Genomic DNA, 140,069 nt, shown 5'->3' on the forward strand with positions numbered 1-140,069 from the left:
ACATCTTCTTGATCCAGTCGTCTATTTTGGGCATTTGGGTTGTTTCCATAGCTTAGCTATTGTGATTAGTGCTGCAATAAACATAGGGGTGCAGGTATCTTTTTGAATGAATGTTTTTGTGTCCATTGGGTAGATTCCTAGGAGTGGAATTGCTGGGTCATATGGAAGTTCCATTTTTAGTACATTGAGGAAACCCCACACAGCTTTCCACTGTGGTTGGACCATTTTGCACTCCCACCAGCAGTGTAGGAGAGTTCCTTTTTCTCCACATCTTCACCAACATTTGTTGTTGCCTGCTTTTTAAATGTGTGCCATTCTCACTGGTGTAAGGTGGTATCTCATTGTGGTTTTGATTTGCATTTCCCTGATTACAAGTGATGTTGAACATTTTTTTTTTTTATACCTGTTGGCCATTTGCACTTCCTCTATAGAAAAGTGTCTTTTTAGCTCTTCTGCCCACTTTTTTGACTGGATTGTTTACTTTGTTTTTGTTGAGTTGTGTGAACTCTTTGTAGATTTTTGTGATCAGTCCCTTATCAGTTGTATTGTGTGCAAAAATTTTCTCCCAATCAGTAGGGTATCTCTTTGTTTTGGTTAGTGTGTCTTTCGCTGTAGAGAAGCTTTTTAGTTTGATGTAGTCCCAGTTGTTTATCTTTTTCTTCACTTTCTTTGCTTTGGGGGATGTGTCTTTAAAGATGTTACTTAGATGTATGTCATGTAATGTTTTGCCTATACATCTTTCTATATGTTTTATGATTTCAGTCCTTACATTCAGGTCTTTTATCCATTTTGAGTTTGTGTTTGTGCATGGTATAAAGTAGTAGTCCAGCTTCACTCTTTTGCAAGTAGCAGTTCGGTTTTCCCAGCACCATTTATTGAACAAACTGTCCTTGTTCCATTGCATATTCTTGCTCCTTTGTCAAAGATTAGTTGTCCAAAAATATGTCAGTTTATTTCTGGGTTTTTTATTCAGTTCCATTCATCTGTGTGTCTGTTTTTGTTACAATACCATACTGTTTTAATTATTATGGCTTTGTAGTATAGTTTGAAATCAGGGAGTGTGATACCTCCATTCTCCTTCTTTTTAGTCAGGAGAGCTTTGGCTATTTGAGGTTTTTTGTGGTTCCATATGAATTTCATTAATATTTGTTCTATTTCTTTGAAGACTGTTGTTGAAAATTTTATCAGAATAGCATTGAATCTGTAAATTGCTTTTGGTAGGATGGCCATTTTGATAATGTTAATTCTTCTAATGTATGAGCAGGTGATGTCTTTCAATTTCTTTGTGTTTCCTTCTATTTCCTTTAATGGTGTCCTATAGTTTTCTTTGTATAGGTCCTTCACCTCTTTTGTTAGGTTTAGTCCCAAATATTTTATTTTTTTTGTTTCAATTATGAAAGAGATGGTTTTCTTAATTTCTTCTTCTTCAGATTGATTATTTGCATATAGGAAGGCTACTGATTTTTGTGTGTTAATTTTGTACCCTGTTACTTTACTAAACTGGTCTATAATTTTGATTAGTTTTTCTGTGGAGTTTTTAGGATTCTCTATGTATATTATCATCGGCAAATAGTGATAGTTTTACTTCTTCTTTCCCTATTTGGAATCCTTGTATGTCTTTCTCTTGTCTTATTGCTCTGGCTAGGACTTCCAGAATTATATTGAAAAGCACTGGTGAGAGTGGACATCCTTGTCTTGTTCCAGATCTTAAGGGAAAGGCTTTCAGCTTTTCACCATTGAGGATAATATTGGCTGTGGGTGTATTGTATATGGCTTTTATTATGTTAAGCTATGTTTCTTCTATCCCAAGAATTTCAAAGGCCTTCATCATAAATGGATGTTGAATTTTGTCGAATGCTTTCTCAGTATCTACTGGTGTGATCATATGGTTGTTCTTTTTCTTTTTGTTAATATGTTGGATTACATTAATTGATTTTCATATGTTGAACCATCCTTGTGTCCCCGGAATAAATCCCACTTGGTCATGATTTATTATCTTTTTATTATTATTATTTTTAAAATTTTATATATTTTTTACTCATTTTCATTTTTGCACAATGTATGCATTTTCATCTTGGTTATAGTCCCCATACAATTCCCACCCTCCCTTGTATATGATCCAGCAATTCCACTCCTAGGTATTTACCCCCAGGACACGGAAACATTAATTCAAAAGGGCACCTGTTTATAGCAGCACTGTTTACAATAGCTAATCTATGGAAACAACCCAGATGCCCAAAAATAGATGACTGGATCAAGAAGATGTGGTTCATATACACAATGGGGAACAGAACAAGCAGACTGACGAAGAAATACACTGCTGAGGGGAGCAGCGGGCGTGGCAGGAGAGGTCTGTGTGCCATGAGGGACCGTCGCCCCGGTGGCCGCCGGGGATCTAAGCGGTGCTGCAGAGGCTGTTGGCAGCTTCGCAGCCCAGTGCTCAACTGCTGTGCCACTAGGGGAGGCCCTTGGTGAGGATTTTTGCATCAGTGTTCATTTGGGAGATTGGCCTGTAGTTTTCTCTTTTTGTGTTGTCCTTGTTTGGTTTTGGTATTAGTGTGATGTTGGGTTCATAAAACGTATTTGGTAGTATTCCTTTCTTCTCAATTTTTTGAAAGGGTTTGTGTAAGATAGGCACCAGTTTATTTCTGAATGTTTGGTAGAATTCATTTGTGAAACCGTCTGGTCCTAGGCTTTTGTTTTGGGGAGGATTGTGATTACTGTTTCAATTTCACTGCTTGTATTGGTCTGTTCAGGTGTTCTATTCCTTCTTTATCTGGCTTTGCATGATTGTATAGTTCTAGGAATTTGTCCATCTCTTCTAGATTGTTGAACCTGTTTACATATAACTATTCATAATAATCTCTGATTATTCTTTTGATTTCTGCTGTGTCTGTTGTAATTTATCCTCTTTCATTTATGATCCTATTTATTTGTGTTTTCTCCTGTTTTTTCTTTGTGAGCCTGGCTAGAGGTTTGTCTATTTTTTTTTTATTTTCTTAAAAACTAACTTTTCGCTTTGTTGATCTTTTGGATTGTTTTTTGAATTTCTACTTCATTTATTTCTGCTTTGGTTTTTATTATTTCCTTTTTTTATACTGGCTTTTGGGATTTTTGTTGTTCTTTTTCTAGTTCTTTGTGATGGATATTGGGTTGTCTCTTTCAGTTCTTTCTTGTTTCTTCTTGATGTGAGCCCATATTGCTATATACTTTCATCTTATTACTACTTTTGCTGTGCCCCATACTTTCTGGAAAGTTGTATCCTTACTGTTGTTCATCACTAGGTATTTTTTAATTTCTTCTTTGATCTCCTCATTAATCCAGTGGTCTTCCAGTAGTGTGGGTTTCAATCTCCATGAAGTAGGAGGGTTCTTTGCTTTTGTTTCATGGTTTATTTCTAGTTTGATGCTTTTATGATCGAGAAGATAGTTGGTATGATTTTGATCTTAATGTATCTGTTGAGGTTTGTTTTGTGACCCAATATGTGATCAATTCTTGAGTATGATTTGTGTGCACTTGAGAAAAATGTATACTCAGATTTTTTGGGGTGCAGTGTCCTACAGATGTCTGTTAAGCCCATGAGGTCTGGGTCCTTACTCAGAACTTTAGTGTCCTTGTTTATTTTTTGTCATTGATCTGTCCATTGGTGATAGTGGGGTGTTGAAGTCTCCTAGTACATATATATTTTCTGAAATGTCTGTTTTCAGGGCTGATAATAATTGTCTGATATATTTTGGTGCTCCTTTATTTGGGGAGTATATGCTGATGAGTGTCATATCTTCCTAATGTATTTGTCCCCTTAATCATTACATATCGACAGTCTATGTCTCTTTTTGCCTTTTTAATTTTGAAGTCTATTTTATCTGATATAAGTATAGCTGTTCCTGCCTTCTTTTTTGGTCCATTTGCTTGTTTTCCAGCCTTTTACTTTCAATCTATGCTTATCTTTCGTAGTTAAATGTGTTTCCTGTAGAGAGCAGAAGGTTGGGTTCTGTTTTTCAATCCAGCCTCCTACTCCATGTCTTTTTATTGATGAGTTTAATCCATTTACATGTAGAGTTAATATTGATACACTGGTACCAATATTTGCCATTTTGTTTGTCTTTTTTATGATTCTATTCCTCACTTTATTCTGTTCTTCCTATTCATTCCTCTGTTGGTTTTGGCTTTAGGGCTTCTTGTAGTATTTTTTGGAGTGTGGGTTTAGTAGTATGAATTTCTGGGGATTCTGTTTTTCTGAAAGGTCCTTAATTTATCTTCATAGAGGAAAGAGAGCTTTGTGGGGTAAAGTATTCTTGGTTGACATTTCTTGACTTGGAGTTTTTAAAATGTGGCACTCCATTCTCTTCTTGCCTATAGTTTTTCTTCAGAGAAGTCTGATATCTGCCTGATTGGTTTTCCTTTATAGATTTTCTGTTTCTTTGCCCTTGTCATTTTCATTATATTTTCCTTGGCTTAGACTCTTGGAAACTTTACTATTATGTGTCTTGCTAGTTTTCCTTTCATTATGGTAATTTGCCGTACTTCTGGCTTCCTGGGTATCCATTTTCATTTCCATCTTCATGTTTGGGAAATTCTCTTCAATTATGTCCTTGAATAGTTTCTTGGCTCCTTGGTCTCTCTCCTTGCCTTCTGAGATTCCTATGACTCTTATATTTCCTTTCCTCATGGTGTCAGATAGTTCTCAAAGTGTTTCTTCATTTTTTTTCCTTTGTACTTCTCTTTCCTTTTCTTTTTGGGTTCTTTTATATCTGTGTTTTCAAGAGTACTGATTCATTCTTCCATTTCTTGCATTCTACTTTGATGGCATTTCCCAGAATTCTTGAGCTCCCCTACTAATCTTTGGATATCCTCTTCTTCCTTCAATTTCTTTTTTAGGTATTCATTCTCATTCCTCAGTCAGTGATTTGTATTTTTTTCCTTTTCTAATGTTTTCTCTTAATTCTTTAAGTGTTTTCATTATGGCAATTCTAAATTCTTTTTCTGCCAGACAGAGATATTCTTCTATGTTCATAATATTGGGTTCTGGAGGTTGACTATCTTTCTATGGTGTATTGTTCCCATTACTATCTTTCTATGGTGTATGGTGTATTCTATGGTGTATTGTTTCTATGGTGTATTTAGGGGCTTCCAGACTTGGGAGTTGAGAGGTCCCTGCAATTCCCACTTGGGTGCATGTCCGGACAGTCTTCTATTATGGTAGATGTTGTTTTGAGCTGTGATTTGCTCCAGGAGCCACTACTTTTTCAGCCCCCACTATGTAAGATGGGATATAAAGTCTCAGCCCATGGCAGTCAAGAGTCTCATGTAGAGCACTGCGCCTCCAGACACACACTAAGGCAAAGTTCATTGGAAGGTGCTTGCAGGTTGGGTAGGATGTACTTCTCTGCTGAGCTGCTAGGTCCCTCTAGGTGTGTCTTGGAAAAGTACAGGAATATAGAGAGATTAAGGAGTGAAAGAAGAGATAAGAGAAGAGGAAAGAGGATGATATGGACATGTAAAAGGAATGAAGGTGAGAAAAGAAAGGGGCAAGATGGGAGATGAGGACAGAGGAGGAGGGGAAGTAACAGAAAGAAGAGAAAATAGTGATAATATGTTATAGTGGAGAAAGGAGAAAACTAGAGGAAACAGAAAACAGAAGTAGTAAAGAAGGAAAGACACAATAGACAACTAAATTACACACACACGTGTACATGTACGTTGGGGGAGAATTGCTTCTCAGACCTCTGATGGCTCCCAGTGAGCTACCCCTTGTTTTGGTCTGGTCCGTTGGGGAGTGCCGTGGGGCTGGGTAGGATGTCTTCTCAGGGTCTGTTATCTGTCATTGTAATGGCAGGAGGACACAGAGCAGGATCTCTATAATCCAAGCAGACGGGGTAAAGGAGGAGTCCTGGAGCCCTCGGTGGTTTTTCAGGCTTTTATTGGGATTTTACTGGGTACATAGCTGGCAGGAGTGCAGGGGGGCCGGGAGGCTGGCGGGCCTCCCAGCCTCCAGCAAGTCTTCACTCCATCTGGGCTCTCCTGCATTCTCTGGTGGTCTCAGCTTCTCTGTCGCTCACGTTCTCTCTGCTTCTTTGCTCTCTGCTTATTTCTCTTTGCTTCTTCTGGCATCCCCATGACGCCACCCTTAAAAAGCCCAGTATTAGCCCAGGTGTATCCACTTACGCATGCCCACGCCCTACTCCAGGTGCCCGCCATCAGGCATGCATTCGGGACCACAGGGTTCTTTCATCAATCCTAATGGCGGGAGGGCAGAAAAGCCTGATACTTTACTTACCCTACAGTCATCTTCGGGAGTTCTCAGATGTCTCAGGATTCTCCCGTGGCCTCCAAATTTTTCCTCCTTTTTTCTTTTCCTGGCAAAGTGGGCTGGGTTTGTGGTGGGGGGAGGGGAGAAGCGTTCCTGATGGATGATATTCTCTCCACCCTTCCCCTGCCGCTCTCACTTTCCCTCTGCTTCTGTTGGATCACCAACTTTGTCCAGCAAGTCTGGGCCCCACCAGGAACTCATTGTTCTCCTATCAATTGTTTTTATAGGAGAATTTAATCCTAGTGTACCTTTGCTGTCATGTTGGTGATGTCATCCCCAGCTCCGCTGATCTGGGACCCCAACAGCACGCTGAAAGCTGGCGAAAAACCAAGCCATCCAAATGAATTCTTAGAAAAATAAAAGAAAAATTTTCTTGAGCTTGCACAAGTGAATCTTTGTTTTTATAATTGAAGAGGAAAATTAAATAGGTTGGGAGGAAAATTAATTGAAGTGTCGGTGGCTTACAGCTGGTACTGGCCGTGGCCTTAGAGCCCATCAAGATACCCAGGAAATCCTTGGGAGCCCAAGACTGGTCCTGTATGTTCCCAATTAAGACTTACATTTTGCTCCCTTGAAGGTTAAGTTCAGGACCCCAAGTATTGAGCAAAGCCCATAAACATTCTTCACTGAATTATTAAAACAGCTGTTTTTAGCACTCCCAAAGAAAACAAGATAACTGTTCAGAAGGCACCTGAGTGAAGAGTGTGGGCAAGGGGGAGGCAGACCACTCACCCCTGCATAGACTGGAGCTACGCCACCCTATCTGTCCCTACAGAGATGCTCTCCGCCCAGGCCCGAGATTTGCCTTCCAATTCTGCATCTAATACCAGCTGACACTGCTTTCTTTCATTCTCTCGGCCAACTTTCTTTCATTCTCTGGACCTCAATTTCCTGGTCTGTAAAATGAGAGTGTGTCACCCTGTCCTTCTCATCAGACAATGCCTGTGAAAACACCTGGGAAAAGCCCAGAGAGGGAGAATTCATGGCTCACACCCCACAACCTGTCACTCACTGATGCAGGGTCTCCTCTGGGCCCTCTCCCCCACATAGTTCACGCACACACACCCTACCCCCCCACACACACACACAGAGTTCATGAGCAACAGTTCCAAACTTCCAAACAAGCTCCAAGTAAATGCCACTTCTGGTGTTCTTTGAAGGAGAGGGGTGACTGGCTGTGGCTACCTGTGCCTGCTGCAAACCTGCCCTCTGGTGGACAATTCTGCAAGCTCCTGAGATTGGTGTTTCTTGACCTTGAACATGTTATGCATCTCCTGGGGTGTCATGAAGATGTGGATTTGCATTCAGTGAGTCTGAGGCCCACCTGTAGACTCTGGGAGTCTACATCCATGTTATGTTCCCAGGTGATGCTTACACTGCAAGAAGTCACCTGCCCTGTGCTGAGAACTCCACGTCAGCAACACAACCTGGTTGCTGAAACTTAGAGGGCAGCAGTTTGCCCTCAATTATTTCTCCTAAGATCTAAGAAGACTTGGTGATTTATCAGTCTGTTCAGCTTTTTGCTCATTAGCAGAGTGGCAACTTCCATGCTAATATAGAAGCCAGTCATCCCCATTTCAAATAGCTCTAAAATGTAGTCGAGTCAAATAGATATAAAAATCAAGTGTGAAATAAGAGGCATAAATATAGCAGGGAGAGAAGTACATGTCAAATTTTGTGGAAAACGTAATTACTGAGTTTCTAAAAAATAAGCCAGAAATCTATTAGCAATAATATGAGTTCAGAAAAGTTAAGGAGATAGAAATAGCTTCTCAAAAATCAATTGTATTCCTATATACCATTGATATAAAGGAAAAATAAAAACAAGAAAACAGGAGTAATATCATATTTACATTAATAATGAATATAAAATAATTGGAAGCAAACATAATCCAAACATGATAAAGAAAAAAATTTTCTACGAATATAAAGAAAGACAGAATGATGAACTAGGCAGTTGGGAGAAGAGACAGAATTAAAATGACCTTAATAACCTTCATACACTATTGCTGGGGAAAGTAGACTGGTCTTGTGGAAAACAATATAGTATCTCAAAATATTACACATAGATCTGCCATATGATCCAGCAAATCTACTCCTCTACATCTACCCAAAGAATACCAAAACACTTATTCAAAGGGCTATATGCACATTGATGCTCATTGCAGCACTACTTACAATTGCCAAGATATGGAAATAACCTAAGTGCCCAACAACAAAGGAGTGGATTAAGAAGATGTGGTATTTGTAACAATGGAATACTACTCAGCTATAAAAAAAAAAGAGGAACTCTTGCCATTTGCAAGAACATGGATAGAACTGGAGGTGATTGTGCTAGGTGAAATAAATCAAATACCAGATGATTTTGTTCATACGTGGAATACAGAGAAACAAAAAAGAGAAACTGACAAAACTAAGCCAAACAAATCCTAGAAGTATGATTATAGAACTGAGGCTACCAGAGGAGGAGGCAGAGGGGGTGACAACAAAGGGGTGAGGAGGCCCAGTGGTCCATAGTAAAGGACTATGGGTGTGGATGTGGTGTGGTGACTTACCTCTGAGGAAGTGTGAGCCCATGTAGCAGCAGGATGAGCCACTGAGCAGGTTTTCTATGATCCTATGCTGACCGGGTAAAGAAGAGTCCTGGAGCCCTCGGTGGCTTCCTCAGGGTTTTATTGAGCTTTTACATGTAGTGCAGCAACCAGGTACACGGCAGGCAGGGGTGCCGGGAGTCTAGGAGGCCAGTAGGCCTCCAAGTTCCAGCAAGTCTTCACTCTGGGCTTCTCTGGCCTTCCTTCTTCCCTTCTCTCTCCTGCCTCTTCTGCTTCTCTTGGCCCCTATCTCAATACTAAGTCATGGCCCACAGAAGTAAGTAACACAACTTGTAACAATGTAACAAATGGGAGGAGAGCAGAAAATCCTGAAAACCATTTATCCGACAGCTTATTACCCTTAATCACATGCAGTACTATAAACAAATGTTACCTCAATTTAAAAAATTTAATAAAAAAATAAGCAAGGTATATAAAAATAAAATGACCTTAATGTCTAAGGTGGACGCTCTCAAATTGTAACAAACAGGAGAACTTCTTTAACATGCATCTTCTTGTATGTTACACCCAAAGATACCAATTTCACTATGTCTAAGGTAAAACCAAGAGGAAACCTGGGCATAGAAACAAAGTTATTTAGTGTTTTAATCCCTCAAAAGACTACCAAACTATGCAAATTGCTAGTGAAGAACAATTGAACAAGTCAAGGATTTTTTGAAGATAGCAGTGTTAGATTCTTCCTACTGGAATTGAACTTACTACAAAGTAACAATTACTGAACTATATGCCATGCCATTGTTCTTTTCAAGTTTTGTAAAATCAATGGTATCAAAGTTACCAGAAAATTAATTCCAACAATAATTATTTAATGCATTTGCCAGATCAAAATCAACAACCTGAAGAAGAAATCACTTTTTAATAAATAGTGGTGCAGTAACATTTAATTGAATGAACATTTGCTTTTGATCCACACATAACACCATACATTCCCACAAACTTCAGAAAGATTAGAATTAAACATAAACCACCGTCATGATTACAAAAGGAAAAAAGAGAGAGAGAGAGAGAGAGAGAGAGAGGGAGAATGTCATATTTAGTCCAGCTGTGGAACAGTACATGCTTCATTATTTTGCAGGAGAAAGGGGATTGGAATTATAATAGACATGTTCAAACATACATTGTGCAAAACTTTTGAATAATATAGCCTGATCAAACAAGAATCAAGTTTCTACCAAGTGGAGGTTTGTCAGGTTCCACAAGTATTTAATTTGAGTTTCTTTAAAATACATAGAGTTGGGCCTCTCCGGTGGCACAGTGGTTGAGCGCTGGGCTGAGAAGCTGCCCACAGCCTCTGCAGCACCGGTTCGATCCCTGGCCACCAGCGAGGGTCCCACATGGTGCGCAGACCTCTCCTGCCTCCCGCTGCTCCCCTCAGCAGTGTACTTTGTCATTCTGCCTGTTCTGCTCCCCACTCTGGCTCTGGTGAATCCTCCCACCCTCCCGTGCACTTCTGACTGTACCCAGTGCTTGTATAAATAAATAAATAAATAAATCTTTAAAAAAAAATACATAGAGTCTAAGTGAATTTGAGTGTGTAGCAAGACAACAGACACAAGCAAGTTGGTTACACTTTGCTTTCTGACACACGGGGTGACAGCCACATGACTATGCCTGCTATCGAATGATGCCCTTTTATAAATCTTGGAGTATAACTTTTCCTGCCATCCCTGTGCATTTATTTCATCTTCTTTAAATGTGTCCTTAATTAGAAAAAAAGTGTAGTTCCGAGCTGATCTTTTCTTTAATCCAAGTCTGTGCACATCTGCTCACATAACACTGTACTGGGAGTTCCCATGTGCACTGTTCTCAATTTAGTGTGGGGTGAGGCTCTGAATCATCTGCTTGGTGCATGTTCTCATCAGAGTATCACCACCAATTGTACAATGGCAAGCGACCGTGTAACTGGTCACCAGTGGGTGATAATGCACAGTTGAAAGAGTAACAGCATTATCTATGAATTGGGGGTGCTGCTTTCTGACTTGACATTGATGATACAGAATTTGAGCAATTATTTAGTCTTATTAGTGAATCGATTTTTTTCTGATTTTTAATGTCTAACTGGCATTTTTGTAATTAATAGACTTTGTTTTTAGAGCAGTTTTAGGTTCGCAGCAAAATGGAGCAGAAAGTACAGAGTTCTCATCACTGCTCCTCCCTCCCATTACCATCCCCACCATTAACATCCTCATAGAATGGCACCTTCATTACAATGAGTGAACCTGCATGGACGCATCATCAGCCTGGAGTTCACAGTTTACATTGGGGTTCACTCTTGGTGTTATACATTCTATATTTCTGGACAAATGAATAAGGACATATACTTGTCATTATAATAGTCTATAGAATAGTTTCACTGCCCTAAATATCTTCTGTGCTCTGCTTCTTTGTTCCTCCCTCCCGCAAACCAATAATCTTTTTACTACTGCCATAATTTTGTCTTTTCCAAAATGCCATTTAGTTAGACTCATACAGTATATATAGCCTCTCAGATTGACTTTTTCACTTAGTAAATTGTTTTAAATTTTATTCCATGTCTTTTCTTGGCTTGATGGCTCATTTCTTTTTAGTGCTGAATAATAGCCTATTGCCTGGATACCACTTTTTTAAAAGCTGAAACTGGGGTTACTGCAATTATCAGTAATCGTTCCAGATTTGAAGTTTTTGTGTTTATCAAAATCTCATAAATAAGCTTTGAATTCTCATTCATTATCTATGAACCAAGTAACTGTTATAAAATTTGTTATAAAATAAATTAGCAATGAAACCTAGCTTCCCCCCCCCCCACTTTATACAGCAGGATGCTATAAGATTTTGTTGGATAAATAGGATTCCACTGCTAAAAAATAATATATATGTATATTATATATATATATATATTTGAAAATTACTGCAATAACCAGCAAGGAGAGTAGATAATGGGGACCATTTCATACTTACAGACTCATATCTTTAGAGGGTTCCATGGAGGCTGGTGGGATGTTGTACCAGTATCACAGGTTGAGGGTCACAATGATGAATTTTATAGCATGTTGGTGTTGGATGCTTTGGGGTAGGACTTCTCTTCTTTCTTGGAGATTTCACTATGGAGGTCAATGGGGATGTCAGATACACAGATTCTGCTCCAAGGCACAGGGATCCTTGGTTCTCCAAGGCCATACTCTCAATTATTAAATTAACAGTGAGCATGATAGTAGGTAGAAAATATCCTTGGCCAGGCAGTTGCTTCCAAACAACTTCTAGAAGGGCTGTACAAACCTTTGATGAATAGCTAGCTGTCTCTGCAAGTTCCCTCTCTGCTGAATCACTAAAACTTCATCTCAGTCAGTTCAGCAGGATCCCAGTTTATCCTAAGGCTCTCCCACACCATTACCTACTCCTAAGTTTTGAGAGGAATATGTAGAGTCAAACCTACAAGTTGAGTCTGGGGAGGAATGTAGAACATCTGGTCCTCAATTGTCATCTTTGCTATCTGCTGATACCCACATTCTCATGTAGTATCCAATAACAGCTACAACCTTCTTATTCTGATCGTAAGTCTTCTCTGAGCTCTTAGCTCTCTCTCAATTCTTGCTTTGCCCCTCTTGAAGGACACAGAAAACATTCACCAGTTCTTCTTTGGCACTCTGGGTGGGGAGCAAGCAACAGGACACAGGACATACTTGCAGCCATCTCTACACTCACATCATGCTGAGAATTTTGAGGGGCACTGTGAGGGGTGTCACTTCCCCGAGTTCCATGGAAGTGAAGCTCACATCCCCTCTTATTTTAAAAATTTTTTTAAAGATTTATTTTATGCATAAAAGAGCTGGGGTACAGGCCAGAGGTGTGGGGGATGAGAGGATTCACCAGAGGCAGAGTGAGGAACAGAACAGGCAGATTGACTGAAATACACTGTTGAGGAGAGCAGCAGGAGAGACAGGAGATATCTGCGGCGCCATGTGGGCAGCTCCCTGGCCAGGGATTGAACTCGTGCTGTAGTGGCTGCATATAGCTTCATAGGTTGTATCCTAATCCCCTGTGCCACCAGGGAGGCCCTCACATCCCCTCTTGTCTCATATTCTCACCTTTCTGGGATTCTGTATCCCACTCCACTGCAACCCCTACAAGGAACCCTTCTCGTCGGTGGTTCTGCTCTCCCCCATCAGAGTGAGTCAGATTGTTGGGGACTAATGAAGATAGAAGGACTGTATATGACTAAATACAATAATCTATCAAGTCTGTTGTTTACACAAATATTTTATTCCTTTAGCCTTTCTAACTAGGTTCTGGTATCTTGAAGGTTTATTCTCTTAGAGTCACTGTCTGTCTGGAAATTCAAATGTCTATTTTTAAGATAAAAAAGCAAGGATTTTCCTCATTGTTCACTTTTCTATTCTAATTAAGACCCTGAAGAAATGAATGCCTTATCTTCATGTTTTAATTCTAATGAAGTAATTATTGAGAGTAAGAAAATTTTGATTAATATTTCCAAAAATTGACCCACTACATACACACAAAACCAGATACTGTAAAGTCTTAAAGAACTCAAAATGTACCTATCTTATCTATCCTAAAGGTAGGTAAATCCATAATAATAAAATGTGTTTAGGCTAAACAAGTGCAGAAAAATCTTGTACACTGAAGATTGACTTCAGAAATTTACTGAAGGGCCTCCCTGGTGGCACGGGCGGTTGAGCACTGCATTGTGAAGCTGTCGGCAGCCTCTGCAGTGGGGGTTCGATTCCAGCCAGGCAGCAAGAATCCCACATGGTGCAGCAGACCTCTCCTGTCTCTCCCGCTGCTCCCCTCAGCAGTGTATTTTGTCAGTCTGCCTGTTCTGTTCCCCGCTCTTTCTCTGGTGAATTCTCTCACCCTCCCACACATCTGGCCTGTACCCCAGTTCTTGTATAAATAAATAAATCTTTAAAAAAAAAGAAGAAGAAGAAATTTACTGAGGATAAATTCCAGAAAACAATGTATGGGCTCCTAGTGAATTAATATCAACAAAACCTGCCATGTTCTTTTTTTTTTTTTTTAAGATTTATTATTTATTTATACAAGAACTGGGGTACAGGCCAGAGGTGTGGGAGGGTGAGAGGATTCACCAGAGACCGAGCCGGGAGCAGAACAGGCAGATGACCGAAATACACTGCTGAGGGGAGCAGTGGGTGAGGCAGGAGAGGTTTGCCACCCATATGGGTTTCTCCCTGGCTGGTTGGGAATCGAACCCATGCTGCACAGGCTGCGGACAGCTTCACAGTGCAGTGCTCAACCTGCTGCACCACCGGGGAGGCCCACCTGCCGTGTTCTTGATCAAAAGAGATCTCAGAGAGATTCAGACTCTGCTACAGAAAACAATTAGAAACAAAGGTAAAAATAATCCATGCCTGGTGGAACAGGGAGAAACAAGTAGAGCAATGGAGGAAGGCCATTTGAGTTAGGACTTGAAAAAGAAGAGAGAGAAGACCTGGGAGAAGAAAAGTCCAGGCAGAAGAGACAGAAAGTGTAAGGGACTTGAGAAAGGAGGTACATGAACAGTGAAGGAATAACACAGAGCAAGCTAATGAATCAGATAGATAATAGGGAATATGGTCAGAGAGTTGAGAATGAATGACCTGAGAACCACTGGAATAAATCTTTTTTCTAAGATTTATTTATTTATGCAAGAACTGGGGTATACAGGCCAGAGGTGTGGAGGGCGAGAGGATTGACCAGAGACAGAGTGGGGAGAACAGAGCAGAACAGGCAGACTGACCGAAACACGCTAAGGGGAGCAGCGCTCGAGGGAGGAGAGGTCTGCCGTGCCATGTGGGTGTTTCCCGGGTCGGCTGGGATCGAACCCATGCTGCAGACAGCTTCACAGTGTAGCACTCAACCGCCTGCGCCACCAAGGAGGCCCTGGAATAAATCTTTTTATCTAAGATGGGAAGACTTTGGAGAGTTTGAAGAATGACATAAACTGAGTTACATTTTAAAAGAATCACTGTAATTTTGTTGAAAATCAATTGTAAGGAGTAAAGGGGAAAGAAAGGAGACCAGTTTAGAAGTTACTACAATAGTCCAAGCAGGAGCCGATATGGTTTGGACTATGTGGTAGCAGTACAGGTGGGAACAATGGCCTCCAGAGTTTCTGACAAAATGTAAGCCCTCAACTTGACCTTTATTTTTCTATCATTTCTATGATTTCTGTTCTATCATTTTTCTCCAACTCCTTTCAAGACTTTGTCTTTACCTTTAAATTCCAGCAGTTTGGCTATTGTGTATCTATGTTGAAATTTTCTTTGTATTTATCCGGCTTGTACTACACTAAACTTTTTGGATCTAAAAGTGGATGTTTTTCATCAAATCTGGAAAATTTTAGTTATTATTCTTTAAATTCTTTCCTGTTCCATTATTTCTCCTTCCTTGCTGGAGTTCCAATTACACACACACACACACACACACACACAAAATCTCATGATACTGTCCCACAAATCACTGATGACTTGTTCATTTTCTTCAATATTTCTTCCTTGTTTTTTAGACTGGACAATTTGTGTTGATTTATATTTAAATTCAAGGATTCTTCTGCCACCTCCAGTGTGTACTGAAAAATTTTAAGTATACATATTGTACTTTAAGGTTTGTTTTTATAGTTATCATTTTTCTGCTGCAATGACAGTCATCCCTCAGGAGGGGGACCTGGACCATGCCCTTCTGTTAGGGACATGTATATTGGGGCATAGATACAAAGAGACACAAAAGACATGTAAACCAACCTCAGTGTATGAACTTTGGCCCTGGAAAAGCGACAAGAAGAAATTATGAGCCAAAAAGGGAAATTTAAATACTGGATATTTAGCGATATAAAATAATTTTAAAAATTAAACTGTGGTTGCTGTGTCAATTGTCAGTTTGTGCTTGTGATGACAGAATAAATCTGTCATTAAAGTTTATGTTAGGCAAATGTCATTGTTCACTGTTGAGAATGACACATAATGGATCCATGAGGTTCATTCCTTTTGAAGGTCACTGTTTCGAGAAAATATGTTTAGTGACATTTATCATGACAAAAATACTTCCAAAAAAAATTAAACTGTGGTTATGCTTTTTTTTAAAGGGAGAGGAGCGGAGAAAGATAGTAATTCAGGAGGAGAGCGGCACTTTGACAGCAGTGACCCTCACAAGCAGCCTGCCAAGCGCCACAGGAGCCGCGGGAGTGCAGACCCGCCTCCAAACAGTCTTAAGTCTACACTTAGTCTGGTTTTCAGGGTCCCCATCTAGAGCCTAGTATCTTGATATCCCCATATCTAGACACACAAGTGTTCCTTCCCTGCGCCTTCCTGGGGGTAAGGAGCAGAGCAGCACATCAGGGACACACCGAGGCCACACGCCCCCAAGAACTCCGGCTGCGAACACGCGGCGCGGCGCTCCCCGGAGGGGCCGTGTCCTCTGCAGAGCCCGCGAGCGTTTGGGGGCGGCTTTGAGGAGAGCTGCCCGGGGTGACACGCCCTCTCTGGGGGGCAGAGAAACAGCCTCTGCTCCGGCAGAAGGGCCAGCGAGGGGCTCATCGACGGCTGTGACGGCGCCCAGTCCCTTCGGCTCGGCCTCAGCCTGCGCGCGGGTGACAGGCGTCTCTCGGGGGGATCCTGGGCAGGTCTCCCCTCGGAGCCTCTAGTGACCCCACCTGCGAACCTCGAAGACGGGGGGGCGTCCCCGGGACCTTCCAGCCCTGACACCCCTTGACCTCGCCGCCGGAGGACGCCGCCTGCGGCCCCGGCCGCGGAAGCCCGGGCTCAGCGGGGCCGCGACAAAGCGCGGAGTCCGCGCAGCGCCCGCCCCGCGGAGGGTTTGGAAACTCGGCGCGGCCGCGGGGCGGGGCTTGAGCGGCCGCAGCCAATCAGCGAAGGCCCAGGGCGCCGGGGCGGGGCCTCCGCGGGCTGCGGCGGCGGCCAGGCTGGGTCCGAGCATCCCGCGGCTCCGGACCCGCCCGGCCCGGACATGGCGGCGGTCCAGGCCTCCCCTCGGCGCGCGCTGCTGCTGCTGCTGGCCGCGGCAGGGGTCGCGGGGGTGGCGGGGGGCCTGGCCCCGGGCAGTGCGGGTGAGTAACCGCGAGCGCTGGGGTTCCGGGCGGTCCGGAGCGGCCGCCTCAGCGCTCCAAGATGGCGCGGGGCAGGGGCCAGGGGTGCGCGCGACCCCCGGACCCGGGCGGCGCCTGGTGACCCGGGGCCGCAGTTCCCAGCAGGCGGGAGGGGGTGCCAAGGCGAAACCCGCCAGGAGAGCCCTCTCCACCCGCTTTCTCCCCGCCCGGCAGATGTGCAGACCGGGGGCGGCGACCCGGGTTCGAGGCCTTGCTCTGTCAGCCCTCGGCCGTGGCCCCCGGCGCGACCCTCACCCGCTTACCCCGCCCGGGCCTCCCTAGGGAGAGGGCGGAAAGCCTGTGCCCGGGATCGTTGCGAGGGTTGGGTGGCATTTCCGAGATGCAGAGCTTTACTGCCACCCGGACCAGTTGTAACTTGACTCTTGGTTCAGAAAGGCAGACCCCGGGCTGCGGGCAGTGGTGGGCCCCCCACAGTCTGGGTACCCTGGGAGTTCGAGACCGCGCTGGGCTCTGGTGGGAGACAGATTGAAATAAACCCTGCTGTCTGGGGCTTGCAGGTTTGAGAATAGTTTCGTCCTTGTTTCCAAGGAGTTAAACCAGGGGTGGAGAGGAAACTGCTCGGTGCCAATTGATTGCCTCCCACGTGCTGAGCCTATTTAGGAGTTGATGCCAACTCTTGCCCTCCAGGAGCTCTCTGGCTAGGTGGTGGAGCAGGACAGGACGCAGATACCTCGACTTCAAGGCAGAAGTATCAGTGGAGATGAAGGGTAGAGAGAGGCTGTCCATCTAGGGTGGGAAGAAACTTGAGCGATTCCCCCAACTGCACTAGACATTAAAAGATGATCGGATTTATAAGTGCTAAAATGGTGAAGTGTGCTACTTAGAGACACCTACAAAGAGCAAAATCAATCCTAACAAATTTTTAAGGAGCTTACAACATTAAAGATTTTTTAAAGAAAGACAACCTATTTAAGGAAGGAAGAGAATTGTGTCAGGAACCTGGGATGAGGTGGTTAATTGTAATTAGGTTCTAAATTTAGCTGTCAGCTAGACAGGAAATCAAAGGAAAGGAAGAATGCTATGCTGTGTATTCTTGGCTATATCAGCTTACCTCTCTGGGTCTCACTTTTCTTCTTAAGTTTAAGAGAGTGAACTAAAGCACACCCAAAGTTATGGTCCATAGAATACTAGTGGTCCATTCTCATTTCACAACTAGTCAGTTCTGTGGATGATAGAGTGCAATAGTTAAGAATACTTGAACAAGTTACTTAGCTGTAAGCTTTCTGTGCTTTAATATCCACGTTTATTATATATGGTATCTTCTCATGGATTTTATTGTGAGAATTACGGTAATAGATATATTAGAAAAGCGTATAGTGAGCACTGAAATGTTAGAGCCTTGAGGCTATTCAGTATTTAAATTTTTTTATTGAAGTAACATTGTTTTATAACATTTTATATGTTTCAAGTATAAGTCAACTTCTGTATATATCTACATTATGATTGCCAACAAAGTCAAGTTCCTGTTCTCCGACATACCCTTTATCCATTTTACTCTCCTTCCCCCCCCTTCCCTTCTAGTAACCATCATTTTGTTCTTATAATCTAAAAGTTAGGCTTTGTTTTGTTCATTCATTTGTTTTCTTTATTTTCCACATCTCAGTGAAATCTTACGGTATTTGTAGTTTGCCTTCTCTGGCTGGCCTTTAGCACTTAGCATAGTGCTCAAGGACTATTCTGCCCCTCCCTAATAAACCATAAGACAGGTTAGATTTACATTAAAGGGTTGAAGATTCCTCTGTTTGCTGGGGAAATGACTGCTAATGGGTATGAGATTTCTTGTAGGGGTGATGAAAATGTTCTAAAAGTTGATAGTGGTGATGATTGCACAAGAATATGAATATGCTAAAAACAACTGGATTGTATACATTAAAAGAATGAATTTTGTCATATGTGATTGTTAACAAAAACATTAAAACTTAAGAGCTTATTTGGGGGGCTCCCTGGTGGCGCAAGGGGTTAAGCACTGCACTATGAAGCAATCCGCAGCCTCTGCAGCACAAGTTTGATCCCCAGCCGGCCAGGGAGCTGACCCACATGGCCAGGCAGACCTTTCCTGTCTCACCCGCTGTTCCCCTCAGCAGTGTGTTTCAGTCAGTTTGCCTGTTCTGTTCCCCACTCTGTCTCTGGTGAATCCTCTCACCCCCCTGCATCTCTGGCCTGTACCCCAGCTCTTGTGTGCATAAATAAATAAATCTTTTTTAAAAAAATTAAGAGTTTATTTGAGGCAATATAGTATATAATATGGTGACTATAGTTAATAATACTTGCTTTATACTCAAAAATTAAGAGAGTTGATCTTAAATATTGTCCTCACGAGAAAAAAATTATAACTATGTATGGTGACTAATGTCAACTACTCATATTGTGGTGATCACATTATATACAAATGCCTAATCATGTTGTACACATGAAACTAATATGTTCTGGATCAATTATGCCTTGATTTAAAAAGAAAAATAATTGAGCAAAAATCAGTATGAATGGGCCAGGATCCAATGGAAAGCGAGAGGAGCTAGGAGAAAGACTTAAATAAAAGAGGTAGCAAGGCAAATTATTTGGTAATAGCTAAAGCAGTTGTCTTATTTGGGATAGCCTGGGTGGCTCGTTGTGATTAGTTGTCCTTAGGTTTTGATTTCTTGACCTTGAGGCATTACATGACTAAGTTTTGGTTTGTTTAGGTTGACTACTAAGACATTAAACCATTTCAGTCTTGTTTAATTCATCTAACATGATTTAATTCTCCATAAAAATACTACAGGAAGAAAGAAACTTGCATATAGAACTTTTTCTTCACAACACCTATACATACTTTAAAAAATTCTGGGCTAGATGCTTTCTAAAGACCCTTCCAGCTCTCAAAGTCGAAGACAACTTAGAGTTGACATTGTTTGATTTTTAAAAATCCCAGTTTGATTTAAAAGTGAGATTTGTCCCTTGTACTAAATTTTAGGAAGCACATATTGCCTAGTTCCTTACATAAAGGCCATTGAGTAATACAATAGACAAAAGCTTGCACTGTGGACTTGTAGGAAGTATGGAAAATGTTTTTCAATCCTGAGCAAAATTTGAGAACACAATATTAAATTGTATTTCAGTAAAGGCCTGGATTGTATTCCTGCACAGATAGTCTTCTTTCCCTTCTCCTTACCCTGACCAAGATTTGATGCTCCTGTCTCCTCTGGTATAATGCTTTACAAGCCTTATCCGTTCTGACTTAGGGGTTTTCATTTTTATTCCTGGGGGCTAGAGGTGAGGGAGTGATATTACTTGCCCAATGATTATTATTTCTTGTGAAGTTTGACCATACCCTCTACATTGGAGTAATGCTACACTTACTATTCTGTTGTACTTTTCCAGAACCCGCCTTGACCAACGCCCCCCCCCCCCCAAACCCCCACCAACCCCCACCCCTCACCTCTAATGTTCACTTCCGAGAGTGGATTAGGACTCTGTGCTGAGATGGCAGGATCTGTGTATGGTGGTTCCGGACAGTAATTCTGTTTCTATTTAGGATATTTTGTAATAGTACAAAAGAGGAAAAGATGTAACATGAAGGAGTAGTTTTCAAAAGTTGACATTTCAAAAGTTGAATTATGTAATAGCCTAGAATCCTGAGAAAGAATGTAATGAATTTTAAGTTAGGAAAAGCGAACGCCTATCTGGAGGAAAGTAATAAGAAGCAGATTCTCTTGGCCTACTCTGAAGAAAGAGTGAGATTGGTAATAGACGAGATATGACAGTCTATTCTGGTATTCTGCTAAAAGGTCTGTCTTGTATCCATGGATGGAAGCAATCTTTCATTAGTCATACATTTCACCTTGTGCCACATCTAGAAGAAGCAGAATAATGTCAAGGAGGCATATTTTTTTTATGTATATTATAGATGTGGTTTTTAAAAAGTAAAACATAGTACAAAGGTTTATTCAAAAAACATTTATTGGGGCCTCCCCGGTGACGCAGCGGTTGAGCGCTGGGTTGCGAAGCTGCCCGCAGCCTCTGCGGCGCCGGTTCGATCCCCGGCTGCTCCCCGGCCACCAGAGGAGGGTCCCACATGGCACGCAGACCTCTCCTGCCGCCCGCTGCTCCCCTCAGCAGTGTACTTCGGTCCTTCTGCCTGCTCTGCTCCCCGCTCTGGATCTGGTGAATTCTCTCACCCTCCCGCGCTTCTGACTGTACCCAGTGCATGTATAAACAAACAAATAAAATGTCCCAAGTCTAGTGCCTCTTTAAAAAAAAAAAAAAAAAAACATTTATTGATTGCTTACTCTATATTAGGCACCATTCTAAGTTCAGGGATGCCTCTATCAAGAAGTTTTCATTCTAGTGAACGAGAGATAGACAATAAACAGATAAAGAAAATGATTTCTAGGAGTGATAAGTATGTTGTGAAGGAAAGCAGATAATGATAGAATTTTGAGTAGTGCGCATGGTTCTTTCCATAGTGATGACTAGAGAGGCCTCATTGAGAAGGTTAAGTTCAGAACCAAGAGCTGAAGACTGTGAAGTTGCTGACTTTAAGAAAGATTGGTTGGGGACCAGGAAGTGCAGAGCCCTAAAGTCAAAGGTACAGAAGGTCCTCATGGTTACAACATAGTGAGCAAGGGACTAGGTCAGAACTAGGTCAGGTGGTGCTGAGCCCTGCAGATAAACACCTAAAGACTGGATTTTTGGGGCCGCCCTGGTACTGCAGGGGTTAAAAGACAGAGCTATCAAGCTTTCACCATCCACTACAGCATGAGTTCTATCCCCAGCTGGCCAGGGAGCTATCCACATGGCACAGCAGCCCTCTCCTGTCTACCCGCTGCTCCCTCAGCAGTGTATCTGATTCATTACACCTGCCTGTTCTGTTCCCCACTCTCTCTGGTGAATCCTCTCACCCCCCACACCTCTGGCTTACACTCCAGTTCTTGTATGCACAAATAAATAAATCTTTTAAAAAAAACAACTGTGGATTTTAGTCCATGTGCAGATAGAAACCAGGTGACTTTTAAGTAAGAAATGTGTGCTTTCATTTCTATTTTAGGGCATTCTGGGTGCTGAATGAAAAAAAAAGTGTTTGTAGTGGGGTAGGAATAAAAGCAGGGTAACCAAAAGTCCATTGTAGTGGCCCAAGAGGTAGATAATGGTGATGGAAAGGCTGCCAGGAACCAAGGCCTCTTTTAGAGGCAGTTTTTTCTATTTCTCATAGCTTCTCTGTATCTCTTGCATTTTCTACTCTCCACCAGGTGCTTTCTCTTCTCACTTATGCACGGTACCACCATAAAATTTCAACTTCCCCAGCCTTAACTCTTCTTGACCTCCTAGAGGAGTTGCCTGCCCCCTGCTGGCCACACCCCATGCCTCTGTGCTTCAGGATATGGTTGAATCCAATTTATATATCTTGCCCTAGTCCAAAAACTCATGTGATGTTTGCTAAATTATGGATTGGTCACCATTTGATAGTATTGATAGTACTAAAATGGTACTGTGAGAGAAATAAAAATTTTTGTTCTTTTTTGTCTGATTGAAAAAGCGTTGTGGGCCTTCCCGGTGGCGCAGCGGGTTGAGCACAGCACTGTGAAGCTGTCCGCAGCCTCTGCAGTGTGGGTTTGATTCCCAGCCGGCCAGGGAGATTCCCACATGGTGTGGCAGACCTCTCCTGTCTTGCCCGAGCTCCCCTCAGCAGTGCTTTTGGTCTGTCTGCCTGTTCTGCTCCCCGCTCTGTCTCTGGTGAATCCTCTTACCCTCCTGCGCCTCTGGCCTGTACCCCAGCTATTGTATAAATTAAAAAAAATCTAAAAAAAAAAGAAAAAGAAAAAAGCATTGTATAATTAGGAAGTTATTACTTGCTAACCAGTGAATAAAATGTTTTGAACTGGCCACTATGCTAAATGGGTACAAGAAGTTTACAGTCTGGACATTTCGTAAGTATGCCCGGGAAGTGATTTGGGGAGAGTTAAGTGCTACAGCTTCCAGTTCTGACTAGAATAATAGAGCCTTGAATGACTGGAAAAAATCAAGATGTCTTGGAATTGTCAGAGAAGAAAGTCTTTAACTGAGAGTTGAGATGGGATTTAAGCCTTAAAAGGTATTTGGGATTTAGGTCAGCAGGAAGGGACACTAAGCATTTCAGGCAGAAATTATAGTCAAGATAAATGTAAATGTTCCTTGTAAAAAGTAATAGAAGTTCAGGAAAGGGCAGGCGTACTGCCAGCAAGGCACAGGGCAGGTTCTCTATTGATTCAGGAGACAGGCAAAGGAGAATCCTGGAGCTCTCAGTGTTTTTTTCGGGCTTTTAATGATCTTTCTACACTATTTGTAGTGAAGCAACCAGGTGCGAGGCGGGTTGGGGGCTGGGGAAGCAGTGTGGGCACCGCCATGCCATCTCCGCTGCGCCATCTCTGAGTTACACGACCCCTTTATCCCTGACCTCGGCACAGGTGTGCATTTACGCATGCCTACACCATATGCCAGGTGTCTACCATCACCCACGCTCCCAAGGGCCTTCTGCATTCAAGGCTGCAGGTGATAGCCACAGAGGCCAGTGGTATAAAAGCCTGAGCATCTTCATATACCCTGCAGAATGTTAGAAGAAAGCTTGAAAAATTTATAATTTGGATAGCAGTAAGTCAGTGTAGAATCTAGATTAAAAGAATGACATCATGAAAGGTCTGTTTAAAAAAACTGGCAATTGGGCCTCCCCGGTGGCGCAGCAGTTGAGCGCTGGGTTGCGAAGCTGCCTGCAGCCTCTGCCGTGCCAGTTCGATCCCGCGCTGCTCCCCGGCCACCGGAGGAGGGTCCCACATGGCGCAGACCTCTCCTGCCGCCCGCTGCTGCTCCCCTCAGCAGTGTACTTCGGTCCTTCTGCCTGCTCTGCTCCCTGCGCTGGCTCTGGTGAATTCTCTCACCCTCCCGCACTTCTGACTGTACCCAGTGCTTGTATAAATAAATAAATCTTTAAAAAAAAAAAAACAAAAAAACTGGCAATTATTGCTATTTAAATCATGTGGGTATGATTAACTGGAAGGAATGCTGTGTGAGGCAAGCAATGGAGAAAGATATCTGACTAGCAAATGATTCAGGAAAAAAAGAACATGAGCGTTATGGCAAGACGTTAGCAATGCTGAATAGAGGTGGTGGGTGCATGGGTAATCGTTTTGCTATTTGGCTCTTCCTTAGCTGAAGGTATATAGATATATGTGCCTATCTACACACGCACACACATTTTTAAAAGGATAAATGTGAAAATTACAAGAAAGTTTATAAATTAAAGTTGTGGTTGTCATTTTCTAGGCTGTTTTAAAAATAAAACTTTGATTTAAAATATTTCATGTAAATAAAAGACATTTTCCCAGTATCAGCTCAGATTTAGTTTTTCCCCTCAATAATGTATATAGAGAGCATATTGTGTGTGTGTGTGTATACACACATATATATTCTGTTTCAGTATTTTTTTAGGACATTAATTAGAGGGACTCCTTATTTAGAACAGAAAACAAGAATGGCTTTTCATTAACTAAATTGAATTACAGCTTCCAGGAGGCTTTCTGGCAAATCCCTTTTAATTAAAAAAAAAAACATAATTCTGTGACCGTGTCTTAGATTAGGGTGTGTATTTTTTTGTTAATGCAGCTTGGTCTTAGAAATTGCATTTTCCCTAATGTGACTGCAGCATGTGTGCTTCCTGCTTGCTTGCCTCTCTTAGTACACCAGCAGGCAAACCTTGATGTTTTTAATTATTGGATAATTCTGCTTGCATATTTTTAGGTTAATAACTTTTTAGATCCAAAAATATTGATATATTACATTTAACAGTAAGATTTTGGTTTTTATTAATTTTATGATTATAAACTCTTGGAATAAGAATGCAAAATATGACCGTCATCCTTATGTCTTTAATGAGAGTAACATTATGCTTTTATTTTTATCCTGTCAATATCAAGTTTTATTTTGAACTAGTTTTACCTTTATTCAGTTCCATTTTTATGAGAATGAGTAGAATTATTAAAGAGTATATTAGAATCAAACTATAGAAATAAAACATTTCCTCAATTCATTATCTTCTCTTGTAGAAAACTTTAGGCCTTGGAGAATGTTTTTGCACTGTGATAGTCAAATGGCTCAATTAAACCATTTTAATAGCTTTAAAAAAAGAGAAAGACCTTTAATTGCTCCATTAATTGCATTTGAAATCCCCCCCCATTCTTAATGGAGGCATGTGAATTGATGTCTATTTGTAGACTTTTTTTTTTCCTTGAAAAATATGCAGTGTTAAAGATAAGTTTCTGTTGCTTCAGAAAAGAAGAAAAATTGTACTAATATAATAGTGGCTAAGGTTAAAACTGTGGAAAATGTATTCGAGCATAGGTCACCTAGTCTGTTCATGGAGGGCAGCAGTCCTCTCAAAGGAGGAAATTGTACTGTTACAGAGGAATGCTTGGCTGAGGGGGAAGGGAGCTATTACCAGAGGCCTTGCCTCTTTATCCCCATTTTGTCAGAACTATCAGGCTTTTGGAAAGACCAGAAGGAAATATGCCAAATGTCAGCATAGATTCTGGCAAGACAGTGGAATATAGATCATTCCCCCCCCCCCAATTTTGGTTTTCTTTAATGCAAAAAAAAAGAATTATTTAAAAAATTTAACTTTGGAGATCATGCCCTAGAAATTTGATCTTCACCATTAAATAGAAAAAAATACAGGCATTTTATATTTTTATAAAACCTTCTTTGTTATTGGAGTTTTAATTATAACATGTTTCTGTTCTAAACAGACCTTTGGTCCAGTAAATTGTTTTTCAAAAATCTCTAGACCCAAATCAGACTCTTGTCTGCCTGATTGTTTACTTTTTCTAAGCCTGTGCTTATTTGCACCATATGTTACGAGTTATCTTTGCTCAGTATCAGCTGGATTTTCTGCCCTCATATGACCTTTGTTTTAGAAGATAGCAGAAAGTGGCAACTTCTAGGGGACTTCAAAAGAGCACATCAGTATCTCACAGGAGAGCCCTTCTGCTGTTCCCCCCTCCCCCCCATTCCAGTGCCACTGGAAGATAACGGAATCCTAGAAGAGTGGTGAGCACCATGTGGCATGGCAGGGAGGAAGGGTGCCGTGGGGAAGCCTCATGAGCGATCTGGCATGTCCTTAGATTATGGCTTCTTCGAAAGTACAGCCTTTAAAGCAGGGGAATTTTTTCTTCTATAACTTAGTGAAATTTTTATGTTCTTCGGAATTTTTATGTCAAATGTTTAGGACTTCAGGGCACTGTTTCTTGTAGAAATAATACTAGAAAGCCATCCCAGTAGTCTTTCATGCATCCAAACTATATAGACACATGCTGATAATATCACAAATCCTGTCATTGTTTTATGGAGAAACAATTTCCAGTTTTGAACTTAGAAGACTTGTTGGTAAGATCTTTATTTACTTATTTATTCGTTTCTTCCTAGTCCCAATTCTACCTTCAATCAAAAAAGCTCTGCTTTTACTTAATTTGTATGCTGAAATTGTATGGATTTTATTTGAAGAGATTATGTTGCAAATATGTATTTCAAGCCATTTTATCAAATCTAATTGCCTTTATAAATCTATTTCTATCTCCTTATCTCCTTTGACTTGCCAGTCTAGATAGCCCCTCATCAGCTATCTCGCTATGTCTTTTTTTTCCAGTCTGCTAACCTCTAGAATAGTAACATGCCCCTGCTGATTATCTCCACTGTCAGTTTATAAATTTCTCTGGACCCGTAATACTGCTTGGCAACATTTTCCCTTTTCACTGATTTAATGTTTCTCAAGCTGGTTTTCTAAAATATTAATAAGTGGCATAAAAAAATGTTCTGTGCTCTGATAGGTCTCCTTAGATACCATTTTAAGAAATTAAGAATGCATGCTAGTTAACATTTTTATTTTTATTTTAGAGATTTATTTATGCATATAAGAACTGGGGTACAGGCCAGAGGTGTGGGGGGGAGGTGAGAGGATTCACCAGAGACAGTGTGGGAAGCAGAACAGGCAGACTGAGTGAAATACACTGCTGAGGGGAGCAGCGGGTGAGACAGGAGAGGTCTTCTGTGCCGTGTGGGTAGCTCCCTGGCCAGGGATCAATCTTGTGCTGCAGTGGCTGCGGATAGTTTCATAGGCTGCGTCTTTAACCCCATGTTCCACCATGGAGGCCCAACATTTTAAAGACTTTACAAAGTCTGCAATAAAGAATTCTCTTGCTTTTTTAACCCTTCATTTCCTTATTTATTTGAACATGAAATATTTTCTCTTGAGGGATAGATAGTAACACGTAAAACAGTATTTCATAGAACATAAGCTTGAATGTGGTGCATAGGGTAATTGTAAGAATTGAATGAGATAATGTACAAAGCAAACAGTAAAATTCTGGCACATGGAAAAATGCTTAATACTCAGTAAGCTATGGCAATCTTGATATTAGACTGAAAGCTTCTTGAGGATAGGAACTATAATGTACAACTTAGGAATGTCTCTAACTTACAATAGGAGTAAGGTAAAAAGATCTGTTGAATTAAAATGAATAGTAGTAATATTGAATAAACTGTGTAACCATTGGATTTAGCACACTCATCTTGATTATTTGAAATTGGGAAACAGCAATTGTTTATTTTTTCTCCCTAGGTGCATTGTGTTGCAGTCATTCAAAAGATAACCAAATGTGCCGTGATGTATGTGAACAGGTGAGCTTACATAGTAATTGTTGAGGCTAAAAAATAAATAAAAATTGTAGAGGCTATTATTTTCCTAACTATTAAGTATGATTGGTCTTGGACAGCACCTTAGCCAAGTGACCAGAGTTCACATCACTAATAATGAAACAATTTAACACGAGTCATTGATGTGATGCACAGGAAAGGAGTAGAATATTTTATGTAGGATTCTTGCCAAAAATGCATAATTAGAATCATGAGGAAACCATCAGGCAAACTCAGATTGAGGGAATATTCCTCTGAACAACAGCCTGTCCTCTTCAAATATATCAGTATTATAAGAAACAAAGACTAAGAAACCTCCAGATTAAAGGAAACTAACCAGACATGAGAAATGTAATGTGTGATTCTGAATGGATGCTGGAATTTAAAAAAAAGATTGCTACAAAGGATACTAATAGGATAATTTGGTGAGATATGAATATGAAATGTATATTAACTAATAACATTGTGTCAATAGTATGGTCCTAAATTTGGTCTTTATATTGTAATTAGGTAGGATGGTGTCCTTGTTTCAGGAGATGTCTTATCTGTAATGAATTCTGAAATGTTTCATCAAAATAATAATAATAATCTGTGTATATATAAAAAGCTAAAGCAAAAGTTGCAAAATGTTAATAAAGGGAAACATTAGATGAAGACTCTATGGGTATTCACTGTTTTACTTTTGAATTGTCTCTGCAGGTGTGATTTTTTTTCTGGTTGAGCCTCTTTGGCGAGTTCCACTGAGACAATACCAGTTCACAAAGTTTTACTTTCTTTCATCATCTTGGTTGTGTAGTTCTAGCCTTAACTCTTGAGAATTAATGGCCTCAATCATCTTTTGGAGGAGCTTTCAAATATTATCCTGGATTTTGTCCTAAAACTGAGAGTGTACGGATTAAAACTTCTCTTAAACAATGCCATGAGCTTGGAAAGATTTTGCACGATAGGCTCTAATTATAAGACAAGACAGTGACTCAGCTCATCTGAATAGATGCTAGAGGATTTAGTGACATGTTGAAACACTGTAACAATTTTTCTGCAGATTTACTGCTGGAACAGTAGTTTTTAAAAGCAAAAAATGGCTCCTTGCTGGTGTCACCCTCAGGGATTTCATAAATAGCGCTGAGGCTTCGGAAAGCACTGCTTTCCTGACTTACTGCTTTATTTCCTCTTGTTTTTTCCATCTGGATGGAATAATTTCCACCTAGGTGAATAATTTTTATGAGGCATCTACAACAGGCAAGGTATAATTTCTTAAAATTTGAACTGCTAGGAATTCTGTAACTATAGTAACCTTACTAAACAACTTTCTTACCTGACCAAGTTCTTAACTAATTGAAAAATAGGGCAGAGGGCTCCAGATATTACCTTTGTTACTATCTACACAAATGTTGATTGTAACTTTTATCTCCAAATACACACAAAACTACATAACTAGACTTACCCCCAGAGGAGGAGAGTTAAGGACGGGGCTACACATGTTCGCTTTCTCCTATCAAGCAGGACAGGCCCCGATCATGGGAATACTGAATGAGTGGTGTTGAGTTAGGCAAGGTTACTGAAGCCAGGAGAGCTCACTCAAAATGAAAGGAGATACCAGCAATGAATTTCATTGTTCCTCAACCAGTAGGGAATGAAGAAAGGGAAGAATCCTGATGACATTTAGTAAGTTTTGGGTTGGTATGAAAAGTAGCACCACTGTTGGTTATGTGAGGTTATAAAAAAGATTTGGTTTGGAGGAAGGGTGAGTTGCTAAATTAGCAGTGAAAACCACTGTGTGAAAGCAGTTGGAGATTGGGAATTCAAATGTTTTTTTCCGGGCCTCCTCGGTGGCGCAACAGTTGAGTGTTGGGCTGTGAAGCTGCCCGCAGCCTCTGCAGCGCCTCTTCAATCCCAGGCCAAAGGGGAGGGTCCCACACAGAGCAACAAGACCTCTCCTGCCGTGCCCGCTGCTCCTCTCAGCAGTGTACTTTGGTCCTTCTGCCTGTTCTGCTCCCCACTCTGGCTCTGGTGAATTCTCTCACCCTCCCGCACTTCTGACTGTACCCAGTGCTTGTATAAATAAATAAATAAATCTTTTAAAAAAATGCTTTTTTTCCTTTTATATAAGATGTTGAAACTAGGTTTCATTTCCTTTAATTTTTCCCTGTTTAAATGTAGGTTGTCCTATATGTAACAACTGTGTACAAAAAAGTTTTAAATTGTCCTTGGTGCGAAATAAAAGATGTTATAATTCTCCAGCGGAACAAAGTATACAATATTTTTTATGTTGTTCTTTTTGTTGTTACATGGTGAGAAGAGTCAAATGATCAGGTCTCTGATGAAGAAAGAATGTTTTCTTCAGAACCACTCTCAGTATCCCATCTCTGTTTGATGTTGATCAAAGCACAGCACTGGCTATTTAGTTTTTTAAAATGCAGTATGCTTGTGCACGTATATTAGGTCCTTTATGTACAAAAAAGGAATGGGGGAGGGAGGAGTGAAAAATTAGAGAAAAACTATACTATAGTAGTTAGGGTGTGGTGGGACCAAGTTGCTGTTTTCTGATTGAGAATTTCACCTTGGTCTGGAGTCACAGAGTTCTGTAATAAAGTAGCAGGTTCCCTTTTCACTAGGCAGCAAGCAATTGTATCCTCAGACTTCATTTCCAACTGTGCAGGTGGGCCTGTTTCATTAACTGACTTGCCCATCAAATGAGAATCTGACTGGCCTCATTAACAAACCCTGTTGTTAACATTATCTTTTAGTTTGCCAAGCGGTGTGTGCCTCGTAATATTCAACTGCATCACAAAACCATGGACCTGCCATTTTCAGATTAATACAATCTGTGTTTTCAGTCTTCATTCCTCCCTTGGGTTTTTTCATCAGTGTGCAAAGAGCCAGAGATGGTAGGTCCACACTGAGTGAGCACCCAAGAGCCAGAATTAAAACTTTTGGAATTTGGGCCTCCCTGGTGGCGCAGCGGGTTGAGCGCAGCGCTGTGAAGCTGTCTGCAACCTCTGCAGCATAGGTTCGATTCCTGGCCGACCAGGGAGATTCCCACATGGTGTGGCAGACCTCTCCTGTCGCACTGCTCCCCTCAGCAGTATATTTCCGTCATCTGCCTGTTCTGCTCCCCACTCTGTCTCTGGTGAATCCTGTCACACTCCCGTGCCTCTGGCCTGTACCCCAGCTCTTGTATAAAAATAAATAAATCTTTAAAAATAAATAAAACTTTCGGAATTTGGATTTAGTAAGAAGTTAAGGCGATTGGATGCCAAAGAAAAGGAGTTTGAGATTTGAGAAAAAGCTCTTTTTAAAAAAAAAAAGAAGAAGACTGTTAGGGGAGATATTTTAGAGCAGAACTTTGCTTTGTTTATGCTCAATCCCCCAATGCTTAGAATAGTGCCTAACACTCAACATTCTCAATAAATATTTCTAAATTGACTAGAGAGGTGGGGCTAAAAGTCAGACTCCAGGAATTTAAAATATTTTTTGAATATAGACCTATTACGTAATATTTAGAGTTACAAAAACTCTTACAAAAATGTCTTCAGAGTGTGTGTGTGTGTGTGTATGTATATATGTGTGTGTGTGTGTGTGTGTGTGTATATATATATATATATATATAAAACTTCCTGGCTATATTATAAATCATTTGAATATAGAGTTTTGTCTTATTTCAAGCAACTATAAACCAGAGACACACGCGGTGGGGGGGGGAGAAAAAGAGGGATTAGGGTCAAAATAAGGGGGGGATTGGAAATTGTATGGGGAATATAACCAAGATAAAAATGCATACATTGTGCAAAAATGAAAAATGTTGTAAAAAATATAAAAAAGATAAAATCATTAAAAAATGAATAAAATGACATTAAAAAAAGAATTTTGTCTTATTTACCTAGCAAAAAATGGAAGATGAACAATGAATATTTGTGAGTTGATTGGTGAAGTAATGGATGCAATGAGAGGGGAAAGTAGGATATAAGTTGAAGTCAGTAAGACAGAGCAGGAAATGAAAATTTGTATCAAGGTGAGAAGACTGCTACTCTGAAGACAAATGAAAATGAGTTATGGCAGAAGGAAGCGATTAGGCATGTAAAAAACCTCTCAAGATCAGAATTGTAAACCCTGTAATATTATTTCTGCCTTGAATGGGGTACAAAGTTGATTATTAATTTTTTTTGCCATGAGATTTATAATCATAGTATATAGTCTGGTATATCTTCTGTGTGAGAATTCATGTTTTTAGGTGTGATTAACAGTAATTTAGTGAGAAAAGTAAATGCTTATGTTCAAGTCTACCTTCATCTCAGAAAACACATGCCCTGCTGCTTTCTTTAAGCTAAATGTGTTCCTAATAATTATGTTTCTCAGTTTTACTTATTCTGCTTTATAGAATCATCATTTTTGGAACAGAAGAATCCCCACAGATTGTCTAACTTTTAAATTTTGCTTGTTAACTATTAAAAAAAGTGGTACCTGGAGGGGCAAAATTTACTTTGAGGTATAAAAAAGTTAAATAATTTGTCAAGGTTCTCAAGCCAGTAATTTGAAGAGCAAGGACTCAAACCCAAACGTATTTAATTACCAATTCCATGTTCTTAACCATTAGGTTAAGGCCAAGTAGACTGCTCATTTCATTGTTATTTCCCCTCTTCTATACAGCTTCAAGTACTTGTAGGCTTTTGTTTTGTTTTTATTGTTGTGGGGTGTGTGTGTGTGTGTGTTTAGTTGTGAGAAGAGGGAATGAGAGGGTGAAAGGACCACTTTCTCTGTGCTTCTTCCCATCCCACTTCCAAAGTGATTTATTATTCCTTTCTCTTTCTCTCTTTCATTCCTTCTTGCCTGTCATTGTCTACTTTTTCCATTTTTCTATCCTTCCTATTGTTTCATCTTTTTATAATGGGTATCTTCAAGGTAAAGGGAAGTATCATAGACCCTCATATTCAGCTTCAGCATTATTAAGTCAAGACCAGTTGTGTTTCATTCACATTCCATCTATTTCTCCCTCTCCCTTCCATTAAATCGAAACAAATTTACTTTGAAGCAAATCCCAGGTGTCTTATCATTTGATCTGTAAACTTTCAGTTTGTGTGTTTAGAATATAAATGCTTATTAAAAAATAATCACAATATCATTATCCTTTCTTTAAAAATATATTTAATACCTGTTACCTTCCAAATTTCTTAATTGTTTCATTTTTTTTAATTTGGATGAGTATTCAAATGAGGTATATGCATTGCAGTTGGTTAGACATCCTTTAAATATCTTTTGGTCTATGGATTTCTCCATAAAATTGATTTGGTGAGTAAATCTAGTTATTTATCCTATAGTTTCTCAGAGTTTGAGGTATGCTGCTTGCATCCCTAGGTGTGTGTAGGGTAAGGAAAAAATGTCAGGCTTTTCTGCCCTCCCGCCATCAGGATAGATGATGGATCCTTGCAGTCCTGAATGCATGCCTGATGGCAGGCACCTGGAGTAGGGTGTGGGCATAGGTAGAAGGGATTCACCTGGGCTAAGACGGGGCTTTTAAGGGTGGCATCGCGGGGACGCCAGCAGAAGCCGAAAGAGAAGCCTAGAAAGAAGCAGCAGAAGCCGAGAGAGAGAGAACACCGGAGAGCCCAGATCGAGTGAAGACTTGCTGGGGGCTGGGAGGCCTGTCAACCTCCTGGCCCCCCAGTACCCCTGCCTGCTGTGTAACTGGCAAACCCCAATAAAAGCCTGCAAAAAACCACTGAGGGCTCCAGGACTCTGACTCCTCCTTTACCTGGTCTGCAGGATCATAGAAAACCTGCACTGTGTGTTCATTCCTGACCCTACAGTGCGACTTAATGTGTTTCTTTTTCTTCTGTATTTCTTAGTAAATTAGTAGGTAGATTTAGAGCAGAGCTGTCTGGTAGAACTTCCTACAGTGATGAAAATATTCTTTATTTGTCCAATCTTGTAGCCACTAGCCACATGTGCCAAGTGAACACTTGTAATGTGATTAAAGTGGCTGAGCAACTTTATTTTAAATTGTATTTGATTTTAATTGATATAATTTTTAATTTTAGTAGTCATACAGGGCTAACGGCTTCCTTATGATAAATACAGAGGTTTGAAGATTCAGGTCAGGTTTTTGTTTATTTGCTTGGTCAATCTCCCTCAGAGGTGGTATTTGTGTCTGGTTGTCTCTTTTTATAATGTTAACAATTATTGTTGACACTAGCTTAAATACACTAATTCACTAGGATTTGCAAAATGGTGATATTATGGCTCTTTTCACTTATTACTTAGAGTTGGTAGTTTTAGAGAAAAATGACTTAATACTACTGAAGAAAAACCATTTCATTGCTGTTTTTCATAGCATACATGGCTTTTATACTCTCGACTACTTGCAGGTAACCATGAAGGTCTGTCAGTATGTAGTGACATATAAATTACTGATATATTGTCGTTGCATTAATTGAAATCCTGTTTGCAAGTGAGTCAGCTTACTGAGTGAACTTGTCAGCACCTCAACATCTGTATTTTAAAAATGGTCTCCTCTCTATTTTATGGCATTTTTATTGGGAAATTTATGCCATAATGTTATTCACAGATCTGTTCTTTACCAATATCAAGAGTAAGCCTTACATAATGGTCAGTTGAATAAAAGCAGTTTGTAGTTTAGAATAAATTTATCTTTTTCCCCTTCTTTTTTTATTTTCTTCTTTTTTGCCCCATCCTTCAACAACTTGGTAGCTTGACTTTCTGTGTATGGTTATTACAGAAGGGCCTAGACTTGTTTATTTGGATTTTCTTGATTATTTGCCAGATGAGGCAACCTTTTAAGAAATGCTACGTCAACTTGATTTAGATCTTTCCAGAGATTTTCTGTTTATAAAAGGAAGTTGGGAAATATTCTAGACAACTGATAAATCTGGAGAATAATAAAATTTACTGCTTTTTATTTCTTATGAAAAAATGCCACAAAACCTTTCTGTTTTTGTCAAATAGATATTCTCCTCAAAAAGTGAATCCCGACTGAAACATTTGTTGCAGCGAGCTCCAGATTATTGCCCTGAAACAATGGTAGGTCTTGTTTGGCTTAACTATGGGAGCTTTTGTCTAAACAAAGCCATCTGATGAATTACTTTTAGATTTAGCAAATTTTTCAGTATGATTGGGGTTTGTGATCATGTTAGATCTAGCTAGGTATCTTAAAAAGATTTTTGCACAAATTGCTTCACACAAAGAATACTGTCTTTGAATTTTTATTGTCCTAGATGTATGTCTAAATAGTTTATCTGGAATTTAGAATTCACTTTTATGTTGACAATTTTATGAAAATTATTTGGGATAAAGGAAAATATGTGACTTACTATTATTTCTATCTCCCCATTTTTGGGATGCTATAATACATTGCTTGCCTGCATGTAACTTAAAATGTCTCTAATTCTTAGCCATCCTAAGTGTTTGAGATGTTTGCGGGTCAGGCTAAGAAAGTCTGAGCTTACATGAGAGAATCCCTTTAGATATGATAGCTTGATTGGGGGAAAGGGACAAGGGAGCTGATGCTCAAATAGTTCTGACATATTTTTCCTTTAGTCACTTTATAGACACTTTTGTCATTGTGCTTGAAAACAGTAATTCCAGTAAGCATCCTAGTAACTAGACTCATCTTTAGGGCTCTTAAATAGGAAGGTGGGAAAAGAGAAGGAAATATTTTCACATTTCAGTTTTACTTTTTCTTCCCTGAATAGCTGGTTAATATGTACTCCTAGAATGTTGACTTTGCACTCACAAAGAAACAGATTAGCTGTACATAATTTCTATAAGAATTATCATTTTTGAGAACTGGTTACCTACATAAAAACCTATTTATTGCAATTTTAGGTGGAAATTTGGAGTTGCATGAATTCATCTTTGCCAGGTAAGCAACAGAAGAGTAACAATTTGGACTTCATTTAAAAAAATTATTTTGTGATTTCTAAAATCTGTGACATATTCCTGTAACCTAATATATACCTTTGTGTTTCTCTCCTTCCTGGAGGCACCCAAAATTTCAAATGTATAATTTATTCTCATTTACTCATCCTTAACTTTAATCTCTACCTCTATCATTCTACTAAACTTGTTTATTGAAAGACCACCAGGATCTCTTGTTCCTAGATCTTATGACTTTTACTCAGTACTTATTCTCCTTGATTTCCCTGTGACATTTGATATTGTTGACTGCTATCTCCTTATGATTCCACTTTGGCCTCATGACCTTGTCCTCCTTACCTTTTTCTTCTCCCACATAAGGACCATAGTCATTCCTGGGTATGATCTTCTTTGCCCTCTCCACACTTACCTGGTATTTTCATTCCTCCCCAGAACTATTAATTATCTCTGGGAAGATATCTTTCAAATCCAAGCCATTATTCATGACTTCTAAGCTTCTCTACCTGGATTTCTGTATCCATGTGGCAGCTGAAGTGCAAATCCAAAACCAAACTCATAACTGCTTCTCTTTTGGGTGACACTGGAGTAGAAACACTCAGGTTATCTTGATTGCTTTTTTTTATGTTAGCTCTTTTGACTTGCCCCCTTGTAAAATCTTGCATCTGTCCTCTCTGCTCCTATTGGACTCTTGGGATAGAATATCAAACTTTGTAACTGTATTTCAGTACATCATAGCTGACCTCCCACACCCTTCATTTGTATCTCTCTGAGGATATCCAATTCCCTCAGAATAAAGAACAAACTTCCTAACCTGGTATGCTCAGTCTCCTAGGATTAAAGCTCATTTTCCACTCCAGGTTAAAACCATTGCTTTGAAAAAAGAGAGTATATCTTATGTAGCTCTGTACTCTAAAGGATATCACACTGAAGTTTACATTTCAAACAAATTGTGCTATTTGCCTTCTTAAAATTACCCACATCCTTGCCTGTTCTCCTAATTGTCTCTGCTTAGTGTCTTAGAAATGCACACACACACGCACATGCACACACACATACATCCTACTGAACTGTAATCACTAGAATGGAATAAATAATATATTTTATCTTTTTCATAGTCCTCATAATACCTAGTAGGGCCCTAGTAAATGTAAATGCTTGTTGAACAATTTAATATTTTCTACGTGTCCAGTAGGTATATGAGAACAGCCCTATACTGCATCATGGTATAAAAGTTCACAGAGCTTATGACTTACATTGATTCCATTCAAAAGTCTTTCTAGAATGTGAGTAATTCTGAATAGCAAGCAGCAAAAATTTAGAGGAAACTATACTAGGCAGTGGAAGATGGGAGTCTGTTGTCCTTTGTACTCTAAAAACATGTAAAGATAGCAGAAACTTAGAATATGCAGTATTTTAGCCAGTTGTAATGATTAAGTGGTTTGTAATTATGTTTTGAGAGCTTTGTCATTTATTTGCTTTTTGTTTTTTAGCAAAGTGCTTCTTTTTGTCTTAATACATGTTAGTTTCATTTGGAGAACTAAGTCTATTGCCGTGAATCCCTGTCATTTTTAAATGTAAATAATAATCTAATTTAATATAGATGTGAACATGTAGATGTACATATGATAGAAGCATCATAAAACATTATTTAAGAGCAAGGGAGGAATTTTTAGCATCCTATAGGCATGAATCTTTTTTTAAATTATCGTATTATCTAGGAGTCAGTCATTGCCTTTTATAACCTTTTTGTATCACAGTAATTTGGTTGGAGATGTAGCTGCTATGCATAAATTAAACCAAAATAGTCATTTTTGTCCCATTATAAAGTGCACCTGTCTGCTTACTAAGTATCAATTTTTAAAAAGCATCATGGGTTTTATGTTATTCTAGGTATTTAATATTTAAAATGCAATCGTGCTTATGCCCACTTTTATTTGCTTGCTTGTTAAGTTAAATGTAATCTTTGACTCTCATTCACAGTCTGAAAGTGAGGAAGACCTCACTTACCTGAGTGAGAATGACCTAAAGAGAGGATAGGACAGACAGGGAGAAGCAACAAAAAAGGACCTGATAACTGACGTGAGAGAACTTGAGAAGGTTGATAGCAGTGGGAGCAAGGATAGAAGGAAGGTGTTAATTTTGAAGGCTTGCTATCTGAGCTAGTTTGCCTGTTGATGCCTGCCCTGACTTTTCCTTTGACTTATAGTGGTATACACAAACCAATTGAGCATGCTGTGTTTTTGACACTGCTTATGACCAAAACATTTGAACATTTTGTTTTTAAGGTGTGTTTAAGAAGTCTGATGGCTGGGTTGGCTTAGGCTGCTGTGAACTGGCTATTACCTTGGAGTGTCGACAGGCATGCAAGCAGGTAACACTGGGCAGTCAGGCTCAGCAGCAGCATGAAGTGCAGTATCAGTTTTAGCTGCGCATATGTCTTAGACTCTGCCCATCTCATACCGTTGAAGATGTGACCTATAAAAGCTGCAAATTTAGCATTTCTTGAACAGAACACTTCCTTTTAGACTTGCTGCTTTTTCAGTTATGGCTGCAGCATGTAAGACCTCAGCCTTCTCTCACTCTACTCTCTGTCACAGAAAGAAATAATATTATAGTTGAGGACTTCTGTACTTTGTAGTCATGCTTTGTAAATATTCCATATAGTCATGTGATTTAGGATATGCTTAGATTAGAGCAGTTGACAGTGGTTGCCTTCATCTTCCCTTCTTTTTTTTCCTCATGGGTTCACTTTGAGCATGTTCTTATAGCCCTTCTCTTTTCGCAAGGGCAGTGTGATTCCTACAGTGAGTTATGACTTCTCTTTGCTTTGGTAATCTCAAAGCTCAAGTTAAACTCCTAAATTCTTCCTTCCTGTGTGTATTTGCATAGAGGTCCCTCAGGATGCTGTGGAAAAACTGGTCTCCTGGTCCTCATACTCAAAGGGATGAGAATAGACTTAACTAGAAAATTTAGATGGACCTAAAACCACAACTGGAAAACCATCTCCTATTATCTTCTTCTAGTGACTGATCTCTGGACAGGTATATATGAGATGTGGTGTCACCTTCTCTTCATGCAGACCGCTGCACTGTAGGGCCTGAATGGCATTCTGGGCAGCACACAGCCTCGCTGGTTATCTATTGTTCTCCAGACATTGAGATGAAACTGATTTGCAAAGAATTGGAATTATAATGGATCTAGTAGAACACAAAACAGTGTTCTCCTTTTTGCTTTCCCTGTTCTCATCAACTGGCCTGTTCAAAATTGTATGAATCTAGGTGATGAAACAGCAGGGAATAAAACAAGAGACCAGAACCCTTGACTCAGAACTATATCTCTAAATGGGAATTGTTATCACATGGAAGAATAATCACCATCAGCAGATTGGTTTTGACTTGTTTTAGATAACTACAGCCTTAGATATGGTAAATAACCTGCCCTTTCAGTTTCCTCATCTGTAGAGGAGATAGTTTCTTCTTAAAATTGTTAGGAGAATTATATAAAAATAACCTTTGTTAGTTGCCTGACATTACTTTTTCCTCTTCCTTTAACCACTTTTTTATATATGATCTTTTCTGAGGAAACTAGCTCATAAAGTCAATATGAGAACTTAGAATATGAAGAGTTAAAGAGAAAGCAAAATAGAAGTGCCCTGGCAGAACTTCACAAGGAAATTCGCTGTGGCAGAGCTTCCAAGAAAATTTGCTCCAGAGTGGAATTCAGTTAAAAAAAAATCCTCTGATTTACTTTTCCTTCAAAGTCATCTAGTTTCTGAAATAACAAAAGGACCTGTTATTATGTAAGATTAAAGCCATAAAAATTAGAGTGAGGTTCTAGTAAGTTGGGCAGGTTCTTTGATGTTTGTTTCAAAGAAATTTGACATTTCAAATGAAATTTGTTGTATTTTAGGAACTTTTAAATATTAGATCATAAGGTTTTCCTTGATGAAATAAGGAATACTATGGCAGCAATGTTCATTTTTGTCCTGTGATAAATAGCATATATAATGAATTAATGGAGAAATTTGTTATCTTTTAGGCATCTTCAAAAAATGATATTTCCAAAGTCTGCAGAAAAGAATATGAGGTATGCATTTTATTTTAACAAATTTGGGTAGACTATTTATATGTTATCAGAGTTGATAAAATCATTTAAATTTTAAAATTGAATTATAAAAATTGCCTTTTACTCTATAGAAAATATAGCCTTGACAAAAATGAGGTTTACTTTATTTAAAAATGTATGACTTTAATTTACTTTTGTTGGAACTAATCATTTGCTTTATAGAAATGCCTAAGTGACAAATACAGAGTATTAGGCTTATGTTTTCATAACAAAGGAACTATATCCAAGGTTGTAAAATAGTTTTTCTTAGATTCCATGTCTTTTGCCTCTCTTCCTACCCTTGGCCCATCCAGTTAATCATTTTTATAAACTACCTCTTATCGAAGAAATAAAATCTTACTACTAACGTGAATAACTGCAAACTTTCCTAGCATCTTACATTTGGTAATAAAAAGTACTAAAGTTCAAAGGCTGTGTTAAATCTGAAGGACTCCTGTCTCCTGATGGTACTAGTCAAAGCACCTGGTATCTAGGTGGGGGAGTTATTAATTAAGGCAGGCATCACCCAAATACCTACAGAAGATTGTCCCTGAGGTGTTAAAAAAAAAAAAAAAAAAGCTCCTCAATTGGGAGGACTTTGTTTCATTTTTTAGATCTGTGTTGTAAAATGTGACAATATTATTGTTTTGTAGTGTAAGACTGTATAATTATGCTTAAGTGCATATGCTTCCTACATCATTTTTACAGATAAGCATTGGGATTCTTACTAGTTTTCATAGTTTGTGTTCTCTTGGAGAAGAAAGAAAAACTCTCAACTACTTTTAGATTATAGTTATGATATTTTTTCTTTGCTCAAAGCATATGATTATACCTCCTCATTAATATTCTTAAATTGGACAATCTCCTTTATCTTTTATCCCTTGGTACTGTTTGCTAAGTTATATCTGTTCTTCTGAAGACAAATTTCCAAATTAACTGCAACTTTCCTCTATTCTTATTGAAAGGGCGTCTTGCTACAAAGAAGTAAAAGATCTTTTTTTTCTTATCTTTCTACCTTTGAAATAACTAGTTTGAGTTTCTCTTGAACAAAGTGGCTAACTGTGATAATTCCTTCTTTTCTCCCTCATGATGTCTGACACTGTCCATCTCCTGTAGCCTGTCCTCCATTATTTTAGTGTGCTTCCTTCTCTTGTCTGGATTTCTGCATTGCCCTAGGAAGTCTGCCAGTATGTGTTGAAGGACGGGACAGGAAAGGTAAGAGAGACAAATGCTGTCCTATGGGAGACATACCATGAGTAGTTTACTCTTCTAGTTTGTCCTCCCTTATTTGGCCTAGAATTAAGCGACTATTTTCTAAAAATCTACATGCCAAGATGGTTCCTTTACATATCTGTATAAAAGCTGACCCTGCAAATTATTCAGGATAAGTCACAACTGAGTTTTATTTCCTTTTTTTTTTTTTAAATGGTTTATTTATTTTTACAAGAACCAGCATACAGGCCAGATGCACGGGAGGGTGAGAGGACCCACCAGAGACAGAGTGGGGAACAGAACAGGCAGACTGATGAAATACACTGCTGAGGGGAGCAGTGGGCGAGACAGGAGAGGTCTGCTTGCCATGTGGGATTCTTGCCGGCTGGTCCGGAATCCAACCCACACTCAAAGACTGGGGACAGCTTCACAGCGCGGCGCTCAAACGCCTGCACCACCAGGGAGGCCCCTCAGTTTTATTTCTTAGGGTATTTAGAAATAGAGGCTAGAGCATTTAAACGCAGAAGGAGGGCTCTGCATTGTAGATCCCAAATAACAATCACTCACACAATTGTTTAAGTTTAGCCTAGAGATAATGGCTCTTTGTTTTAAAGTAAATGGGTAAGTTGGGTGTAGTGCAACTTATTTTAACTGGAATGGTTGTTTCTCAACATTAGAATAATTTCTAAAACTAGGCTTTTAGTATCTTCCTTAACATTTCAGTGGTCCTAGGTGAACTGGATGTGTAAGCTATTCCTTAGGTTTAGGAGTGAACGTGTACTCTGCAGGGTGGTTTGTCTAGTTTGATTAGAGATTCAGAGAGTAATTCTATTTCTGCAGGAAGTCCACCAGTAAATGTTGAAGGAGGAACAAATGTTTATCTTTATTAGTAAGCTGCTGCAAAATCCCTTTTGAGAGGATTTCCTAAGAAACTTACATGAATAAAATTGAAAATTTTTAATGCCATTGGAGATTATGTTTGGTTCCAGCCAAGCTAAGATAAGCCATAAAATATAATGCATTGTTATGACTGAGCAATACTAAGAGAGAGTGCTTCCTTCAGTGTTTTTAAATGCTTCTTTTAGAATCATATCTATTTGGCGCTATCAGCCAGGTCTTGTACCACTCCAACGTGGACATGTTCACGTGTCGTGGGCATGCTCAGTTTTGAGTTCTCCGTGCATTTTCACAGACTTGGTCCTTGGCCCCCCTTGAAGTATTGGTAGGGACACAAGGACACATTGTGGATGTGTGATGCTAGACGCAGGAGTGATATTCAGAATACTCAGTACCTGGAATGGCATAGACATCACCGATCAGAGCAGATGGTAACCTGAAACCATCAGTGTAGCCATGGAGTGCACATTAGCTGACTAGAACTAATGTAAAAGCTAACCCCATATTTTCCATGAGGTATGCCACTTAGAGTGTAATTCTTTTGCATAGTCTTTGTCTACAAGCTGGCTGAAAACATTCTCTTTTAGTCAGCAAAATGGTGATTAAAAATTTTATTTTGCTTTTTGATAGTTATTTTCTTTCTTGAATATCAGAATAAATGTGAAGATGACATGAGGCTAGTGAATTTCAAAGACCTGGCAGTAGTTCTAAAATGGAGACAAATTTAAAATCAGGCTCATAAATTTATTTCATGCCTCTATGTTAGACCTTACCTGCCATTCTCCTAACAAAATGGCCATAAATATAAGTATCTTTCCAATTGTTGAATGAGCCACTGAAGTACAATGCTGCAAATTTGTCATCAGACTTTTTACATTTTTACTTGTTTTTTCTTTTATGGATTCTTCTCTATGCTTTTCTTTATATTCTATTCAGAAACGTCATTTCATTTCTTTTCTAGCTTCAATCCAGTTATTTGATGTTGTTTTATTAGGGAGGTGAAAAATTTAAGGAAATCAGTAGGAGATACTTTTGTGAGGACTCACGTGTTTTAAAAAATTTAAGATGTTTAAGTTTTAAACTAGACAATTGCTAAACAAAACTAACAGTGTTCTGTGTGTGGGCTCTGGTTCCATGAGAATACTGAGGTAAAACTAAGGCTCAGGATATTAAAAAAAAAGCCTCTAAGAACCAAAAGAACAAAGCTAGTCAGGCTTGTTCTGTCAGTGCTGTCAGCACCATCTTAACAACACATACCTAAGAATATAAGAGAAGTGTGTAAGTATGTGTTAAATTTAATTTTTGACTATTCACATTAACTAAATGATATTTAGTTAAAAAATTGCCTTCTCACTTCTTGTACATAGCCAGACAGTTCCTAAAATCACCAATAATTTGCATATAAAAAAGTAAATATGTATATATAATTCTTCTTTGCCCCCTATATAGAAATGGTAGCCATATACCTTGTCTTGCTCCTGGATGCCGATGTTTGGTGCATATTTGAGTGTGCACTTAAATATAACCGATGTATAATGTACCTTCAGGAACCGTTGCAATAAAATGACTTGCTTTAAAGATGTCTCTGTATTCATTTTATTTTGTTCCTTTTTCTATAAGTTAACCTTGATGTTAGAGTTACACCTGAAACAGTGATGAGAAAATAGCCCAGTGTAGAGAGGTGGGAGGGCAGGGATGTCAGGACCAGCAGGATTCTCCAAACAACTAGAGGTCTCCTACACCTCATGGCTTTGTCTGCAGTGGTTCTGAGAGTAGAGGAGACCGTCTTGTATGGCAGAGGACAGCCTGGGCTCTGTGTAGGCGGCGCTGAGGGATTAGCAAAAGGAGTTGTTTGGTGCTTTCCCCCAGCAAATCCTCAGGACCTAACTATAAAACTTCTTTTAGTTAATGCTAGGGAAGCTCTGAGAATTTCCAGGATGTAGTAAATGGAAGACTATGAATGAAAGCTCTGTAAATGGTAAACGCTATACAGGCATAGCATGTCAGAGTAGATTTGAGCCGTTACCTGCAGCTGATGAGCTCCAAAAAGAGCGAAACCTATTAGGTCCTGCAGTACTGGCTCAAGAGAGCATAAAACCTTGATTATGTTCCATTTGTTTGCTGTTTTGTCATATTTTATATTGCAGTTTGGGGAAGAGAATAATTCCTATTTAGTCTCCTTATGCTTGTGTATTTCCTCTAGTCCATACTCAGAAGTCACCTGAATGATATCCCAAAAGGAAAATCAAATCAAGTCAGAGGCACTTGTGATGTGGTGGAATATAAATGGCCAGGTGTTTACCCCTGAGCAACCTCATCTATTCTTGTAGTTTTATTTTTTTTTTTAAAGATTCATTTATTTATATAAGCACTGGGTACAGTCAGAAGCGCGGGAGGGTGAGAGAGTTCACCAGAGCTAGAGCGGGAAACAGACCAACGAAATACAATGCTGAGGGGAGCAGTGGGTTCGGCAGGAGGGGTCTGTGTGCCATGTGGGACCCTCGCCGGTGGCCGGGGATCGAACTGGTGCTGCAGAGACTGTGGGCAGCTTTGCAGCCCAGCGCTCAGCTGTTGCGCAACCAGGGGAGGCCCTATTCTTGTAGTGTTAATTGCCTCTATATGATGACAGCTCTAAAATCTCCTTTGCTAACCTATTCCTGAGCTCCCGATTCACTGCTAGATATGTATATATTTGATGTTCAACTGATATTTGAAAGCAGCCGGGCTGTTAACCCCTCCCTACCTTCTTTTCCCTCCACTCTGCTGCTACCCAACACTTTCCTGCCACTCCCCCCAACATACACACACACACACACACACACACAGACACAGACAAAAACTATTTTTCTCACATTTCTTGCTAGGTTTTTCCAGTACAGTTTTCCTAGATACATATACTGAAAAATCCTAAGAGGTGTATTCTAGCCTCTCTCATGAGTTCCCACAAATAATTGGATATCAAGTTCTAAATATTTATCTCTGTAATATATCTTCAATCACTCTCCAGGTCTTCTGTTAGGCATTACCATAAACCTTTCTACCTGCTTTCTGATTACTATAAGTACCCAAATGACTTTCTCATCTCTGATTCTCTTATCCACTATCTCTGCGTCTCCTAGAATGATCTCTTTGAAGACCAGATGTGGTTGTTCTACTCCCTTCTCTAAAACTCTTGAATGACTCACCTTATAGGTTGTGTTCCTCAGCCTGGTACATAGTGTTTCTGTGCATCTGGCTCCTGACTCTTCCTTCTCTACTTAAGCAGCATGCTACTTGTAATTTCCCAGATTGGCCTTGTGTTTTATTCATTGTGGTTGTACAACCTATTTTTTCTACAAGGATTCCCTCTCCTTGAGTTGATTCTATCACATTCCCCACTCCCACCACCATAATATGATGAAACAAACTCCTACCAGCTAGAGAGAACTGATTATTGAATGTGCAGCACTTTGTAAACCAGTTTTTAACCAGAAAGCAACTATGGTGGGGAGATTTACCCCATAGACATTAGCAAATACTAGAGATTAGGATATCCCCTACCTAACAACTCAGTTCCAGCTGGCATCCTTTGCCTCAAATTCTGACTCAGATAGTTCCTCTTTAAAACCTTTCTTGCTTAGCCCTCTTTTCTTGGTACACTAAGACTAATTGCTACTTTTAAACTCTTCATGCTTTATTATAACATTTTTAACTTTACAGTGCAACTCTTTGTTTACAAGTCACCTTTTGATGCTAAATTCTGAGTTATTGGGGGCAGAGTCCATGTCTCAGTTGTCTTTGTGTCTCATTCATAGACTCACATTGATTAAACTGCGCATCGAACTGTCTACTTAATGTGAATCAGGCACTGTTCCTGGGGTGCAAAGATAAAGGGATTTAGCCTGTATCTGCAAGAAGCTCATAGTCTAGTCCATGGGAAGAGAGAAATCCAAGTAGTCCATTACTATAGTGAGATAAATAAGTATATTTGTAGAAGTCTGTAGTGCCTGGAGGAGAAAACTTTGCCCAGGGTGCAGGGAAGGTTTCACAGAGCAGGTAAGACTTAAAAGGTGAACAAAAATTTGTCACCAGTAAATTAGTGTTTTTATAGATAAAATTTTTAATGGAAAATTTTCCCACTTGGATAGCTGACTTACACAAGGTTCTTTGTTTCAGAGTAAGAGATTTATGAGTTAATTCCAAGAATTAGACATTATTTAAATGGGTAGAGAAAGCATTGAGTACTGTATCAGTAGCCATCCCAAAACTGCATGGCCTAAAACAACAGTTTCTTAGTTCTCATGAATCTAAGAGCCAACTTGGAGTTTGGATGTGACCAGGCTCAGCCGATTCTGGCTGGGCACTCGTGCACCTGCAATCAGCTGGCAGGTTGGCCTGGACCCTGACTGGCTTAGGATGTCTTGACTAGTCAGCTCAGCTCTCTTCCATGTGTCTTTCCCAACCCTCTTGTGGCTAACTCAGGCACATCCCCATGGTGGTGGCAGGGGCTCCAGAGATGAGGTGGATACTTAACAAGTGTATGTTCAGGCCTCTGCTTTCCTTCAAGCCTGCCACTGTCCACTTGACCAAAGCATGACTAAGTCCAGAGTTAGCATGAGAGAAAGACCCAGGAAAATGTGAATAATTGGGGCTATTACTGCAGGCAATCTGCCATAGACACAGACTTTGTACCAAGCTCTGTTCTAGACGTTGTTTTAACCTGCATATTTTCCTTGCTAGTGAATTTGCTTCCAGCCAATTGGTTGCTCTGTGGTGATAATAAGCAAACTTCTCTGAACAATCTAGACTTGGTAATCTTATTTCAGTTTTGGGTGTTCATTTTTATCCAACTTTTGAAATGATGTGTATTATTTGGCAGGTTGAAGAAATCAAAGAACCAGTTGTATGATATCCATGTCAGTATAGTAAACTCTTCGTGTTCTAATCACATCAATGTTATGACAGCCTTGGTATCCACAACAAGTATAGGTTTATAAGAATGTCTATTTTTGAAGGTCAATTATTTAATTTCTAACTTAGCATTAGAGAAACTAGATTCTTCATAGGAAGTGGAAAACTTAAAACTGGGAGAAATTTCAGTCCATCTGTGAAAGCAAACAGATTTTATTTATTAAATCCTTGGGAACAAAGCAGCCCCTTAGTTTTAATTAGCAGCATTGGAAATAGGAAGCATAACAGTTCATAAAATGTGTTCTTTTGGATCTTCGTCCAGAAATGACTAAAACATCCCAAATTTAAACCTGGTGTTCTCTTTTTTTCACAAGTTTCATGTCATCAGTTTGTTTTCATCACTACCGCTGGGGAGAATGGGAAAGGGAGCTGGAAGAGCTAGCAGAAAGGATTGATTGAAACAAGTGGACAAGTGGAGAAATGTTGGAGAGGGGTCGCTAAAGTAAAAAAGTGGATGACAACTAACATAAACCTGCAGAACCAACTTCTAAGCAAGAGATTGAACCAGCAGAGCCTACTTCCCAGGTGCTCCCCAATGCCTCCTCTCCCCTAAAGGAAGGTCAGCGTGGCATGAATGATTACATAGACCTCCTTGACTTTGATTTAACTCTGTCTTTCAGTTTTTCTGCTAGATTTGGCCACAGGTTCCCTGCTCCCATAACTGGATGAAGGGCTTATTGCAGTGGGAATAGGGCAGGGAGCTGATTAATGAAGTAGTGACCTGAGGAAAGATGTCCTGATCGTGTGTGTGTGTGTGTGTGTGTGTGTGTGTGTGTTTTAAGATTTATTTATGCATCCAAGAACTGGGGTCCAGTTCAGAGTTGTGGGAGATGAGAGGACCCACCAGAGACAGAGTGGGGAACAGAACAGGCAGACTAACTGAAATACACTGCTGAGGGGAGCAGCAGGCGAGGTGGGCGAGGTCTGCTGCACCATGTGGGTTGCTCCCTGGCCGGCGGGGGATCGAACTCATGCTGCAGTGGCTGCAGATTGCTTCATAGTGCAGTGCTTAACCCCTTGTGCCACCAGGGAGGCCTTGATCATGTGTTTTTTAAGGGAAAAAAATATCAACCTCAAGAAGAAGTTTCGATGTTATTTGTCTACAAATTAAGTTGCCAATTTTAAAAATAGAATGATAACATAGATTACTCTGTGGACATAAATTCAGCCTTGCATGGAATGCATTCAGAAAAGCAATCCAGAGCCCTCTTACAGGACAGCATTGTGGCCAGCACTTGCAAACTGGCTCTGGTCTAGCCCTGCCTGCCCTTTGGTTACCGCTATCTCCAGCTCTTCTGTGAAGGCTTTTGGATTTGAAGATGTGTTAAGATCCTTCAACTCCAGTACACTTATGCGTTCTTTGGGACTCTGTGGTTGTGGGATAGCCTCACCCCAGGAGCACAATTTTGATCTATTTTTAAGTAAGATGCGTGGTGTAGGCAAACTGTTACATGGAGGCACGGGCAAATTGTTAAAAGGGGCTCCAAAGTACAACGCCTCGGGTACCTCCTAATGTTGCCACCAGATGGCGCTCTGACACTCGAAATCCTTGAGAATTGACTAAAATCCCAGATGGGCTGTCTTGAGAAAAGGAATCAGGCTTCTTCTGTCACAGCCATTGCAGTACTTTAAGCTCCACATATATAGTGCCAGAGCAGGTGAGACCTGGACAGGCACTGGGTGACTCTGCCTCCTGAAGAAAAATATAATTAAATGTGGGCAAAGTTGTTCCTAAGCCAAGAGGCAAAATGTCATCGTATGCAATTTTTGTGCAAACTTGCTGGAACAAGCACAAGAAACACCCAGTTGCTTCTGTCAACTTCTCAGGGTTTTCTAGGAAAACCCATGGAGACCATGTATGCTGAAGAGAAAGTTTGAAGACATGGCAGAAGCACACAAGGCCAGTTATGGAAGAGAAATAGAAACTTACATCTGGGGAAACCAAAAAGAACTTCAAGGACCCCAATGCACCCAAGAGCCGCTTTCAGCCTTTTTATTGTTTTGATCTGAGCGTCAACTCAAAATCAAAAGAGAGCACCCTGACCTGTCCATTGGTGATGTTGCAAAGAAACTGGGACGGATGTGGACTAACATTGCTGCAGATGACAAGCAGCCTTAGCAAAAGAAGGCTGCTAAGCTGAAGGAAAAATATGAAAAGGATATTGCTGTATGCTGAGCTGAAGACCCAAAAAAAGGGTCATCAGGTTGGAAAAGGAAGAAAAAGAAGATGAAGAGGGTAAAGATTATGAAGATGATGAATAAGTTGCTTCTGGCCCAGTTGGTGTATTTTTTTTTTTTTAATTTGGTCTATAAAGCATTTAACCTTCCTATAGACAACTCCTTTTAAAGAAAAAAAATGAAATGTAAGGCTGTGTAAGATTTATTTTTAAATTGCACAGTGCCCTTCTTTGTATAGTTAACATACTACCGAAAATGTCTTTAAATAACTCTGTCCTGGTGGTTTTTTTAATAGTCACTGACCTTTCCTGGCACAGTGTGGGGGTTGTAAGTTGGCATGGAAGGTTAAAGCAGCTTCCTGTTGGTGCACAACACTAACTAGTTTTATATGGGATTGGGAGTTTTTTACCTTCCATTGTTTCTGATGCAGCATATACGGAATAAGTGTTTTGTTAACTGAATACCACTCTGTAATTGCAAAAAAAAAAAAAAATAGTTGCAACTGTTTAATTGACATTCTGAATGTTTCTAAGTAAATACAGTTTTTTAAATTACTATTGTCCTTTTCAGAGGTCTGAAACTTTTCTTCTTGTGGAGACTCTAGTCTTGCTTTGGCCCATTTGGGATCAGATGAATTATTACTGATGTTCATTGTTTTCACATAGTTAGCTGGTACAGCACTTCTGGCTATAGATCCTGCACATTCCTGATGAAGGTAATAAAAATTGAGACAGTTTTACCCATAACTGAGACTCTCAAATTTTGATTAGTTGATGTCAAATTTCACATAGCCCAGTTACACTTATAAAGTGAAGAGTAAACAATCTTCTCATAGCTTGGGATTATTAGAATCAGACATTTTTTAAGTCAATCCTTAAAGGACTAACAAAAAAGTACATCCTAATATATTTTAATGAGGACCCTACATTTTTTAACTGCCAATACCCTGTAGTGGCAGTTATTTTTGTAGTTCCCACATTGAAAAATTGAAAATGTATCCCCAAGTTAAAAATGTAAAATACAAGATTGTCATATTACATTTTTTTGTCAAACTTAGTCATAGCAAAAGTTCAGAAAAAAAGTGCTGGCTATTAAATGTCTTCTTCTTATCTAGATATATAATCATTTAGGAATGATATAAACTAGAGTCTAAACTATGGACATTTTTAATTGAGGCAATTTTAAAAATCATGATACTGCATTTTAATCAAATATTTTTACCAACATTATGGTTTGCCCTTTTGTAAATCAAATAGACATAAAGGGAAGAAGATACTTAAACATGATATGAATTATTCAACTTAGTTGAATTTGATTTTTTTTTTAAACCCAAACTCATCCATTAGGATCAGATGCTTATCTGCTTAGCAATTTGGGAAACAATTTGGCAATTTTGTGTTTTTTGAGATTTTCATTCTCTTAAAGTGCCAGTGTTTTTAAATAGTATTCACGTAATTTTACATGCTTATGATGGAGTGCTGTTTTGTTATATAATTTTGAATAGGATTCTTTCCATTTTCGTCTGTTTATGTAATTTCAGGAGGAATACTGAACATCTGGGTCCTGGATAATATTCATAAAATATTTATTGCAGAGGTTTAAAACAAGGAAATAACTCTAAGTGAATTCTGTAATTAACATGTGTATGTCTTAAGCCCTTCCAAAACAATCACAGTTTAAGCAGTATAAAGAGTTGCGAATAGTTTATACCTTAGGTGTAATTACTTGAGATATAGTTACTTAAGGTACAGTTTCTATGTAGGTAGTAGGATCAGAGTCCATGATGAGTGTAAAGTAACCAACAGAGAACTGAATTCGCTGAACACCAGGATACAGTAGTTCCTGCTCAACCATGATTTCGCTTTTCTCTGTTTCTGATACCCCTGGCCAACAGTGGTTCACAAATATGATGTCCAATAAGATGTTTTGGAATAGACCACATTCACTTAATTTTTATTGCAGTATATTGTTATAATCATTCCATTTTATTATTGGTTATCATTGTTATTTTCTTACTATGCCTAAAATGTAAATTAAACTTTACCATAGGTACGTATATAAGTAGGAAAAAGCAGAATAGGGTTCAGTACTCTCTATGGTTTCAGGTATCACTGGAGGTCTTGGAATATATTCCCTACAGATAAGGGGATACTACTATACTTTGAAGGAAGGAACATTCTTTTAAACCTTAAAACTGGTAAAGATAAATATGTGAAAGCAGTATTAACACTAGAGATACTGACATGTACGATTATAAAAGTTTTTAGTCCAACAAACAAGGATAAACCTATGCATAAAAGACCTCTCAATGAACAGTAAACAAAATGAGAAACACTTACAGAGCATCTCTGATTCCTGGCCATCAACTGTGCCCTTCTACATCAAAGGTTGGCACACCTTTTCTATAAGTCAGATTGCAGAAATTTAGGCCTGCAGGCCCTGTGATCTCTATGCTCAGCTCTGCTGTTGCAGTGTCAAGTAGCTATGTGCAACATGTAAACAAACGAATGCGACTGTGTTCCAGTCACATCCATTTACAGTTGTTCCAGTCCATTTACAACACAGCCAGCAGGCACGACAGCCTGGGTGCCATCATTTTCTGTTGCCTTTGTGGATGGAAGCCCGGGGCCCATAGATTTCTTCTTTCTAGGTCTCAGACACTGGGCTTCTGTCAGAGTTATATTAGATGACCTCTGAGATTTTTAGGTTTTGTGTCCTTTAATATCTCTCTCTCTGAAACTAAGTGGCCACAGGGCTGACCCAGAGTAATATTTCTTTTATTTGTAAGGTCAGTTTTTTTACAGTTCAGCTTGAACAAAGTTGATGGTCTCTAGAGCAGGGTTTCTCAACCTTGGTGCTGTTGACATTTGGGGCTGGATACTTCTTTTTTTGGGGGGAGCTGTCCTGTGTATTGTAGGGTGTTCAAGTGGCATTTCTGGCCTCATCTGTCTCCTCGATACCAGTAATACGCACATTCATACCCCTTCCCCCTCTCAAATTGTGGCCAAAAAAAAAAAATGTCCCAAACACTGTCAAATGTCCCCTGGGAAGCAAAGTCATCCCCAGGTTGAGAACCACAGCTCTAGAGACTTTAAGAGGAACTGAAAGATACTAAAAGTTAAAATTGGGCTATGCAGTGCAGAACAGCCACCAAGATGGTAGATGCATTTCTTCAGATGTAAGGTTAAAAAAAAAAAAAGCCCAAAAGCTAAAAGGAATACCAGCTTATCAGAAAAAGAAGGGTAATAAAAATTATATTCTTCCAATTAAAGGGGATTAGAAAGTTGGTAGCAATTTGCTTTGTAATGTTCTTTTAGGTCATTTTATTGAAAGTGTGCCTGAAGCTAGTGAATCTGAGTAGAGGGCTCTCCATAATGCAGAGCTGAAGCTGTCAAACTAAAAGAAACACAAATGGAGAGAGATATTAAACCAATCAGTATTAAAGAGCAGCAGGACTATTTACTTTCTCTACCTTGTGAGCCTCATGAGATCTCTAGCAGAAAGAATTTGTGCTGGCTGAACTCACTACCCTTATCTATGGAGTCTGGGGGTTTTGTTTTGCTTTACTTTAAGTGAATAAAAAGTATGGTTAATTTCTATTGTAGAATATCGTTTAGTGGAGAAAATGAGCTTGGTCCAGCTACATATAACTGTTTTTATGGCTCAACGCTTGAAGCTAGGTTTTAAATGTCAGTGAATAAACCTGGTGTTTTAACAAGTCTGCATCACAGAGCCAGCTTGTGATTTAGCTGCAAGAGCTAACTCATCTCGACTCAAAAGTGCACTTGATTTCCATCTACCTTTTACTTATGCCCTTGTTATCTTAAGAATTCATTTTTCTTCCAGTTGTGAGTGACAAGGTCTGACCATCCAAATGGCTTTACAACGATGTTTTTCTCTTTGTATTGTTTTGCTCCTTGTTTTCCGTACACTTAGTGTCATGTTTTCTGAACAGTATTTGAGAGTTCTAGAAACACTATTTCTAGTCCCAGGCTCTGCTTTTGACATGCCTGGTGATCTTGGGCAGTCTCTCTCTCCCCTGTTGAGGAAACTGTTTCTTTTTCTGTAAAATGGTAGATAGATTCCTCAACTAACCCAAGGTTGGCTTCGTGAGAATCATCACTGTAGCCTTATTTAAAATACAGATTTCTGTGCTTTCTTCTCAGATTCAGATTCTGCAGTCTAAAGTAAAGACTAGGGAGCCCAGGTGATTCTAGTTCATGGTCATGTTTGAGGGCAATTAGAGATGATCTCTGAAGTCCTTTCCACTCTAAAATGTGACTATATGAGATATATATTTCCCTAAATGTCCTAACCTAATATGATTATTTTCTGGAAGCATTATTTTCTTGCAGGATTATTTACATCCTGCAAGAAATAATTAAGATTAATGTATTACAGTTTTCTCCACATGTATATGGAGTAAAGCTATTGGCATAGCTTTACATAAACTTGGTTTGCTATAATGTGGTCAGCTTATGGCTTAGGGTGATACTCTTGATCCCCAATATGTGTTAGAAAATGGTTTTCCTTTTCACCATATGTCATTTCATAGCCTCCTTGCTTTCTGTCTTGGATTTAGAGAAGAATTAAATATTTGATATCCTGTAACTAAGTATTTGATTTCCATGTAACCATAAATTGGAACAAAATTAGAAATTCTGTGTGGTTGTTAATTGCTGTTTGTTTTTCTTTAATTTACAGAATGCTCTTTTCAGTTGCATTAGCAGAAATGAAAGTAAGTATTTTGTCCATGGTTATACAAGCAGTCTACAGAGCAGAACACAGTGAGAGACTGTGATTTACCTGTTAATAACATGCCAAGACTGTGACATTAGGTAGACTGTTAGTAAGCCACCTGCAGGCACCTGTGGGCAGCGGGATTCTCATACCACTGTGTTCTAAATCCTTCAGGCGATTCAGGAATTATAACAATTCCCAAATCCTAATTGCAGATGTACAAATCAGAGACTCATGCTAGATGTGGAGGAAAATCATTTCCCACTTGAATAAATAGGATCGCTTTCAGAAGTAAAGCTCCCCAACATAAGGCATCCCTGGCCAGGGCCACCTCCCTGTTCATTCAGCAGACATTGTCCACTTGGTCTAGGCTGGCAAACACATCTGTAAGAACACAACCCATACACAAAGAATCCTGCGACATAGTGGATGTGGGATGATGTGGTGGTAAAGTTTTTCTCAAGTCCAGAGGAAGGTGAGATCACATCCTGCAGGGGTGCTTAGAAGTTACGTCATGGAGCTGGTAGCTGAGCTGGGCCCTGAAGGATGGACAAGATGTGAACAGTGGAGACTGGAGAAAGGGAATTCCAGGAGAAGGAGAGAGTTAGAGCAGTGAAGGTGGAAAACACAGCTGAGGAACAAAGAGTTGTTTTGATTAGCCTGGCAGTGAGGTGTAAGAATCATTACTATCTATACTTTATCTTCTACTCTTTCAAATATAGGCTTAGTTCAAGATTTCCCAGGTAGTCTCTGGGCAAATCTTATGTTCTCCCACATTGTTGAAGGAGCCAGCCTAGGGAGGGAATTGGGATATAGGCATCCTTGTTCTGTTCTCACTTGTCTTCTCTGTCCTCAGCCTTCTCCATCACCATCTCCAGTTTATCCTCATTGAGGGTGACAATGATAAATGTAGCCACTAACAATTCTTTTTTGTGGTGGTGTATGTCATGAATCATTGTATTGGACTCCTGAAGCCAATATAATTTTATATGTAGATTATATCTAAATTTAAGAATGTGTTCTTTGTGATGAAAATGAATAATTCAGCAAAGAACACAGTAAGTTTGGTAGTAATTTCAAGTCAGGACCTTAAATTGTACAAAATAGTTATGAAACAGTTTCCTGCTGCAGGAAACTCTGAGCTATATTAGTCAAGTCCTCATTTAGTTCATTGTATATGATTTTATCTTATCATTATTTCTGGAAGTTCCCTGAATTTCCTGCTCATTTTCTGGTCTGTGGAACTCACCAGAAACCCGATTCTGATTCCTTCTACAACATTTCTGATAATTATCAGAGATATCCTAGGTGCCATAGCTTTACCCTGGTTGCCTTCAACTTACTACAGAGCCCTTAGCCTCACCTTGCACATCTCCATTATAAATGCCACATCTGCTTCCACCCCTACCTGCTTGCCTAGTTAACCCCTGATACTTAAAATGGTACCCCTTGATTTTTAAAAATACATATATTCAGAATCATATTTATTTCACATGTGGATATTTTTATTTTTCAGTATTAATGCAGGGCATGTCAGCTATAAGGGAAGACTTTCAACTTAGGCACATTCTTGGAGAGGTTAAAACAGTAGAGAATTTTTAGGATTTTTCTTCAAGATACAGTTACATGGTTGTTAAGTATGAGACATCCCTGTTTCTGCTGATTCTATTTTATATATGTGAGTCATTTGGGACTTTATTTTGGTTTTATTTATTATGTTTTGTTTCGCTTTCCTTATAAATCTCTACAAATTTAATGTAGAAAGAAACTGTTGCAGTGGTCTCCACATGCACACTGTCACCACTTTGGCAGACAGCTTAGGCTATGTGAGACGGTGCTCTACAGAGCAGAGCATTTAACAGCCCTGACCTTTATGCCCCAAGTCATTGTGAAAACCAGAAATACTTCTGCCTGTGTCCAGAGTCTCCCTGGGGGATGATACTGCTCCTTCTGAGAACCACTGGGCCTGGGACCTTCTTACATGAGGGAGTGACCGCATCTTCCTGGGGCTGCACCACCAGTAGTGCTGATTCTGAGTATTTATATGACACAGTTTTACTTTCCAAAATCAAAAAGTCATTTGTTGTCCCATCATTATGATGATGATTTAATGTTAAAAAATAGCTGTTTCCATTTCAACATCATCTCCTTTTTCTTCCCCGTAGTGGGCTCAGTTTGTTGCAGTTACGCAGGCCATCACACAAATTGTCGTGAATACTGTCAAGCCATTTTTCGAACAGACTCTTCTCCTGGTCCATCTCAAATCAAAGCAGTGGAAAATTATTGTGCCTCTGTTAGTCCACAATTAATACACTGTGTGAACAATTACACCCAGTCTTACCCAATGAGGAACCCAACAGATAGTAAGTAAAAGGTCATGTGCCTTTCATTTCATTCTTTGGTAAAGTGATACATAAAAAGGTAAAAAAAGTCTTGTATGTATTTAAAGACTGGGTTATTTGGGAAGCACCAGACTTCCTTTGGTGTTTAGATTACTCAGATTGGTCATTATTGTCACAGCTACAAAGTACCAAGAAAGATGGAGCTATTGAGTGAATGAGGCGCAGGCTATCTATTCTGAGGTTTGCAAAATTCATTGGTTTGGATATGTTCCAGGGAAGTTGGTTTAGGACTACGATCATTTCAAATAGCCCTATCTTTTGAACTGGTAATTCCATTTCTCAGAATTTATCCAGCAAGAAAACTTACAAATTTGCAAAATTACATTGTATCTATGTATATAAGTGATGTTCACTACATGGGTGATAATAGAGAAAAATTATAAATAATCTACATATCCATCAGTAGGGTATTGATTTAAACTGATTAACTAAATTATGGTCTAAATATAACACTATAGAAACAACAAAAGAAAAAAGATATGTTTACATAGAAAGAAGTCCGAGATATAATAAGCAAATAAGCAAGTTGCTGACCTAACCATATAGTGTGATACGTTAGTTCCATATGTATTTTTCCACACTATATGTATCTGTAATGTTTGAATTTTTACCAATGAATTGTGTAACTTTTGTAATAAAAATATCTTGAAAATGAGAGGAGATTCTGATACTTTTTAAAATCAAAGCTTAATTCATGAACCAGTGCCTGATTAGGTCTTCAAACCTCAGCTTAGTTTGTCCACTATTCCCTTTTCTTCAACTAGAGGTGTTCGGCTTTAGAGAAGTGAACAACCAACCACACTGACAAAAGACTGACTTATAAGCCAGATGCGAGTGTTTTGATGTACACTGGGATATTGAAAGACATTTTTCTAAACTCAGAGGAAGTGCTGTGTGCCTGTTTGGCCAGCAATGAAAGCAGAGCTTAAAGACTTAGGTCATCTGTGCTGTCACTAGTGAAAATCAGACAATGATTGAAATGTTTACCACTAACAACCTTCATCCATTTTAAAGGCAGATCTGTCTTCACTGACATTCAGACCCTACAAATGTGCTGCTGAAGCTAAGGTATTAACAGCTCAGAAAATAAAAAGAGAAGAAAAGCAGAAAGATGTTTTAAGGGTAAAAGAAAAATCATTTCAAATATCTGTGCTAATCCATATAAGACCTGGAAAAGAAAGCTACAGATATGCCTGAATAGGTTTCTTAAAAAGTTAAAGGCATGAAAAAGCTGCTTCAACAAAACCCTTCTGAATTCTGTATTCTAGTAAAAGTGTTCTTTTACTTTCTGATTCTTTGTAGACAATTAAAGATGGAAGCAAATTGATATCTTGTTAAAGATGGAAGCAAAAAGATAACCTCGCTAATCTATTGTATTATTTAAATTACAACTTAGATTAATTAACTTCCACTGATAATGTAAAATCTTAATATCCCAGAATATCAAAATATGGTATTTTGGTTATTACAATTAAGATTAGTCATCTCTCTCATTATGTCAAGAACATAATCCCTTTTAGGCATGTTTCTAACACAAAATAATTCCAGTTTGATCTATGATACCTTTTCAAGAACATAAAATACCTTGTATATGAGGGCTTACTAGGTGTGGGTAGTTGTACATATGGGGATGGGGCTAGAGTCTCCATGCTTGGGGATAATAGTGAAATCTGGTAACAGATACCATGTCCACTTTGGCTCCTTGCCTGTTCGCTGCACTGCAAAGTGATGGAGAATTTGGTAGACCATGTATGCAGCAGACACTGACAGATGAGTCAGGGAAGTAGTGGTTTCCAGTACACCACCATGTACTTCTGAGCAGTGTGTGACATGAAACAGCTGATTAAGCCACTTATATTCTGGAAATGTAGGTTTATATTGCTGTGACAGAGCTGAAGACCATGCTTGCCAAAATGCCTGCAAGAGAATCCTGATGTCTAAGAAAACAGAAATGGAGATTGTTGATGGCCTCATCGAGGGTTGTAAGAACCAGCCCTTGCCTCAGGATCCTCTTTGGCAGTGTTTTCTTGAAAGCTCACAGTCTGTTCACCCTGGAGTCACCTTACACCCTCCTCCCTCTACGGGCCTTGATGGGGCTAAATTACATTGTTGTTCTAAAGCAAATACTTCAACCTGTAGGTCAGTATTATCTCATTTTTTTTATATTAAAGCCAGCAGAAAATAGCATTTTAACTAATGATTGTAGGTTTTGCAAATGCATGTGGTATTCTTGAGGTGTGTAGACTTGAGAGTTTAGAAGATATAAGGTATTTTATTTTTTTCATCCAGCAAATATTTTTTGAGCATCATATATATACAAAACATTGTTTTTGTACATTGACTGCTAAAAGCACTGTCAGGATGTGGAGATTAGCATTGGCAGGGCGATGAATAGTGAAGGATAATGCAATATGGATTCTGCCTTCAAGGTTATCATCAAGTAAGATTTTTGATATAACATTTAGTGGATATTCTTTTTGTTAAATTATGAAACTTTCAACTTAATCAACCTTTTGTATATATTGGTGAATAACTGTTCTATCACTTATGTCCAAGTTAGTGTATCAGTGTTCATTTGGGTGATACTCTTAGGAATAAAAAATGTACAATAAAGTATGGAATGGAGGAAATACAATCTAGAGGCAAGAATAAATAGAGATAACTAAACTAAGGTCATGGTAGAAGACAGATCAAATAAAAGTTTGGTTTATTAGAGATATTTTGAGCAAAAATAGATCACACAGGAGTAGAATATCCTGAAATGAATATGACAAAGTAGGAATGAAATCATCTTTCATGTGGTTTCTCACTTGGATGGACCTTTAATGGAAAATCACAGAGACCAGGGAATAGGTAAAAGGGCCTGGTTGGTTGGTGGTAGATGGAGACTTAAGTCTGGGCATGGTGAGAAAATGTAATGTAGTCAACTTGATGAGTAATGTAAACTAATGTTACCTCAAAAAAGAAAGAGAATAAAGAGAAAAATCTCAACCAAAAAAATTATATCTAAAATAGCTTTACCAAAGATATTAAAACTTTGTAAAATAGCTGAAGAAAATTAACAGGAGGGCTTAAAGAGAAGTTGTCCTGTAATTAAGAAAATTGAATTGCTGGTAGGAGTTAATAAATATAGTCATACAAGGGATGCTGAAAGATTCTTTGAATATCCACAGAAGAGTTATATCCTAAAACCACTAAAGATTAGAATGAAATGAATCTGCTATCCCGAATAACTCCAGGAAGAAATACTATGGTATGTGAATGCTTTCATTACATCTTATTTCACCCTCATGAACCCTTAAAAGATGATTGATATCATCTTATAATTAGTATCAATTTGTATAGTTCCTGTTTGTTTGAGAAAACTAACTCTGAGATATTTATTGACCCGTCCAAGGTCATAGAGTTAAGGACTAAAGAAAGGGCTGGTTTCCAGATGAAAGGTACCTGATGTAACTTGATCTCCACATTCCCATGATGTGTATTCTCTTTTAAGAGCAAGAGCCTTATCATTTTATTCACGACTGCATATCCAGTGCTTTGAACAGGTCGTCACACAAAAGGCACTCTACATTTGGGTAGAGTAACTAAACGAACCTATAAAAGACATCCTTCTTATGGTGTAATTATGAGTCAAAGTGTGACAAGAGTGAAGACTTTTGCTTGTGCCTTTGCATATTTCAGCAGTATTAAAATGTTGTATCATGCATATATGATATTTATAAATGTAAATTTAGTGAATTTAGTGAAAACATTTTGAATATAATGCAGATATTATGTTAGCTATTATACACACATTTTAAGTTCATGGTGTAATCTTCAGGTACTGAAAATATAAATGGTATGTGTTTACACTAGGATGTAGTAACATTGGAATTCATAAACCTTTACATTTAGGCTGCCTTGGTATTTCTTAAGGGCTGTAACTGGCTTTGGGATAGTCTTTCAGGGAAACCAGTAAACTCTTAAGTCTGTAATGTTTCTTAAAAGAAATCTGAGAACTGTGTCAGTTTTGCCTCCTGTGATTGAAACATAAACATAGTAGAATATAGCTTTGTGGAGATAAAACCAAATGCTTTAGCTTACTTTAAAGGTAAAACAGAGATCAGAAATATGAAGAGAAATATTTGTGCCAGGAATAAAGATATACATATATTATAGCTAAACATTAAATTTAGCACTGAGCTTTCTAGCAGCCATGACAAAAAGGAAAGAGATGGATGATAGAAGAAGCCTCACTGAAAGATGACTTTTTCTGGAGCTACATCCTAAGAGAGCTTACTTAGTTTTGGAGGTTTTTACCTTTTTACATTCTAAAGTATAAGTCATAGTGTTTGAACTTGACGCAAATTAAATATCTATTCATTTGTCTCATTTATGTTTCTGCTTCTGTTTCAGGGAACTGTGTACTAAACTTTATAGCATGAGCTGGGGCAATACACAGAGTTGGCAAGAATTTGATCGCTTTTGTGAATTTAATCCAGTGGAAGTGTCCATGTTGACCTGTTTGGCAGATGTTCGAGAACCTTGCCAGTTGGGCTGTAGAAACCTTACATACTGTACTAATTTTAACAACAGGTAGAAGCAATGGAAATATTTTATCATTAATTATCTTGTTATTAAATAAGTAAAAATACCACTTAACTCTAATTTTGTTCCTTCTAGTTAAAAAGAAGTAATGTCTTTTTATGGTTTCATCTCTCACACTATATTCCATCTGGTAAATCATCTCTGAGAAAGGAAGCACTGTAACAAAGACCCTTCTAATCTAGAGATACTTCAAGTTTCTAGAGTTCAACTTGAAATCTGCCATCCTTCCCCACTTCCTTCTACGATACTAACAGTGGAAACAATGCATTACAAAATACTGAGTTGTCAGAAAATCATGATATATTTTTTTCTGTGTTTTTCAAGCAAAAATATGTCATGACTTTTCCGACACCCCAATAATTTATGTGGTCATTCAGATACCCTCCCAGGGACAGTTTATTTGAAAGGACCTTCAGACTGTGCAGCCTCCACTCAGTGAGTTCCCTATTTCACACAAAAATATTTTCTTTACAGAATCAATTCAAATTAGGTGTTTTCTTGAGATATTAAATATAAGAAAAATTGGGAGCCAAGAACTGAATTAATGACTGGAGAAACAGTACGAAAAACAGCAAAACAGCATCTAGAAGCATAGGGAAGGTCATCTCAGAGAAGTTAAAAAAGGGAGAGCTTTTAAAGAAAAGGAGACTGGTTTTTTAAGTTGTAGTTCAGGGATCAAGGCAGCAAAAAGGAAGAGAATAATTCAGTTGAGCCAGAAGCAAGTTCAGAGGATGTTTACTTCAAGCTAATACATATTCTGTCCTCTTAAAGTATTCAGATTTTCACTTCAAGTAAGAAAATTGAGCTGTCTTTACAACTGGTGATAGAGTTGTTAGCCAATATGGATCTGAGTTAGAGATTGAAATCTGTGAAATGTCCAAAATTAAATTTGGACACATCATCCTAGCTTCCGATAAAGGTAGTATAATTAGATTCAGATTATCTCTCCTGCCAATACTCTGCACAATATATAAAAGAATGATTGTTTTGAAGGCATTAGTAACTGACTGAAATAAAGAAAAGGAGGGGCTTACATCTCTTTAATAGGAAAAACCACGCTGAATGAGAACCACATAATCTAGTTTTTCCTTCGTGGGTACTTTTCCCTTTACTTGGGGAATAAAATTGAGGCAGAACGCAGCAGTCTTGGGCCAAAGTATTAGCCCATAAGTGTTTGGGGCTGTCAAATTGATATTGATAGTGAAGAGAAAATCCCAGAAAGAAGAAACCCACAAAAGGAGACCCATAGTCTGCATACAACCTCCCCCACTTTATATCCTTGACTTCCTCCTGAATTACACTTGCATAAAGTGAGACTATAAGGAACCCAGGGGCATATAATAGCTGGGAAGCTGAAATAAGATAAACACAGATTGTAGTAGTTGTCTGTTGAGGGGCAGAGTTTGGAATTCAAGTCATGCCAAGTTAGAGGGACCTAGTTTTTTATTAAAAGGCCATTCAGGCCACACCTTGGGAGTAAGGATCACATCTTAGGGATAGGGCTAAAACTGAAAGATGCCAACAAAACCTGAAACTACTCCCTAAGATATTACTCTCAATGGCCATCGTATAAACAAAACTACCAGAAATGAAGGGGAGACAGGAAAATGTGACTCAATCAAGAGAAGAGGCAAATGACTGAGATACTGGACTTAGCAGATAAGGACTTTAATTACATGTTAAATTTAACATGATAGACAAGTTAAAGGTTCTATAAGTAAAGATGGATACAGGTGAGGATGTGGAGAGTCTGGGGAGAAATATGGAAATTCTTATTTAAAAAAATCAAGTGGGAAGAAGAAAGAGCACAGGTTCCTAAGCCTCACTGCTAAGTTTGGGTTTCAACTCTCTCACCAGGTAACCTGTAGCTTCTCTGCTTCCTCATATACTGTCTATTTAAAAAAACATCAGAACCCAGACCTAAACCATTGAAGAAACTGGAAGTCATAAAATAAAATAAGATTCAGTTGAGGTGATTGAAGTAAGTTGGAAAATAAACTTCTTAAGTCAGGTTTAAAAAAATTGAAGTGGAAATTCTAGAATTAAAAGCTACACTATCTGAAATCAGAAATTTATTGAAAGGAATGAAAAATTTAGACATAAGAGAATAGTCACTTGAAAATGGCTCAATCGAAGGTATCTAAACTGCAGCACAAAGAAAAAATGTGGGGCCTCCCTGTTGGTGCAAGGGATTAAGCACCATACTGTGAAGCAATCCACAGCCTCTGGCAGCACGAGTTTGATCCCTGGCTGGCCAGGGAGCAACCCACATGGCGAGGCAGACCTCTCCTGTCTCGCCTGCTGCTCCTCTCAGCAGTGTACTTCAGTCAGTCTGCCTGTTCTGCTCCCCACTCTGTCTCTGGTGAATCCTCTCACCCCCTGCATCTCTGGCCTGTACCCCAGCTCTTGTATGCATAAATAAATAAATCTTTTTAAAAAAAAAGAGAGAAAATGTGATCTACCATCTGTAATTGGAATTTATAGGAAAAAAAAGAAAGGAGCAGAAGGATAGTTTATTAAATATAGATTAAACTTGGTCAAATACATTGATTTACTTCATGGAGAAGCTTAGCAAATCCCAAGTCAAATAAAATACAAAGACCCACAGCTAACCCACCATGGTCAACCTGGTGAAAACCAAAGTGGGCGGGGGAAGGAAAAAACCTTAAAAGCAGCCTAACAGGGGGAGTAGGACATTATAATATAATGAAATAACAATATGACAGCTTTAAAAACAATGGCACAAGAGAACATAAAGTGATATCTTTAAAGTACTCGGAGAAAAAAAAATCAAACCAGAATTTTATTTCTATTCATTGAAAGTATTCTTTCTTCAAAAATTAAGGTGAGGTACAGCTTTTTGTAGCTATATTTTTTAAAGCTGAGAGAATTTGTTGCCTATAATCTTACACAGCTAAAATTCTTCACTCTGATGAAAAAAGATGAATTTCAGGTCTAAAAGGAAGAATAATATGTAAAAAGTATAAGAAGTTATCACTAATGCTTATTCTGGGAGAGCTTAGTTGGTTCAACATTTAAAAGTTAATGCACTTCAGTAGATGAACAAAATAAAGGAGAAATGTCCTTAGTTAGGGCGTTACTTACTAAGACCTAGTAGATTGAGAAAACAGCATTTGACAAAATTCACTGCCCCCATTCATGATTTTAAAATTTTCAGCAAATAGAATAGGTGGAAAAATCCTCAATCTGATGCGAATTCCATGAGGCAACAACACCGAACGCTGGGAGAGCCCTTGTTGCAGTGTTCAGTTCATCTTAAAGATTTCAGTGATTAGCTACTCGATGAATGTCCTGTTTTTTTTTTTTATCTTTTTGAAAAAGATATCCAAGTATCCAATGAGTGCATTAAAAGGTGCTCCACGTGATTAGTCATCAGCAAAATGCAAATTAAAACCAATGGGATACCACTACATACTAATGGAATGACTGCCGCTAAAAAGATGAGCATATAAAGCAACTGAAACTCTTCTGTATTGGTGATGAAAGTGTAAAAATAGCATGACTGCTTTGGAAGAGTTTAGCGATGTCTTAGAAATTTATAAACCAACAGTGCCACTTGTAGCCACAAGAACTGGAAACAATCTTAACTTCTAGAAAGAGATAAAGGAATAAACCAGCATTTCTCAGTATTGTCCATAGTCCCCCCAAACCCTTTTGCACTCATTTTCATAAGAGTGAGCAGTGGAGTTTTCCAGATGCTATAAGACATGAGATATAGCAGCAGATTAAAGGTAGAGAGATTTCAAGTTTTTAAAACTAATTTTTGTTTTGTTTTAGAAAATATAGTTATTCTTCATAAAAGTATTACACTGACGTGTAATGCATTTGTTATCATTTATCATTTAATTTTATTTTTTTTAAGATTTATTTACTTACGCATACAAAAACTGGGGGACAGGCCCAAGGTGTGAGGGCATGAGAGGATTCACCAGAGACAGAGTGGGAAGCAGAACAGGCAGACTGACTGAAATACACTGTTGAGGGGAGCAGCAGGTGAGACAGGAGAGGTCTGCTGCACCATGTGGGTAGCTCCCTGATCAGCTGGGGATCGAACTCGAGCTGCAGTCTGTGGATAGCTTCACAGTGCTGTGCTTAACCTCTTGCACCAGCAGGGAGGCCCTCATTTATCATTTTTAATGTATTAATAACTACTTTAAAAATCTTTGCATTTTGATTTATATGATTGAAATTGGTGGACAAAATCCACACAGATGAAAGCTCTTTGAGAACTCAATAATTTTAAAAGTATAAATGGGTCTTGAAACCCACTAGGATAAACAAATTGTGTTCATTTATTAATGGATACTACTCAGATACAAAAGGGAACAATTTATATATACAATAACCTGCATAAATCTTGAAAAGGTTTAGTAGCTAAAGTCACCAAATTCAAAAGAGCACATAAAGTATGACTCTGTTTATATAAAGTTCTACAATGCACAAAATTAATCTATAGGGATATAAACATGAATGGTGGTAGAGAATATTGATTGAACCCAACAAGAGAACTTTCTTACATCATAAAAATGCTCTCTAATTGATTTGGATGTGCTTTTATGGATGTACACATCTGACAAATCACATCAAATTATACTCACAAAATCTATGCATTTTTAATACATTTTTATATTTCAATTTTAATCTAAAGATGATAGTCCTGTCCAGAGCTTTCTGAAGTTTTAATGGTCTCACAAAAGTCTTTATTAAAAAGAAAACATGCATTCAGAAGCTTGATGCTAGTATCTCTACTGAATCCTAGACAGTAAAAGCTGATAATCCTTTGCTGGGGTGTAGTACTTTCTTTTTTAGGAATATCAGATTTTGCTGATGCTGTAATATGTCAGGATTTTACCCATTGCTTTTCTAAAAAATAATTGCCTCTTGATTCTCTCTGACCCTTTTTCTCTGTAGGCCAACAGAACTTTTCAGGAGTTGTAATGCTCAGTCAGATCAAGGAGCCATGAATGACATGAAGCTGTGGGAGAAAGGAAGCATAAAGATGCCATTTATCAATATACCTGTTCTTGACATTAAGAAGTGCCAGCCAGAAATGTGGAAAGCAATAGCTTGTTCACTGCAAATTAAACCATGTCATAGTAAATCCCGGGGAAGCATTATTTGCAAGTAAGCTGCTTTCGTCATAATGACTCAATTTTGGTTCAGAACCTCCATGACCTCTACCCACAGCCAACCTTTAGAGTTTTCTCTTCCACCACTTTCCCTTTGCCAATATCTCTTCATACTTCCTCCACCTATGATTGAAATACTCTCTCCGCCATTCCCACTCATCACTACCCATCCTTCTTAGCCCCTCCCAAATAAGTCAGGTATGGCTTAATGACAGGATATGTTCTGCAAAATGCATTTCTAGGCAGTTTTGTCCTTGCACAAATGTCACAGAGTGAATCACACAAACCTAACGGCATACCTGCTGGGACCTCTGTCATGTGTACAGTTCATCTTAACCCAGATTTCTCCAGCTGATAATAATTTACACCTTTATTTGTATTTCTCTTAAGGAACTTAGTTCAAGAAACATTTATTGAGTACCTTCTATGCACAATTCTATTTTTATATTTTAATGTGTGTACTTGTACCCTCTGTTAGATGCTCATCTCCTTGAAGAGTTTATTCTTTGTTCATCTTTTATATATATCCTCTTTCCTCTTTTTCTCCTCTCTGGGATTAGTATAATCCTGACACACAGCAGGTATTCCATAAATGTTTGATGAGTGAAGAATTAGTGAATATAATCTTTAGGGCCTATTCCTGGTGAACATTTTATGAACAGCTTACCTGGGAGATCAAGATGAAGTTAAGATGAAATCTGCTATGATGGGTAAAACCAAAAGCATTAGTTACATCGTGATCTGTCTTGGCTGCTCTTCAAGAATGTTTTTTTTTCCAAAATTTTTTTCCAAGACCAAGTTAATACCCAGCCCCTAAGTTGGTGTATGACTCGGTGCTGCTGGGCACTTGATGACTGAAGGTCATTTCAACCCTAAACAGGGTCTGTATCTAGTCTCTGACATGATTTTGGGTTGACCTGAGTCCTGGAGAGGTAAGAGGTAATTGTTGAGTGACAAGCAAGAGGCAACAGATAGGAGATTTATAGACCCTTAGCATAAAAAACATATGAAAGGAATCAAATCCCTATTAAGACTGGGAAATTTTTTAGTAGTGGACTTTCCAGTTGTTATAGACCAGCACCTTTTTGTTGTTAACTAAAAAGATTTTGAAAGAGAAACAAGGGAAGGGCGAGAAGAAAGGCAGAAGCAAGCAAGTATAAGGTCTTGAAACAAAGGATGTGTAATTTTACAAAGAGCAATTAAGATTAGTCTAGTTTAATTTCCTTTCAAAGACAGTGAAAAGGCACTGATGGCAGGAACAGTACATACAAGGACAAAATCTGAGCAAGTCCTTTGATCTCAGATAAGAGAAAGTTAAGGATGCTTTGGTAGTGAAATATATTACTTACTGTTCAACTTGAGGTCAGCTGTAACTCCTATTCTCGTTTGCCATACTCAGACCTGACCCATTGTAAATCACTGTTAAGTTATGAAAACTCACTTTCTGGAAAGTTTCAGAAACATAATTGATAATGGCTACGACAACATGATGAAGAGGTTCCTTGAACCCTAAATTTGTGGGTATTTTCCTTTTCAAGATCAGATTGTGTGGAGATTCTCAAGAAATGTGGGGACCAGAACAAGTTCCCTGAAGACCACACAGCTGAAAGTATTTGTGAGCTTCTGTCACCCACAGATGACCTGGAGAATTGTATACCTTTGGATACATACCTCAGTAAGTACAGCAGATTCTCTAGTCACATTGTTTCATTCAACTGTTTTGTTATAAGATTGCTGAGAAAAAGAAATCTCAGCCATCATTTCATTTCATTTCATTTCTAAGAATCTATCACAATGTCAAGTCAGGACTTGCCGTATGGTGTTTCTTCAGATTTCAAATACTTCTCCTTTCTATTGCCGCATTTAATATCTGCTTTGGAGGAGTGTCTATCTGTTGAGAATATGTGGTTTAATGATACTATCTCAGTTGCATACTCTGTATCACATCTGCTTGGTCTTTTTGGCCAGGAAAGAATTGTCATCTTAATATATGTAGCGATAGTGATTGTCGTTATCTGTCTGAGGAGGTAGTTAACTATTGTCAGTCAGGACTCCTCAGCAGTGAATCAGGGACCAGCATTCTCTAATAACTATCTCCATGTCATTGCTGCTTCCTGGTCATGATTGGACCAGGAAGTGGGAATGATGATCTGCATTAGTACATGAAAATGGAATTTTTACTCTCTGCCAAATACTCTTGCAAAGACCTACAAGAAGAAGTTGTTTCTCACTGCGGGGTCCTGGTCTGAGCTTCCTGGCAGAAGGTGACTGTTTCTGATGGAAACCAGAGCTTAGAAACTACTGGTCACTAAGAAGTTAGGATAAGAGGGTGTTTAGACCACCCCCAGGTGGCATTTATGCTGACTGGAAAGCCAGGCAGTCAATTCAGCTCCCACTTGCTTTGTTTTCCTAAGTCAGTTAGAATTAAATTCAATTATGAATAAGAGAACAACAGATAGAAATAAAAGAAAGTTCAGAAATAAGTAATCCAGGGTGTCATGGTGGCTCCATCATCAGAAATCCAGATTCCTTTTATCTTTCTCCACTATTCTTAGTGCTTGGCTTCAGTCATTAAGGTTACTTCATGTATTTTATTACCACAACCTGGCTGCTGAATTCTAGCCACCATAGCCTACTTTAAGGGAAAAACACCCTTAATTATAAGGGTAACTGGGAAGATTATGTCTGTAACTGTGGACCCTTGCTACCTAAGTAAAACTGGAATTCTCTTGGCAAGCAGGAAGAGAAGAGTGGGTGTTAGATTTGCAGCTATTGTCATAGTAATATCTGCCACATTTCCTCATGATCAACACATTATGTCCCTCAGCCTTTGTGACCAGTATAGCAAAAAAGAGAACATTAGACTAGAATCATAGGTCTTTGTGACACGAACAGATCGCTTTTTGAGCTTCAGCTTCCCTATTTATAAAATAATTGTGCTGGATGAGATGAACTCAAGAGCTCTTATACCTCTGTTAGCCTGAGAGTCTGAGTCTGGCCTAACATCAATATTTGTTTGAGTTTTAATACTCTCTTTAAATATCACATATACTTTATATTAAAGTTAGACTCGTCTTTGGTCATTATTTCACAAGTTAACAAGTATAATAATGGTACAGGGTTCCTCTCACCATAATAAATGGTTCTCACATATGGCACAAGGTGCTAAATTACCCCTCTTAGATAGAAACACCTATTTCATCAACCTACCAAGCTATTCCTGTCATTTCCCACCCTCTCACACTACTTACACTTGTCATTATCTTTTTCTTTATTCACACACACACACACACACACACACACACACACACACACTCACTCTTTCCCAACTAGAATGTTAGCTCTATGTTGGACATTTCTGTTTTGTTCACTTCTGTACCAGGAACTTGCCATTTTGTGGGCACCAATGAATGTATGTATGTTCATGCTAGATTCACAGATGACCAAGAGTATCTGAGTATTTTTTTTTAAAGATTTATTTATTTACTTACTTATATAAGCACTGGGTACAGTCAGAAGCGCGGGAGGGTGAAAGAATTCACCAGAGCCAGAGCGGGGAACAGAACAGGCAGACCGACGAAATACACTGCTGAGGGGAGCAGCGGGCGACAGGAGAGGTCTGCGTGCCATGCGGGACCCTCCTCCAATGGCCGGGGAGCAGCCGGGGATCAAACCGGCACTGCAGAGGCTGCGGGCAGCTTCGCAACCCAGCGCTCAACCCCTAAGCCACCGGGGAGGCCCAATATCTGAGTATTTTAATAGCTTCCTAGAACTGGGTCTCATTTTATGCTCATGAGCTCTCCATTATTCCAGACATAATTAATGCAAATAATTTATAGACTTCTGCCGCTCTTTAGAGTTGGTTAAACTGACCTATTTTTGTTTTTTTCCAGGGCCAAGCACTTTGGGTAACATTGTAGAAGAGGTGACTCACCCCTGTAACCCTAACCCTTGTCCTGCAAATGAACTCTGTGAGGTAAACCGGAAAGGATGCCCATCTGGAGACCCCTGCCTCCCATACTCCTGCGTTCAAGGTGAGAGGCAGATGGGCGTGGCTCTGGGATGAGTCTAGATATGTGCTGCTAGGGTTTCTTTCTAAGGGTTGAATTTGGAGTGAGATTACAAGGGACTTTACTTTTTTTTATTATGTTTTTTCTCTGTAATATTTGAGGTTTCCCAGTAAGTTATTTGTGTAGAGACAAAGTTGATGTAGTTTTTAGTGGTTATTTAGATGTAAACTAATATCAATCCAAAGCCTGACTTTCATAATGAAATACAGAGTTCTTGACTATAAAAGAAGAGAGAAACTTGGGCTAGCTTTTTGACCTTTGTCTTACCTGTTGTAATTAGAGGCAATGTACTACATATTGTGGTTTTTACCTTTCTTTCTCTTTGGATCTGGAGAAATGGCATATTCTATGGGAAGTGTGAGTATCTTCCTAAAGATTGATGTGTTGGAATGCATATGACTTAAGGCTGGAAATTTTTGCCCTTTAGTTTCAAGTCTTATATCTCTCTGGGTCCCTTTGGAATCTATTTGTGGTAGTATTTTCTTTTTAATTTATTTATTTATACAAGAACCGGGATATAGGCTAGATGTGCGGGAGGGTGAGAGGATTCACCAGAGACAGAGTAGGGAACAGAACATGCAGACTAACTGAAATACACTGCTGAGGGGAGCAGCGGGCATGACAGGAGAGGTCTGCCACACCATGTAGGACCCTCCCCGGCCAGCCAGGATAGAACCAGAGCTGCAGAGGCTGCAGTTTCACAGTGCGGCGCTCAACCACCTGCACCACCAGGGGAGGCCCAGTATTTTGTTTTCTTTACTCCATTTCCCAATTGAGAATGTTTCTTTATCCTAGCAGAATCATTATTTTTTAATATCTGTGAAATAAAAATGGATTAGAGAGTAACTTAAATAAGCATCGTAATTCAAAGGATCATCTACAATATTTGTATAATACCATAATATTTGGTTGTAGCATCATAATATATATAATATAAATATATACAATATAGAATATATATAACAAGTCAGGTGAATCTTGTTAAAATTGAAAATGGATAGGTTTTCCATTTTGGATGTAAAGCATGCTTACATTCCATGACTAAAAGTTTGCCTGACCAAGATACTGTCAGTTTCCATGTACCATTAAAAAAATATGATTTACAAATAGCCTTGACAAACCCAAAGAAATAAAAAACTGTGTATCTCATAGCATTTTTTACTGAATTGAAGCTAGCTTTGGAGTGTATAGGTCCTTAATCATCACCATCTCACAGAACATGAAATTTCATTTGAGAAGATATGTTTTTGGCCAGTGAACCAATTCCTTAATTAGGTAGAACATCTATTACATAATCTTTAGTAGGCGCATACTCTTTACAGGGAGTACCTATAAGACTTACGTGAAATACAACTTAATGTCATAAAATAGTGTCATGGAAGAATACCATCTCTCGGCTAATTTTTTTTTTTTTTTTTGTCTCCAGGTTGCAAATTGGGAGAGGCATCTGATTTCATGGTCCGTCAGGGAACACTAATCCAAGTGCCATCATCTGCGGGGGAAGTTGGTTGTTATAAAATTTGCTTATGTGGACAGAGTGGACTTTTAGAAAACTGCATGGAGATGCATTGTATAGACCTCCAGAAATCTTGCATTGTTGGAGGAAAAAGAAAAAGTGAGTCTTGAGCATTTATTTGCTCCTTGTTTTTAATGTATTATTATTTATCTTAACTTTCTGGGAAGAACGTTGGATGACTTCTCACCAGCGAGTGAAGTCCACAAATCAGATACTACAGGGCAGTAGTTTTCGAACTGTACTCTACAGGGCACTGGGACTTATAAGGATCCCTCTTAAAAGCTTCCTCAAGAAGGGGCTAGTGAATACTTTTTGAAGCACTAGCTGTGTGCCAAGCACTATGCTAAATCTAGGCCCTCATTACCTCATTCAGCCTTCCCAGTTACTGTTGGAGAAAAGTGCTCTTGTGAGGAAGCAGATGCTCAGAGTCTCCCAACTAATGAGTGATAAAGCAGAATTCATCTCCAAGCCTATTAGACTCCAGAGCCCTTGTTCTGTGCAGGCAAGAATGTGGGTGTATTCCTCCCTACCTTTCCTCAACCACGTCTGTTCCCCTGTCCCCCTTTACCAGAAGTGAAACTCAGGAAAGCAAACTGGGGAACAGGAACTACACTGTTGACTAGGAACTGGCAGAGAACACATTCAAATATGCCAATTTGATCTCGTCTAAAAGTCTTAGGGTCATGCCTTCTCACTGTGTCCTTAACCATCTTCTGCTATGGCCCTAACAACTGTTCATGTCAACATATTGCCTCAAAATTTGTGGGGGAAAAAATGCCACTCTAAAATATGTGCTTTCCCCTACAGCTGCTCCCCCTGTTATAGTTACCCCTACCTCTACCTTCTGGTCCATCAGAGTAGTTCAGCTCTTATGTGCCTCTTTGTCTTCTCTTTGAGGTATTGTTTAAAAAGTATGCACTTCACTGAAAAGAATTTGCCAATGTCTGCCCTAGACTATCAAGTCAGTTATTCATTTCTTAGGTTTTATTCTAACTTCTCTAAAATGCAGGTACCTTGTTTCACAGAATGTTTCTGAGAATAAACATACTCATTCCTTCGTACACTTTCACTGACTAAATGCCTATCCTATCCAAAAGAAAATGCTAGTGCTTTGTGGAGCTGAGGCTGGAGTGGAGGTTTGTATTCAAGTTTTACATGATAAGATGGAAGGGAATTTGAGCCACAAAAAGGAGCAGGACCAAGTACTCTTCAAGAAGCTATTTATTCTGGCAGGTCTTCAACCCAAAGATGGCATCAGGGCAGTCTGGAGAGATGGGGGATGTTCTAGAAGGAGGAGAGGATCATTCAAGGCAGAAAGGACAGCCAGAAGCATTCTAGAGAAAAGGGAGCAGTGTGGTGAGACCACACAATAGGGGTTTGGAAGGATATGGTAAGAGGTAAATAGGAAAATATAAATGTGACAGTTTATTCAGAATATAAGATATATTCAGAATATAGTTTATATATTCAGAAGTCATATTTCAAGAATTACCATTTAAAAAACTGAAATTATTAAATTTTTAACTTATACCCTTTTTATAAGTGCATGATGTAGCTCAGCAGTTTATTTTCTTTCTCTTAGGTCATGGAACATCCTTTAACATTGACTGCAATGTCTGTTCTTGTTTTGCTGGAAATTTGGTGTGTTCTACCCGCCTGTGCCTCAGTGAGCACAGTTCAGAAGATGACCGTCGTACCTTCACAGGTAACCATGCTCACCCAGAGGTTGTCCTCTACAGGCCGTCATCCCTTTGTACCCATTTTCCCTTGAAGGCAGCTTCTCTGGTTTTGCTTTAACAGCAAATGCACACAGTAAAATAAATACACCATGTGAAAGCAAAGCGCTTTTCCTCTCTAGATCTCATCTTCCTCTTCTATGAACTGAAGGCATTAAACCACATGGTTTCTTACAGCCCTTCTAAACCAATATTCTAGAATTCTGAGTGAAAAAAAGAACAGGCAAGTGATTGGGATGGTTTTAGTTAAATGGAACTTTTCTACCTGGTAAAAAAAATCCTACTAACCCCTGGTCTAAAATACCCATGTGTTTTCTAAATTTGTTTCTATTACAATGTTTTTCTCATCATCTTCTTCCCTGACCTAACTTAGCTTACTGGTTCTTTTAGGGTCACACAAATATCCAAGAATACTACTTTCTTGACTTTCCTATGTTTTATGCTGCTGGTATTAAAGTTCATACCAGCTACATCTGTGAGAAGGCTGATGAGATAGGATGCTCTTCTCCTGAGAAGAAATTACAGTTGCCAATAGCAATAGCATAGCCTCCTGGTATCTGTTGGTATCTGCTTTGTTCCAGATCTGAAACACCATTGGTTCTGGGTGGCAAAGGACCAGATAGCTGCTCTTGCCCTGATTCCTGCTTCTGTAGCAACTTGATTCTTCTTTCCCTATAGTTAGTATTACACATGGAATGAAGTGGCGGAGTCGATTGCCCAACCTTGTTATCTCCCGTCCGCTGGAAATAAAAAAGAGAGCAGAACTAAGATGGCAATTCCAGACTGAGGGGAAGTAGAAGCAGGGCTAACTCCATCCCATCCTCTCTCTACCCTAAGGAGTCACAGACTTCACTGTATCATCATCACCCCATCATCATGATCATCATTATCATTGTGTGCTCTAATGAGGATAATTCTTTTTGCTTAGAGAGACCATAAAATAATGTGGGGATAAAGAATAAGCTAAAAATTTACACAGAAGACTTTTATTTTCTTGCCTGCTTCTCAGTGTTTTGGGGAAATGACCTTTACAACTAGCCAAACCCTTTCTCCCTGTAGTATGCAGTCCTTTGTTTCTTGGGGTAAATTCATTTCATGACTATTTAGCTTGCAGACTTTAAGGAGTTTTTTCTGGCCTTAAAATCTACCATATCCTTGGAACTCAGTTAGTGTCTTAGTCCAAACATGACTCAGAGAAATGTGTTCATAAAAGTTCTTAAGTCTCAAAATGACAATAATTTCCCAAGTTACTCTCTTGTTCCTCTCCCCTCTAGGAAAAGTGGAAAGAACTTAAGTGAGGAATTCATAACCTTTGCTTTTTATCTTTTGTTGTTGTTGTTTAATTTATTTTTGCATTGAAGAGCTGGGTATAGGCTAGAGGTGCAGGGGCTAGGGGTGGGGTGAGAGGATTCACCAGAGACAGAGTGGGAGCAGAACAGGCAGATACACTGAAATACATTGCTGAGGGGAGCATTGGGTGAGACAGGAGAGGTCTGCTGTGCCATGTGGGTTGCTCCCTGGCCGGAGATGGCACTCAGGCCATTGCAGTGGTAGTGCTGAAACATAGCTCCTAGGCCACTTCCCTTTTTATATTTTAGGTGTTACTCTTTAACATTTCAGAAATCCCCCAAGCCAGACCTCAAATATCTAAATTCTAGATTGTACATGCTAATTCAGGAGAAACAGTGTTTACTTTTCTGAGAATAGCTTTGTTTATAGGGGTCTCTGGGGTCAGGTTCTAGAGGTCTTCCATTAGTTGGCAATAAACCAAACAAAGGAAAGCCTGCATGCAAACAAATGGCTTTGCAAGGCCCTCTGTCTTCAAAAACACTGTCAGAAATCAGATTACTTTTACATGTGACTTAATTTCCATTTCTGTTTTAACACGAGATTACCATGTGATTGCTGATGATTTACCTTCCTTAGGAAGTGGGAAGGGCCAGGAAAAGCACAGGCACACACCACTGAAGCTCTTTACTCCCCTCAGGTCTGCCCTGTAACTGTGCAGATCAGTTTGTCCCCGTGTGTGGACAGAATGGACGTACGTACCCCAGCGCCTGCATTGCTCGCTGCGTTGGCCTCCAGGACCATCAGTTTGAATTTGGATCGTGCATCTCCAAGGATCCATGCAACCCTAACCCCTGCCCGAAAAACCAAAGGTAAGTCAATGACTCCTTATCATTTTCATCTAAGACCAGCACTTTACTCAGTATCTACTGGGTACCAAACAAAGAGATTACAAAGATGAATTAAAAAGGTCTCTGCTCTGAGGAGTTTGGAGTCTAGAGGGGAAGAGCCATGCACAGCTGCCGGCCATGAGCTGTGACTGGGCCCAGAAATGGAGCAGTTGAAGCACACTGGAAAAGCCTGGGAAAGCCGCGGGAAGATGTGGTAGCTCACTGGAAAGGAGAGGACAAGAAGGTTGATAATGAAGGAAAGGTGGTGTTGGTGAGGCAGAGAAATGGGAACACAGATCTTGAGGCCACTGGAGATGAGATCACACAGTGTGCGCTGGGAGCCGTGGGGTTCTGTAGACAGAAAGTGTGAGGCAAGGAGAGCAGCTGAGATGAGCCATGGTATATACTTGTCACTGGCTGCTTGTGCCTGATTATAATGGGAAGTTTTCTTCTACTTGTCTGCCTCCATTTTAGATATTGGGCATAATAATTTTCTGCAAATGCAACTTCAGCATTTCTTGAAATTATTTGTCTAGGGGCTTCTTTCCCCTCAGTTTCCTCACAACCTCAGGGGCCTAGCCTCGGCGTGGGTTCCTGCATGTGCTGACTGCATGGCGCGTGACCCACACACTCTCCTGGGTGTCAAGTTTCCCACACAAGCGTTTCCACTGGCTGCTTCAGCGACCTGAGCAGGGCACATGCAGTGCCACAGTCCTTTCCTTATTTTACAGAGAATAAACAATTGCTCCTTCACCCTGCAAGCTCTAGGGTAGTACGGAGGGAGGGAAGGATCTTCTCATGTGTTAAAAGAAATGATGGAAAAAATTGGTAACCTCTCTGGCAAAAGTTATACCATTAAAACTGAGCAACAAAAGTTTCTGTGGAAAGAAGACTGGTGCCAGGCAGAAGAAAAGCGGATAAGGGCAAAAGCCAAAGGATGATGCAGTTATGTTGGGAGGTGGAATTATGGGATATTTTGGTATTTGTTTTCCTTACTTTGCTAGCCTTCTGAATAAGGTTGTTTTGCCTTTATTATGAAAGGCTAAAATCTCAGAGTAGAGTGGGAAGGTCTTTCTGTATATAATACAAAGTAAATATAAAAGACTGAAAATTGTAGCTACATAAAAATGAAAAATGTCTGCATGCTAACAGACAAATGATAAGATGGAAAGAGTATCACAGAGAAAGAGCAAGAAAGAGAAACAACCTAATAAAAAACTAGGCAGAGATTAATAACCTAATCAACAAATGGACCAAGGACATCAACATAGAAAAGGAAGTCCACATGGTTCTTATTCACATGAGAAGATGCTTTTATTAGGTATTGTAAGCACTCCTGCTTCTATATATGAACCCCAAAATATTGTACTTTAATGTAACAGACATTCTATACAATCCACTTGGGTATAGAGCAGGCAGCTTCCCCTAGGGTCACTCAGCTTTAGGATCTTCCAGCTCCTATAGCCTCATAGTCCCTGTATCATCTGCCCTTGCCAATAGGTAAGAGAAGGGAGATGGTAAAGGTTACGCTTGAAAAACTTTTATGGGCCCAATCTACAATTGACATTTATCTCTAACATTTAAAGATAAAGGATAAATGATTATTTAGAGATAAATGATTTATCTTGTCCATAAAACCATAACTAAGTGCATTCTCATTTTAAATTCCATCAATTGACATTTATCTCTTTCCAGCCACATTCCATTGCCTAGAACTGTTACGTGGCCACAATTGACTGCCACGGAGGCCGGAAATATAATGTAATGTGTGCCCGGGAAGAGAATTAGATGAATTTGATGAGCATCTAGCCAGTCTGCCATAATCTAATCTTCCTCACATTAAGAGAAATATAAACTAGATTAAAACTATAATTGTGTGCCATTTTCCATCTTTAGCAAAGATAAAAAGATTTATAACATCTTTAGCAAAGATAAAAAGGTTTATAACATTATATAGGGACACAGACAACTCTCATACAAAGGGGTTGGTACATCCCCCATAAAACATCTCTGGAAGGATAAGTAAGACACTGGTAATGATATTGCCTCTAGGGAAGGAAACCAGGTTGATACCTGGGATATAAAGTAGAAGGCAGACTTATTTTTCACTATTTACCATTTGCACTTTTCAGTTTCACTGTGGGCTTATAATCTGTTCACAATGTTTGAAAAATTAAAAGTTCTATTCATTCATCAAGTGTCTACACATGTACCAGGCATCTTTTAAGCACTCGGACACAATAATAAGCAGGATAAAGGCCCTGCCCTTATCACGTTCACTCTCAGCTGTCCCCTGGATCCTCGCCCTCTCCCATGACTCATTTCTATGGATTCAAATTGATAGTCTTTCCTTCCAAGGTTACCAGATTTCTCCTCATGTTCTTTGTTCTCACCCCTTTCATGTTAATGGATAATGAAACTAAATATTCTCTTCAGTTATTTCTCTTCAGATGTCTTCAATGTCCATGAAACCATAACTAAGTGCATTCTCATTTTAAATTTATCAGAAAAGGCGACCACAGAGATGATGGTGGTGGCCACTTCTGTGCAGGAGGCTAAGAGAGTAGAAATTAAAACAACATAGCGGCTGTATTCTTCTTTCATTTGCCGATAGTTTGTGTATCCAATTTCTTCAAACTGCCTAAGACAATGAAAGATTTTAATAGAGTTTATCTTCTTATAGAAAGTTAAAGGGCCTCCCTGGTGGCCTGGGGGTTAAGTCTCTGCACTCTCACAGCCAAGACCTGGGTTTGATCCCCAGGGAGGGAGCTCACCCACATCTGGCACAGCAGACCTCTCCTGTTTCGCCTGATGCTCCCCACAGTAGATCTGCCTGTTCTGCTCCCCACTCTGTCTCTGGTGAATCCTCTCACCACCACCCCCATACCTCTGGCATACACCCCAGCTCTTCTATGCAAAAATATAAATAAAATTAAAATAAACCTTTAAAAAAGTTGTAAATACCGTTTTGCAATGAGGCAAGAAGAAAAGAGTATCATCCCTAACCCCTCTGAAGAATTTCAGAAATTCAGAATGAAGGAAAGGCCCAGATAGTCCTAGGAAAGGGTGGCTTCGTGGAGTGGCATCCTCTTGGTGAGTCATAGCCAGCAGCTTCAGGTCCTCAGCCTCCAGGCACAGAAACTGGAAATTTCCAAAATATATTGTGAGGTCTTCTTTTAAATAGAATCATATTACTCAAGCTGAATATTAAGTACCTGAAAGTGTTTGATTTGTTACAGGCTCTAACCGGCCTGTTCACCTTGTATGCCATTTCCATCCCGTGCATCCTCTGTTCCTGCCTGTGGGTCACCCGCCCATTCCCCGGGCACCACAGTCTCTTGAGCCTCACACCTGTGCTCATGCTGCCATCTTAGCCTGGCCTGTGCAACTCCCCTTGGCCTCCAGTATCCCACTAGGATGCCACCACCTCCTGGTGTTTTCTCCTGCCCCCCATTTGGGACTTATCCATGAGCATTGTGCGTGTAACTTCCTACCTGAGGAGCTACTTCATCTGCATGCTTGGCCCTCCCTCTCTCCATAGGCTGTTAGGGAGAGGGGCTGTTTCTTGCTATTTCCTCAAGCTCCTGTGCTTGTCAGTGCTTGACTGGCCCCACCTGAGTCCCTCCCGGGGTGGCTCATAGTTCTACATTTGTGTTTTCAGATGCATCCCCAAGCCCCAGGTCTGCCTGACAACTTTTGATTCGTTTGGATGTAGCCAGTATGAGTGTTTGCCAAGACAGCTCACTTGTGATCAGGTCCGCGATCCTGTTTGTGACACGAGCCACATGGAGCACAGCAACCTCTGCACTTTGTACCAGAGAGGGAGGAGCCTCTTATACAGGGGCCCGTGCCAGGTACCACTGCTTATCTCATCAACCCATGTCACAGCACAAAATTTGTTCACAGGCTTTTACAGATGAATCAGCATGGAGTCTTCTACTTGAGGGTCTTCTGTGACTCCTGTCAAATCTAGAGCCATCCCCAAACTGACTTTTCCAGTAACTGGAGAGGGTCAGAGTGTCCCTTTGCCCATCAGTGTACAGGCAAGGGGAGCGTGACCTCCTACAGCCCACTCTTAAGAATGTAAAGCTTCACACCCCTGGTGTGCATCAACACTATTTTCACTTCCTGAAGCTCTGTGGGCCCTTATTAGAAAACAAGTAAGGAAGAATGTATGTTAAAACAAACAAGAATTCTTTTCCCACTCTTCCCTCCAGCAGTATTGAAAAGACATCAAAAATTTCTCCATGACTTAGTGCCTTTTTATATCAGTTTATCTGTCAGTCTTGTAGGCCTGTGAAGTCTGTATTTATGTTAAAAAGTAAGCCCAAGGAAACCCCACATAGGCTCTCCACATTGCCCCTGACCTGTGTGCAGATCCTCGCATTGAGGATCTGGCGCCAGGCCCAGCTCCCCTGCCAACATCTGATGTGACCGTGTCTCGACCCTGGTCTCCGCGGCGAGGAGGACTCCCTCAGCTTGTCTCCTAGCCTTGTTTCCTCAGAGCTTGTGATCCAATTGCATCTTTACCTGCCACTCTCAATCTCTCTTTTCTTCCTACTTGTTCCTTTCTCCTGCCTCAATTTTTCTCTTACATATTCCTAACCTACCTGATGGATCCAGACTGTCTGCCCCACTGGCCTCTCCCCCTTCCCTCTCTGCATCCCGTACCCAGCATGAAATGATAAGGCCTCTATATTTGCCTGAAGATTGCACTTTTTTTTTTTTTTTATTCAGACAACATTCCTGGAATAATGGAAGTCTGGAGGTGGAGAGGGGCGGTTTGTCTCACTTGGGACGTGAGATAAAGCCCCAAGTCCCACAGAGGCTAAGAAAAGTAATCTCTTAAATTCGTCTTGGCGCAGCTTATTGCCACCCCCACCTGCACCCCATGTTTAGCCACATCGGTAGCTCGGTGAAGAGGGGTCCAGAATCTATACCTATCCTCTTTGTTTCTTGAAAATTGGGAGACCTGCACGTAGTCTTGGTTAGAAAAGTGCACCAGTGTGATGTGTCTCCCCCAGGCTTTCTGCAGAGCCACAGAGCCTGTCTGCGGCCACAATGGAGAGACCTACAGCAGCGTGTGTGCGGCCTACTCAGATCGCGTGGCAATCGACTACTCGGGGCCCTGCCAGGCCGTGGGCGTCCTCTCCGAGCACAGCTCTGTGGCTGAGTGTGCTGCCGTGAAGTGTCCTTCACTCTCAGTGACTGAGTGCAAACCCATCATCCCACCTGGTAGGCTGGCCCTCTCTGGGGTGGGGGTGGGGGGGTTGCACCCACCTCCAGAGAGTGAGACACTAAGGAGAAGGGAGTTGACTGATTAAGTATTTCAAAAAATCTTGGCTCTGGGGCCTCCCTGGTGGCACAAGAGGTTAAACACAGCACTATGAAGCTATCTGCAGCCTCTGCAGCACGAGTTCAATCCCTGGCCAGCCAGGGAGCTACCCACATGGCGCAGCAGACCTCTCCTGTCTCACCCGCTGCTCCCCTCAGCAGTGTATTTCAGTCAGTCTGCCTGTTCTGTTCCCCACTCTGTCCCTCGTGAATCCTCTCAAACCCCACACTCTGACCTATACCCCAGTTTTAGTATGCATAAATAAATCTTTAAAAAAAATCTTGACTCTGATACTGACCAGATGCATTACCTTTAAAAGTTGTGGATTACTTAGACATCATCTAGTCTGGTGCTTTTAAAACAATATGGCAACATTTCTTCAAGCAAATTCTTACATGGAAAATAAGGCACTATTTAATTATTAAAATTATGGTTATTCAAATGTATAATATTTACTTATGAAGTTAATAAATAATTGGTAATTAATGAATGATAATTGAAGTAGTTTTGCAAAGCAGTTTATTATGAAGTTTTTCAAACAAGAGAATAATGAACATAATTTGCCCATTATCATTTTCAACAGTTATCAAAATATTGCCATTCTGGTTTCATATGTCTTTACACTTTTTTTCCTGGAGTATTTGAAACCAAACCCCAGATGCATTGTTTTTAACCAAAAATAAAAATTCAATTATTTTTTTTTTGTGATAAAACACATTTGTTTTTTATTTTTTTTAAATAATAAATTTTATTTTTATATTCCCCATACAATTGCAGCCCCCCCATTCTGACCCCAATCCCTCTCCTCCCGCCCCCGCCCCCCTAAAAGTGTCTCTGGTTCATAGTTTTTTGTTGATTTTGATTTTTACTTTCTTATAGTTATTCATTTTCCTGGTCCCTTATTTAAGTTTTCTAGATTCCTGCTATGAGTGAGACCATCCGGTATTTTTCTTTTTCTTTTTGGCTTATTTCGCTGAGCATGATCCCTTCCAGCGCCATCCATGTTGCTGCAAATTGCATGTGTTTATCTTTTTTGAATTGCTGAGTAATATTCCATGGTGTATATGTACCACATCTTCTTGATCCAGTCATCTATTTTAAGGCATTTGGGTTGTTTCCAAAGCTTAGCTATTGTAAACAGTGCTGCTATAAACATAGGGGTGCAGGTGTTCTTTGGAATTGATGTTTCTGTGTCCTTTGGGTAAATACCTAGGAGTGGAATTGCTGGATCATATGGAAGCTCTATGTTTTGTAGGTCCAGAAATCTCCACACAGCTCTCCACAGTGGTTGGACCAGTTTGCACTCCCACCAACAGTGCAGAAGAGTTCCTTTTTCTCCACGCCCTCGCCAATATTTGTTGTTGCTAGTTTTTTTAATATGTGCCATTCTCACTGGTGTGAGATGGTATCTCATGGTAGTTTTGATTTGCATTTCCCTGATGACAAGTGATGTTGAACATTTTTTCATATGCCTGTTGGCCATTTGCATTTCCTCTTCAGAGAAGTTTCTTTTTAGCTCTTCTGCCCATTTTTTGACTGGATTATTTTCTTTGTTGTTGTTGAGTCTCATCAGCTCTTTGCAGATTTTTGTGATCAATCCTTTATCATTAGTGTTGGGTGCAAAAATGTTCTCCCAGTTGGTGGGGTTTCTCTTTGTTTTTGTTATTGTCTCTTTTGCTGTGCAGAAGCTCTTTAATTTGATGTAGTCCCAGCTGTTTATCTTTGCCTTCACTATCATTGCTTTGGGTGATGTGTCTGTAAAGATGTCTTTGATGTGCAAATCACGTAGTGTTTCGCCTATATTTCCTTCTATATATTTTATGGTTTCAGGTCTTATGTCTAGTTCTTTAATCCATTTTGACTTGATTTTTGTGTATGGTGTGAGGTAGTGGTCAAGCTTCATTCTTTTGCATGTAGCGACCCAGTTTTCCCAGCACCATTTATTGAACAAACTTTCTTTGCTCCAATGCATAGTCTTTGCTCCTTTGTCAAAGATTAGTTGACCATAAATCTGTGGGTTTATTTCTGGATTTTCTATTCGATTCCATTGGTCTGTATGTCTGTTCTTGTTCCAGTACATGCAGTTTTGATGATTATGGCTTTGTAGTATAGTTTGAAGTCTGGTAGTGTGATGCCTCCATTCCCTTCTTTTTTTTTCAGGAGAGCTTTGGCTATTCGGGGTTTTTTGTGATTCCATATGAATTTCATCAATAATTGTTCTATTTCTTTGAAGAATGACATTGAAATTTTGATTGGAATAGCATTGAATCTGTATATTGCTTTTGGAAGGATGGCCATTTTAATAATGTTTATTCTTCCAATCCATGAGCAGGGGATGTCTTTCCATTTCTTTGTGTCTTCTTCTGTTTCTTTTAACAGTGTTTTATAGTTTTCTTTGTATAGGTCCTTTACCTCTTTTGTTAGATTTATTCCCAAATATTTGATTTTTTTTGTTTCAATAAAAAAAGGGATGGTTTTTTTGATTTCTTCTTCTTCAGATTTATTGTTTGTGTATAGGAAGGCTACTGACTTTTGCGTGTTGATTTTGTATCCTGCCACTTTACTGAACTGATTGATGAGTTGAATTAGTTTTTCTGTGGAGTTTTTGGGGTTCTCTATGTATATTATCATATCATCTGCAAATAGTGATAGTTTGACTTCTTCTTTCCCTATTTGGATTCCTTGGATGTCTTTCTCTTGTCTTATTGCTCTGGCTAGGACTTCCAGTATTATATTGAAAAGCAGTGGTGAGAGTGGACATCCTTGTCTTGTTCCAGATCTTAATGGAATTGTTTTCAGCTTTTCACCATTGAGAATGATACTGGCTGTTGGCTTGTCATAGATGGCCTTTATGATGTTGAGGTATGTTCCTTGTATCCCAAGAATTTCAAGGGCTTTTATCATGAATGGGTGTTGCACTTTGTCGAAAGCTTTCTCAGCATCTATTGATATTATCATATGGTTTTTATATTTCTTTTTGTTGATGTGTTGGATAACGTTGATTGATTTTCGGATGTTAAACCATCCTTGTGTCCCTGGAATGAATCCTACTTGGTCGTGGTGAATTATCTTATGGATACATTGTTGGATTCTGATAGCTAAAATTTTATTGAGGATTTTTGCATCAGTGTTCATTAGGGAGATTGGCCTGTAGTTTTCCTTTTTTGTGTTGTCCTTGTTCGGTTTTGGTATTAGTATAATGTTGGCTTCATAGAACGTATTTGGTATTGTCCCTTCCTTCTCAATTTTTTGGAAGAGTTTGTGAAGGATAGGCACTAATTCGTCTCTGAATGTTTGGTAGAATTCATTTGTAAATCCATCAGGTCCTGGGCTTTTGTTTTTGGGGAGGTTTTTGATTACCATTTCAATTCCGCTGCTTGTAATTGGTCTGTTTAGGTGTTCTATTTCTTCTTTATCTAGCTTTGGGTGATTGTAGAGTTGTAGGAATTTGTCCATCTCCTCTAGATTGTTAAACTTGTTTCCATATAACTCTTCGTAGTAGTTACTGATTATTCTTTTGATTTCTGCTGTGTCCGATTATTTTTAAAGCCAGTTACACTTCTTTTGAATCATTAGATCATTAAATATCATGAAGTATTTTCATTACTCTCTATATATGTATATATTTGGGCTCTACTACAGAAAACTTTTTTCTTTTTCTTCAGATATTATTGCTGCTTTATCATTTACATGGTGGTGCAATTTGGAGAACAACTTCACACCTCTGCATATGCCCATGCTTTGCTGTGCTTTGTTTTCTTTGGTTATTTACATTCCCCAAATGAGTGCAACCATCCAGTAACTCTCTTTCACTTTCTGGGTTATTTTACTTGACATAACCACCCCCCCTCAAGTTCCATTCATTTTGTCTCCAAAGGCACTATTTCATCTTTAAAAAAAAAAAAAAAAAAAAAGCTTTATTTATGCATACAAGAACTAGGGTAAAGGCCAGAGGTGCTGGGGATGGGAGGATTTCTCCAGAGACAGAGGGGAACAGAACAGGCAGATTGACTGAAACACACTGCTGAGGGGAGCAGTGAGGGAGACGGGAGAGGTCCGCTGCGCCATGTGGTTAGCTCCCTGGCCGGGGATCCAGCTCGCGCTGCAGTGGCTGCCAATAGCTTCATAGTAATGAGACTCAACCCCTTGTGCCACCAGGGAGGTCCTATTTCACCTTTTTTAGTTTAGTAGTATATATCCCACAATTTCCTTACCCCATCACCTGCTGGTGGGCATTTGGGTTGGTTCCATGACTTGACTATTCTGCTTACTGCTATGAATAAATGCGCATGTAAGCGTTTTGCTATCACATGATAAGCTTTGAGGCAGGGCTGAGGCGACAGCTCTGTGTCCCTTGACAGGCCACCTTACACCACAGCTGCCTCGCCCGAGAAGGGGTAAAAGATTAAAGCTGTGATGGAGGGAGGATTGTGGTGCCTGTGCGGGTTGGTCAGGGAATGTATCTGAATGTTCAGTCATCAGGAAGAACAGCAAATGACTCTCCTCACGCAAAAGAAAGGACTTGGTGATTTCACCATTTCAAATTCTCCTTGCTCCTAATTCTGAACACACATCAAATGGTTTCTGTTACACAGGTGCTTGTTGCCCATTGTGTGCTGGAATGCTAAGAGTTTTATTTGACAGAGAAAAACTGGATACTATTGCTAAGGTAAATATCCTTCATATGCCAGGTTCTGTTGAGATGGCATTAATAAATGTCTCAGTAATCCACAGAGTAGACTGTCTTACCATTTATAGATAAAGAATGTAATTTGCTGAGAAACCCTGCCCAAGGCACAGCCCATCGTCTTGAACCCAAGTCGTCTAGCTCGTGGTCCTGTGCACTTGCCTCTGCCCCTGGCTGTGTGCGACCTTGCTGTGCACATCAGTCAGACGAGCCTTCCTTTAAAAGCCTGCTGGGGCCCAGTAAGCAGAGTGCGGGCAGAGGCAGCACCAGACAGACACATGCTAGTCGATTCCTGCGTGGTTTCGGCTGCGCCCCTCAGAGCCCCCTTTCCTCCTGGGGGTGCCTCCAGCCTGGCCACCTCACCTACCTGGAATAGTTCCACCCTTTCCCTTTTCTGTGCCATCACTGTTCTGCTCGCTCTTGTGGAGACAGGGTTTCAGAAATGTAGCAAACAACTCCTGTTACTACCTGGAACATTAGCCCCATTTTTATCAAAACACAAATTTTTGCAGAAAGACTTGATTTCCCTGTGACCTCAACTGAGAACAGTCACTCGAAAAGAATAAAAGAGCATTTGGTGAAAGTGTTTGTCTTGGTTGTGAAGCTCCTGTAGTCAGGCAAAACCCCATTGGAACTGACTCTGCGGAAATTTAGAATTCAGCCAGCAGGGCCCTGCTGAGGCCCCGAGTTTAAGGATTCCTTGATCAAAAGAACCTCCTTGGCTTAGGCAAGGGAACAAGTTGTTTAGACAGTAATAAAGAATTCCTTTCTTCAGGTAATAGACCAAATTTCTTTTTGTAGGTAACAAACAAAAAGCCAATAACTGTTCTGGAAATCCTTCAGAAAATCCGCATGCACGTATCTGTCCCGCAGTGTGACGTGTTTGGATACTTCAGCATTGAATCGGAAATCGTGATCCTGATCATCCCTGTTGATCATTATCCAAAAGCTTTGCAGGTGGGGTTCGGCACGTGTTGTGCAGCCATCTTGTCATTTTCAGGGGAGGGGGGCGGGTGTCTGGAGGTAGGGATACAAACTAGGACGAAGGGAGGATCAGGGGTTGAGGAGACCAAGGCATTTGGAAAGCCGGATAGGGCAGAAGGGAGGAAAGCAAGGTGGACTCTGAAAGGCGTAGCTGCGCTGTGAGATGCCTGGGTGACTGGGCAGGCACACCCTTGACAGCGGAATCTGAGGACAGGAAAGGGCAGCCTGCTCTGAGGAGCCCCTGTAACTCAGAGTGCACAAAGGTGGGAGGAATGTGCTTAGGTACAGACGAGGGGAGAGACAGGGAGGGAGGGACTGGCCCAGGTCACGCATGGTAAAGCCAGAACAGACCCTGAACTCCTAAGGGCTGTGCTCCCCACCAGAGCAGGTTTTATGGGCCGCAATTTTTCTTCCTCACAATCTATAGGTGAACCTCATACATGTTGGTCCAAGTTTCATCATTAGAATTTCCAGAGCTTAAGTGAAGGGGGTGAATACTAGTGTTGTATTAAACTGTCAGAATTGGAAAACTTATTAAGTCTAATTGCTTCATCCCTCACATTTAAACAGGCATTGAAACTACGTATTTATGACGGTGTTTCACGATAATGTCTACCGTGGCTAAGGGGTAAACAGGCTTGTAAAGAAAGGAAAGGCCGTGGCATTGTGGTCACTTTTCTGACCTGATGTCCACGGATGCTCTCATTATTTGTAACAATGTCATAAATTCAGACTATAATAGAATATTACTTTGACTAAAAATAAAGGACAAAGAGAAAGCATGTTGGGATATATGTGGAATTTGGATCTTTTAATAGGTTCTTTTATTTTATTCTGTGCTTTTATTTTTTTTTTTTATTTTTTTAAAACATTTGTGCTTTATTTATTTTAATTTATACAAGCACTGGGTACAGTCAGAAGCGCGGGAGGGTGAGAGAATTCACCAGAGCCAGAGCGGGGAGCAGAGCAGGCAGAAGGACCGGAGTACACTGCTGAGGGGAGCAGCGGGCGGCAGGAGAGGTCTGCGCGCCATGCAGGACCCTCCGCCGGTGGCCGGGGAGCAGCCGGGGATCAAACTGGCGCTACAGAGGCTGCGGGCAGCTTTGCAACCCAGCGCTCAACTGCTGTGCCACCGGGAAGGCCCTGTGCTTTTATTTTAAAAGAATCTGATTTTCCTCTCACAGATCGAAGCCTGCAATAAAGAAGCTGAGAAGATCGAATCCCTCATCAACTCCGACAGCCCCACACTGACATCCCATGTCCCTCTCTCTGCCCTCATCATTTCCCAGGTACAGGTTTCCAGCAGTGTGCCATCAGCTGGCATGGGGGCCAGGCCTCCCTGCCACTGCGGCCTTTTCCTCCTCAGCCTGGGCCTGGCCTTGCACTTGCTCTGGACACATAACTGACCGCCCGTAACAAATGCAAAATGTCCTCAATGGAATTATTTTGCCTTGTGAAAGACAAACCTACAGAACTGCAGGCTTGTAGCTGAACAGTGGCCAAGTATAAGCACTTGTCACCTCTCTCACCACATGGTATTGTTTTTCTATTGCCAATATTAATAGGGTTGTTTTGTTTTCACAAATGTCAAAGTACATCCCCCCGAATACTAATGGAAAGACGATTTCTCCTTCTGATGGATCCTCACGTTCAGTTCCCATTTACATTTTGCTCATTCGATGGCGCCTCCACTCTAAAACAAATTCAATGTCATTGATCGATGAGATGACGATGCATTTTAGAAAGAGAACTCATCTTACTGTGAGTTCCTTCATTCAGAAACTTCATTTCAGAGTTCTTTCAGGTATCACAGTGCCCCAAGGATATTTGTGTTAGTTTGCAAATTACTCTGTCTGGAAGCTAAGAGTCACTGCGAGGAGCCACTGCGTTAGAATATGAAATAAAGCATCTTCAAACTTATCATGTAAACCCACCAGGCACACTTAAGTTAATTTATGGAAATTTAACTTAGGAACCCATCTATTGTATTAAGCAAAAGCAAGCTGACTATGTGACACAGTTACACAGCGTCAGTGGTAATCTCAGTGGTTACCGGTGTGTGTCTCTGACTCTGTGAAAGGGGAGGTGACGGTGCATCAGAGTGTCTTGCATTATGTATTTTTATATTAACCAGAAGTGTATTCTTCTGTATTCCTCCAAATTAGAGTTTTTAAACCGATTGCTGCTACTTATATAATTGCCAAAAAGTGAAATAATTAGTAGTTCATGTAAATAATACATGATTTTTCTATTTTATTATGAAGGTGAATAGCCATATTTGTAAAGTGACAATCATGTGTGTCAGCCCAGTACTTTCCGTTCATGAAGACACATTTTTGCTTTTTGTGATATGCACAGTGTAGATAAGTGTTCTGTCTGACCTTTTTTGATATAGAATTATAAAGAATTGTGGTTTATATATTTAAAAATGTCAATATAAGTATTAAAATGTTTGCATGTTGTCTAAGAAAGTGAATACTTTGAATGTGTTTCACAGTTTGAAATAAGCTATTCAATGTAATACTTCCTGTTGGTATGCACCTACACTTAGATTTCACATGAAGTATTTTTTTTCAGTATTATATGTACCCTCTGAAATATATAAGGATATGCTTTTTATACCAAAATGTTGTTTAAAAGTGGGCACTTAGAGTTTTCAGAATCTCTCAATGCTGATGTAGCATGTTGGTGGCAATTGCTTTTTTCTATATAAATGTCTTCAATGCAATATACTGGAAAGCTTTTCTATTTTAATAAAAATGATTTTTATATGATTATGTGTACTTCCAAGCAATGTGTACATTTACAGTTATTGATCACTCTTGGGTAAGCTGTGCCCTTTGCTCAGGGGCTGTTATTATCCCGACCAAGGGCCCTGGAAAAGCAGGGCAGCTGGACAAAGCTGCCACGCTAGACCCACACATGACCGGAGGACGGGCAGTGGCAGGGTCAAGTGCAGAGATCCCAGTTTTAGCCCTTCAGGTCCCAGAGAGCTCAGGCCCTCCAAGACCCAGGAACAGATAGGCAGTTCTATTCCCCAGTGCCTTGGTATAGCCTGGGCCAGAGAGAACTTTGGACCTTGAAGACAGGCCTGTTGATCAGGACCCCAGTGGTTCTCAGCTGTTAAAGTCCCAGAAACCCCCATGGCTAAAACATGACACATCTTGCTCCTGTCCTATGTCCACGGTGGGCAGCTGCATCTCTTCTCTGCGCTGTCGGGACCCAATCTGGTGTCCTCTCAGAGGGGAGAAAAGAGACAGAGAACCACAAACTGGCCCTTTGGTCTCTGCTGAGAAGTGACACTGTCATCGCCTACATCTCACTGACCCTAGCAAGTCACATGGCTGCTCCCAAGTCCAAAAGATAGGGATGTGTAATCTGGGGGGGGGGTGTAGGAGGGAGGAGGCAGGGAAGGAGCTGGGAGAGGGGCCAAAAGTGTGTATTTTTTTTATTAATGACATATCATTGTTTTACATCCATGTTTGTTTTTTCACAATACAGGATTTCTCCTCTCAGGTGTGGTCACCATAGTTCTCCCACCACCAAAAGCAGTCCTCCACTGTGGTCCATTGTGCTCTCCTCCCCACCTCCCCTGCCCTTCCCTTCTGGAGACCTCAGATCTATGATCAGCTCCAAAGGGTTGGTTTAAAAGTTTGTCTTTCTCTGGCCCTTTGTTTGGGTTCACTGTATTCCACATAGGATGATCCCTCCCAAGCCATAGTATTTTGAACAATGATATAGTGTACCACAGAGGTCCTTTCTCCCCAGAATGGAACAATAGCCAGAACTGACTTAATGTCTTATTAGAGAATATGGTCTGGGGGCCTCCCTTGTGGCCTAAGTGTTAAATCTTAGCATTATCACTGCTAAGGCCTGAGTTCAATCCCCAGCCAGGGATTGAACCCACATGGTGCAGCAGACCTCTCCTGTCTCACCCACTGCTCTCCTCAGCAGTGTATTTCAGTAGATCTTCTGTTCTGCTCCCCACTCTGTCTCTGGTGAATCCTCTCGCTGAATCCCACCCTTGCCGTGCACCTCAGTTCTATGCAAAAATAAATAAAATAAAATGAAATAAAATCTTTGAAAAAAAGAGAGGGGCCTCCCTGGTGGCACAGGTGGTTGGGCACCACACTATGAGACTGTCTGCAGACTTTGCAGTGAGGGTTCGATTCGGCCGGTGGGGAGAAACCCACATGGTGCAGCAGACCTCTCCTGCCTTGCCGGCTGCTCCCCTCAGCAGTGTATTATGTCAGTCTGCCTGTTCTGTTACCTGCTCTGTCTCTGGTGAATCCTCTCACCTCCCGCGCATCTGGCCTGTACCCCGCTCTTGTATAAATAAATAAATCTTTAAAAAGAGAGAGAGAAAGAGAAAGAGAGAGAGAAAACACGGTGCTGGAGATGATGCTTCTCACTTTCCAGCTGCCATGGCTTCCTTCTTCCTTCCAGAGCAAGATGGAGCCCTGGGGGATGGTTCACCCTGGCCAAGTGAGTCAGCTGGTCTAACTGACCTATGGGAGAACTATGGTGACCACGCCTGAGGGGAGAAATCCTATACTGTGAAAAAAACAAACATGGATGTAAAACAATGATATGTCATTAATAAAAAAAAATACACACTTTTGGCCCCTCCCCCAGCTCCTTCCCTGCCTCCTCCCTCCTACACACACACCCCAGATTACACATCCCTATCTTTTGGACTTGGGAGCAGCCATGTGACTTGCTAGGGTCAGTGAGATGTAGGGGATACGTTCTGAATACAATTCCTGTGGCAGACAATCTGGGCCATGTAAAGAGGGAAAAAAACGAGGTTCCGGTGCCCCTATAATTTTGTCAGGGAGGGCCTGGAAGTCCAGGAGAAAGGAGTTCCCAGGAGGAAGACAATTGAGAAAGTGCCACAACTAGATGAAAAATGAATCCCAAAGAAGGTTTCAGAGACTCCTATGGCCATGAATAATGAAGCCAAGACACTGGAAAAGCAGATGAAAATAGCCCCAGGCTTCAGAAAGGAATTGGGCAGAAATGGACCTTAAGAGGTCAAAGTCTGGCGTGGGTCACATACCCACCTATGTGGCAGAGAAGACAATTTAGGTAAGTAAGCAGGTAGGATTTTTTTTGAATGCCTAACCTAAGCTTTGACTGCTGAAGCATCCACTTCAAAGAGGCTTATAATAAACACATCAGCAGCCACAATACTAGATAAAGGACAGGCCACCAACCCCTACTAAGACTTGTTTGTTATAGAGATCTTGGTTTATTTCAATAACTGACCATTTGGGCAGTTATTGTTTATTTTTCCTCTTTCCAGCTTTTTATTCCAGCTCTTGCTTTAAATTCACCAATGAATACTGAGCCCAGGAAATTCTAGACCCCCACCCTTGAACTTGATGAAAACAGAACTCAAGACCTGCACACTCTGTACCTGCAACTTTGCTGTGGCTCCAAGGGTGCTGTGTGATTTTCAGGTCCTGTAGGTATGGAATTTTATCAGAATTTCCTGACGGCTATGGCAGAAGGGCTTATTGAATCATAGGAAGAACCTAGTCCAGTCCAGCAAGGACACTGGTTACTATAAGCTGAAACCAGCACAAAATCAGAGCTTCGGCCCGCCTAAGCCAGATGGAAATGGTTTTTTCACAGGAAAGATCTCTTCTAAGCTTTCTGCTAGATGTGTCCTCTGAAGAATGTGCATCTCTACCGGTTATTAATCCCAGAGCCCAGAAATAGTCAGGTGTGCTGTCAGGCTGAGCTGCTGAAAAAGAGAACTAGCCAGGTGACTGATAATCAAATATGGTTACGCCCAGAGCAAAGATGGCATCAAAGAAGGGAGCCTGTGATGAGTACAGAAAACTTACATCAGTTTGTGTAAAAAGAAGCAGCCCAAAGTCGTGGGTGCCTCACTCTAGACCCAGTTCTTTCAGGGTGTCCCCCAGGGCTCTGGACAGAGGACTTGGGCTTAAGAGTTGATTGTCTCTTGATGCCCCTAATATCCATTGGTCTGTGTCTCCGAAGGCATCACTTTTCTGTTGGCCAGAGACAGCCGACGCCTGTCATTTAGGCCACCAAATCCTCATTTTATATTCAAGGTAAAGAGATCACATCTCCGTCCTTACGGTCTCCTGGTGGCCGGCTCAACTCCAAGCGGCGCGGCAAGCCCAGCAGCGCTCTAGGAAGAAAGGCAAGGGCAGTGGGACCCCGGAGCTTTCTCTTACCACCTCTGCCTCTTAGGAGTAAGTAAGATATTTCCCAGCAATCCCTCGGTGGTCGTCCCTTATATCCCCTTGGCCATGTCCCCATTCCAGCACCAGTTACTGACTCAGGGGACCAGGGTGGAAATAGCCATCGGGTCAGAGACTGCACGCAGCTGCTCTGCAAACTGAGTCAGGATTCTGGAGGCCAGGGAGAAGGCAAAGGACTATGGTGCTGGCCACCAACGGCATTTGCCGTGAGACAAAAACCAGTTTTTTGCCACCTCAACTTCTTAGAGTCTACATATGACAATGGTTTTATTTTTTTGGAAACTGCTGTATTAGGTGTACCCCACTTGCAACCAGGTAGTAGAACCCCAAAACAGTATCTCTGGCGGACCCTGTTACTTTAGTCCTTACCTCCAGTTATTTGTTAAGTCTTGCTCCATTTCTCAGGCCTCTCTCCTGGTTATTTTAAACTGCAGTCCCATATCCAATACGACAGTCCCTTTTGCCTCCTCCAGCCTGGAGAGGTGAATTGCGTAGAGCAGGGGGAGATGGGAGGTGTGGCCTCTTTGTCCCAATCAGAGGCAAGGCTTAGCATAACACAGACTCTTGGCATCAGTTACAGGCAGTCATTAGGAGGTCCTCAGTAGAAGCTGTGGGACATGTATGTCTAGTAAGAAATTGTGCCCTCAGTTATGGTTTGCCTGTAGGAGACAAGGAGCAGGTAACCTTGCTGGACAGACAGGATGCCATGGCAGGCATGAGGAGGAGAGAAAGTCCGACAAGAAGGCTTCTTAGAGAGGCTTTGATTTGAGCTGAGCCTGGTAGAAAGAGGCTCTGCCAGACAGCTTTGAGGAGAGGTGTTCTAACTGAAAGACGGCTTGAGCCAAGGTCCAGAAGTAGGAGTGTCTGGGCACCTCCAGTGGCAGAACAGAGGAGCTGACAGGTTGGAGAGGGCTGGCGAGGGGGGTGCAAGGCAGATCGGACCTGCTGGCCTTGAACCCCAGGCCAGGGTCCTGCCCTTGCCCCCCAGCTACACCGACTGGCCTGGATGGCTCTGTGCTCACAGAACTGGGTGCGCCCAGCTTCAGCATTGTGAGGCACCTCCAAGATCTTTCACCAGGCTGTGCGCCCAGCCCTCTGAGCTGTGAGCATCCTGGACTCTACTGAGGAAACATTAACTGAGCCAAGCTGGGTGCCAGGTTCCCCTGCAGCCACTACCCTCCCTCATGATTTCAGCTCGGCTGTGAGGACGCCATATCCCCCACACACACACCCTCCCGCCCTGCCAGCAGCACTGATGGCCTTGGCACCCAATATGAGACATTGTCTTTACCTTCATTTGATTGGATTGTTTTCCTGGAGTCCTGGGCTGGTGGGAATCCAACCACACTCTCCTGGAGAATTCTGCTTCTCAAAGGGACCAGAGGTCCTGCTCCCAGAGCCTTCTCCTCTCCCTCTCTTCCAGCTGTGCCAGTGAGGGGAAGGGAAAGCAGACTGATCATCCCCAGGGAAACTCCTTCCCCCAAACCAGCAATATCTTGGGGCTGGGGTGGATTTGCACGGAGAGAAACAGGCCCAGAGAGAAACCCTACCCCAAGGCCACCAGGCAAGTTAAGGTCAAGTCAAGGCCTAATGTCAGGTTTGGTCTTTTCCTGGCACAAGGCAGCTGGGCAGGTCTAACGTTTCTCAGGGGTGTGGCCAGTCATGTGGGAACGCCCTGAAGGTGGAAGCCCTGGGTGAGCCAAGTGCAGCAGGTTCAACATCAGGTCAGTGGACTGACATGGCAGGCAGTAGGTGGGGTCTAACAGGTCCAAGGAGAGAGAAGAATCATAAAAGCAACTGTCACAACTCTAGAGCACTTTCGATGACAGTTCACCTCGTTCTCTCACTGGCAGGAGCAAAATGGGGCACGGAGAGAGCAAAGCCTAAGATTGAGTGCTGGAGCCATCTCAGGACAGGCTGGTGGAGGTGAGGTAAGGCAGGAATCCTCACCTGGGCAAGCATGCAAGCCCCTGACCCCAGCTCCATACACTCTTTCATTTCTCCAAAATGAAGTTCACTGTGTTATTTTCGCATTCTAAAAATAACATCTGTGTTCTCCAAATGACCTAGAAATATAAGAAAAGGAGATGTGTATCCCCTTCCTGCCTCTACCAAACCGAGTGTGGAATCCTTCTAGAGACTTCTCTGTATACATAGTTCCTGTATCTCACTGGGATAAGGTCCCTACTGTGGGGCAGGTGGTTACCGCACTGCCCTGTGAGAAGAAGCTCAGGTGCCTGAGTTGATATTTGGGACGTCACCTGCTGGTGCATGGTGCGGCTGTCCTCTTCCTGGGGACCACCGCATCTGACTTCCCCAGACTCCTCCCAGGGACCTCTGCTGGAGCTGTGAGAGACTATTCACTGAGCGTTGGGGAGATGGTTATCTTGATCAGGACCTTGCAGGCATTAAGAAAATGTGAGGAAAATTTAATTCAAGGGATTACTTACAAATAGTAAGGAAACCAGAGGGAGGCTGCAGGGTGTGGGCTGTAACATGGGACTCTTAGTGTCCCTGAGCTTGTAAGAAGTTAACACCGTGTAGCTATTTAAAAATGGAGCAAAGTGACCAGTACAGAGAAACTGCTTAAAACTGCACCAGAACCTTGGGCTGCTGCACCAACCCTCTGACATTCCAAGGAGACAAAAGGAACAAGAATTTGTTCCTTTTTTGCAAGGACTATTTGCAAGGACTGATAAAGTGAACATTACCTGTTTTTACCTTGTGACCCTTCTTGAGACCTGACCATTTGTACCTGCAGCTCTTTCATCTGACCATTATCTCATCCTCCCTCACCTCATCCTTTTCCCTACCCTTTGGAAAGCACCCCGACTTTTGTCCTTCCTCAGAACATTATTTGGATTTCTAACCTGGTCCTGTGCCCCCCAAACTGCAATTCCCTGATATTCCCAAATACCCACATTCTGCTCTTCCATCAGCTTTGCAGTTCTCTTGTTGAGGATGAACCAGCCCAAAGTACCTTGGGTGAGCTGTTACCAGAACCCCACGAGCGCACCGCACAGACCAGGCTTTTCCTCCCCCCCCCCCTCGGTCTCCTCCACTGCTGAACCAGTCTGAAACCACAGGACAAGAGAGCATGTTAGGGAGCCACACAGGTCAGCCTTTCGGGCAGAATGTCAATTTAGGGGAGGAAGTGGAGCACAACGAAGACCCCGGCGCAGCAGGCCAGGGCGGTGCCAGGTGAGGACCAGGAGATGGGACTTTCTTGCCCACTCGTTCCATCGCCCCGCCAAAGGTGGAGAGTCTTTTGGTTTAAGCCTTTGGAGCAATTCAACTAAATTCGCCTTCCTTCTTTTTTTTAAAAAAGTTTTATTTATGCATACCAGAACTGGGGTACAGGCCAGAGGTGCAGGGGGTAGAGGATTCACCAGAGACAGAGTGGGGAGCAGAACAGGCACACCAACTGAAATACACTGCTGAGGGGAGTAGCAGGCAAGCCAGGAGAGGTCTGCTGTGCCATGTGGGTATCTCCTTGGCTGGGGATCGAACTCTTGCTGCAGAGGCTGCAGATAGCTTCATAGGTTGCATCTGAACCCCTTGTGCCACCAGGGAGGCCCTGAATGCACCTTCCTTCTTGACGTCACTCAGTCTCCTCAGTTCCTCTCCACCTTTCTCTCATAGTTCTTCACACCCACATTTTCCAGTATCGCTCCCCTACTCCCCAAGAATCGCTGCTGTTCCACAACCAAGAAAGGAGTCCAGGCCCCTCTGGAGACACATGCAGATGGCCTGAGGTCCTGGCATTTCAGAAGAGAGAACTACAGGCTACGCTTTTCTGGCTGTGACAGAAACTGTCTTCTGTCCAGGCTTTGCTGGTCCTGAAATGGGAGACTGGACTCTGGTCCCGTGAGAGCACCCTGGACCCCGTCAGCACTACCCATGAGCAAGCACACCTTCCTGGTCAGAGTGAGAAGAGTCCCTTCCTAAAACAGCCCAGGCTGGTCACTTGTGAGGAAGGCACACCGTCCTCATGATAAAATGATGTGGTCATGTGTCTGGCAAAGCAAGTCTCTACTCAGGTGCCTTTAAGCAGCGGGAGCACGGCTATCCCATGATATAGCCTGGGTGCTTGTGGATATACAAGAGCTGTTTGTTGATTTTTGAATATATTTTTCTTGGACCTGACAGTTTTTTACAATTTTTATATTAATTTAGTGCTAATTGTTTTAAACTTTGCTCCACCTTTTCCAACATCGATACCTTTTATCTCATTTCGTCGTGCTGCCTTTCCGGGGCTGGCGCCTGCTCAAGCGTAGCAACAGTGCAGAGTCAGGCATGGTTTCCAGTCAGCGGATGTGATCCATGTAGTATCACATGAACCACTGTTCATATCATTGACCTAAATGAACAAGAAAAAAAAATGAGTAGTGATTCTGAAATATTGCTCTAATAGATAATGAGTGGTCTGCCCTCCATATACAGTATGTACAGAAATAGCAAGGTAATATCTGATCATTCTGTTATAAAAATATATAAATTAACTTCTTGGTTGAGGACAGAAGCCTTTGCTTTGAGTGCTTAATTTTTACTAATGCAAAGAAGATGGTAAATTTCTTTTCATAGTTTTTAGCAATGGTGGCCTGGTTTGGCTCAGATGTTGATTTTTCCATCTCAAATTTCCTTTCTTGTGTTTTATCTGGTATTTTGGCCTAGTAAGGTGAAAAATATTGCCCTGTTGGGTTTAGGTGTGTGATATGTGCTTGTTGTAACACAGAAGGGACTTGCTCTTGAGAAGAATTAGAACACTTAAAATTTAATTAAGTAGTTCAGTCTTTTAAAAGATATATATATATATATTTGGTTCTAGTATTGGTTTGAACTCACAGAGTGATGTTGAATAATAGTGGTGACTGATTTTAATGGTAATGTTCCATTGTTTTACTCAAACTTGACATGTTAGTTCTACGTGTGACATGTTTTACTGTTTGTTTCAGGAGACTTCTCTTTATTCAGCTAAGAGAAAATAAGAGACTTATTTTTAACTTATTGTCAGCATCCATTTATATTCTATTTTTCCTCTGACTTATTTATTTTTATAAATTGTGTGTATGTTTCTTAATATCCTTATGCCCTTGAAACAAATAGTATTTGGTCATAATGTAGTATCCTAACAATATATACCGCAAGATTCAATTTGTTGATATTTTATTTAGGATTTTAGAATTTATATTCATAAGTGTTGTTGCACTATGATTTTTATATTTTCTATGTTATTCAGGTTTAGGAATCAGGATCATCCTAGCTTTGTTAAATTTACGGGGGACATTTTCTATGCATTAGTAAATGTAAATAGTATTAGAATCATTTGTCTCGCAAAGGTTTAATAGAAATTGCCTGCAAACTTATCTGGGTCCAGCTCTCTTTGAGTAAGTGGTAATAGTTTCCTTTTATTTTATTTTTATTTATTTACTTTTTTTGTTTTTACATTTTCAAAGGACTTTTTTTAGGAAAAGGAAAAGAGGGAGACACTGCATAGACACAGTCTTGGGCAGTCTTGGATGAGAACTGCTGCTATTTTCCTTTAATTAAAAAATGGCTATATCAGGCCTCCCTGGAGGCTCAAGGGTTTAGGATGAAGCCTATGAATAAGCTGTCTGCAGCCACTGCAGCCCAAGTTCAATCCCCGGCCAGGGAGCTACCCACATGACACAGCAGACCTCTCCTGGCTCACCCGCTGCTCCCCTCAGCAGTGTATTTCAGTCAGTCCGCCTGTTCTGTTCCCCACTCTGTCTCTGGTGAATCCTCTCACCCCCTCCCCACACCTCAGACCTGTACCCCAGTTCTGGTATGCATAAATAAATCTTTAAGGAAAAAAAAAGAAAGGTGCTCACATTTTAAAAAAAATGGCTATTTGGTTCAATTACATTGCCTTTTCTTCTTAAGTAAATACTAGTAATATGTATTTTCCAAAAAAAATTGTCCATTCAGAAAAATTATCACAGTGAGTTGTTGCTGTTAATTTCCTGAACACTTGCAAAAAGAGACTACATCCCCTTTTAAATTACTAATGTGATACATGTGGCTTTTCTCTCATTTTAGGCTTTTATTGCTTTGACTTTATAGAAATTTATATATTTGCTATTTCTTTCATCTTTTGGATATATTCTTCGTTACTGCTCTTTTTCTGTTTTCTAATGTATAATTTTTGGTTTTAACTATAGTAATTTATCCAATTCATTTTAAAATGATTTATTATGAAAATTTCAAGCCTACTGATAATGGAAATAAAAATTCATATAGCCACCATCTAGATTCTGCAGTGATTTTGCTTTATGTCTTCATTACTACTTATCTACCCTTCTATGCATCCATTTTTTTTATGCATTTCAAAGTAAGCTGCAAACATCAGTACATTTTGCCATAAACACTTCAGCATACATTCATTAGCTGGAGTTTGATATTTATTTACATATTTCACCTTCATATTTTAATAATTTCTCTAGCTCCTTAATTCAACACTTATTTTTCTCTTTACTTAATGAGGATAAAAATATTTAAGATTTATTGACCATTGATCATGTTTCAGGCCATTTTAGGGGATTTTTCAAAATCAAAGACCAGGGAAGAGCCTTCTTTCTCCAGACCCCAAATTAGGTAATAGATTATTTTTATAAGTCAGTAAATGTAAGGCTCAGCCAGTTCTAAAATGCAAATCTTTAGTCAGCTTGGGCTAAAATACCAGAAAGCCAAATGCCATAGGCTGGGTGGCTTATAAACAACAGGAACTTATTTCTCACAGTTCAAGATTCCAGAAGTTCAAGATCAAGAAGCCAGTGTGATTCAGTTCTGAGGAGTGGCCTGTGCTGGGCTGCAGACTGCAGATTTCTGGTTATATCCTCACATAGCTGAAAGGGGTCAAGGGAGCTCCCTGAGTCCCTTCTATGGAGGGACCAACCCCCTTCATGGGGACCCTACTGTCATAATTGAATGGCTCCCAAAAGCCCCACCTCCAAACACCATCACATTGGGAATTAGGTTTCCACTTATGAATTTTAGGGGGACACATTCTGTCTGTAGCAATATAGATACCAATAAGAAGGGATTTTTGTTAAAGCCCCTTTATTTTCAAATCCAAGTATTAAGTCACTACATATACTTTTTTCTTGATCCCTGATGGTAAACTTCTCTCCTAACTGGTTTCTAAGCTCTGGGCAAAGAGTCAGCTGAGTCCCTACTTGTAAGAAGGTGGGACAATAGCTCCATGGACATGGCCTGGTAACCATTTCTCTCCCTGCTTCCTTCCTCTTTTGTATCCAAGAAGGAGAGTGATGTCATCCAACTATAGCTTTTCTTTTTCATTTGTAGCACTGAGAGATAAACTTGGTTTGTACATCAATGGGAATATTATACAGCAAATCAGCAAGAGGCAAAATCTAGCAAGCACTCCACTCTTTGCTGTATGTTGCATCTATGATCTCCTGGGACCAGGGAGGCTGGAGCCTTGTGCCACTGGAGGAACTGTCATGGCATGGATGGCTAAGAATGACCAAGGAAGTTCCTGACAACTTTGTCAAGATGGCTCGAGAATTCCTTTCCTGCAAACATAGTACCAAATGCATTAAATTAACTATCTTGTGCAATGCTCAGTACCCCTCTACAAGACAAGTGGGATTATTAATACCATTTGCAGTTGATACAACTAAGGCTTGATAGGTTACATTTCTCCAAGGTCACATGGCTGGTAAGTGGCAGAGCGGGGATTATTTGAAACCCGGATCTAACTGAAAGCTTATGCTCAGATTTCTTATAATGTGTATTTTCCTCTCAGTACTGCACAGCTCTGGTTGCATTCAATTTATTTTCTAACATTAATAACAAATAGAGTATAACAGGATAAAATAAGATTTTCTGCCAAAGTTGTTCTTTCCCTTGCTTTTCTATTTGCCGTGGACTTCTACCCACTGAACTTTTATATTACAATGAATTTTTTATTCCAAAAATGCCTGCAAATCAAGAGCCAAAGTCTGAAGGGCTTAGAGCATAGTCTGTAACCATAGTTCCAACCCAGTCTGGGAAAAAATTCATAATGTTGGAAGAGCTGAGATACTGAGAAGGGCTGAGTCACAGGGTGTAGCACATTCTGGGGTAACTTTTAGGACAGAAACAAAACCCCCTCTTCTGAAATGGGAGCTAGAGTAGACATCTGCTGGTTTTGGCCTGCTTGACAAGTAGAGAATAATCTATTTAGGTGACCCCCAAATCTGAAAAAGACAATAGAATATGTAAGACATAGAAAACAGAAAACTAACTACAGACCAGCATCTCACAAAGCAGCCAAGAGAAATTAAAGATGATATAAGTATGAAGATACACATGCTGATGAGTCAGCAAGCTCAATATTGCTAAGATGTCAGTTCTCCCCACGTTTATCTATAAATTCCAGGCAATCCTAATCAAAATCCCTTTGTTTTGCAGTTATTTACAAGGTAATTCTAAAATTTATATGGAAATGCAAAGGATCTAAAATGAACAAAACTACCTTGAAAAGAAAAAAAAAAAAAAGAATAGGATTACTGCCTGACTTCAAGACTTATTATAGTGCTGTAGTAATCTAGACGGTGGTGATATTATGTGTATACAGTGTAATTATGTGTATACAGATCGATGGAGTAGAGCCCACACGTATATTGGAAAAGAATAACCTTTTCAAGAATAAAAATGAATTTGCCTGAAATCGAGGGAGGGAATAGAGGGCAGTATCCAGTCCTCCTGCAGCCCTGCAGGACATCTGCATGTCAGTCTTCCTCGTGCCCATTTAGTGATAGGTCTTTAAATTAGCTTCCTTGGAGTCAGGTTTAGAGAGTGGGTGCCCCAGTCAGGAGTCACTCTGGCAAGTCTCACACTGTCAGGGGTGATGTCTTCATGCAAGTGTTTCCTCACACAGAGGTGGGAAACTGAGGAGACCAGAGCCTCCCCAGTATGATCACTGCCCCCAAGGTTAGAAGAGGCCAGGCCTCAGGAACTGAAGGACCCCATGGGCTCTGAGGAATGGGAAGTAACTGAATGAACAGAAACCAACCAACACTTCAGGCTGATGTAACAGCTTGAGCAAAGGCAAGTTGGTGGGAAATCTCAAGACAGTGGAAACAACCATGTCTAGCTGGACTAGAGCATGGGATGAAGTTAGGAAGTTGAGGAGACAGATCTGGAGCCAGATTCCAGGGGTGATCTGATAGGGAACAGAGGACAGATGGACAGATCAGAGTGCTGGTGCTGGAGCCTCCTGGAGGCAACCCACATGGTAGGGTTTAGGGGTGCCCAACTGCAGCCTGGGCTTGCACCTAGAGGTGTTCTGGGGAGAGGACTGAGGTGTCACTGAGGAGGGGAAAGTGACCACTTGGAGCTTGAGATATGGGGGTCAGACCCAGGAGGGAAGAGCACCAACCCCCAACCACGCCGGTTGTGACAGCAAAACTGGGTCTCCCTGCGCATCAGCCTCTCAGGAGCTACTCAGAGCCGGTGGGAAGTTTGGGCTTATTTATGTACCCCCCCCTTTTTAAAAAGATTTATTTATTTATACATACAAGAACTGGGGTACAGGCCAGAGGTGTGGGAGGTGAGAGGATTCACCAGAGACATAGTGGGAAGCAGAACAGGCAGACTGACGAAATACACTGCTGAGGGGAGCAGAGGGCGAGACAGGAGAGGTCTCCTGTGCCATGTGGGTAGCTCCCTGGCCAGGGATGGAACTCATGTTGCAGTGGCTGCAAATAGCTTCATATATTGCATCTTAACCCCTTGCGCCACCAGGGAGGCCCTACTTATGTACTCTTTATTTCCCGTGCGCCCCCTGGAGAACCCTGGGCATTCGCTGGGGAATCCTGTGGGGAGACTAGCCTAGCGCTTTGCGCGCCGCGCCGCGCCTCCTCCAGGCAGCCGGCGGGGTGGCCCCGGGCGCCTCAGCCTGCAGCTGCCTCTGCCTTATAAGGCGGGGGCCGGGCCGCGCAGGGGAGGGGCTGTGCCGGGCCTTCGCCTCGGCCATCCGAGCGGCTCGGGGCTAGCGAGGGGACGCAGCGCAGCGGCAGCAGGAGCCGAAGAGCGCGCCGAGCCGGCCATGGGCAAGTCAGGTGAGCCAGCTGGGCCCGCCGGGCAGCGGGCGGGATGGGTGGGACGCCCAGGCCTCGGGGACACTCCCCGGCGCGGGGCTGGGTGCCCCGCGGCAGGCTGGGTCCTGGGGGAGCCGAGCGGCCGCCTGAGCGCGTGAGACTTGCTGCTACTGCGCTGCGGAAGCCGGGGTGCGCGAGGAAGGGGTGCGCTGGCACAACGCCCGGAGGCTCAGCGCGGGCTGCTTCCACCGCAGCCAGGAAGCCGTTGGCCCCGGGGAGAGGAGGAGAAGGCAAGACCGAGGAGGGTCCCCCCGTCTGCGAGCCAGAGGTTGCGCCCGGGAGGGTTTCCAGGCGGGGAGCAGCGCTCTGCGGTGGGCTGGGCGTGGCGTTTGCTTTGTTTCTGGACAGTTGGAGTTGGGGAAAGCCAGTGAGAGCATCTCCCCCGCAGAGCAGCGTCCGCGACCAGCCTCCTAAGGGCAGCCCTGAGCATCTCTCTCCTTCATGTACTAGGCCTTGTGCCAGGCCCAGTCTGACTCCACTTGGGCACAAACTCCCCACTCAGGCTTTCACTTTATCTTTGAGGAGTGGGGCCATCCTCACCCCTGTGACTGTTCAGATGAACTTTCTAAAACGCAGCCTCTTCCTGTCACACCCTAAAGTCCTCTGTCCCTTTGCCTGCAGGTGAATGAGTACACACGGTCCAGCTCCTGCTACCACCACCCCCTTGGGGAGCTGGTCATCACCCCACGCTTCACCCTACACTCAGGCCATTCTGAGGCCCACGCTGGCTCTTTCCCAGCTTCCTTTCCCAGTGCTCGCCACCAGCACCACTCTGCCTCTTCCCCTAAAAAATTCTACCCATCCTTCAAGGCTCTACTCCTGGGCTGGGAGCCCATTCCTGATCCCCCCTACACCCAAAGGGAGGGCCCCACCCAGTGCCTTCTTTGTTGCAGCCCTCCCAGCAGTCAGTGTGGGATGCTGTCCCCAGACCCCTCACTACTGGCAGACATGTCTGCGTCGGCGGAGCTTAGTGCACAGCTGTTGCACAGAGTTCAGAAGTGCTGCTTCATGGGAAGCTGGGGTTGTCAGCCAGAGAGGAAAATGGCTGGGTCCCTTCTTGAACTTTTCTCTTCTCATGATCCATTCTCATAAGGTGCCAGGGTTGGAAGTGGCCTTCTCTGGCGTTGGTCCTAACTGTCTTTCCTGTCGTGAGCCGTCTGGCTTTCAACCCTGGCTCTGCTAATCACTTGCTGTGCTGATCCTGAGAAAGTCTCTTTACTCTCTGCACCTCACTTTCCCCATGTGTCCAACGCAGGTGGCCCAGGGCCCTTCACAGTTTGAGAAGGTGACATGGGGGTGCCGTGTAGTTAAGTAGATGCCAGGGTGATGGAGCAAGAGCATGGCGGATGTGAGAACATTTAGCGATTCCTGCTTGGGAAATCAACTCCTTTCTTTGTAAGCTAGGAGAAAGTACACCAATTCTCTGAAGTTACGTTGAATCAACCAATTGTTTCTGGTGCCTTCCCTAAGAAACAGTTTTCCAGAACTGCTAATATTCAGTTGTGAGCTCATTCTTCTCTCTTTTCATCCATCTGTGTTTTTCTCCAGTTTGCATCCGTCCACTCCACACAAAGCTGTGTAGGGCACGGCCCTGCCTCTAGAGTGCTCATTTGGATTGTGACATGAATCACAGAACTGATTAGGAGGTAAATATGCAGTGCCTGGCTCCTTAGAAAGTAGAAAGTAGGAACTGAGATTGGGAGAATGGGATTAGGGGATGGTAGCCTTGAGCCAACTGTAAGGGATTTATGAATGAGAGGGAAGGGCCAATGGCATACATCTGGGCGCAGAAAGGTGGTGACACCTTCTAGGACTGGAGATGAAGGGTCGGGCAGGTTTCAGAGGAGGGGGCAGTTGCAGAGGCAAGTTAGAGCTGATTTAGACAGGGGCCACCTCTTCAACCCCACCCCCCCTCCTCATATACTCAGGCACCTTTCAGAAAGAATGCTGGCCCTGGCTGTCTCCCTCATAGCCACGCATGTTTTATTTCTCTCCCTCAAAGACTATGAGTCCCCATGACAATGTCTGGCTCTCCTAAGGGACCCCAAGTGAAAGCGACTTTTCTGGATGACCTAAACCCAATGAGTCTTCAGCACAGGGCCAACCTTGAGGATCCAGACATTAGCCTGAAGTTGTACATGCGCTGCAGCAGAGGTAGCACTCAGAAGGTGCAGTCACATAGGGGCTTTACCTGGTTTCATAAAGACCACCACAAGCCAGTCACTGCCTCTTTGGGGCCTCAGTTTCCTCATCATGGCATAGGAGTCAGTCTCCTTTGAATCTTTAACCTCAGATATACCCCGTGCTGCTGAGAAAGTATCACTTAACTGACACCCCTGAAATCCCAGAAGAACCTTGAGTGGTGTTCATGGCTCCCAAGTCCCACCTCCAGCCTTGGTCTCCCTGTTCAGAGTCAGTTTGCAACAAGTGTGATGGGGCCAGAGGAAGACAATGCCCTTGGGCAAAGTGGAAACCTCTAATCCCTGATAATAGTGATCACCAATTATTAAGCTCCTACTGTGTACCAGTCTTGGAGCTAGAGATTTTCTGCGTTACCAACTTTTGTAACAATCCTGCAAGGAGGTTATTATCAACTTTATAGATTTACGGAGGCTGAGGACCTTGCCCAAGCACACACCTTGGCCAATAAGTGGATGACCTGGGACCTGAACCCAGCTCTGATTTCCCAGCTGTGTGCTCCCTCCTCTATTACATGGACTACTCCCACCCACTCCCCACCTGCCTGGACTCCAGCCTCTTGAGGCTCACCACGCACTCTTGACTTATCTCTAGGAATTTGGTGTCCTGTGACCTAAATTCCCTTGACCAGAGGTTATCAGAGCCTTTAGGGACCAACAGGCTCAGGAATTTTCTACTGAGCCAGGTCCTTTACCTCTACAGGGGAGGCTCCAGGCAAGGTCAGGCCCAACAGTTCTTATAAGGTCTATAAGCAGACCTTATAGAAAAAACAAATGTTCAAAGAAAGGATTTCCCTGCTCTGAAAACATTTTGAAAAACCTCAGATGTCATCTTCCTAATCACACAGATTGGAACTGGGTCGGCTAGGGATGGGTGGGTGGGTAGGGCTGTTGGGGGGATTTAGCATGCTCTGAGAGTGGTCCCAGGCAGGCCTGGAAAAAATACTACCTCTGCAGACCTGAATCAGCTCACCCTGCCCTGGCTTCTTCAGCCCTTCAACCACTATTGTCTGTTTGCAAAAGGGGCAGCCTAGAGCTAATCCTCCTCAGACTGCCCTGTTCCAGTAAGCAATTGAGCAATTCTTCATTGACACCTGTTTTTATTAAGGATGTCTGTGAAATGGAGAGTGTGTACCATATGAGACTGGAGAGCGGGTGAAGGGAGGGAAGTTCTTAGATCTGATCTAAGTAATTGCTTTGTGTGACCTTGGGCAATTAACATGTCCTTCCCAAGACACACACACACATTTCCCACATTTCCAGTGCTGCTGTGAAAGTCTCCTTCCTTTATTCATTCACTCAGAAAATATGCAAGCTTAGATATGTTGAGAGAGGTCATCCAAGATCAATTTAAATACCACTTCTGTGGCCTCCCTGGTGGTGCAAGGGGTTAAGGACCGCACTATGAAGCAATCCACAGCCTCTGCAACATGAGTTCGATCCCCAGCCAGCCAGGAAGAAACCCACATGGCATGGCAGACCTCTCCTGTCTCGCCCGCTGCTCCCCTCAGCAGTGTGTTTCAGTCCGTCTGCCTGTTCTGTTCCCTGCTCTGTCTCTGGTGGATCCTCTCACCTCCCCCCCTCCCCCCGCATCTCTGGCCTGTACCCAGCTCTTGTATGCATAAATAAATGAATAAATCTTTAAAAGAATAAAAAAAGAAAAAAAATACCACTTCTGCTCCCCTTAAAATTAAGGAGGGGATCTGGGCAGTTTCTCTCAGAGCCATACATTAAAGGGTCTCTACCCAATAGTTGACATTTAATAATTGTCCTCTATGTCCCAGAACTGTTCTAAAGCATTTATATAGATTAATCAATTCTCACAACAACCCTGTGAGGGAGATACTATTATTCCCATGTTATATTTGGGGGAAATGAGGCACAGAGTGATTAAGCAACTTGTCCAGGATCATACAGCTGGGAAAAAGCCTAGCTGGAATTTGCTTCTTGAATTCCCCAGAACTTGGGCTGAGAGAACAGGAGTTACCCATTTGAAAAGCATTCTTTTTTTTTTCAAATCAACATTTTTATTCTTCCTGATAAACTAGCAAAACTAGCTTTGCCCCAAAGGTAACTTTCTAGCCTCTTGCCAAGCGGACAGAAGGGACCAGTCTGCAATAACTGCCCTGGACCCTGACCATCCTGGGCCTCTTTGGTGGGGAGTCTGCAGAAGGCAGAGATGAGAGACTGGCTGAGCACAGGAAGGCCACAGTAGAAGAGGGATGCTGAGGAGGGCCTGTCCCAGCCAACAGCCAGGAGGGAGGAGGCCACAGATCTCAGAGTCTATACAGCAGTTAGACACTTTCGCCCCTGAGACCTCAGAGCAGGAGCCCCCAGTTCAGCCCACCTCCTCTCAACTCAGGGAGCTTGCCCAGTGGGCTCCTTCCACTTTCTACCTTCCAGTAGCTCTGACCTCAAGCCCCAGGCCTGCTCTGCTTTCCTCTGTGGCCGCTCAGGCAGGTCTGCCTCTAAAGGGCTTGGCACAGAGGAGGCTCTTGAGAAATCTTATTTCTTTGCTGCGCTTCCTTCCTCCTCTTCTTTCCCCTCAGAGATTTAAGGTCAGCTGCAACCTCCTATGAGCCTGTTCTTCCTGCTAGGTCATCAGACCTAAGAGATGACCCCCATTGTCATGGCAACCCCCTCTGTCTCTTCTCTAATTTCCTTTGTCTCCTGGCACTGGGAGTGTGGACTTTGAACCAGCACAGGGGTTTCCCCTCAGACCCAGTTTTCCTCCTGCTGAGTCAACACCTTAACCAGCTGTTGGAATCTAGGCAGGGTATTTCCTTTCTTGAGCTTCAGTTTACTCACAAAAAGAAAAAAATGGGTGTAGTACTGGAAGCCCTCGAAAAAGGTAGTAAAAAGTAAATAAGGTCATACCCAGACCCAGCATGATGTTTACCTGCCTACAAAAGAAGGACATAACCCCTGACCTAATGCAAAGGTGGGTGAGTTTTCTTTGAAGGTTTTTTCCCCCTTATGTTTATCTGTGTTTCTGGGGTTTCTACAGACATAGGGTGTGCCTCTTCTGGATGTGATCCCCAGTGATAAGTTATCTCCCCAAGGCTGAGGCCCTGCTCAGAGGAGCCACCTGGGCTGGCCTGCAGCTGTAAGGGGCGTGGACTCGAGGGTCCATCAGAGGTGTGGTCATGAGGCCCCCATGCCTCCCAACCAGGGGTGGGGAGAGAGGGCTCCCCTCCTGATTATCAAACAGGCCTCTTCACCCCTTCCTGGGAACTCTGGTGCAGGAACTGGCCCTCCCGGGACATCAACTAGCTTTGGCTTCTGGGCACTGAGCTTAGGTTGGGTACCAGAACTGTCGCTTTTTTTTTTCTTTACTTCCCATATTCTGGGAATGTAGTGACCTAGTTTTTAGCAACTTTATAGCCCCGCTCTGCCAAGGAGACTATAGGGTCTACAGCATTATGGGGTCCAGTGCAACCTGACCCCAGAACTCAGGGCTGCCTTTAAACTGACTTCTCCCTATCTCCTCACCCACTGTCCTTATCTCTACCACATGACCTCTTCCACCCGGGCCCTTGCTGTGCCCTTCGCTTTCTGACCTCAGGCTTCCTGATATAGGAATGCCTTCTGGGAGCCTTCCTGGATACATCTATGGTCACCACTCCTCGTGCTGTGCCCTTCCATGCATCTCCCTGGTGTCCCACCATGACCTGCCTGGGATATGGGAGCTGGAAGGGACATTAGGATGGGCTTGGCCATGCTGGTCACTCAGATGGGCACCATCTGCCACTCTGAGGTGTGCACCCACATTTTGATCTTTTTTTTTTTAAAGATTTATTTATTTATGCTTACAAGAACTAGGGTACAGTCCAAAAGTGTGGGGGGGTGAAAGGATTCACCAGAGACAGAGTGGGGAGCAGAGCAGGCAGACTCACTGAAATACACTGCTGAGGGGAGCAGCAGGCGAGTCAGAAGAGATCTGCTGTGCCATATGGGTAGCTCGCTGGCTGGGGATTGAACTCTTGCTGCAATGGCTGGCGATAGCTTCATAGGTTGCATCTTAACCTCTTCCACCACCAGGGAGGCCCCACATTTTGATCTTTTAAGAGAAGCTGTGAGCTCCTGGGAGTAAGGCCAGTTGTTCTTATCTCCTCTCATCCAATCCTGATGGGCCGTTGCAAGGTCTCAGGATTAGAAGGAACTTTCTCAGTTACTTGCAATTTGACCATGTAAGACCCCATAGCTAGCTCTTCTCCCCTGCATCACCGCTTCGGAACTCACTTCAGATGTCACCCCCGCGACAGGGTGGGACTGGCTGAGTGAAGCGTTCTGGCTGGACACTGGCCAGCGCAGGAGCCAGGCCTCCTCGTGGCTCATCACACATGGACGGCTCCCACCATTTCCACCTGAGACGTTCTTTGAAAACCCCTATAATTCTGTTATCTAAATGCCACATTATCATGCTAACCCTGATTTCCTTATTATTGTGGTTAAAAACATGTAACATAAAATTTCCCACCTAACCACTTTTAAGTATACATTTCAGCAGTGTTCAGTATCTTCATGTGCTGTAAAACAGAGATCCAGAACTTTTTCATCTTGCAAATCACAAACCATGTACCCTTCACCAGTACTTCCCTCTCCCTCCCTCCACTAAACTCCACAAAGACCCAAAGACTTGCATGCTCAGCTACCATGGCCACGGTTTTCACCTTCATGTCCCTTGTTCACAGCATCTCCCCATCTCTGCTTGTCAACCAAAACCTCCCACATTCCATCTCACCCCACATTTCTGTGGCTAGACCTCGCTGAACTTCCCTGATAGGCCCCAGAATCTGCAGTCGGTACCACTCACTCAATTCATCAGAAACCCTCTGGGCAACTCAGCTGTGGCTGGCATGACCCACAGTTACCTTACCCTCATCTATCTGCATCTTGCCCAAGCTCCTTGAGGGTCTTCCCCTTAGGTTTCTTTTTTTTTTTTTTTAAGTTAATTTTATTATTTTTAAAGATTTATTTATTTATACAAGAACCGGGGTATAGGCCAGATGTGCGGGGCGGGATGTGGGGAGGTGTGAGAGGATTCACCAGAGACAGAGGGGGAACAGAACAGGCAGACTGACGAAATACACTGCTGAGGGGAGCAGTGGGTGAGACAGGAGAGGTCTGCCGTGCCATGTGGGATTCTCGCCGGCCGGCTGGGATCAAACCGGCGCTACAGAGGCTGTGGACAGCTGGACAGCTTCACAGCGCTGCACTCAACCGCCCGCGCCACCAGGGGAGGCCCACCCCCTTAGGTCTCTTTAGAGACCTGATTGGGATTTGGTTTGAAGGCCCAGGAGACATGGCAGATCTGGGTGAGGGAGGGGAAGAGGATTTTTATTGGGCCATGTCCTCAATCCCTAAGGTCAAAAGACAGAGAAGAGGCAGCTGGTGAATCTGACCTGGGCCAGTAGAAGGAGGGGTGCTTCTTCCATCCTCTGGTGGATACTCTTCCAGCCTCCACAACTGCTAGGCCTTGGGGATTGGCTCCTGCCAGATGGGAGTAGCTCAGTTCAGGCTCTCTGTGGCCCTCACTCATAACTCACTCCCATTTCCACTGAAAGTAATTCCCCGATTCCCAAGGCTGATGCTCTGTGCCTTCACCATCTTGACCTGGCTAGTTCCTGCCCAGACATCTTTGGGGACTCAAGTCAGTGCTTACCTCCTTCCTGATCCTTCATAACAGACTATTTGCTCTCTGAGTTCCTCCTGACCTATGTCATCAGCACCTTGGCATTTATCACGCAGTTTGCTAGTATCTGTTTACAAGGCTGACTCCCTTCTGTGTGTGTTGAGGGCTGGACATGGCTGATTTGCCTCGGGTCTCTAGCACACAATCTATGACCTCCTCTTACATATCCTCTGTGTATATTGCACAGAGGAGGTACCCAGACAGAAGATGAGTAGATGGACAGACAGATTGGATGGATGCTGCTGCTGGTCAGAGAAAAATCAACGGTGCTGGAGAGGTGGACAGAGGATCCTAGATAATCGTTGGCTAGATGGATGAGTGGAGGATGGTGGATGGAGGATGGTAGATGAATGGGGCGCCGTTTGAGATCCAAACTGAAGTCACTTCTGTCATTATTGATATTGTCTGTCTTGGATTCATCCTTTCTTTCTCCCCCAACCCTGACCCCTTGCCCTTGCCCTTTCTGAGATCATGACCCAGTTGGGCGCAGGCTCTACCTCTTCCCTCACTGCAAACCTGGGCTCAGTTGATCACACCTTGTCCCCCAAGACCGACATGTTCTCTTCCACGCTCTTCCCTCATTTTCCGCACAGCTGTGCTTCCCTGCTCCTTTTTTCCCTCTGTCCCTCTATCTTCCTGGTTTTGCCACTCCACGGGCACCCCTCCACTCCAGCCAGGTCTGTCTCTCAGAACTGTCCCCTCTAGCCTTTCCCAGGCCCCACCACATATCATAGGTCCAGTCTGAGATACCCGGTCTCCTTTTAACATTTTCTTTCAAAAGCCCAGTTGCTCACTGACCAGCCCCCCAATACCTGCCCTGCATCTCTATCCCACCTAGCAGCCAGCAGGGTCTTTCAGAAGCACAGGTCTTCTCCGCTCACCTCCCTATCCCATTCAATAGCCTCCCACTGCCTTGAATCAAGACCCCGTGTGGCCCTGCATGCCCCAAGGGGTGTGGATATGCAGAGATGAGAGGGTGGAGTCAGCAGAGGTGTGGAGCAGCCCATCTGGCTGGGGTGCCAAAGGGGAACAACAGCTTCTCCCTGTGGCCTGAAGTTTGAAATGAGTGTCCCTGGGAAGTCTGCTGCCAGTCATTTGATGGGTCTTTTCTGTGTGCCAAGACATTCTCCATTTTGAAATTGCAGCTTCCAAGCAGTTTAATAATGAGGTTCTGAAGGCCCACAACGAGTACCGGCAGAAGCATGGCGTCCCCCCGTTGAAGCTCTGCAAGAAGCTCAACCGGGAAGCTCAGCAGTGAGTCCTCTAGCACCTGAAGGAGACTCAAGCCCTACCCAGTGCTGCTGCTGCAGTCGTAAAGGGACCCTGGGGTGGCTGGCGGGATGCAGGGTTTGCGGGTAGACAGCCAAATTTGAATGACCCCTCTGCCTCTTACCTAGGAAGGTAGGTCCCTTGTTCCTCTGAACATCAGTTTGCGCCTCTGTAAAATGGGACTGTTGGGGGGCTCAGAAGAGATACAGGTGGGACACTCCTCAGTTTCCTCAGCCAGTCCAGGCACGGAAAAAGCTCAGCCACACCGGTTAGGGCTTAAGCTCTGGGCACTTCCGGCTTGCACCGCTCTGAGAGAGCCCCATGGGCCCCGCAGGTATTCGGAGGCTCTGGCCAGCACCAGGATCCTCAAGCACAGCGCGGAATCCAGTCGCGGCCAGTGTGGAGAGAACCTGGCGTGGGCATCCTACGATCAGACAGGTGGGTGGCTTTCTCCGCTCCCCTCCCGTTGCTGGGCTGAGGGCATCCAGCATTCAGGCCCTTCCTGGCCCCTGCACCCTCCATGCCTGTGTGGTGCAGCCTTACACCAAGAAAGGGGAAGGAGCCCCAGAGCCTTCTTGCTTGCTCCTGGAGGCTGACTGCAGTGCTCAAGGTCTCTGGAGGCCAGCGCAGGGCCAGGCTGAGGGGGGTGCCAGGAACAGACATGACTCAGACTGCCTGCCCTTCCCCCTCCCAGGGGCTCCCGCTGAGGGGCGGGGATCAGGAGAACAGCCATTTCTGGGCAGAATCTCACCCTGACCCGTGCCCTCCCCAAGCCGCCCCAGCTACAGAAGATTTTTACTTTCTCCACCTTTTCCTACATTTTTTTTTACAGTGCTGATGACTGAACTCTATCACTGGAAAAACTCAATAGAACTTGCCCTATGTTGGAAAAAAAATTGACGGGAAAGATAATTCCTACATCCAAGGTCACTGCCAGAAATGGTGATCCCACCGCAGTGATCAAACATTCTTGAGCCCCGACAGCCCTGATGTAGCTTTTTAGGAAAAATGTTGGCATGACTTAGTCTCCAAACCCCAGCGGGAGAAAGGCCCCGCCTTCCCTGCCCTCACATTCCTGGGTTCCCTGGGGAAGCCCAGCGAGTCCACATGGTTTCCCCAGCAGCTCAGGCCTAGCCCGGGACTGCAATGCTGGGGGCCCCTCCAGAAGGTGTGTGCATGCTCCTGCAAAAGGTCTGCACACCCGCCAGCAGCCACGGAGGGGTTGGGGAGAAAGAGGGTGAGAGGAGGGGAGTGGGGGAGCAGAAAGGAGGACACAGAGGGGTGGGAATCAGCTCCCCAACCCTCTGCTCCTACAGGCCCTGCACTGTGGAGCCTTGAGCTACTGGGGGACACCCCCCCTTTCGATCCCGGTTTCCCCACATCTACAAAGAAGGGGTGGGGTAGTGGTCTCTATGGCAGTGTTTCTCCACTCTGGCTTGTACTTCGGGGTCTTTTGCAGAGCTTTTTAAAAATATCAATGCCTGGGCCCTCCAGCAGAGTCCCTGACACAGTCTAGGCAGGGCCGCCGCATCAGTAGATGCTCCCCAGGTGAGGTCAAGGCCTTGCTACTCAGTGTGGTCCACCCACCAGCAGCAAGAAGCCAGGTCTGGAAATTATTTGAAACACAGACACTTATGCTCCTCCCTGGTCCTAATGAAGGCAGAATCTGCACTTTAAGTAGCACCTGAGATCTGACTCTAAGATCAGCAGCTTTCAGGAAAACGCGGAGGGTTCTCTCATATTACTGCCTGCCAGGCTGACAGATCGGCCAGTGGAGGAGCTCCTGCCTGCAGTGAAGACCCTGGCCTACCAGTTCAACTGCCTTTCCTCCTGTAGTTATTTCAGGAGCCAGACTTAGGGTGGGCAGTGGGCAGAGCCTCCTGGAAACTGGGAGCCTCGTTAGAAGTCCTTGGAGTAAGTTTGAATCTGCCCTTTTGTGCAGAGGCCTGGAAAAGGGAAGGCCTGGCCCCCGATTATACAGTGAGTTAGTGGCAGGGTGGGGACATAGATATAGGTTCCCCAGATCCCAGGTCAGGGCTCTTCCCAACCCCCAACAAGGCGCTGTCTTCAGCCTGATATGCTCCTGTTCCAACTCGCTGGGGCTTTTTCAGATGTGTAGCGGTGGGATAGGTGATTTGGGGTTAATGGGAAAAGGTGGGAAAATAGAGAATAGACCAATTTTGTTGCTGTGTTTTAAAACCCTGTCTTTTCTATGCAGGACAGGAGGTGGCAGATAGATGGTACAGTGAAATTAAGAGCTACAACTTCCAGCAGCCTGGCTTCACCTCTGGGACTGGTGAGTGGCGGGGTCCAGCAGCGCTGTGGCCCAGTTGCAGTTTGGTGTCTGATTTTGAAGAGGTGATAATCCTCTGGCAATCATCATTTCCCTCCTGTTGTACCTCTTCCGTATTTCTTTCCTTTCCTTTTATTTTATTTTTTTAAAAAAGATTTATTTATTTATACAAGAACCGGGGTACAGGCCAGATGTGTGGGAGGGTGAGAGGATTCACCAGAGACAGAGCGGGGAACAGAACAGGCAGACTGACTGAAATACACTGCTGAGGGGAGCAGTGGGCGAGACAGGAGAGGTCTGCCCCGCCATGTGGGTTGCTCCCTGGCCAGCGGGGATCGAACTGGCACCGCAGAGGCTCTGGACAGCTTCACAGCGCTGCGCTCAATCACCTGCACCACCAGGAAGTCCCCCTTTTTGAAAAAAAAAAATTATTTATTTACACAAGAACTGGGGTACAGGCCAGAGGTGTGGGAGGGTGAAAGGCTTCACCAGAGATGGAGCGGGTCACAGAAGAGTCAGGCGGAGCGAAAACACTGCTGAGGGGAGCAGCGGGCAAGACAGGAGAGGTCTGCCCCACCATGTAGTATCTCCTGGATGGCCGGGATCGCACCCGCGCTACAGAGGCTGCGGACAGCTTCATAGCGCTGCGCTCAACCTGCTGCACCACCAGGGAGGCCCTCTTCCGTATTTCTTGACTTGACTTTACCCAAAGAAAGAGTAAAAGTCTTTCCCAACTACCTCTCCTAACACACATAGACAAACACACTCCACCATGTATGAGCACCTCAGCTAGGACCCCCACCCCCAGCTTAGTCCTTCATAGGAGACGAACAAGCTTTTAAAGCTGTGTCGTGCTTCTCTCCCTGAGTGGTCTTTCTGCACTTTTAAACCTGTCATCCTATGTGCAGTCTTGCTCACCTCCAATCCAGCCCTCTCCAGCAGTCAGAATATTCTAAAATCCTCTCTGTCTAGGTTATTTTCCTGATTTATCTGCTGTTCCTGCCTCTGATGACAGCCCCTACTCCCTTCACACCTCTCCTCCCTTCCTCCCCCACATCCTGGCCACACGCCACACCACAGGGCCTCCTAGGCATTCTCCCTCCATCTCTATGTTTTGGTTTGTGGTTCAGGGAAGCATGGGATATGGAAAATCTGAATCTAGTCTCAGTTCTGGCACAATTAGTTGTGTAAACCCGGGTTGACTCTGTATCCTGCCCTGTCCCCGAGGAAGAGGAACAAGGTGGTGATGGAACATTCTGATGAGAACTGGTGCTTAGATGCATGGAGGAGCCTGCCATGGAACCACCAGCCTTTCTCACAGGCCTCCATGGTGAGTGGTGAATGCTCAGCTGACCAAAGCCCAGGTAGCTGCTCTGAGCTCTGGGCTTCATCCTGCCCCTCGCCAGGCCTGGCCAGGTTCCTTGCCTTCCCAGAACCCACTCAGCTCTTCCTGGGGCCCAGGATGAGTCGGGAAGGGCTCTGAGTGTCCCTGACCATAAGGGCCCAGGAAGGGAAGAGGGAATTCTCTGTGCACCCCATACCTCTGCGCCACCCCATACCTCTGCCCGACCCCTTACCTCTACCCACCCCTTACCTCTACCCCACTCCTTACCTCTACCCCCCTCATGGGTGGGGCCATGTATGACCTCCCACCCTCTGGAGGATTCTTCAGAAGCAGGAAGTTTTCTGAGAACCACATTTCCTGTGGTTTGCAACTCTTTGGGCAAGGGTTTTTGCAACTGTGTGGGCAGGGATAGGGCAGAGGTATCAAGCCTCTGCCAAGGTGTTCCTGCTCTCAGCACTCCAGGCTGGTACAGAGTCAAGCACCCACCCCACCCCCCACACCCAGCGATTGAATCAATGATTCTGTGGCACTGCACTTTGAGGGGTGGGGTGGGAGAAGTAGCAGCCTCCTAGCCATGATTAAGGAGATGGAGGCAGAACCTTGTCTTCTTTTCATAAAAATCAGCATCCAGATCTTATTTCATTGGGCCCAGATTTGCTTTTCTTATGAGCACGATTCATGAGCCATTGAACATGCATCCTTGCTCACGTGTGCACACCACCTCCACCACCAAGCCATGTCAGCCTCCGTGGTGCCACTTGAATGTAGGGCTTTATTCGACCCATTTTGGAGAGGAGGATGCCAAGGCCAGAAAGGGGAAGAATCTTCTCTCAAGACTGTGTCCAGTCTGATCCTTTTTCCATGGCCCACGGTCCACAGCGGGAATCACCTGAGTGTCAGAAGTGGGAATGGGACTTAACTTGCTATGATCACTGGTCTCCTACCCCACCAGTGCCCCACAACCCCCACCGCTAAAGAAGACAGTTAGAGCAACTGGTTTTGTAGCCTTTCAGGGCCGGAGGGCATTGCCTGGGCACAGAGCCTGAGCCAACCCCGGAGCATAGCTTTGGTTGCTGTTATTATCTGGGCTTGCAAGACCTTTCCTCAGCAAGGGCCTCAGACCCATCACCCCAGCTTCCCCCTGCTGAACCATTGTTCAGAGTTTCCCTGACCAAGTCCCGTAGAGAAAGGGGTCTTTAAAATATCCTATAATCTGTCCCCAACCAAGACCTTGCTGTTGTGATGGACACAAGCCTATGCTATATAGCGAGTGGAGAGAAACAGTTTCTTAAATTCCTTTGTTACATTCTATTTTAATGATCTGATATGAAATTTGTAAGCTCTAGAAGGTCCTCCCTACCATCCCTGTGCTCCTGCACCTCCCCTCAGCACCCACGATGTGTCTTGTGTATGATTCTAGAGCAGTTCTGAGCCTGTGCCAGTTTTTGTGTGTGTGTATTCTTATTCCCCCTTTCTAGACTCAAGAGTCAAATATGCCATCTCTTTCGCATTTGCTTTCTTCACATTGAAAATGGTCAAGGATTGATCCATATCAATACAAAAAGAGCCTTCTCATGCTTTCTCACTGTTGGGCAAATTCCTTTGCAAGAATATATGGAACTTATTAATGTGTTTTCCACAGATATATTCTAGAAGTTTGGGCCTATAGTAAGAAAGAGGATGTGATCCCTTTAGGGAAAAAAAAAAAAAGAAAAGAAAAAGGAAGCTGTTAGAAAAAACAGTGTGTATCTGATGGTTGCTAAGGAAGTTGTGTCTTTCACTTGAGCCCTACATACTCATTCTTAATTATCTCTGTGTAGACTGAAGCTCCCAGCCAGGCAAAAGATCAGTCTCATCTGTTTGGAAAAGGCTTCCACAGCATTCATGCTCCCTAAGCATGTTGTGTTGACATCGTTTCGTTGGCAACCAGCAGACAAATGGCAACTCTTCCTTGTCTGGGAGCCCTGAGAGAGGGGGTGGGTCAAGGGCCAGAGCCTGTGGTTCTGGGAAAGGAGGCTTGGCTGAAAAAGGGCTTGCTTGAGCCTTAAAGAAAAGACAGCCTGTAGAAGCTGGACACTTGGCAAAGTGAGTCCACAGTCTAAGGACCAAGGGTGAGTCAGCAAGAAGTGCTTGTCTGTGGGTCTGCTAATCCTAAGCAGCCTGTTCGGCCACCATTTTGTTACATACAGTTCTAAATCCTAAGCAAGGTCCGAACAGCCCAGTCAGTTAGGTACAGGAGCCCAACCCTGCAAGATGCCTTTCAAATCACTCGAGCACAAGGCTGGATCATGCTGGGAAGGCTATGCATCATGAGGTATGACCAGGAATGCCTGGGGGCTGATGACTGATGCATAAAACATACTCCCAACTTAGGCATCACGAGGTATGACTGGGAATGCCCAGAGGGCCAAGGACCGATGTATAACATGGGACCCCAGAAGCTATGCCTTGTGGATAAGATTGAAACCAAGGCTGGGGAACTACAGCTTGATCTCAATTACAATACCTTGTCATCAAGCAGATGAGAAGTGCCTGGACAGCAGACTCACAATCCCTGATAATGTAGATGACAGCACATTTTCTACTTACCTTCTTTCCTTTTTTCTTTTTTCCTTCTTCCCCTTACAACTGATGATATATGATTATTCTATCAATAAAAAGGCCAGGATCTTGCTCTTCAGCAGCATCCTGCATTATGTAGCCTGCTCCATGATCTCATTTCTTTATCAGTGTGGTGTTGCCTGATGCAATACCTGTTCTCTGTTCTGAGGTGAAAATCAGAGCAGGTTGGGCGATGGTTAATACAGGTTTAAGGCTAACTGGTAAAGATGTGTAATTGCTCCAAGGGCTCATTTTCCTTTCATTCTTGCTTTGGTTGTCTCACATCAACTCTGCTGATTTGTGTTTATGTCTGGTTAGTGACCAAATTTAGTAGCCCTCAAATATTTTGTCGATATCGATGAAAAAATAAACTATATCAAATTTTTAAAATTATAAAAATGGACTTCAGCTGAAGGGATGGAACATACAATTTAGACCATGAATATTTATTCAGTCCTTACCATGTATGAGGCACACATGGAAATATCAACTTTAACTCTTTAACTTTAGAAGAGTGTGGATACCAGTCTCAGTTGCCATCCCTCTCTTCCCTTTAATTTTGTGGTAAAATACACTTAACATAAACTTTGCCATTTTAGTCATTTGTAAACATATAGTTTGGCTGTGACGCGCTTTCGTGCAGCCATCCCCACTGTCCATCTCATGAACTTTTTCACCTTCCCAAATTTAAACTCTGAGCACCTTAAACAATAGCTCCCCATCTTCCCTACTGTCCCTATCCCAGTCCTGGTGACTTGGTTCCATTTTCTAAGAATTTGACTTATGTAGGTGGAATCATACAGTGTTTGTCCTTTTGTATCTGACATTTCCATTAGCAGAATGTCCTCAAGGTTCATGCATGTGGGTGCATGCATCAGAACTTCATTCCTTTAAAAAAAAAAAAGATTTATTTTATTTATACAAGAACCAGGGTATAGGCCAGATGTGCAGGAGGATGAGAGGATTCACCAGAGGCAGAGTGGGGAACAGAACAGGCAGACTGACGAAATACACTGCTGAGGGGAGCAGCGGGCGAGACAGAAGAGGTCTGCTCGCCATGTGGGTTGCTCCGGGGCCTGTGGGGATCGAACTGGCACTGCAGAGGCTGCGGACGGCTGCGCTCAATTGCCTGCGCCACCAGGGAGGCCCCAGAACTTCATTCCTTTTTAAGGCTAGATAATATTCCACAGTGGGTACATGAGTGTTTCTCTGTTCGCCTGTGGATGAACATTGTTTTTTTCCCCCTTTTGGCTTTTGTAAATAATGCAGCTGTGAACACAAGTGTACATGTCTGAGTACCTGCTTTCAAATCTTTCGGGGAGGGGTCTTTCTAGAATTATTGGATCATATGGTGATTCTACATTTAATGCTTTGAGAAATGGCCATATTGTCTTCCACAGTGGCTGTACCATTTTGCATTCCCATCAGCAAGGTACAGGATCTCAGTTTCTCCAAAACTTAACCAGTGCTTTGTTTTGCAACCATTCTAGGCCAGGTAGGTTCATTGTTGGCTTTTGCAGACAAAAAGATAATTTTGGAGCCTTTGGTAGACGTACAGGCCTTTAATGCTGAATCAGTGGCCAGACCAGCTTTCTCTCTCAGTATTTCTCTGGCTGCCTCCTCGTCCTTCCGTCTCAGAGGGATTGACACCCTTATAGCCCCTCACCTCTCAGGACATGTGTCCCTGCTTCATATAATTACAGGTGTGCATGCAAGAGCACAAGTGCCAGTTATAGATGCTAATGGAAGAGGGTGGAAAAAGCCTGGTTTTTAACTCATTTCTCCTACAACTTGTTATTTTCTGCTTGTTTGATTTATTTTTTATTAATGTCCATCCTACTGAGAGTAAAATGGTTGCCCTCTTTCTTTCTTAACCACCCTATGGAGAGTGTAGTTACTCTGATCATGGTTTTTCTCCTCCCTCCTTTCTCCATCAGCTATTTATTGAGCATCTACTATGTGCCAGGCCCAGTGTTAACTACTGGGGATGTAGTGCTCATGACTTGCCCATGAGGAGAAACTATGATCTCTTCAGGGTTCATTTAGCAAATGAATGCCATCCTGTGACAAGGAAGCAAATATCCCTTGGACCTGTCAAAGGCTGTTGGTGGTTGAGTACTCAACTCTGACTTCTTCTTCTAAGAGATAAGAAGAATTTATTTTATTTTTTAAAAAAGATTTATTTATTTATTTATTTATACAAGAACTGGGGTGCAGGCCAGATGCTTGGGAAGGTGAGAGGATTCACCAAAGACAACAGAGCAGGCAGACTGACGAAATACACTGCTGAGGGGAGCAGTGGGCATGACAGGAGAGGTCTGCTGGGCCATGTGGGATCCTCGTCAGCCAGCCCGGATTGAACCGGTGCTGCAGAGGCTGCAGACAGCTTCACAGCGCTGCGCTCAACCACCTGCACCACCAGGGGAGGCCCAGAAGAATTTATTATGGTCATTGAGCAAAGAGTGTTTTGAAAACCATAGTGTAGCACCAGCAAGGCACAGAGCAGGTTTTCTGTGATGTGGGCAGATGGGTAAAGGAGCATCCTGGAACCCTCAGTGGCTTTTTGAGGGTTTTAATGATCTTTCTACACCATTTGTAGTGAGGCGACCAGGTGCAGGGCCCGCATGGGGGTCTGAGGGCCAGGAGGCTAGCAGTTCTCCTGGCCCCCGCCTAGTCTTCACTCATTCTGGGCTCTCTGACGTCCTCTCGTGGTCTCTTCTCTGGTCTCTACTGCTCTGTGCCTCCCGTCCTATGCTGCAACCACTCTCATAAGCTCAGCCTCCCCACTCAGGTGTCCCCACTTACACATGCCCACGCCATACTCCAAGTGCTGCCATCAGGCACGCGTGTGAGACCACTGGTGTCGATCACTGATGCTAATTGGCGGAATGGTGGAAAAAACCTGATCACTTCCATTTACCCTACACTGAGTAAGTCTTAAAAGATCTTACTGACTTTATTCCATGATCCATGAATCAGGCAGCATCCCTGACTCTGGGATAGACTCAAATAGAAAGGAGCTCAGCGGAGCCCTTCGAAATGACTTTTATAGGCAGAAGTGAGCAGGAACCAGTAAGTTAAAGTAGCGAAACCTGAACTGGCTGCAGCTGGTCAGTTTCCTTGAGGGAGTGGCAGGACCTGGCAGGCAGATGACCTCGCTGGTACTGACCAGGTGACTTCTTATTGGCTGTTTGAAGGGTCCCTTTCTGGAAGAGGCTGAAACTTGGTTTGGTGGTGTGGGACTTTTGGAATCTGTCGTCTTGCATAGACTGTGCCCAAAATGGAGTGTAGGAAGGAGATGGAGGCTAAGCTGCGTTAGCAGCTAGAAAGACCCTGGAGGGAGGAAGAGGCAGCTGAGCTGTGGGATACTGATGCTGAGGAGCCTCACCAGCCCAAGAAGTGTCTAGAGGGTCAGGCAGTAGCTTGAGAAGGGACTGGGCTGTTTGGCTTAGAACAGAGAGAATGAAGGATGTTCTAATTTGTCAAGGTCTCAAAAGCTCAAAACATAGAAGGGCTATGCTTCCAATGAGGGAAGAATCAGAGTCCGAGATGGTTCTTCCACATGCCTTGCATTCATTCATTCCATTCATTTGACAAAAGTTTATTTGGCACTTTCACATGCTGGACTATGTGAAGATCATAGGCATACTTTGGGGGAATAAAACAATTTGGTCACTGCCCAGGTGGGGCTCATTACCTGTTGAAAGAGCCAAGCAATTAGCAAATGCTTGGACAAATAGACACCGCACATGGTAAGACTGCTGGGGGAGGAGGGAGTGACAGGAACAAGTAGATGAGACTATATTGGGAGGGAGGTGCTCAGGAGATGAAAGAGTGAGTATGAAAGACTTCTCTGAACAAGTGACATTAGACTGCAGCCTCAGGGACAAGATGACCTTGGTCATCAGAAGAACATCTGGCACAGTGACTGGCATGTGCAAGTGCTCCATGGTGGGAAGTGACCAGTGTGTTCAGGGAATGAAAGGAGGCCATTGGGCTGAAGCATTCACTTTTATTCTCGGTGCAGTTGGAATTGATGGCAGGCATATATACACAATGGAATATTATTCAGCAATCAAGAAAAGATAAACTCAAGCCATTCGCAGCAACGTGGATGAAGCTAGAAGGAATTATGCTCAGTGAAATAAGCCAGAAGGAAAAAGAGAAATATCGCATGGTTTCACTTATAGCAGGAATATAGGGGAACCAAATAAGAAATCAGTGTAAAAAAATAATAACAGTACAAAACACAACAAAGCAAAAATGGACAATTATGAATCAGAGACATCCTGCAGGGGAGGAGGAGGGAGGGGGTGAGAGGGAGGAAGGAAGGAGCACAGGGGACTGAGGTGATGGTGCACGGGTGCCTTGGGGAAGGAAACTCTATGGGGACTACACCTGAGGGGGGGAAGCAAATATTGTTTGAAACTGAATAATGATGTAAAAAATAAACCACAAAAATGAGAGATTTTAAAAAAAGATTTTATTTATTTTTGCATAGAAGAACTGGGGTATATGCCAGAGGTAGGGGTGTGTGTGGGGATTCACCAGAGACAGAGTGGGGAGCAGAACAGCAGAAATCCTTTGCTGAGGGGAGCAACAGGTGAGACAGGAGAGGTCTGCTGTGCCATATGTGTGTTAACTCCCTGGCCAGGATCGAACTCAAGCCTTCATGGTGGTAGAGCTGAGACTTAACCCCTGGGCACCAGGGAGGCCCCCAATGGCAGGATTTTTAAGCAGAGGAATAAACAGATTTTATATCTCAAAACTATCACTTTGGCTACTTAAGTAGAAAGTGAATTGGAAGCGGCAAAGGTGGGCACTGGAAAACCATTGAGGGCTATTATAGTGCTCTGAATGAGAATAGATTCTGGTTGGGACCAAGATTTTGGGAGTGGGCGGACTTGAAATACATTTTAGAGTTAGATTCTTCCAGAATGAAGAAAAAGTTGTTGTGGGGAAATGAGGGAGAGGGAGGAAGGCAGAGCAAGCCCTCAAGTCAGATATATAGAGGTACCACTCATGGAAATGGGAGGGTGGGGAGAAGGATAACTCAGGACATGGGGGACTAAAATCAAGAGTGAGGCTTGGATGGTTACATTTGAGATGCTCGTGAGAAGTTCAAGTAGGAATGTCAAATAAGTAGGAGTGTCTGCAGCACAGAGGATCGCTTTGGGCTGGAGAAATAAAGTTGGGAGCCAGGGAGAGTTGAAACTGTCTAAAGAGTACAACAAGAAAAGAGAGTCCAGGATCGAGTCTTGAGAAATGCAGGTCCTCCACCATTTACCAGTGAGAAGTGAGATGGAAGAGGAGGAAGAAGAGACAGCAGATAGGGAGAATTCGAGACTGGGTGGCATCATAGAAACTGAAAGAGGAGACTACTTTGGAAAGGGAAGGAGTCAACACTATTGATTAAGTGATCCTGAGATGTCAAGTAAGATGAAGACAAAAAGTGACCACTGAGGAGGAACATGGAGATGGTTGGTGACCTTGAAGAATGTGCAGTTTGGAGAGATGGGTTGGAGCCAGGTGCTAGAAAGGGTGGCCTCCTAATTGTCTGGGTTTGCACAGATTTGTCATCATGAGAGACCATGAAACCTTTCGGCATCAAGAAGTGCTAAGGGCCTCCCTGGTGACGCAAGGGGTTAAGTCTCAGTGCTATCAAGCCACTGAGGCACAGGTTGGATCCCCGACTAGGGAGCTGACCCACATGGCCCAGCAGACCTCTCCTGTCTTGCCCGCTGCTCCCCTCAGCAGTGTATTTCAGTCAGTCTTCCTGTTCTGTTCCCCACTCTGTCTCTGGTGACTCCTCTCACTAACCCCACCCCCCTCCCCGCACTTCTGGCCTACACTCCAGTTCTTGTATGCATAAGTAATTAAAATAAATCTTTAAAAAAAAAAAAGAAGAAGAAGAAGAAAAAGTGCCGAGCTGAGCAAGGGCTGAATGACTTCAGAAAAATCAGGCACTTAGGTGTCTTATGTCTCCTTCCTCTGACTGGTGTCTGTGAAGATCAAGCTCTGGTAGGATGGTGAAGGCTCTCAAGATTCCCTTGAAACATCCTTCTGCTAACTAACCTGTTTCCCTCTTCCCTGCCCACCCCACTGCAGGACACTTCACAGCCATGGTTTGGAAAAACACGAAGAAAATGGGAGTGGGGAAGGCATCTGCCAGCGATGGGTCCTCCTTCGTGGTGGCCAGATACTTTCCAGCAGGGAATGTCGTCAACCCAGGCTTCTTTGAAGAAAATGTCCTGCCTCCAAAGAAGTAAATTGTCAGATGTACTGGGAAGGTGGCAGACTTTAGAATGTGGATATGAAGTGCCTCGAACAACAAAAACTCAGCTGTGTGTCTGCCCCCCTGGGTGTAGTTTGCCTGAGAGTGTCCTTGCACACACACTTGAATATACAGTTCCACACCAACTCATTCCTACCAAAGGAATGAATATATGAAGCATTTACCATGGTTACCTAGACCACTATTATTTGGACTTGGGGGATGGGGGATCAATTTTTAAACCTTTTTCATTATTTTTTAAGAATTTTCTTTTGTAACTTTCTAATACTATCCATGGACTTTTTGTATACCAGATGTTTGAAGTGAAGTTCATTTTATGTGATCTTCATGCTTGGTAATCTACATTTGGTAGCTGTCAAGCCCTCATTTAAAGGTGATAAAAAGTATAGTGTTAAACACATAAATATAAAGGCGCTTCCATCAGAAAGGTGGGGCAGGCAGGGGCTCCATTTCACAGAATTATCAAGATTTCCAGTTGTAAGACATGATGTCATCCTTGCGCCTCCTGGAATTCTGCACTGGGATTGCCAGAAAACAGATAAAAACTTTACTTCCTTGCATTTTTCTACCTTGAAGTGGCAAAGTACTACCACCACCCATCATCCCATCACACCTCCTCTTCTTTCCCCTCAAAATCCTCTGGCATTTCATGTGCTTCCCCCACCCCCCTCTGGTTTCTGGAGAACTGGGCTAGGCCTGGAACTCACCCTCCCCCACCGCTGGAGGTGGCCCAGGGACTGTTCTGGGAGAGCCCCTCAAGCCTGGGCTCTTAGCCAAGCCGCCTGGGATGGATGAATTCAGTGAGCATGGGGGTGAGGGTGAGCTCACTCAGGGCCCCCAGAGGAAGCCCTCCAGCCTCTGCCCCTTCCCCCCACAGGCCTTAGCCCAGGCCTGTTTCTGGCAGCTGTGACTGCAGCTGTGCTGCTGCTCCCTCCTGGAATGTGTGACAGGCCCAAATGTTCCAGGGAGGTACCCAGGCAGGGGCTTAGAGGTACTAATTTGGTTCTCTTTTGCCTCAAATATCTCAAAGTTCATCTGAGTAACAACATATATCACATGGTCTGTGTGGGAAGGGCCAGCCCGCTGCCAAGCAGAGTCTCCCTGAGTCCAGGCATCTCCAGGTAGTAAGCTGGCAGGGGGACTCCGGACTGCTGGCTTTGAGGCAGCAATCTGAGCAGCCAGTCCCCGAAGCATGCTTCCTGGAGGTCACTGCCGCACTGTGAACACAGTCTCGCGCTGTGCCCTCATCTTGCCCAGGGATATTGGCTAAGACGACAATAAAGCTTTTTTTTTTTCTTTTGTGTAATATCTTCCTCCCATGCGATTCACACCTGATTCTTCATTGGTAATTAAGGTAACCCACAACTCTGAGTTCCTGTCTCAGGTAGCTCAAGCCCCTGAATACCTCCAATCTCTCCCCTGTGGACTGTGCTTAGGAGGCCATATTTTAAGCAATGTGACCGGCCACCGCCCAGCTGCTTGGACCAGAATGGATCCGTGATCAAGGGCAGCCAATCCCTCTGCCTGTGTGAACCAGAAATTTGAGCTAAGAAATATGGTGAGAATTTACCAACGGAATTGAAAAAATTAGCATGGTATGAGTTTGAATGCGGGCCATGGTACTGAAAAGCTCTGCAAGCCCAGTTACGAATATGAACTATACAGAAGTGAGGAAGTTAGTTGTTAGAGATACAAAGGAGACTGGGATGCAAAAAGACTGCTCCTGGCTTTCTGGTTTCCAGACAAATCACTATATCTTGACGCTTATTTTCTTCAGGGTTTCTCAGTAAAATGAAAACTGATGGTCCCCAGAGGTTAGGATATTAGGGTATCCTCCCTCAGGGAGTCTCCATGAACAGAAAATGCTAAGCTGGGTAGGACACTGAGGATGGGTGGATTAAAGAGACCTGGCTCAGCAGCTTGGGCTGAGGTCACACTGGGTAGCCACCATGAGCAATAGGAACTCAGTGACCAAAGAACTTCCCGGTGGTTCCTGAGGACACAGCACCCTCCACTCCCTGCCACACTCCCCTGCAAACACACACACACAGGCATAACTAGGTGGAGGACGCTGGCACACAGCCACCCTCTTTAGGCTGGAGTCTGTTTCCTCAATTGACGGGTGTAAGAAAAAGCTGAGATCATTGGTATGTCTGCTGATTTCCAGCTGTGGAGGGCTGGACTCCACATTTTGTCCACCTTGAGATATGATGGTTCAGGTCTGTTTTACAGGCAGGAACTTGTATTTTCCCTGTTTTCCTAGTCTTGAAAAGGGCCACTTTCAGACTCTGCTTAAGGTAAAAATGATTAAGTTACTTTGGAGTTATTAGTAGGCTGTAAAGGATGCTCATTGGCTGGTTGAAAAAACTCCTGAATTTGGGCCTGTGAAAATTTCAGAGGTTTTTAAATCCACCTTTCTTGCCTGGGACACTAAACTCCCAGGCTGAGCTATTTTTGCTGCCCCTTTTTGGGCGCAATTAAATAGCTTCAAGTCTTTCCTGGGAAGCCACAATGTCCCCTCAAGCCAGCAGCCCAAAGGGAACTGCAGTCTCCTTTACAAAAATTCCTTCAGTTGGGTCTTTTTAAGACCCTTTATTCTTAGCCTTTTTGTTTAGTTTCATCTCACTTACAGACTCCTTGGCCAGGAGGCAAATTTGGGAGTTTCCAATAGATAAAAGAAAGCAATAAGGTTGCCATGGGAACCAGGCCAAAAGACCCATCACCTTGACCTTGACCAGCAGAGTTCCAGGAATGCAGAAGCAGATTCAGAACACATTCTGTGTCAAAGTGTTAGGGGGAAATGATGCCCTGAGCTGATCCCATACAGGCTTTGTGGACTCCACCCCCACTCCAGACTAAAGCCATCAAGACATTGGGAAAGACAAATCCCATCACCACCAAAGGGAAGGTGGCTGGGACCTGAGGGTGGAGTTAAGCAGCCAGGTTGGGTATAAAAACCAAACACGTGGGCCTTGGGCTGGCTCGCTGTCACTTGCCTCCTGGCTACACAGCTCCTGGCTTGCAGCCAGCTCTCAGAGCGCCATTTGGGATTCCTGATCAGTGGATCAGGTAGGACTCATTTAAACTTTGTCTCCCACTTTTCTCCCTGAGCTGTACATTTCCTCATTTCCCCTTCCCTTGTAAATAAACCTTTTATTAACCTTTCGCGTGTGCCTGCAGTAGAGCATTGATAAGTCCTTTTAAGCGCGCGGGTGAGGACCCACAGTCAGGCACCCCGTTTTGTATCGGGGTTGCTCTACAACAAAAGGTCCAAGAACAGACATCCCAGCAAATGACTAACTGGTGCAAACTGACCTCCTGAGAAATTATAAAAGAGGCTCAAGCCCTTCTTCATGTGCAGATGACATTTCTCATATGGTGCCCTGCTCCTTTGCAGGGTATTTAATAAATCTGCTTTTCTGGTCTCCAATAAAAAAAAAAAAAGTTGGCCAGAAGAATTTTCCAGACTGAGGAAAAGCCAGACAACAAAATAGGCCGGGCAGGTGGGCACTAATCTCACTTCTTCAAAGCATTTCTTAAAGACAGTAACCCCATAAGTTCAACAAGAGAAGAGGACAGCCAGACTGCCAGTCCTTTGCAGGCCCAGGGAAGAGGAAGGGGTCAAGACCTCTGGATCTGAGCCCTGACTCTGCACACTCTGAGTCAATCAAGCCCTTCCTCTTCTCTGTACCCCAATTTGACCAGCTGTACAAGGTCTGACACGTGGAACTTGGTCTATTGGACCCCCTCAAAATTCTGGGACAACCCTGGGCCCAACTTTCCTCAGGGAAAGCGTCTGATGAGAAAAGCTTTGGTGTTCTGGGTCCTGAAATAAAAGCAAAGGGGGCACAGCCACCTCTTCCACCAAAATGCCCCCAAAAGGTCCGACCTTTTGGGGGAACCTCAAAAAACTTGTCTGAGTCAGGGATGGCTAAGCCAGAAGGCCAGGCTCCAAGTGACACTGAGTTTCCCTGGTAGGGGTGCTAAGGATGTTACAGGGCAACCCTGATGTGAAATGGATTGCCTGACTGTGGGCCCTCACCTGCACAATTACAAGGGACTTATAATAATACTCAACTGCAGGCACGCAGAAAAAGGGTCATAAAGGGTTTATTTACAAAAGAAGGGGAAATGAAGAAATGAGTAATCAGGAAGAAAGAGAGGGAGATAAATTTGTGAATGCCTTAGTTCTGCTGAGCTGGAATCCCAACAGCACTCTGAGAGCTGGCGAAAAACCAGGAGCTGTGAGGCCAAGAGACCTCCAGGGCCCACAGTTGTGGTTATATACCAAACCTGGCTGCTTAACTCCACCCTCAGGTCCCAGCAACCCTCCCTTCGGTGGTGATGACATTATGGGATTTTGGTGTCCTGGATATCTTTGTTCAGGACATCCTTTCCCCGCAACAAGGACACCCCGGAGTCAGGAGTGGGGCCAAGCACCAGGCTGGAGGCGACCAGGGCCAGGCCTCTCCTCGCTATCTCGCCAACACCCTGGCCTGTGGGTTAATTCCCATTTTGGGAACCCCCAAAGGCTGGTTCTGTGGGATTGCTGAGCTATGGGTCATCCACAGGAGTCGCTCCCCCCAGCCCCCCCCCCCCGTCGCCCACCCCCCTCCGTGAAGTGCTCCATCTGGTCCTTATCCCCCAACTTGGTGCAGGCAGCAGCTCCACAGGCGCCCCAGCACTCCAGAGCCCCACGCCGGGGGGGGGGGGGGGGGGGGGGGGGGGGGGGGGGGGGATGATGAGGGGAGTGGCAGCGGAATCTGTGAGCTGGAATCTGAGCTCCCCGCTCCCCCGGCACCGTAGGGTGACGCCCGGAGTCTGAGACCTCTCCTCGCTGGCGGCCAGGCTGTGCGCACTGCGTCTGGGGCTCAGTCCCCCCATCTGTAAAGTGGGGGCAGATGTGTGTGTGTGTGTGATCGTAGGAGACCCTCCCTTGTGAATTCCAGGGTCGCCGTGGACCGACCCGCGAGGGCGCCTCAGCTCCGGAGGAACAGGGAATCGCGGGGCTCCGGCCTGGAGACAGAGCGGGGCGGGGCGGGGGCCCGGCGCGTCCACCCCCGGCTCCCCGCGGGAGGCGACTCTGCTGCGCCACCGCGTGGCGGGAGGAGGTTCTGAGCCCGCCGAGCGGGCAGGGGATTCCCAGCCTCCCAGGGCCACCGCCCAAGGGTCTGAGGGAGGCAGCGAACGCCCGCGCTCGGCCAACTGATGTGGAATTAATAAAGCAACGGCAGCTGGCATTTACTGGATATTTGCTATGAGCCAAACACTATGCCCACCATTTTCTCATTTGAACTCTTCTTAGTAGTCTTTGAAGCAGGTGTTATTTTTCCACTTCACAAATGAGGAAACTGAGCTTGGGAGTCTGAGCAACCTGTCCAAGCACACACGTGTTGATTGAAGAGAGCTGACCCAGCACAGCTCCCAACATTTTACATCTTAAAAAATGTGGAGCGAGCGCCCCCGTTGGACGGGTTTGGAACTTAAATAATCAAGGCTTCAGAGGCCCTCTCATTTCCCACTGCCTGGCCAACGCTTGCATCCTTCTCTGTATTTTGAAGAAGAATGGTGTCCATGGCCACATAGGTCAAAAGTCAAAGCACAGAGCTTTCCTCCCGATGGCCAGGAGCCTTGGCAGAAGGTGCCTTAAGGCCTGAGAACCAGAGACTGTGGTAAGTTGAGTAGTTAGGAGATTCTGGGAGATAGACAGACCTCTAAGTTACAGAATACTTGGGTTCCTGGTCCTGAACTGCATCTAACTGGCCATGTGATGTTGGGCAAATCCCTTCTCTTCTCTGGCCCTCACTTTCCCTCTTGTACAATGGGAGGAGTCTCTTCTTACTTCCCTTATCTTCCCTATACACACAGCAACCTCCACCCCTCACACACCGCCAACCAATTTGGCTCTGACATTCCAGAAACAGTTTTGAACTGAGGCCTGAAAGTCCCACAGGGAGTTGTAACTCTTCTCCTTCTCCTCCTGAAGTCTGGGACCTAGGTACTAGGTCCTTGTAGGGTATATGGCCTTAGCAGTTTCAAGCCATCTGAGGGGAGAAAGGCGCCATGCCACTGAACGAGGTCGGGGTGGGGGGGAAGGGTGGTCCTGCATTGTGATGATCTCATCTATTCTATGACATCATCCCCTTTCACGCCCCATCCTCCCTGATCAACTGCTTTGCAAACAACCATCAATCTGAATCCCAAAGGCCTGAGAAAGTCTGTTCTCCAGTAACTGCAGCTGATCTGCCTCAGCCAGCAACAAGCACCATGAAATTGGAATTCACTGAGAAAAACTACAACAGCTTCATGCTGCAGAACCTGAACAAACAGAGGAAACGCAAAGAGTACTGGGACATGGCCCTGACTGTGGACCACCATGCCTTCTTTGCTCATCGCAACGTGCTGGCTGCCGTCTCTCCGCTGGTGAAGAGCCTCGTCTCCAGCAATGACCTGAAGACCACCGATGAGCTTTTCATCACCATTGACCCCAATTACCTGAGCCCAACCACAGTGGACCAGCTCCTGGACTACTTCTACAGTGGTAAGGTGGTGATCTCAGAGCAGAATGTGGAGGAGCTCCTTCGTGGGGCTCAGTATTTCAACACACCCCGCCTCCGAATCCACTGCAATGACTTCCTGATTAAGTCCATTCGCCGTGCCAACTGCTTGCGCTACCTCTTCTTAGCTGAGTTGTTTGAGCTCAAAGAGGTGTCAGACTTGGCTTACTCGGGCATTCGCGACAATTTCCACTACTGGGCCAGTCCTGAGGGCTCCATGCACTTCATGCGCTGTCCACCTGTCATCTTCGGCCGCCTGCTCCGGGATGAGAACTTGCACGTGCTCAACGAGGACCAGGCTCTCAGTGCACTCATCAGTTGGGTGTACTTTCGGAAGGATGAGCGGGAGAAGTACTTCAAGAAGTTCTTCAATTACATCAATTTGAATGCTGTCTCCAACAAGACGCTGATGTTTGCCAGCAACAAGCTGATGGGGATGGAGAACAGCTCGTCGCACGCCACCCTGATTGAGAGTGTCCTGATGGATCGCAAGCAGGAGCGGCCGACCAGCTTGCTGGGCTACCAGCGAAAGGGAGCCCTGCTGGATTCGGTGGTCATCCTAGGTGGCCAGAAGGCCCACGGCAAGTTCAACGATGGAGTGTTTGCGTATATCATCCAGGAGAATCTGTGGCTGAAGCTCTCAGAGATGCCCTACCGTGCAGCAGCACTCAGTGCCACCGCTGCTGGTCGCTACATCTACATCTCGGGGGGCACCACTGAACAGATTTCAGGGCTGAAGACAGCTTGGCGGTATGACATGGATGACAACTCCTGGACCAAGTTGCCTGACCTGCCGATTGGGCTTGTTTTCCACACCATGGTGACCTGCGGAGGGACAGTGTACTCAGTCGGGGGGAGCATCGCCCCAAGGCGGTATGTCTCCAACATCTACCGCTATGATGAGCGCAAGGAGGCCTGGTGCCTGGCGGGGAAGATGAGCATCCCCATGGACGGCACAGCCGTGATTACCAAGGGTGACCGGAACCTGTACATTGTCACTGGGCGGTGCTTGGTGAAGGGCTACATCTCCCGGGTCGGGGTGGTGGACTGCTTTGACACCACCACTGGGGATGTGGTCCAGTGTATCACCTTCCCTATTGAGTTCAACCACCGCCCCCTGCTCTCCTTCCATGAGGACAACATCCTCTGCATATGCAGCCACCGGCAGAGTGTGGAGATCAATCTGCAAAAGATAAAGGCCAACAAGACGACCACCTCAGTGCCTCTTTTGCCCAATAACTGTCCCTTAGATGTGTCTCATGCTATATGCTCCATTGGTGACAACAGGGTGTTTGTATGTGGGGGTGTCACCACAGCCAGTGATGTCCAGACCAAGGACTACACCATCAACCCAAATGCCTACTTGCTGGACCAAAAGACAGGCGAGTGGAAGACCCTGGCCCCCCCGCCAGAGGCGCTGGACTGTCCTGCCTGCTGTCTAGCCAAGCTGCCTTGCAAGATTCTTCAAAGGATTTAAACAACTTTTTAATTGGGAGAATAAGTAAATGCATTATTATTCATAATTTAATGAGAGCAAGAGAAAGAGAGGAAGATGGGCTTTTGGTTCCTTCTTAGTTTTCAAGTTTGTTTGCTCCTGAAGGTGGTGATCTGAGCTAGGGCTGCCCCCAGTGGGTGGAAATTCAGGGCCACTCTGCCATGGAGGGACCCACACAGAGGCTGGAATGGAGTCCCTGGTGGGTGGGATTGAGGCAGCTCCCAGCCCCTGCCAAGGTGATGCCTGGGAAGTTCCCTGTTCTATGCCTGGGGGTCTGTTTTGCAGGCATCTGCTATCTTGAAGTTGTGAAGCCTCACGCTCCTCCAACACGCATATCCCTCAAGGTATCCCAGGAAGGCAGGGGAGTGCCCATCTCAGGTCTAAGCCTCCTGGGCCGAGGAGGGAGAAGTGGCGTGGGAAAGCTCAGGGGTGGCAGCAGAGGGGTGACTTGGCTGTTGTGTTTATTTGTGTTTCATTTGTGGAGAAGTTGGGGGGTTCTTGTGAGCAAGGTTTCTAGTAAGCAAGGCTCATTGAGAAGTTTCTCCAGGAGTACAAGTTCTGAGGGACTAGAAGAGATGTCAGTAAAGGGGAAAAGAGAAACCTGCTTCGCTGCTTAAAGAGAAGTTAGAGAAGACCAGATGAATGCTCAGGGATGGTGCCCTGGCTAGAGGTGTGCACGCTGGGCCGGATGGCTGGGTTGAGTACCTGTTCCATCACTCACTGGGCGATCCTGGGTGAGTTACTTAACATCTCTAAGCCCTAGGGGATAATAAGAGTGCCTACCACCAGGTGGATGTGAAGTTTAAATGAGTTTAATACATGTAAAATGCCTAGAAACATCCCTAGTTTAGAGTCAAGTACAGTAGAATTACTTTCAAAAAGGAAAATGAAGACGGACAAGGCAAGGGTCCAGGTCTCTGAGCCCTTGTAGTAAGTTAGGTCCCATAAAGTGATCTTTAAGACTCTATCTCAAGCCTTAATGAGCTTTCCTCCATTCTTTTTTATTTGCTTTTTTTTCCTATTTTTTTCTAGCTTTCCTCCATTCTAACCACCTCTGTTTTCTTTTCATTTGTCTCTGTGCTCACCTGTAATCCCCAATAATTTAGAAGAAAGCAGACAACTCCTTGAAAGCCATACAGACACATATAATTCTCATTCATTACGGATTTACTTATTTTCTCATCCATCAGTTCGTACGTGCACGCAGGCATGTGCACACACGCACACATGCACACACACCATTCCCTGAGACTTCTCTGTGCCAGATCCCTTTCCTGGGTGCTGGGCCACAGATATGACACAACCATGCAGCCAGGAGGGAGCAGCTCCACCAGTGCCAGGCAACAGCAATGGAAAGCAAGCCACATGTGTAATTTTTCTAGTAGCCATGTTAAAAAAGCAAAAAACAAGTGAAATTAATGTTATTTTGTATTTAAACCCAATATATCTGAAATACCATCATTTAAACAGTGTTAACCCTTATTAATGAGAAATTCAACATCCTTCTCTTAAAATACTAAGTGTTTGGAATCTGGTGTGTATTTTACACTTAGAACACCCCTCACTTTGGCCTGGCCTTATACGTGAGCCCCCATGGGTTAGCGGCTTCTGTACACACAAGGCTGAAGACTTCATTTTTAAAAAAGGTTTATTTATTTATGCATAAAGAACTGGGGTGTAGGCCAGAGATGCAGAGGTGAGAGGATTCATCAGAGACAGAGTGGAGAGTATATCAGGCAGATCTACTGAAATACACTGCTAAGAGGAGCAGCGGGCGAGACAGGAGAGGTCTGTTATGTCATGTGGGTCAGCTACCTGGCCAGGGATGGAACTGAGGCCTTGGCTGTGATAGCGCTGAGACTTAACCCCTAGGCTTCCAGGGAGGCCCAACACTGGATACTTTGGACAGTCTCATGGTTCACATCTGCTCTATCCCCTTCTTTCCTACTCAGTACTGCTCAACTTGCTCAGCATCCTCTTCCTACCTCTCCCTTGGGTGACCTTTCTCTTCAAAACCAGCCCCTCTTCACAGACCTTCCTTTCCCCTTTGCAGGCCAAGACATAGATACTTCATAGCTGACCCCTTCTCCATATCTCTCACTTCTTCAACCCTGGACAGTCCTCACCTCTGATGAGCTCACTGCCATCCCCAAGCTGGGAGACCAGGGCCTGCCAGATCCAAGCGCTTTAGAAGAAACCAGACAGCTCCTTGAAAGCCATATAGCCATATATAATTCTCATTCATTACGAATTTACTTATTTTCTCATCCATCAGTTCGTGTGTGCATGCATGCATGTGCACACACATGCACACACACATGCACACACATACACACCTGCCCGATCCACCAAGCCCAGTGCTCCCCTCATCTGTCACTCCTGCCACCCTTCCCACAGCTGTTCTCCAGTCCTCTCGAGTGTCCTGGGGCCTCACTCTTCCCTTCTCCTCTTTCTCAGCCAACTTACTTCTCCTTTTGTCACCAGATCACGAGAGAAAGGTCAGGTGAGCCGAGTTCCATAATAAATGTCATATTGGCCAAAAAAATCTCCCCAGTGCTTCTGCTTCTTCACCTCAGAGGAAGAGGTGTCCTTCCATGATTCAAAGTGAATCCTGCCCTATCTCTCCATTCTGTCCCCTCACAATTTCTTAGGGTCCTCCTAGCTTGAAAACTAACCCCCTTGGCTCTAAGCCCCACCTCCTGTTGGCTTCTGTTTATTCAGTTGACCTTCCTAAATGTTGTCCATGTACACCGGCTCCATCTCTCACTTCCAGATCAATATCTCATCCACTCAGCCTGGCTTCTGTTCCCACCATGCCTCCTGCCAGCATTGTCCTCTTGATCATTTTCCCCAGTCATTCTTCTTCACAGGCACGGACACCATTGCCCGCTCCATCTGAACCAGAATCTCCTGGGTGTTGGCTGAAAAAGGAGCTCTTTGATATGGTGGGATCATAATTTGATCTATCAACCAATCTCCTTCCTTCCTTTCCTCCCTCCCTCCCTCTTCCTCCTTTCCTTCCCTCCTCCTTTCCTCACTCTTAAGCCCACCCCCTTGTCTCACATTAAAATTGCCTCACAAGGCTGAAGCATGTGGGGTTTATCACCTTGAACCCTGCACAGCTGAATGTGAAATGAGACTCGGATTCTTGGCTTTTGCTGCTCAGGAAGCTCTACCAATTCACTGCAGAGATTATAGTCTCGAAAGACAAAGCTTTTGAGCTACAACTCAGGTCTTCAAACTGGGGGATGTGAAGTCTTTCCAAAAGAAATTTAGACATGTCTAGTTTTTTTTTTTTTCATATTTTTGCAGAGATGCATGGTTTTAACAATCACTTTCCAGGTTTCCAATTTCTATTCTGAAGTTGATCTGCCTGAGAATACATTTAGAGATTTTGTTATAGTTCTCTTTTCCATCTTCCCTTTCAAAATTACCTATCACTTGTACACACACACATACACACACACACATGTACACACACACGTACACACACATACATATACAATGCAGCCATTTCAGCAAACACCTAGATATTCTGCTACAGGTGGAGGGGTCGGTGCTGCCCAGGATGCCACACAGGATATGAACTGGTGTCAGTGGAGCATCAGGAAAGTCACGGCTTATCAAGGCACCAACATCCAGGGAAGAGTTTGCTATATTTTTCTGGTTTATCTATACAATGTTTCTGTTAAGAGGTGAAGTCTGGTGTTAAATACTGGGGCATTTTGGGCCAGGTGGGGTTGGTAAATAGCAAAAGAGAATGACATTTTCAAAAGTTTTTATTGAAATATAACTCATATACCATACAACTCACCTACTTAAACTGTAGATAGTCCAGTTGCTCAATTCAGAGTCATGCAGTTATCATTCAATTTTAGTACATCTTCATCACCCCAAAAAGAAACATGCACCCCTTATCTGTCACCTTCTAGACAGACCCCTCACCTCTCCAATCTTGGACAATCACTAATTTACTCTGTCTTTATGAAATAGACTATTCTAGACATTTTATGTATATTTTATCTGGCTCCTTTCACTTAGCGTTATGCTCTCCAGGATTATCCATGTTGTAGAATTTGCCAGTACTTCATTCTTTTTTTATGGTTGTCTACTATTCCATTTCAAGGATAAAACACATTTAGCACTTATCAGTTAATTGAACATTTGAGTTGTTTCCAATTTTCCAGTATCGTGAACATTTTTTTCAAAGATTTATTTATTTATGAATATAAGAACTGGGGTACAGGCCAGAGTTTTGAGGGGTGAGAGGATTCACCAGAGACAAAGCAGGAAACAGAACAGGCAGATGGACCGAAACACACTGATGAGGGGAGCAGAGGGTGAGCCAGGAGAGGTCTGCTGCGCCATGTGGGTCACCTCCTGGCCCGGGATCTAACTTATGCTGTGGTGGCTGTGGTGAGCTTCATAGGTTGCGTCTTAACCCCTTGTGCCACCAGGGAGGCCCCCAATTGTGAACATTCTTGTACAAGTGTTTGTGTTCACATGTTTTTACTTCTCCTGGAGAGTTGTTGGATCATGTGGCAACTGTTTAACCATTTGAGGAATGGCCCAACTGTTTTCCAAAGAAGCTGTGTCATTTTACATTCCTACCTGCAAGGTGGGTTCCTACCCGGGTGTGGGTTCCAATTTCTCCACATCCTGACCAACACTTAACCATCTGTCTTTCCTAGAGGGAAAAAGGGGACATCCACTGTGGTTTTGACCTACATTTCCCTTGATGGCTACTGATGTTGAGCAGCTTTTCACTAGCTCATTGGATTATAATTGTTTAATAAGATTGCTGCTTCCATGCTCAATTGTTATCAGAAAAAGCATCACTCCTGAAGAGCTCTGTGAGGACAAAACAAAGAGAGCATGGCTCAGAAACACCAAAGGCCATCGTGCATAATTTCATCCAGGCCACAGAATTGTGACAAGTCTCTGCACCTGCCTACTTGTGTACTTATTTTAGGATTAGAATATTCAAGATTTTAAAAAAGTATGTCCTCACTGCCTGTCACCATTCTCAGAAATGACAAAGAACTCCCATTCTTCTGTGTCTAGTTGCAGATTTTGTATTGTTAAAAGGATGACATAAAAAGTTCACACTTACATCCAAAAGATCAGTGCTAGGCCTTTTAACAAAAGTAAGTCTATCAAGTGTAAGTTAGAATGCTGATTCAGACCAGTAAGAAATACTTTAAACCCTTTTTATTATTAATAGGAGATGTAGAACAGTGATGATACATTATTATCTAGCTTAGTGTATGAGTGTAAGTATTATAAATACCCACATAAACTACTGAGTTCAAAATAACCTCAAAAGCCTCCTGTGTCGAGCCCCTTCCTCCTCATAATTTCTTCTTTCCCCTCTGGCCTTTATGATAACGTGCTCCTTGCTTTTTATACAGTTTTACATCTAAATGGAAATTTTGATATAGCAATCAGTTCAGTCTGTTGTTGAAGTTCACAAGAGAACTGCACAATGTGAATTGTGTCTGGCTTCTTTCACCAAAACTTATGTTTTTACAATGCTTCCATGTTGTTGTGTCACTTTTCCATTTTACTTCTGTGTAGTGTTCTAGGGTATAAGTATATCATTTTACTTATCCAGTCTTCTGTTGATGGTCATATGGGTTGTTTCCAATTTGTCCCAGCAATTGTAAGCATTGCTCTACCTAGGATTGGCATTGCCATCTTCATTGGTAATGATGCCAAATTTTTTGCAGAGAGTACGTGCCATGTTACATGGCCTTCAACAGTTCATGAGAGTCCTGTTGCCCTGCATGCTTGCCGACACTCTGTATTTCAGACTTTTTAATTATGGTCAGTCTGATCTTCCTGTGGTTTTAATTTGCATTCTCAGTAATTAGGCTAAGCCCTTTTTCATGTTTATAGGCCATTTGGGTTTCCTCTTTTGTGAGGGCTTTCCTTTTTTTATTTGGTTAACTATCTTTCTCTTATTGACTTGTTGGAATTCTTAATATATTCTGGATATGAGCCCTTTATCAGTAAATCTCTCTCCTCACTCTACAGCTTGCCTTTTCATTCTTAATGGTATATTTTAATTTTAATGAGTCTGATTTGTCTTTTCTTTTTTGGTAATTGCTCTTTGACCCTCGATGAATCATCCCCTCCCCCCCACCCCGTCACAAATTTCCAGATGGATATATAATTGTTCCAGGACCAACTTTCCCACTTCTCTTCAGTGCCACTTTTGTTGTCAATCATGTGTCCATGTATGAGTAGATATATTTACTAGCTCTCTTATTCTGTTGACCTTATTCCATTGGCCTAATGCCAATACCAATCTCTGTTGCTGTAGCTTTATCATATCCTATACAGTTTGGAATTAGTATGTAAAGATCCACAAAAAACCTGTTAGGATTTTGGTTGTGGTTGCACTGGATTTATAGATCAATTTAAGGAAAATTAATATATTTACAACATCAAAGTTTTAAATTTGTGGGTATGGTATGGCTTTCTATTTTGGGGTATCTTTAATTTCCTTTAGAGTTTTATACCTTACTTTGTAGGGGTCTCACACACCTTTTGTTAGTTTTATTCCCAGGTTCTTGACATAAAGATGGAGATAGAGATCTTATAAAACTTTACTTCTTCTTTTTACAGTTGGTCTATATGAACAATTGATTTTTGCATACTGACTTTTTATTTAGCAAATGGTAGGAGATCTTTATTTAATCTGGAGGTGAGCCCTTTGTCACACGTGGTCAAAATCTCCTCTCCACTCAATCTGAATCAGATCAAAGTATAAAATGTGAAACTACCAAATGTTTAGAAGAAAACAGGAGAAATCTTCATAACCTGTGATGAAGCAAAGATTTCTTAGTTTTGACATCAAAAGCATGAACCATTAAAAAAACTGAAAAAGTGAGAAACCCTTTTAGGTAAGATAAACATGGTAAATAGTATGAAGAAGTCTGATTTACATGATCCCTTAAAAAAGGTCTTCTTCAGCTCCATGGCATTTTCTGAGTATCAAAGGAAAGTGCTGAAAGACTCAGGACATAGGCTTCATGCTACACTAATAGAGTGGAAAGAGACGGCACAAAGATTAGCTCACCTTGCTGTTCCTCTACAGAAGGGTGGCCTCAGGCTGCAAAAGGGGAGCTAGAGCAAAGAGCAAGAGTCTGGTGAAGATCTCTGCCTGCTAGCCTGTTCCTAGATGGTAGGATGTGACCATCTCTAACAGAGTTTGGGGTAATCTACAACACAAGTGACATTTGTGCCAGTTTCCCACCTGGAAACCTGAGAAGCAAGCACTGCAAAGTAGGAGATAAGTTGACTGGAGATGCCGAGAGCAGAGAGGTTCAGAGCAGCATCACTTCACAGCTCGTGATCTTGGGGTGGCACTGGAGGGAAGGTAAATTTTTCTCTGTCCCCTTAGAAATTAGCTAAAGGGAAAGCAAGAGGACCTCCAGGGGAGTACAGGGTGATGGGTTATGATCATGCACTCTCAAGGACTCTCACAATTCAGCAGACACAAGCACGGAAAGATAATTCTGACCAAAGATCAAATGCACTGTTCTACATTCAGTGGGTGGCATAGAGGGCTGCTGAGAATCACAACCTCAAACTTTAAC

General features: G+C 42.7%; 3 protein-coding genes and 1 pseudogene across 4 annotated transcripts; all 4 read left to right on the forward strand.

The window, feature by feature from the left end:
* Positions 1–16,881: 16,881 nt before the first annotated feature.
* Positions 16,882–87,760, forward strand: RECK (reversion inducing cysteine rich protein with kazal motifs; the record flags this gene model as incomplete). Its single annotated transcript, XM_084237648.1, has 21 exons — positions 16,882–16,981; positions 27,663–27,721; positions 34,697–34,771; positions 35,576–35,612; positions 37,912–37,997; positions 39,665–39,712; positions 53,672–53,705; positions 55,873–56,070; positions 57,981–58,248; positions 60,508–60,687; positions 65,632–65,844; positions 67,388–67,524; positions 69,743–69,883; positions 71,346–71,534; positions 73,018–73,140; positions 75,159–75,330; positions 79,010–79,202; positions 80,373–80,583; positions 85,279–85,352; positions 86,172–86,327; positions 87,539–87,760. 21 exons carry the CDS (start codon positions 16,882–16,884, stop codon positions 87,758–87,760), a joined length of 2,916 nt encoding a protein of 971 aa, XP_084093774.1.
* LOC311172692 (high mobility group protein B1-like) lies at positions 48,216–48,965 on the forward strand (annotated as a pseudogene). The gene is made up of 2 exons: positions 48,216–48,291; positions 48,515–48,965. The product of its transcript is annotated as a high mobility group protein B1-like (transcript).
* Positions 87,761–110,220: 22,460 nt separating the features above from the next.
* Positions 110,221–124,387, forward strand: GLIPR2 (GLI pathogenesis related 2; the record flags this gene model as incomplete). The annotated part of the gene is made up of 5 exons (XM_084237831.1): positions 110,221–110,233; positions 111,756–111,864; positions 112,214–112,317; positions 114,098–114,175; positions 124,227–124,387. 5 exons carry the CDS (start codon positions 110,221–110,223, stop codon positions 124,385–124,387), a joined length of 465 nt encoding a protein of 154 aa, XP_084093957.1.
* Positions 124,388–130,680: 6,293 nt separating this feature from the next.
* Positions 130,681–132,447, forward strand: CCIN (calicin; the record flags this gene model as incomplete). The annotated part of the gene is made up of 1 exon (XM_084239243.1): positions 130,681–132,447. The coding sequence occupies one exon, from the start codon at positions 130,681–130,683 to the stop codon at positions 132,445–132,447; it is 1,767 nt and encodes a 588-aa protein (XP_084095369.1).
* Positions 132,448–140,069: the final 7,622 nt, after the last annotated feature.

This window comes from Talpa europaea, assembly GCF_964194135.1.
Source record: "Talpa europaea genome assembly, chromosome: 7".
In the NCBI taxonomy this organism is placed as follows: Eukaryota; Metazoa; Chordata; class Mammalia; order Eulipotyphla; family Talpidae; genus Talpa; species Talpa europaea.